The sequence below is a fragment of the Ylistrum balloti genome, unplaced genomic scaffold (genome assembly GCF_031769215.1).
Source record: "Ylistrum balloti isolate Yb309-2 unplaced genomic scaffold, AGI_CSIRO_Ybal_v1 Utg369876, whole genome shotgun sequence".
Taxonomy (NCBI): Eukaryota; Metazoa; Mollusca; class Bivalvia; order Pectinida; family Pectinidae; genus Ylistrum; species Ylistrum balloti.
The window spans coordinates 484,957-591,057 of NW_026782016.1; the positions used below are offsets into that span (position 1 = coordinate 484,957).

General features: G+C 35.5%; 7 protein-coding genes across 7 annotated transcripts; 2 read left to right on the forward strand and 5 right to left on the reverse strand.

The window, feature by feature from the left end:
• The first annotated feature begins 4,365 nt into the window (after positions 1 to 4,365).
• Positions 4,366 to 8,941, forward strand: LOC132546177 (heat shock 70 kDa protein 12B-like). The gene is made up of 5 exons (XM_060209886.1): positions 4,366 to 4,455; positions 5,191 to 5,406; positions 5,727 to 5,945; positions 7,096 to 7,231; positions 7,887 to 8,941. Exons 1-5 carry the CDS (start codon positions 4,366 to 4,368, stop codon positions 8,939 to 8,941), a joined length of 1,716 nt encoding a protein of 571 aa, XP_060065869.1.
• Positions 8,942 to 12,331: 3,390 nt separating this feature from the next.
• Positions 12,332 to 38,283, reverse strand: LOC132546199 (uncharacterized). The gene is made up of 12 exons (XM_060209910.1): positions 38,084 to 38,283; positions 28,698 to 28,869; positions 26,148 to 26,303; positions 23,145 to 23,338; positions 22,601 to 22,705; positions 20,576 to 20,671; positions 20,217 to 20,321; positions 18,859 to 18,951; positions 17,243 to 17,450; positions 15,885 to 16,007; positions 15,197 to 15,295; positions 12,332 to 12,628 (listed from the first exon to the last, which is right to left on the reverse strand). The coding sequence occupies exons 1-12, from the start codon at positions 38,281 to 38,283 to the stop codon at positions 12,332 to 12,334; spliced, it is 1,848 nt and encodes a 615-aa protein (XP_060065893.1).
• Positions 38,009 to 42,191, reverse strand: LOC132546200 (uncharacterized). The gene is made up of 3 exons (XM_060209911.1): positions 41,774 to 42,191; positions 39,214 to 39,253; positions 38,009 to 38,338 (listed from the first exon to the last, which is right to left on the reverse strand). Exons 1-2 carry the CDS (start codon positions 42,189 to 42,191, stop codon positions 39,249 to 39,251), a joined length of 423 nt encoding a protein of 140 aa, XP_060065894.1. The 3' UTR covers positions 38,009 to 38,338; positions 39,214 to 39,248.
• A 1,615-nt stretch (positions 42,192 to 43,806) lies between these two features.
• On the reverse strand, positions 43,807 to 61,265 carry LOC132546171 (myosin-2 heavy chain-like). Its single transcript, XM_060209879.1, has 12 exons — positions 61,227 to 61,265; positions 58,764 to 58,935; positions 56,250 to 56,405; positions 52,334 to 52,599; positions 51,760 to 51,868; positions 50,563 to 50,654; positions 50,348 to 50,452; positions 48,315 to 48,419; positions 47,880 to 48,075; positions 47,064 to 47,186; positions 46,126 to 46,224; positions 43,807 to 45,232 (listed from the first exon to the last, which is right to left on the reverse strand). The coding sequence occupies exons 3-12, from the start codon at positions 56,382 to 56,384 to the stop codon at positions 44,936 to 44,938; spliced, it is 1,527 nt and encodes a 508-aa protein (XP_060065862.1). The 5' UTR covers positions 56,385 to 56,405; positions 58,764 to 58,935; positions 61,227 to 61,265; the 3' UTR covers positions 43,807 to 44,935.
• Positions 61,266 to 61,320: 55 nt separating this feature from the next.
• Positions 61,321 to 73,151, forward strand: LOC132546202 (cytoskeleton-associated protein 2-like). The gene is made up of 12 exons (XM_060209912.1): positions 61,321 to 61,378; positions 63,019 to 63,171; positions 64,790 to 64,891; positions 65,124 to 65,346; positions 66,075 to 66,140; positions 66,743 to 67,124; positions 68,111 to 68,403; positions 68,520 to 68,667; positions 69,365 to 69,538; positions 69,703 to 69,873; positions 71,460 to 71,629; positions 72,557 to 73,151. Exons 1-12 carry the CDS (start codon positions 61,321 to 61,323, stop codon positions 72,828 to 72,830), a joined length of 2,214 nt encoding a protein of 737 aa, XP_060065895.1. The 3' UTR covers positions 72,831 to 73,151.
• A 3,328-nt stretch (positions 73,152 to 76,479) lies between these two features.
• LOC132546184 (integrin beta-like protein E) lies at positions 76,480 to 88,384 on the reverse strand. The gene is made up of 14 exons (XM_060209893.1): positions 88,271 to 88,384; positions 85,931 to 86,199; positions 82,474 to 82,605; positions 82,100 to 82,235; positions 81,617 to 81,763; positions 81,204 to 81,343; positions 80,555 to 80,713; positions 79,731 to 79,771; positions 78,828 to 78,944; positions 78,613 to 78,696; positions 78,166 to 78,306; positions 77,393 to 77,506; positions 77,192 to 77,205; positions 76,480 to 76,887 (listed from the first exon to the last, which is right to left on the reverse strand). The coding sequence occupies exons 1-14, from the start codon at positions 88,382 to 88,384 to the stop codon at positions 76,480 to 76,482; spliced, it is 2,016 nt and encodes a 671-aa protein (XP_060065876.1).
• Positions 88,385 to 90,775: 2,391 nt separating this feature from the next.
• Positions 90,776 to 102,563, reverse strand: LOC132546185 (uncharacterized). The gene is made up of 13 exons (XM_060209894.1): positions 102,462 to 102,563; positions 100,090 to 100,355; positions 98,739 to 98,867; positions 97,739 to 97,874; positions 97,485 to 97,646; positions 96,624 to 96,778; positions 95,826 to 95,987; positions 95,408 to 95,451; positions 94,851 to 94,967; positions 94,016 to 94,099; positions 93,415 to 93,555; positions 93,160 to 93,176; positions 90,776 to 91,399 (listed from the first exon to the last, which is right to left on the reverse strand). Exons 1-13 carry the CDS (start codon positions 102,561 to 102,563, stop codon positions 91,049 to 91,051), a joined length of 1,866 nt encoding a protein of 621 aa, XP_060065877.1. The 3' UTR covers positions 90,776 to 91,048.
• Positions 102,564 to 106,101: the final 3,538 nt, after the last annotated feature.

A 106,101-nucleotide genomic window follows, 5' to 3' on the forward strand; every position in this document is an offset into this window, starting at 1 on the left:
TTATAATAACGACAGCTGATTTTCTTTCTTTGTCATCTAAATTAAGTCACATTAGAATCACATGACACAATCATAAAACAAATAGAAAAACATGCTACAGGTTGGATCTAAAATACATACATAAACATTTATTCAAACTTCCAGTGTAAGGGAGACAACTCCTACAGAAATCCATATAAAACTCTACCACAAAATGTCACATTATTACTTATCGTATTTAACGATGCAATTACATGTTTCAAATTGATATTACTTAAAATAATTAATCATTTATTTTAAATAACATGTATCAAAACCCTTTTATTAAAAGAAATACCTTCACAAAGGAAACTCAAATACATCTAGAATGATACCTGTGTATGGCACAGAGCAGTTGATAAATCTTTAAAATCAATCGATATTCTTATGACGATTTCTGAAAAATACTTTGTTTCAGTTCCTTAAAACTCATATTTGATTAGAGCATTTTCACACTACGAGAAACAGTTCAAACTATTCAAATGAATGTAGATATTTAGACAAAAACCGCCGAAGACGCGCGAAACTTACCAATAGATCCAACCAATCAAACCATCTAGACAATCTTACATACCTGACCCAATAACAACCACACCCTAGGACACCAACGTTACACACATACCTTACGATCACAAACACACACATGTAAACGTAAAATCACAACATGGGACATAATACACGGACGCGTTTTTATGATCAACCGATTATGTTTAGATGAAATAAATTTGATAATTTTACCTTGCTACACATACATTACAGTACACACAAAAAAGTGCATTTTAATTGTCTGATCATTGATGTCGTTTGTACATCAGAAATTTTTATCCAGGAATTGAACTTTTTGGGCAAATGTTGCCAGAAAACGGGAACTTTCCACACGATTTCTTCTCTTTTGATTTTCATTTGGAGCTCCTTTGTTGTTGTTGTTTTTTGTTTTGTTTTTATTTGGTTTAGGTTTTCTTGTGATGGCTTGGATAAACTAAATCAGCTGTCTGACTTCGTCTTCGTTGTTTTTGTTTACTTCTACGGGGGAAATACCACCGAGCGGTATTGATGGTGCGTTGTTGATGCTCCTGGTTATGTTTTCTAACTGATCAATGTATTGGTAAGAATTACTGAATATAAGCATTCTAAACATTCCGTTCTTCAGAGTATTGATACTTCTCTCAGTATGGTAAGCTGTTGTAGACACGTTTGTGAAAATGACGTGCACATTAATAGATCTTAAATATTCCTGAACGAGGACGGTCCGAAACTCTTTGTCAAACCGAACTAGATTTGGTTTTCTCCCCTTGACAGATACGGTCTTTAAGCCTTTAATAATTTCTTCTGCCGTCTTTCGCTTCAATGGCGTCGTAAACAGGAAACGTGAAAATATCCTTACGTCCATTAAGTCATCGTCCCAGTGACTGTCCAGTCCACGTTCTCCTTCGCACGTGTCTTTTTAAAGTATAGGCATCTTGTCCCGGCTACAATTATCTGATACGAGCCAGACCTGTCTTAAACTCCCCTTCGAATTTTTAACGATCTGATACAATTTTTATGGACCAGGAAATGACCCTGCCTGTTTGTATCATCATATCGACATCCCTAGCGTCAACATTGTACACCTCGACGACATCATCAACAGCATCATGATGCCAAGAGTGAAGTTTCAGCCATTTCTTTAAGTCAAGTGTTATACCCTTTTTTGTACATGGTGTTGCCCTTTCTTTTCTCGTAAATTGTTAAGTGTATAAACAGCGTTCCATTAAAACGACTTGCGACAACATAACAGCCACTGTCTCCATCTAACTGACATGAGTTCTTGTTCCTGGTGCTGACAGTAAACTTCAGGGTTTAATGACGTCCAACCTTACTTCATTCTTGGAACTGTTTGATGATTCGTTGGCGGTTTTTACGGTGGTACTATTTGGTAACGTCTTCACTTTTTGTATGGGGTTCCATCAATGATTAGGACATCAGGCCATCTTCAAAGCTAATCCTCGCGCTTTCTTCAAAATTTAGTCACTTCCGCAGCGATTTTGCAACGTTAGTATTTAATATTCTCCGCCTTGCTTGGTGTTTTTTCTTCAGCATTTGTGGAGGCACAAGAATTGGTGAACACAAAGTTTCTGACATGTTCAGTTCTATAGAGTTAGTCGGGCTTTCAACGTGTTTTGACAAACTTATGGCCTGTATGCATTTCAACAGAGTTTATATTGAAGCAAATTGACGTAAGAGTTTCGTTTTAGTAAATTGCCATGAGAAACATCGCACGTTCCATCAATATTTGTTCTTAAATTGTTTGATGCCATCCAATATTCTATTTACATAATTTCATAGTCCCTGACTAGAAATATTACTGAGGCTCCCACATCCAACACTCGGCATATTTTATTTTCTTCTCACCAAAGCAACTTCCTAGACAACAAATACGTGACCGTTCACCATATGCCGCATTATGAAATCTTTATTCAGTTTTTTCGATGCGATGTTTACCTAGACGATAATCACTGTTTATCCTTGATACCAGCAAGCCTTCTATGTAGTCTGTATTTTCATGTGATAGATAATATCCACGTAGACTGCTTTATATCTCGATCTAAACAAGATACAGGATATATCTTTAATCCCGAATGAGCAGAATCTCTCATATGTGTTCCATTATCTTCATCTAAATTGGTGAATATAGAAGTCTTCCTTTCTCTCAATTGGGCTATTAGCATCTGCATTTTGAATAAAAACGTGCGGTGTTAATGTTAAGTGAAAAACAGCTACCATGATCATTCAAACAAACTTAGCTTTATATATTTTTAGTCATATGATAATTAGTTAGAAGACAATTTGGTCAATAAGATTTTTTTCTAAATTTCATTTTCAGTTTTTTATTAAGCTGAGCAATGCAGGACATTTTTCGGTACAATTCTATCAAATATTGTATCGATATCTGTTTACAAATACCGCTTACCATGCAAGATCTCAAAGGTGTTCCTCACAAAAAGGCCTTTATCTTACATGTCAAGGTCATTGACCTAATTATTGATAAAAAAAAATCAGTAAAAATAGCTAGATACGTGCATATCGATGATCGATGCTAAATTCACAATCCGTTACACCGAATGTTTAATAGCAACAAATACACAAACATACGTCGTCTTTATCATTGCGTATTTGACACTACCCGGTTTCCGTACCCTCGTGACCTGTATTTCTTGGAATTGTCAACACGGGCCTCGCATAGGTGAAGGTGTGGCAGCTGTTGTGTAAACCGTAGCTTCAGCACTCACGATCGAGTGACGCCGGTAGGTACAGACAGCTAAACTCAGTGTTATCCTTACAAAGTAATGATCTTTTGGTAGGGCATACATCACAAGTTCATCAAAGTCTTCTTACGTAAGCTTAGACATTCGCATCCGACATCCGGATTTGTTTACTGTCTTCGTTGGTTGACTGTATCGTGTTTATTTACATGCATCATATTTGTTTGAAACCATTCAGAAATAATATGAAATGTTCTGGTTTTCATTATGAAAAATAACAATAATTTAGGTATTATGGCTTTAAAACATCTCTACATAAAAAAAAAAAAACTGTCGGGCGGTTTATGATTACCTAAAACGAAAGTAGATTTACTAATTCGACTCTAATACACAGGTGAAGGCTGATAGAATTTTTGATTACCGAAAGGTGTTGCCATGTGCAGTAACAATCCTAGATATATTAACGATGCAGTCAAAATGTACATCCCACTGACTAATGGGATGAAGAAGTGCGTGATATCTATATGCAAACCGAAAGTAGGACAAGCGCATTTAAAGTGTACTATATGTCGATTAAACGTGTCTATACACGTATACCTAATATACCGTTGTTCCGCCTATTTTGTACTTTCGCTATTCTGTCATCAAATGATGGAAACATCTGCTGAAGTAATTTAATATCAAACAGTCATTTTATATAAAAGGGGTACAAATAGTTACTAGTTCATTATCATATCAACAGTTTCTTATGAATAGATTATTCTTTAAAATTACTTAGATATTAAAAAGAAAACGAGATGATCCATTTACGGAAAAACGTACCGAAAAAATTAGATCATAGACAAATAATAACTTATGTAAATGGCCAAAGATTTCTGAAAACAATATGGCAAATGAAAAATTGACCAGTGATTTAATTGTCTTTTGTCTTGTTTAGGCATATCATCTCTCACAACGAAAACCCATTTCTGAATGGCTCGAAGAAGGCTGCAATGACACATTATATTACTTATAACATTTATTTGTTTGCTAATTGCTATTATATTAAAATGATCCAGATTTGTTTGCATTCTGTATCGAAGCTTCAGTAGTTTGACAGGGTAAGATGACGTCCAGCTTTGAGGTCGTTGTGGCTATTGACTTCGGTACCACATATTCAGGGTACGCGTTCTCCTCGACCTACGACAATGAAAAGGTGAGATATTTAGCAGCTAAAGCGATACACCACAAGCAAAATTAAATTATCAATGTGTCTTTTTATTCTGGATATGTAACTATTTCATAAGTAAATGCCACTTCATTTCTCATTGAAAGGGTTGTCAGTGAACAGGGTTCAATATATTGTAGACGAAGTATTTACTTCGAAGTTAGATCTATCGTCTATATACTTAATACTTGATATTTCTATTAGAAATAAAGACTTACGATAAGGTCTGTATATCAACCGGAATCTAAAGGAACTTAAGACAGGATGTTCGAGATACAGGTTTACATCAAATTTTCGATACCTTGAAGTGAGCACGAGTTTGTTTGTTTTTTTTTTCAAGAAAAAATAAATGTGCCGAATCATGAAATGTACAGTTTACCTGATTACATGTGTATATTTACATTTTGCATTACGAATTCCCATTAACGCGGTGTTAATATGGATAGTATTCATAGAAATGAAGATACCTTTTTAATCTGCAGACAGTAATATGACATATGCTTTGTACGTCGCTTTGGATAACAGACAATGTAGCTTTACAAATCATTGAGATGATGTTGATTGCAGATACCTGCTCATGCAAACAAGCATACAAAGAAACATAGCTTGAATAGCTTGATGAAGGAGGCACAGTGATGTTACGAAATGATACCGGCAATTTGAATATAACTATTGAAGGGTTTCCGCATTGCATTAGAATTTACGATTTCTATATTATTTAAGGATCCGATGAAAATTTCGTCCAACACGAATTGGATAGCTGGTACAGCAGGCCTGATGTCGATGAAGTGTCCTACCAGTATTCTGTTTGACAAAGACCAAAAATTTCTTAATTTTGGTTACGAGGCTGAGGATAAGTACTCGAATCTCGCCCTAGATAACGTTCACCGCGATTACCACTTTTTCAAGCAATTCAAGATGTCGTTGCACAAACATCCGGTGAGTTCAAAACATACAGGTAAAAATAACTTCCAATTTTCTTCAAAATAACACTGTTGTTAGGTTTGGATGTTGAAGTAAACATGGTTAAAGGAATCATCACGCATTATAATTTTAGTTTTCCAGTCTTGACTAATTAGACGAATATATAAGCTGTCCATAATATTGAAATTCTTTCTTTCAAACATTCTTAATCGATGTTATCGTGATAATATTTGGATAAGTATAGAACACCATGTTGTAAAGCAATACTCGTACGACTTTATCAAGTCTGACTTTAAATTTTGATTAAACTTGATTTGATTATAAATTGAGCGCAGGATCTGAACAGAGACACCGTTATAGAGGATGAAACTGGGAAAACCATGAAAGCCAAAACGGTGTTTGCAGCCGGCATTCGATTTCTGAAAACACATGCTGAAGACCTGATAAATACCCGCGGGATAAGTGTTGAGGAGTGGGAGATACGGTGGGTTCTTACAGTACCCGCCATCTGGTCAGATGCCGCAAAACAATTCATGAGGGAAGCTGCCCAAAAGGTACATAAAGAACATGATGTATGGTTAATGTAAGAAATGTGCTACAACCATTTGTTCCAGGCAAACCAAAGATTCTTTGAAAGTGTATGATATTGTTCACTAAAACAGAAATGACACAACCTCTACCTAACACTCAAAAACATTTGCTTACTGTTACGTTTGGTTTAGAAAATTAGTAATTAATCATTTTATCGACTAAACCATTTACATAATATACATAAAATTTTATTGAACTGTATTTATTTGATGAACTAGTGTAAGCGAATAAATGAATCATGTGAATAGTTGTAATTATACATACAGTTATCAAACACATGTGTAGCTTGCATTGCTGTCCAGAATGATGGAGTTATTGCCCTTGTATAACAAATAATCAAAGCAAAACAAATTACGTGACTATTTTGTACTGGACATCCTTACTAATTTCTAGAAAATTGTAGAAGAGAAGACAAGAGATGTGTACCCTTCGATTCAAGTTTTAATTTAGATACCGTATCATATGGCTGTTTCACCTTTCTGGAGCTGGCCAATGCTACGCTATACAACGGGTTATCAAAATGTTTAAATCTAGCATGCGACTTGGGAAAATCAAAATTCGCGGGAAATCTAGCCCCATTATTGTATTGATTTCACACTTTTTAATATAAGATGATTAAATATAAACTCAGGTACATAAAACATCATGAAATGACCAACATGGCAACATAATCATAATTCAAACCCAAATTCCATAAAACTAGGGCAAAATAAAAACAAAAGAAAGATAAATACGGAAATGTCTGAAAAAAGTACAAGGAGAATAAGACCAAGTCCTCTGGACGAGTAAGTGTCTTCTACTTCATCGACGACACCCGCCATGTAAACTTTGGCCAATCCAAGTAATGTCACGTTCTCAAATGAGAACAAGGTAAACAACAACGGAACATGTACATTTTGAACCGTCGTATGCAGGTTACTTGGAAACCTTGAGTACTTGAGATATTAGATGGTACTTGATTATGTCAGATGTTAATTTAACTTTCACATAAAACGGTATTAAGTTTGAATATATGTATGATGCTGAAATATCATTGACATGAATGAAGAGTGGCTAGTTCAAGGTATCAGTTTCAGCGCTCTACGATAAATTACATCTTCTTGTCTCTACCAGGCAGAAATCATGAACGACCAATTGCTGATAGCTCTGGAGCCAGAAGCAGCATCAGTGTGTTGTCGTTATCTACCAGACGCTAAAGGCTCCGATATATTCAAGTCTGGATCAAAATACATGGTCATTGACCTTGGAGGTGAGTTGCCGGCACATTGTCCCATTTCAAACAAAGAGTGTAGTCACCATTGTAGTATATGATTAATGAATGGCAGATAAGAATAAATTATCAGTTACAAATATGTCTTTCCCGACTGATAGGATTGCTTTATTATAATTTTTTTACAAGAAAATATCCTTCGACTTTTGACGCAAGTAAAAATGATTGACGCAGACGAAATAAGCACTCTGCTACCTTTACCATTACTAATATCACGTAAGGTTACATGATAATAATCCATGGTATTATGTTAGATCTTTATTTCCAAATTTCACGGCTTTCTTCATATATCAAAATCATCTGTGCCAGTTTAATGCTGATTAAGAATTTTCAGAACTAGATAAATGTTTATCATTTTACTGGGGTCGTTTGATCAGAGAAAATGTGTTGTTTATACGTGACATGTAACAAAGTAACCAAACTATTGTACTTGAATCTGTTGTTTTCATACACTGTTCTTTTGGACAGGAAATATCGATGTAGATTGTAATGTTCAAAACGGAAAGATTGAAAATGGATCATACTGCAAAAAATGCACGTTCATTGTGCAAAAATAAAGATCAGTTGAAGCAATATGATCGCATTTCTCTTGATCACGAATAATAACGCGATAATGATATCATATTCTGTTTAGGAGGAACAGCAGACATCAATGTACATCAGGTGACAGATAATGGCAAGTTACGCGAGCTTCACAAAGCTTCCGGGGGCGCCTGGGGTGGGACGAAAGTCGACGCCTCCTTCATTCGACTACTATGCGCGATTTTAGGAGATGACGTCATGGACACATTTCGTGTCAAACACGCGGGAGACTACATAGATCTTCTTCGTGAGTTTGAGGTAAAAAAGAGGAGTGTCAAAGAAAAAATGGAAAGCAGCGTGAACTTCAAGCTTCCTCTTGCTCTTACAGACTTGTTCGAAAAGATGAAAAATAAGAAAATCCCTGAGGCTCTTGCCGATTCTACTTACAGCGAAGACGTCACCTCCACCGCTGACAAGATCAGAATCAGACCTAACCTGATACAGGGCATGTTTCGGGATCCATTAGTCCATCTTGAAGATCATATCCGATGCATACTCGCAAGGCCTGAGGTTAGGGGAACATCTACCTTTCTTCTCGTTGGTGGATTTTCTGAATCCCCGATCGTGCAGGAAACCATTAAAAGGAAATTTCCTCGAATGAAGGTTATTGTTCCACCCGAATGTGGATTGGCTGTCTTAAAAGGAGCAGTGATATTTGGTCACAACCCTGAAACAATCAGTGCCCGGGTTGCGAAATTTACGTACGGTATAGCAATCAGCAAACCATTTATCGAAGGACATCATCCCATAGAGAAAAGGAAAGCCACACAAAATGGTGTTATTTGCACAGACATGTTTTACAAGTTTGTCGAGTGTGGTGAATCTGTAGATGTGGACCACAAACAGACGATGTCTTGTAGTGCAGGAAGAGGCTGCTCAACCAATCGCGTTCGTGTTTACAGATCAACTGCGGCAGATCCGATATTTGTTACGGAGGAAGGCTGCAATTTACTAGGGGAAGTTATTCTGACACGCGAAACTGACCTGAATATTTCCCAAAAAATTGACGTCAGCCTCACTTTTGGAGGCACAGAATGTTCTGTAGAAGCAAAAGACAACCAATCCGGCCAATCGTTCAAGTCCAAGTTTGACTTTCTCAATACATAAGCTCAATTTCCGATGATCGATTCACCACAGAAAAATGGACATAGCCTGCGCATTTCAATCGAGTTTAATCAATATCGACATTATCTGATATTTCAGAGCTCTGTAAACAAATAGGCATTTGATTTTTACTAAATATTTCATCGTATTTATTTGGTTTTACTAATATCAAATCTCGGATGTTAACATTACTTGATTAGTTGTTGATGTAGATGTAATGATATATCGTATTTCGTTGTAAAATATCCCCATTTGTTATCAACCAATCATAACGAAGGCCTAGTAATTTAAAATACAATGTGTTTATAGCTGACCTAATACAGTATTCAATACATGGTTTTCAATATTTATGTAATCGGATGCAAGTTATAACCATGGTGTTAAAGTAACCCATATTACCTATGGTAAAGTGCAAATTTATGTCCAGAAAGAACAACATTATATATTGACCTGTATATATATATATTTAATTCAAAATAAGTTTTGTAATGTTACTGTAATATTACACATATGACTTAAATGAAAATAAAACAAAGTTTTCCTGATTGCTTTTAACAATGTAAACGTTTACTCAAGGCAGTTTCACTAACAGTTTCGTGACAGAAAGACATTCAATCTTTCGGGAATTTAACGTACGCGTTAAGATGTTCGGTGAGATGATCATCAGTTGGTCAAAGAAAATGCCATCGGAAGGAAATGGTTGATTTAGTGCGAAACGGATGTGCATCACACAACTGGGCGCAACGGAAAGGCAGATGTGTCGTTGAAGCAGTAGATAACTGAGACTGGTATTAGAAGTACATTATAGTACACTCATAACGAAGGGTAATGGTACTCCCTATTCAATACATGTTCTTAACTGTTTCAGTTATAACCATGGCAAATGTTGGCAAAAGAGATGTATATATGATATATATATATTTAATTCAAAATAAGTTTTTTTAGTAGGATTACATGGGGTGTTCTTTTTTGTAGATTTGCTACCTGTCCAAAGGTTTGTCGTACCACCCAACTTCGAATAAGAAATACCCGTCATACCTAGTTACATAAGAACCCTTCATTCTTAACTTTTCAATCACAAGCAAATGCTGCAAGAGATGAATGTAGATGACTTGGAACCATTTCTTCCTCTTATAACTATATATCATCTGGCCCCACTTGTATAAAACATTTCAACTTGAACCTTGAAAATATGTTGTATGAAAATTCCTCAAGGAATTTCAGGACATCCTAGCCGATGCCTTCCTCCTCTTCCTTGAGAAAATTTTATACATGCCGTTTTTGAGGAGATATCAGCTGAGGAAAATCTCGACTTGAGGAAATCTCAAGTTGAGATCTTTTATACAAGTGGGGCCTGGACGCATAGTTCCTAGGATCTAGATATCGTAAAACATTACCATGAAATGGAATATTGAGTTTAAGGTACTTGTGGATTCTGTGAAAAGCTATGACAGAAAGAGGCTGAAAAGAGAACACAATGGATCGGATTCACTTTCAGAGCGGATTAACTCCAATTCGGCTAATCATTCCTATAAAAATAAACAGTCTGAAATATAACTTGAAAACAAACAAAAGGTCTGTATTCCTTTATTTTATCTCATAAATACATTTGCAATTTGAATGATAAATATGTCATTATACCTGCAGATAAGGTATCCTATAAACTATTTACAGACATTAGTACATATCCTGCATTCAAAAAGAACGAAGGAGACCCTACCTATGTATTATGTAATATCCTTATCAAGAGCGTTTTATTGCTGCCAATCTTAGTACTATCAAATCAGGATTTCACTCGTAATATGATACTCGCGAATGGATTGAACGGTATGTAAATATTAAATGTCTCCAAAAAGCTTTTGACCAATCCTGAAAATCCCGACATTAAAAAGTCTTCCATAAGAACGTATGCCGTGAACAATACGAACACGATATAGTTGATATTCCATGTCTATGTTATTGTTAATTGCGATGGCAAGACTTATGCCATGCTTAGGATCAAACTCTTATCTGACATGCGATGCTGATTGTATCGACGAACATATCAAAACAGGCTACAAAGACATTGCAGTCGGGCGATTTCACATTAAGATAGATAGGTGGACTCGTGCTTTAATAGCGAGTCATCCTTTGACCATGTCCATCTGACGTAACCACCAGACTGGAATAAGAAATCAAGGACACAACAGACGCTTGTACATCAGCCTCTTACCGCGAACTTTTTCTGCAATGTAACTAACATGAACTGTTTCCCAACGAACTGTATGACGAGCAAGACTATCATTCCAATTCTAGACAGCATCATTTGTGATTTTCCTTCATTTCTGTTTACATTGTTCCTACTTGGGAACGGGATATCACTTTGGAGCGACCAAGGTTAATATGATGGGTATTGTCGATGAAGCTGCAGAAACTTTACATTCAGGAAACCCTGGTCTTATCATTCTATTACGATTTAAGGGGTCTCCGTTTAAATATTTCTTCTACATATATGTCATTGGTTTTTTATTGCACTTGAGTTTGAATTTAGAGAGAATTTGAATATGAATTGCTAGAATTTGTTTTAACCAGACGATTTTACGAAACACATTTGATTTTTTTTTTGTAATGACGGATTTATAAACAAAAATAATTTTACAATAGATATTACACAGCTGTTATGTTACATTGTTCATGTTAGTTATGTCAAGGGTCGATAGAGTGAATACACAATAAGAACTATAGAAACGTAAGACAATCGACATATTGCAGCAGCATCGGCCTGTGTACACGGAGTGCGATTGTCGGTTCGATTCAAGATGTCGTTTATTAACTTTATGACATCACTACTCAACTCCAATATTGATATAACAAGAAAAAGCAAGCTATATCCAGTATGATTTTATACGTGTAAAGCACTGGTATAATGTTTATTCTTCTATTTAGTTAATTACTAATTAACAGTCATTATTTAGTAATGAAGATTTCTTCAAACCTCATTTAAATACATTTTTTTCTGATTAATAAATTTATAGTTCTGAAGTGTTTGTGTAATCGTTACACTTTACTCAACATCATGCATAACCGACAAATTCACTGAATGACATTGCGGCGTTAATCAGAATCTAAGTGTAAATTACACACTTATAGTTTAAGACTACAAATTAAAACTTTGTTGTAAAATTTTGAATACGATAAGAAGACAAAAGTATATTTCTTTTAAAAGCAAACAATTCAAATTCATATGCAACAAGCTATTTTGACATGGATGAAAAACAGCCCATGGTTTTGTATTGGTAACACCAAACCTTGAATGACACGAAAGATTATTTGAACCTAAAGACAAGCGACTGTAGTAAGAATATTCTTATCTACATTTTAAGTGAATTCCATAAAAAAACACCAGATCTTTACTTATTTTGGTTTGGTGCTCATGCCTTGAGCTACCCCCTTGGCTAGTATGGGTCCACCTTTGTAAAGGTACAGGATGGGCCATACCATATAGTTTAAACTATCTCCACCTTTTGTGTAAGTCCTTAGGCGGTCGTGGTCAAATTTCTCTCCATGAAAAAATTCCCATTTGATGTGAAGAGGTGGATCTTGCACTCGCATCATCCAGATGTACTTGACAGTGTATTCAATGAAGTCTTTACAAGCTTCAATTATTTTACCATCCATTCGGTATACGCTTTGTAGCCTTGACTTCATGACCTGTCAAAGAAGGTAACGTCTGACATTTGATATCTTTAAGTATAACACTCTGCTATTTGATGAATGTGCTTTGTAAAACATGATGCCCAAATGTCCCTTTTAAATTTGTTCTAAACATGTTACCGAGGAGAATTCAATGAGTAACCTATCAACAAGAAGAAATCTCAATCATGAAGTACAATATTTACAGGCAAATGAGGACATCCCCTAGGATGTGCCGATTTAAGCGTTGTGCGGAAATGAACAAGCTTGCTGATTTGCTAGCAACAAGGCCATCGTATTTCAGAATACACGTACAGCTTCCTTACCAGAAACAACAGATCCTTTAACATCTTATCCGGACACCTACATAGACTTAAAGACTCAAACAAAAGAGCTAAAAACATTCCCCTGACATCTTACATCAATCAAAAATGGGGTACCACATGAACGCTTCCCTACTTCAGATAACAGTGGTATAACAACTGCATGTACGACCCCTTGCATTAATCAACACTCGGTTCATACTTTACCTCAAGTAACAGTGGATTAACTGGGAAAAGTATATTGCCAACAATGGACTACCGTTTGTACGATCTTTTAACTCAACCAATAGTTAGCTAACTGTGATATATATGTATACGTTTCTTCAAACAGCAATTTAAACCAACTGTGCCCTAACTGTAATAAATACCTTACCTCAATTTTACAATATGCATGATCACTTCCTAGAGAGCTAACTTTATAAACTGTACATCGTCTAAAAAACAATGGCTGAGTATGATAGAAAACTTACCTCCAAAACAGATGTTTAAAAGTATGAACGATAATAAAACCTCAATCGCCAGTGGGCTACCCGTATGAAAGATCTCCTATTATAGTGAGTTATCTGTACATTTATGAACGATCCTTTGCAGCAACCAATGACTGTCTAATTGTACAAATGATCTCTAACTTCCATTAACGGTTTGCAACCTGTATTAATGATCCTGTACCTCAACCAACAACTGACTTAATGTGACAGATCACATACTACATCGATAGTGGACTAAATGTGACAGATCACATACCACATCGATAGTGGAATAATTGTGACAGATCATATACCACATCGATAGTGGACTAATTGTGACAGATCACATACTACATCGATAGTGGACTAACTCTGACAGATCACACACTACATCGATACTGGACTAACTGTGACAGATAACATACTACATCGATAGTTGACTAACTGTGACAGATCACATACTACATCGATAGTATCGATTGTGGACTAACTGCGACAGATAACATACTACATCGATAGTGGACTGCGACAGATTACATATGATATCGATAGTGGACTAACTGTAACATATCACAAACTACATCGATAGTGGACTAAATGTGACAGATCACATACTACATCGATAGTGGACTGTGACAGATTACATATGATATCGATAGTGGACTAACTGTGACAGATTACATACTACATCGATAGTGGACTAACTGTGACAGATCACATACTACATCGATAGTGGACTAACTGTGACAGATCAAATACTACATCGATAGTGGACTAACTGTGACAGATCACATACTACATCGATAGTGGACTAACTGTGACAGATCACATACTACATCGATAGTGGACTAAATGTGACAGATCACATACTACATCGATAATGGACTGTGACAGATCACATACTACATCGATAATGGACTGTGACAGATCACATACTACATCGATAGTGGACTAACTGCGACAGATAACATACTACATCGATAGTTGACTAACTGTGACAGATCACATACTACATCGATAGTGGACTAAATGTGACAGATCACATACTACATCGATAGAGGACTAATTGTGACAGATAACATACTACATCGATAGTGGACTGTGACAGATCACATACTACATCGATAATGGACTGTGACAGATCACATACTACATCGATAATGGACTGTGACAGATCACATACTACATCGATAATGGACTGTGACAGATCACATACTACATCGATAAATGTGACTAACTGTGACAGATCACATACTACATCGATAGTTGACTAACTGTGACAGATAACTGTGACAGATAATGGACTGTGACAGATCACATACTACATCGATAGTGGACTAATTGTGACATACATCGATAGTTATACTACATCGATAGTGGACTAACTGTGACAGATCAAATACTACATCGATAGTGGACTAATTGTGACATATTATATACTACATCGATAGTGGACTGTGACAGATCACATACTACATCGATAGTGGACTAAATGTGACAGATCACATACTACATCGATAGTGGACTAACTGTGACAGATCACATACTACATCGATAGTGGACTAACTTTGACAGATCACATACTACATCGATAGTGGACTAACTGTGACAGATCACTTACTACATCGATAGTGGACTAACTGTGACAGATCACATACTACATCGATTGTGGACTAACTGACAGATCACATACTACATCGATAGTGGCTAACTGTGACAGATCACATAAGAGTTTACTAACTTCGACATGTCGCGCACCACATCAATAGTGGACTAAATGTCCTCAAATCACTTACTTCATACAACAGGGGACAAACAGCTTGACAGTTTGCTAGACGATAGTGCCTCAATTGTCTGATGACTTCCCTTGGTAGCGCTGGCAACATCCCGTTTTCCTTAAACACATCGTTATATGAACAGTAGTTTAAATGTAATTTTGATCCAAATGCCTTCTCAAATTCAACTGACGCCCTGTCAAGATGTTTCCTTATAATTTACAATGCTTTTTTATTTGTTGTTACCATAATTAAAGATATATGTATATATTAACCATAATCTTGTTCATATCCTTTTGATAATGATGTCGATGAGAAAGAGGAACGAACCGACTTTTGCTACTTTTTTAGCAACAAGATATTTTTCAAAATTTAATGTTCATAACTGAATATTAAAATGTATAAAATGGCTCTTAAAAATAATCACAGTTTTGCTTATTGTATCATCATTTGCCAACAGCTGACTGAAGGGACCTTGGCCTTGAACCCATATGTAGATGTATTTTAGTGGTCACCCTTTTTCTTTATCAATATACATCCTGTGTAGTTGTTTCTGTCTTATATCTAGTACTTTATTCCATATTTGCTTACTTCTATCCAGAAATATGGGCAGTTTGCCCAAAAAATTGCCACAACAACTAGTCTACCATTCCATTTCTGTTGGTGCATGGCTATGCAATACATAAATGTGAAATTCATGAATTGTTACCAGAAGAGACGACCTGGCGGTATCCTGGAGGTCATCGATGTCTGGTACAGCGAGGGGCAGTTCCAGGGAAGATATGAAGTCTGCCTGAGAATCGCCAATATCCTCAAATGTTGTAAACACATCCTTAAACAAAGAATAATGTACTAACTCTGTCATGTGGGAAATAGATCAACTGTGTCTATAGGGCACGCAACGCTAACCTGGTTTGGTTTGCCTGAAAGTATCTTAAAGATTTTACTATTAGGCCCTGCTTTCTCTGCACAAAGGAGATCAGAGTCACTAAATTAACAAAAGAAAATCCCATTCAATCAAGGATGTTTCTGATTGTGTTCAGTCAAAATGAATATATTCAAACAGAAGAGGTCTGTCAAAGAACTAACTGCATTTCCCTTGATAAACCCATCCATATGATCCCTGGCATGTCAGTTTCATAGCTGATATATAATTGACTCTCCTTCCCCATGGATGCCAAATATAGACATTATATTTCCATTTCGTTAGAAAAAAGAGGGATTGTAAAGAAGTAATCATAAAATCCATATCGGAACCAGCTTCCCTGGCCCTATAGGATGGCACTCTCAGCCAATGATGCTTCGGACCGGAAAATATCCTGTCAGTCCTTTAGAATGATTCTAAAAACAATCACACATTCGGCCCCGTCCCCCTCCCTCACCCAATCCATCCCCCCTTAACCTTACCGTACAGAGGCATAAAATTTACCATTTATACGATAATTTAATTCTCTTTAACCAAGATGCTTCAAACCAGAATTTATATTATCCTTATATTTTTTTTTCAGCAATTTAAAAAAAAAAAAAAAAAAAAAAAAAAAAAAAAAATTCACTATATTCCATCCATCGTGCCAAAGGGGCTTATAACAAGAAGTTGCTTTAACCATTTATCACCAAATAATCTTTTTTCCGCCCCTCACCACTCTCAGAGATCAGCTACACCATTTATAAATCCCCGCCTCCTGAAAACAAATTTAAATGATTTCGAATGAACAATTCTTATTGAAATGTCTCTTATAACAATGGAGACAAAGTTCCCCATTTTGGCACTCCCTTAAGTCCCCTCGGAAGGTCCCTCCATTTTTTGAGTTTTTAGACCACATCATCCGAAGACTCTTCCAATTAAATGATTGAAATCAAATCAGTGGTTAAGAAGAAGTCATCTTACCAAATGGTTGAAGGATGGAAGGACGAACGGACGGTCGACAGACGACGAACGTCGCGGTACTGCATACAAAAATTTGTTCACAAATTTGTCTGTGTCTAATTTGTCAAAACCAAGAAATATATATTAACTTGTGTATGTGCCATCAATTGTCATGATAGTGTCACTAAATGTGTACATACCGCGACGATATCTAGAAGAACTTTAATCGCCTTTTGTTCATCCATATAATCCTCCAGGATCTCCAATGCATCTGACCACTCACGATCATACAGTTCTGATATTTTCTCGGCAATTTTCATTGGCCGCATGGGGTCACTTAGGTCAGTGATGGCAGGATTGTTGTGAGATAAGTTGTTACGGACATCGGCACTGAGTTCGAATAAAGACATTTTCATCTATATTACTTACTATTAAGTTCATGGAGATGAAACTAATTTGGCCAAAGGAGGAGTGCCAGTTTGGGCCTTCTGATGGTCATGACGAAAACTTTTTATTTTTTGTCTATTAAAAACTTGAGGTCAGGCGGTAATGACATGACATTAATCTAAGGTCAGCTCAAGGCTGTTCAATTGTTATAAGGGGGACGAGTGGGGGATCAAATTCACAATTATTGCAATAATTATCAAACTAAAATTTTGTTTTTAGTTTTTTTTCTCTTAAATGTCATTTGATGATATATTTCAAAACCTTCATTAGACAAAATGACCAAAATATATACCATTGTTGAAAAGTAGGTCATGATAATTAAGTGCAATAATTACTAATTAAGTCAGACTTGAGCACCGTTTTTTGTCTTAATGCATCTATAAACAATATGTTTATCACGTGCAGTGTATTTAGTTGAAATATTTTTGCATGAATTAGAGCAATGAAGAAGTTACAGTCAGGGTAAGAGAGGCATGCCATTTAAATAGACTAGTTACAATTTAAAGTGCAAGAGCACCAGTCACTATCTTATACCGGTTAATGGAAATGAATATTGAATTATACTGTATGCAAAATTATTATTAAATATTCGTGTACACTGAAGATTATTGTGCTTCATTTAAATTTAGATGGGGTCTAATTCCCACATCAGAATTGAGGTCTGGTTCCTAGTTCGGTTTTTTAATTAAACAGATATCTAGCATAGAACTAATAACTTGGAACCAACTTCAACTCCAGGTTCTTCACAATACAATAACTGATCTGAGGGGCATCGATCTTACTTCTCGACATATACCTAACTCGTCTGAGTTCTTTTCTCGTCAGTACCTTCTCAGAAAAAGTATTGCATATTTCATCATTTGTATGAGAGAGGAACATGGAGTTGCATTTCTTTGCAATATAAAGTATTATCCTATTGCACTTTACACGATGTCTGGAACATTTCTAAATATGTTAGCTCGGATAATGTAACATCCATTTTCCATTGAAATAACATTATTATGATTGGGAGATATGTACTTAACAACAACTTGAAAAGGCTCAATTAGAGTTAGAAGAGGTTCTGAATCTCGGAACAAAGCGTCCGGAAGACATGTACAGGGTGCGATATTGTCAGTGTGTATATAGACAAAATGAACGCAAATATATTGGAAACATTATCAGTAATAGGAAAATCATGGAAATATGGTTGGAGTTTTCACAAGATTCTTAGTAAAACGTTTAGGCATTGACTTCACTCTTCCGTCAAAACATCAACCACTAAGGTAAATGGTCTGATACAGGTGCATGTAAGACTGAGAGTCACCATATTCCTAGGTTACATACGACAGATTTTAGAGAGGGAAATTAAAGTTACCTCATCGATGTTTTGTCCTTGACCTCACTCTCTGATAATAACTTTCTTTGTAGCTTGTCTATGGTGTCACGTAAACTTTCCTCTTTTGACTGACTATGCTGCAGACTATAACACAGATAACACAGATAACACAGATCTATGTTTTTTATAAGTTATAACGACAGTTGGTCCGAGGGGCCACATTACTACTGACTGGAATTGCCATTTTACGGCAAAATACGTAGTTCAATGCAAATGATGTCACTAACTATTGGTATGAGACAGGATACGTTTTGTGAAGATATATCTGACTATAGCTGCAAATAAAAAAAAATCTAAAATGATAACCTAAAGTCGCAAAGGCTGAGCGATAACTAGGGGTTATTCAGTATAGCAATCGTCATCTGAGTCATAGGAAGTATTCACAGATCCATGAAATGATGAAAAATGGCAATTTGAGTGTATTTGTAAACATGACAACATTGTTAACTAGTTTGGCAATGCACTATTACCGATATAAAGCATATTTATGTTAAATAGAAGATACAAATACAAAATGTTATCATGTAATGTGGTTTTGTGGAGCATAATTGTACAGAGTACAATACAAAAACAACGTAATGGAGCAATAAAGGAATCTGAAAACAGCATCAATGACATCGAACGTTTGATTAGTGTTTGAAATGCGATGATATTAAAAATACTGTAGAGAAAGATTAACAGACCAACTTTTCTCATGTATAAGAAAATGATACTTGATATCAAATCCACACGGTAGACGGTAACATACAGTATACTTTGTGGGGGTAAAGGAAAGACAAAAGAGAAAACAATGATTTAATTATTTTGGAGTCACCTTCACGACATACATGTGGAATATCAATGAGAATGTAGAAAAGGTCATAAGACTAGGGGAAAATGCAGAGAATCAAGACAGACACATTCTCATCAGTTTGGACTAGTTAGTAACAAAGAAATGATTATTTAGGCAATTTGTTCTAAAAATATATATTATATTCATAGAATCTTGCACTCTTGGGGGAAAATTATCATGTTGAAAATTTATCACACTATCCAGGGTTTTTTCTTTTCTGTTTTTTTTTATGTTCCCTCTCAAATAAAAACAGAACATGTTTATTCGGAGACTCTAGAAAAAAGTACAAAGAAAATAAGACCATGTGCTCCGGAAAAGTTAATAATGACCTCGGCTTTATGGACGACATCCGCACAGAAAAAAACGTGAATGCATATGTACTGGGTAAAAGAAATGCGGATTTTACATACACAGAGGTTGGCGAAAATACAATTCATCACGCGGTTTAATGAGTTATAAACAATATCTTTGTAAATCATTTACATTCGTGTCCTATCATGCCAACCTGGTACCATACCTGATCAGTGCCTCATCTTTGGCTTGTCTCTCAGCAGATAATTCCTTCTGAAGTCTGTCATGTTGATCGTGTAAGTTATCTTCATTCGCTTTACTCTGTTGCAGACTGAAACATAAGGGGGGAAATTGAGTAGAAAAATCTGTAACTAAAATACAGTACAGTAATCAAACATACATTCAATTAATGCATAATTAACTAAGTTCAGGTAAAAAATGAAAGAAAATACGTGAATCAATTACGTTAGTGAATATGTCTTATAATGTTTTTCAAGGACTGCGTGTTTAAATCTGGTGTTAGATTTATAAAAGGTATACCACCAACAATTCTTTCCTATATATGTGTCTATGATTTCATTTTACCTGCGTTGAAGTTCATTTCTTTGTTGACGCTCAGTTTTCATAGACCTATACAATTCTAGGCATTGGCTTTTCCATTTGTCAATCTCTTGATGGTCACTTAATGAAAAAAAACAGGAATAAAGTCAATTATGCTTTAACATGTGCAAAGCCAGTTATACCATTTCATAGCAATATAGATACATCCAACTCCAAAGATTCTTTAAATAATCAGAGGTAATATATAACTGTGACAAGTTGAAGAAAATTGTTAACATATCTCATCCTGAAGGAAAACTTGATGAATCAGTGAACCAAAGTTTTGACAATCCTGGTAACTTACTGTAAAAATATCATCCACAGACACACAATGAACAGGTTCATTATGACATGTGTAAAAATTCATTAACATCGACCTACAAAGTTTTGACAATCCTGGTAACTTACTGTAAAAATATCATCCACAGACACACAATGAACAGGTTCATTATGACATGTGTAAAAATTCATTAACATCGACCTACAAAGTTTTGACAATCCTGGTAACTTACTGTAAAAATATCATCCACAGACACACAATGAACAGGTTCATTATGACATGTGTAAAAATTCATTAACATCGACCTACAAAGTTTTGACAATCCTGGTAACTTACTGTAAAAATATCATCCACAGACACACAATGAACAGGTTCATTATGACATGTGTAAAAATTCATTAACATCGACCTACAAAGTTTTGACAATCCTGGTAACTTACTGTAAAAATATCATCCACAGACACACAATGAACAGGTTCATTATGACATGTGTAAAAATTCATTAACATCGACCTACAAAGTTTTGACAATCCTGGTAACTTACTGTAAAAATATCATCCACAGACACACAATGAACAGGTTCATTATGACATGTGTAAAAATTCATTAACATCGACCTACAAAGTTTTGACAATCCTGGTAACTTACTGTAAAAATATCATCCACAGACACACCACAGACACACAATGAACAGGTTCATTATGACATGTGTAAAAATTCATTAACATCGACCTACAAAGTTTTGACAATCCTGGTAACTTACTGTAAAAATATCATCCACAGACACACAATGAACAGGTTCATTATGACATGTGTAAAAATTCATTAACATCGACCTACAAAGATTTCTACAATTAAGCATCTTTTATAACAAAGGGACATAACTCTAAAAGAAAGGATTAGAATAAAAAGAATTTTAAGATTCAACCTAAAGAGATACATGTTACCGTATGATTTAAATATGTGTAAAGTTTCGTTGAAATAGACACTAGAATCTAGGAGAAACTGTCTGAACTAACAGTTTACTTATTGGTTTCTGTGAAGGGGCATAACTCTGAAAAGAAAGTCATGCAGAAGGAAAATATTATCACAAGATGCACAACTTCTGGGAGGTGTACATTCTGCAATTCTGATGTCAGTTGTTGACAACAGTAAACATAATAGATTAACGCTGAATCATTTGCCTGATAACGTCCTATAGTTTATTCAGCAAAATTCTTTCTATGTGGTAATAGTGATGAAGTTAAATTGTCACTATACATATGTATTTATGCAGTAAAACAAAGAAGATGAAGCCAACACGAGGTAAATGTATTAGTAGTTGGATGATATTTCCTCAGTCCTCTTCGTCTCGATACCCGGAAGTATGCATGGTGAGTGGAGCATAAATAAGACTATTAAAACGTAGAAGCCAATCACAACAGGCGAAGCGGTATGATTCCTAAATTTATTACTGTAGTCCAGATTTGCCCTCTCGGGCTTTTTCATGACACGATTTAACACTGAAAATTTTATCCCTAAAGTACATAAGGATGAGGAGACCTATCCACAATCAAGACGTTGTTTGTAATGCATTTATCGCATTAAAATTTATGATAAGCTACGTTGAGTCCTGAAGAAGCTCGAGAGAGCAAAACCCATCATCAACAATAAATTTATGTATTTATATAGATAATCATGGTAACTCAACCAATGACATAAACTATTTTCATGCTAAAGTTATACATTACCTGGCTACTTTGGCATCACTGGTCTCCATCTGTTTCTTGTATCTGGCAGCCTCATCTCTTGCTTTGTCTAATGTCGCTGTACTATTCGTTCGAAAATCTGACAAACTGGATAGATTAATCAAGATGATCAAAAACACTAATAATACTTAATTCAAACTGATCATAAATATTCAGCTAAAATTATTGTTCTGCATTTTTAAGGTTTCGAAAGTAAATTCAGTTTGAGGAATGCAGATAAATGCCAAAGGGAAATTACTTTTGACACTTAAAAGTTTAGATATATGTGTGGTGGATGTTTGATAAAATGAACATAATTTAAAGTTGAATTTTTGGATTGTAAATGAGTTACGTATTTTAATGAATATATGTTATGAAATAAATATCGTAACTGGTTTTCACAAATGCACTACATCTTCGTATGAAATTGATTAATGTCTCGTACATTGAAATTCCCCAAATCTTTTTAATCTGCTGTTTTAATGACATCTGTACAAAGTCAAAGAGACATGATGAGGTCGTTATGTCATCTTAAACATAATCTTACGACTTATTTTCATCTTGAAGTATTTCACATTTTTTCTGCAGATCCGCTATTTCGTTTTGAAGAGCTTCGTTGTTCCCACTTTCCCTTCTTGCATTCTGAGTGTTACTCTCTTGACGATGGATCGGAGTACGAGAAGGACCTCGACGACCAATACTTCCTTCTTTCCTTGGACGCTTTGAGTCATCTGATTCTATCTTGTGCTCAAAAATATTCATAAAAGGTTACATTTGAGATGACGTTAAATTGGCATTTTGTCTGGTGATTGTGTTCTACCTTTTCTAGGCTGCAACAGGACAGTTAATATCCTTATTCTATATATAAGGAATTGATCAACTGAATGAATGGGTTGTGTCGGATGGACCTTGTGAACCAGGAAATGAGGGACCAGTGAAAGCATGGCTACAGGAAGGGACAAGCCCCTTTCCAAGAGGAACTGTTTACACATAGTCATGCTATGAAGGCTTTGTGGTTAAGGAGGCAATGTCTGGCCCTCAAAGAGGGTATGTTGTATCATGTCCTGCTGGGCAACAAGTGGCCCCAGGTGATACTTCCTTTTTCTGCAGGGAAATAGCCTTAATCTGTGCCCATGACAACTATGTGGGAGGACATCTAGGTGAGCACAAAATATACACAAAGTTAAAAGATTGGACTCCAAGCTCCTACTCAATCCGCACAGAATGTAGCTTACAGCCAAGTGAAAAACATCAGGTAGCTCTCTGCAGATCCACACAGATCAGGGAACTAATTTCAGCAATCAACTTTTCTCAGAGTTATGTGAACTACTTCAGAACACCAAAACCCGCACAACTCCCTACAATCCTTCCTCAAATGAAGAAGTTGAACGGCTTAACCGAACAGTTCTTCAAATGATATGATATTGTATCAATCGTAAAGATGATACATGGCACTATTACTCTAATCAAGATGGTGTTCAACGCCACTGAACACAGAGGAATAGGGTTCCACCCAAACATGATAATGTTGGAAGAGAAACAGCCACTGGACTTGTTATTAGGGGCACCAAGTCCATTATACAGAGAGCACCCTGCAACTATGGTCAACAACATTTCGGGTTTATACATTCATACTTGTAGCACGCCTCCCATATATAAAAAGGAAAAGAGGGACCATCCCTTATAATTAACACTAGGTTAGTTAGGACGAAGGGTTGATGGATCTCTGGGTATTAGGTTCGGGCTAGTAGAGCCTGTGTGAAGGCCTGGACTCAAAAAGCTTGTGGGTCAGTTCACCTTTAGCCTAGGAGGGGGACTCAGATATGCCAAGTGGGCAGTTTTGACAACCTGCTCTTCATAGTGACTCTGATGATTTAAAACACTGGATGTGGCCAGTATCAGGGGTAGTAAGACCCATGTATTTGCATCTGTTGAAACAAATCGTATAAAGTCATTACACATGGAACAGGCCACCAACCTGGGCAGTTCCCATGAAAAATCCACATATTAGGTGTAACCACCCATTGACCTCGGGTTTTGGGTGCAGCTATAAACTGTGCCTAAGACCAAAACCCTATGAGCTTAAGGGGGCTTGACACTTCACTTCACCTCTTTGAGGTTTGACATCCCCGAAACATTTGTCACAAACATATCAAATCAAACAAGCTTGCCATCCTGGAAAGGCCTCCTGTGAACACCTTCAATCCTCATGGAAGAGGCCTTCATAAAGCGGGAAGGAATGTAGTGAAAACCGAGGGAAATGATCTCCCCCTGGTTGTCACCACTGACACTAGGTGACGTTGACAATGTGAGATCTCATGGAGCTCCTGTGACAGTTTGACGCAAAACCCCATGACAGCGCTCTCTTGACTCTTGACTAGAAAACTGTGCAGACACGGCCACTAAAAATGAGTAATATCACTGTACCATTTGTTGGCTGGGAGCTGGGAGCAACCGTATAGGTTCCTGTGTGAATACACACACAGGATATTTCTACAGTATTGTGAAAAAACAGAATCATATGAAAAGTGTCAGCCTTCTACACTACTGTTTGCATTCATTTGAAGTAACTCTGACATCAAATAAACCATGTGACTGGTCAGGTGGTCACCTCATCAAATATATCACTCATGCATAACAAGTACTTTCAACCGCCAAAAGACAGATAGCAAGACATTTTTGAGTGGTGCCATATTGGTGGTAGTGCCATTTCAATTATGACGTAACAGAATTTAACAAAAGCCAAAATCATGGCTAAAACTCTTTGAAAATAATTTTTAAAATACTTTTCAGGAAAAAAAAATCCAACCAACTATTGTATGATCTTCATTTGGTCACAAGCTGCCTGTCTGCCATTTTTGGATAAGATGAAGAATTACATATGCAAAACTACATTGGTACTAAGGGGAGTTTTCATATCAAATATGAGAAAGCTCCATGGAGAATTCTCATGATCAATTTCAAGAAACAGCAGTAACAAATTTCAACATCCAAAATCCAATATGGCTGCTATTCAGCCATTTTCTTTTTCTTATCATTCAAAGAATTTAATATTTTTGACAAGGATCTAAGGGGAGTGACACAGTAAATCTGAGAAAGATTCATTCTGCTCTTCTCCAGAAATAACAATGTTCAACTATTAAAATCCAACATAGCTGCATGCAATCATTTAGTCCCCAAATTGAACATGCACAATTAACTAGGCAGCAAATGGAACCTTTGAAAAGAAATTCAAGAAAGATCCATATATTTCTCATTATAATCATACTAAAATATTGTTGTCATAATTAAAGGTGGCTGCATGCCTTACAGCCATGTTAACTATCTGATCTATTCCAAAAAATAAACAATGAAAACTTGGGGCAATAAATGATAAGAAAATGAATTATGAAATTTGAGATATTTTGTTTTCATTTAAGAAATAGTGATGACAAGAATTATTTTTAAGGATGAAAAAGACAACAGATGAACCATGGACTACTTGCAATCTGAAGAGCCCTCCACCTGATGATGGTGGACTAAAAATAGATGTTAGCCAAAATTTTATTACCTGATCTCCTAAGCGATCCTTTAGCCTTTTAATTTCTAATTCAGCTTCCCCGAGGCAATATTCTGCTTCCTCTTTGTCGCGGGTGATTCTATTGAGGCGAGCTTTCAAGTCATCCACCTCAGTTGATTTTGTCATTGGCCATGGCAAGTCAAGTTTCTTTGGTAATAAATAATATAAATCTGCATTATTGTCAATGCATGTACATGTATATATTAACTACATATGCTATACAATAAATAAAAATAGCAAATAGTCTAATATGTCATTTTTCGTGCATATAATAGACAAACTAAGAAAAGTTAGTGGCAACATATGAATATAAAATTAATGGTTAAGATTTATCACAATGACACAATATAATAAAAATATAAATTCTGTAACAATAAATGGTATATGACAGTGTGGTTAGGAAGCAGCTTGAAATGTTGTCCTCCGCTTTCTAATAATGATTTAACCAAAGGGCATAGGTGTAGGTTTGGTAGGTTTTTGACTTTTGTTATGCCTTTTATTAACAAGCAGGGTCATTTAAGGATGTACAAGGTTTTGAAAATGAATGATAAAATAGAACAAATCATAGGGAGGTCTGTATGTGGCAAATGACCCATGTAAAAAATGCAAATAAAATCCCAAAGGTGGAGATACGTTGTGATACAGTTAAAGATGACTGCCTAATGAGACTCAGCCACCATGGTCCCTGTACAATAAAGACATTTTTGATGGCCACCAGATAAAGATACATGTACTTTTTTCTCAACTTCCAGTCAACTCAGCAGCCTTATTTTTGGGGAGCACTAATCTGGAAATGTTCTTATAATCACAGCTTTAACAGAAAAATAACTCATATATCTATTTAACAAAAAATTCGACAATAAAAGTATCTTGTATAGTGTTTCTGATACATAAATTACGCTAATGACTTAGCTGCTTTTTATGTATTTTCACCTAAATCAGATAATATCAATGAAATCACATGACAATGAATACCCATATAAAATGACTATCACTTCAAGAATATGACTTTATTTATCTTGAAATTAAAAACATATTTTGTAACAAAGCATAAAATGGAAAACTATTTTGAAGAGCTTGTAATAAAAAGCATTTGTGTGAATGTCAAAAAAAAAGATGCCACAGAGAGATCTTCCCCACAAAGGCGAACTATGAATGTGGAAATTTTTGTTCTTTAAAAGTTTAATAATTTCCCATAGTTAGTAAATTTGTTATTTTGTCTCTTAATTTGCTTTTAATTATAAAAAAATTTAAATTTTTTGAAGAAATAGAAATTATAATATCAAACAACATCCTGTCAGCCATATATATTACTTTCAAATACAGACAATGTAAAAGTGCACTTTCAAACGAAAGAAATTAATATATTATGAAGTTTCACAAAATTACGACATTCAAAACTTCTATAAGAAATAGCAACGTGTAACAAAACTTTAAAATGTAAAAATCCAAGATGTTATTTTTGTGTTGTGAAAGATACTAACATCAAACAGGCACAACGATAAACATGCAAAATTTACATGAAATTTGAAAGCAAGTAGTAAACTGCATTGATTAGGTGTAAGGGAATCACAATCACAAGAAGTAATATTGCAACACACACACAAACTGCAAGGCAATCAATGGAACAAATCAAATCATGTCAGACCAAATTTCACCTAGTTTTTTTATGTTAGTTTCCTTTAACTTTCTAAAGAAACTCAATGCACACGGGCCTTAACAGTCATCTGACTACAAAAACTTTCAGCAGGGAAAAGGGTTATTTTTTTCTACTTTGAATGAAATCTTACTAAGAAGCTGTTTTCCATGACGCAGATGGTAGTTCTAGTGAGGAGTAGGAAACTGTAACAAGTGTTACCTATTTTTTGACAGAAAACTTGGAGCTCAATCCAACTGGAAACAGAATCTGGTGAAGAAGTTTGAAATAGGTGTTGCAAAAAAACATCAATTTGAAAGAACTCCTTTCACAAAATAGCCTTATATGGAAGATGCATCGAAGTTTTGACAAGGTAAAAAAGTAACAACACTTTTTTGACTACCATTTGCAACCAATGTTTAGCTCAATGGCACCATTGGAACTGGAAAAGTTTAAAATCTGTTTTTCAATATGGCGGCCGTGGCGGCCATCTTGTTTTTAAAATTATAACTGTAAAAAAATAACGTGTAACACTTATTCAGGACAACCCATACTTATTACCTATTGACTGTGATTTAGCCTATGTTTGTATTTGCAAAATATCACTACGTTTTATTCTTAATGAAATGTCAAAAGTTTACCATTTCAGACAGTGCTTGACGGACAAAGCATGATGGCTATAACAAAATAACTGTTGAAAATCCAAAATTGCTGCCCCCGTGCCATTGTTTTTCTGATCAGTCCCAAATGAAATGGAAAAAATACATTGATAATGATAACTATTATATTGACTAGTACTATTGAAAAATGATAATTTGAACAGCAAACTATTGATGCAGGTGGGAAAAGAAAAAGAAAATTCATAACAGGTAAGCATGTACCAGTATTTATGTAGCTACTTTTACCTTTCTAAATTGGTCAGCTGCACAAAGTAACTTTTCGGCCCTAGTTTGATATTCTGGATCCCATTGCTCATAATACTTGTCCTTTTCCCATTGTCTATGCGCCTCCTTACAGGCTTTGCTGGCTGCTTTTATGTCATTCAAAGTTTTATGGATCTCATCAGCATTAACCTCCCTATATACAAACGAATCACATAAAAATGTTAAATATGTGCTCTAATATTTATGCAAGAAACCGCTTTATAACAAACAGTTGTAAATTTTATGTTGCCTCGACCACTGGATATTACCCTCAGTCAACCGGTACCGTGTTGTTATCAATATTTGGAATTTTCAGCTTTCCACATTTCATTAACAATTCTACAGCCTGTATACACTTTATGATCAGTTATCAAAGTAATGATTTCGGTATATACCTGTATGTAAGTTTCCCAATCATATAGTACATAGGTTTGTTACTAAAATTACCGAAAATGTAGGACAACTTCCAAGAAAACTAAGATTAATGTAAGCTGAGACACAAGCACAGATATGTCTTTAAAATCGATACATTTGATTATTTGAAAAATGCTTGTGTAACATGTGACCTTTGACCCACTGACAATGCATTAACAAGACTATATTGTAGAAGAGAATGATCTAATACTCTGGAAAAAGTTGTATCAGTGCATCCTTTGACCCATCTCGGAAAGCATCACCAAACTGAAAACACGTGTGGATATTTACGTTTCTTGATTGTTTGCTGGGTTTATCGAACTGTTACCAACCTAGGTCATTTTGAAGCATAACAATAGGTTCTTTGAAGTAGCTGGTGGCTACCTCACTGAACAAGACGCCCACAGCATTTTGCGTAAAGTGTCCTATTCAAGGTTGTAACCACAACAGCACACTCTGAAATTCCTCCGAAAACATCCCTACCACAGGTTTCTGTCACAATGATCTCCCTTTAATCAATGGTGTTTTGCTGTGAAACTTTACGCATTTTTAAATCTCCTCTCATGAAGTAACAGGTATAAGTATTCTCGTTGATACTATAATACATATTTCATCAACTTCAAGATCAATTCATGCCGGTACTGACTGAATAGGAAGTATTTTGAATCTGAGGATCAAAGTTTAAACACCTTACATTGTTAACATAAAAGATTATTGATTGGCAAATGCTATACATACCACTTAGTGATATGCTATTGAATCCCCTTATTTGTAAATATCTCTAGATGTATTTTTATCTATGTCCAATGTAAGAGATTAGGGACATTGATATACATTAATGTATTCCATTGACGCCACTGAATCACTTTTTGTATCGATATCAGTAATTTCAAGGATAATTTCATAACATTTGAATTAATGAGTTAATTAACATAATGTTCGATTTAAGGATAATCATGTATCTATGTAGAGTAAATAAATATCAATGCGTTGCAGTCTGTACATATATTGCCATTCTTCGGATAATGAAAGTAGAAATCCATATCCTACCTCGTCTTTTAGTGTCACGACCATTGCGATTAAATGATTTCCGTATCCCATTCATAACAAAAACAATTACAACTTAGGAAAGCAGTTGATAAGCTAGAAATCAATTCGGACTGCAGTTGGCGTCTTCCGCATTTGCAAGGAGGAACTAAAATCACCCTTCTAAGGTCACTTCCAAATACTGTGGTAATATATAGTCACGTAAGCATTGTACTCCGATCCTATGGTAAGCTAAGTTTTTATCAATTCCTGGATTAACGTTGACGCTGCTCTTTAACAAATTACAAATAATATTTAACTTCATTGAAATATTTAGTAAATAATATTTAATTTCATAAATTAGATATCCAATTTGATAAATAAGTTTATCTAATCAATTAAAATTAGATAGACCGTAATTGTTAAAATCGAATATCATGTTTTCTTCACAAAAAAAAAAAAAAAAAAATCATAACTAATGTTTTAGATACCATCTTTAATTTGGTAGTTAAGAGTACTTGATTAGCATTGCAAAAGAAATAAATGACAACAGCTTGTGTTTTTTGTTTTTGTTTTTATAAAATCAAAAAGTATTTATGAAAAGCGCCAACAAAGGACAAAATGCATTGTATAGTATCTTCAGTATTATTTAGTGATACATGAAGTAACGTGTGCAACAGTGAATAGCCAATCTAAATCAGTCCTTTGACAACAAATGAAATGCATGTTTTAATAAACATTTCTATGTTAGATTTCTATGATCCATATCTATTGTAATTTTATGAATAGATACAAAAGTAATTGTAGCAATTATATCAGAATAATTGATATAAAGGCATTACTGTTATGAAATGACAAATATACATGACGACAATTGTGATGTAAGTAATTGTACTTGATTGGTAAGGGACTGAAGTACACGATCATGGCCATGGGTTGATATAGATAAAGATAACATCGACAGGTTTGCTACCTCGTGTACACAATGTGCATGGTTACAGTGCAGTACACAGCAATGACAACACAGTTTTCGCTTCTACTTTCATTTTAACATGATTTTGTATCTGGAGGATTGTAGGACGGCTGCATAGCTGATCGCTAAGTTATCAAAATATTACCTTGGATCGGATCTGTAGATTTTGAAAAGCATAGAGTTCTTTCCTAATTAGTTAATTGATTACACCTTATAGATTGAATACTTTTCAAGGTGTTTGGTTGTAATTCATTGCCATAACGTAGCTATTGAGATCTATCGGAAGCACAAGAGCATCAAGGACATTATAAATATACCTACAAAGCGAGTTCTAGCTTATGAAAAATCTGAGCGATACAGTCAGGTATTAGAAAAACTCCACTGACCAATATTCTATTCATATTGGTCAGGTGAGGGTTCTTTCATGGTATTATAATGCATAAATTATCAGTAGTTAAATTGTGCATATCCCTTGAGTATTTAGATTTTTTAAGATTGTGTATTATATTGTGTGATATGGTCAATGATTTTGCAGGGCTACTTTAATATTGAGGATAATTAAATCAGCTAATATTTATAGTATACTTAAGTTATGGTGGTCTGTTATTATGTGGCAAACTATTAGATTCTACAACAACACAGAAGAGTGTATTCGAATACGAAAGTAGAAGTTAGATAATATCGAAAGTAGAAAATATAAATCATGTGCTCTGCTGTGTAAATGATGTCGTATTGTATCGTCACAACGACAACAATTTTCACCTGTTACTTTTCCATAACGATTCATACTATCATATCAAACACAAATCAATGTGGGCACTTCAGAAAATATATGACTTCCTAAGTGTCTAGCGAACATAGGCCCGAAAAAACATTTAAACTACCTGGTGAAAGGGGCACGTTAGTGGGTAAGCTGTATATATAGATATACTAAATTGGTTTCAAAGAAAATAATTATCATTGTCGTTGTCATTGTTCTGTTCAGATTTGGATTCTATGAAATGTGTCAGGCTTATAAAAATTGTATACAAACAATATTAGGGAGTTTTTAGATAAATCAGTTAAATTATATACTGAATAAATATCAAATAAACAAGTAGAGAGCGTCCCGTCAAGATAAATCAATACAGGAACTAAAAAAAGTGGGATACAAATATTATACTGTGATACAGTGCATTAAAAACAAATCATATCGCCTGATTGCTACATATGTGTGATACGTATACATATTTAATATATGATTGAAATATTGGATCTGTTATCTACGATCATCAATCATACAGTTTATCTGATACTCAGTTTAGTTAACCTCAAGTAGGTATCAGAGTTGGTTATGTGGATAAAGAAGATTGTACAAAAGAGACAAAAAGCTATAATTGCTACATTTGGAACTATACAAAGTAGAGCAAATAATTAATTCAAAGTGCACCATAACGTTTTGTCGACCTTCTAACACTCGTTAGGGATGCTAAGAGATTAAATTTTGAAACTTTGGAGACAAATTCCAAAGAGGTACAAACCAATAAAACCTAAATAGGGAGAAACACATACCCCATAATTCAATATCTTTTGGTATTTTCATATAAACGATAATCTCAGAGGAAAGAAAAATAAATGTGAGCATTACATTTGCTGAATTTAAAAAAAATGGTAATTAAAAACATACCGGTGCGAAATAAACTAACATTGTGTATCAACCATTGGCAAATTCTAATTTAACCTCGTCTGGAATTTCAAATTTTCTGAACGAACCTCTTGAATTGTAAATATTGATTTTGACCTATAAAAATGCAAAGTGCTTGTAAGTATGTCGGGCCTTTCAAAACAGTTATGTCACTCCATGTGCAATGGTATACATGAAGAAAACAAAACTCCCATACCACACAGAAAGCTGCGAATAGTCAATAAATCTGTCAACGATATCGACCTGTTAGCAAAGTAAATATAGCTATTGATATACGACAATACTAGATTTGTACCTCCGCAACCGCTTTGTGACACAATGCTAGAAATTGACAGTGAGTTACATGCCTTAAATCATGTTTAGCATTTAATCATTTAAAAGACCTAGACGCAACAGACAATGTTTCATCGAAATCCTACTGGGTGATTGAGTTTCTGTAGTCTGTGGTTTATCTATTTATTTTACTTATTTTTGTTTAGTTTTTGTTGTAAAGTCACAGTCAATGATGGTCACAACCAAAGTCTTTCGAGAGGTAATTTTCAAGTGAGGGCCCTTATCACGTCACGTCACGGTGCAAGCAAAACAGAAATGTTGTATTGTTCAGTTACAAAAGTTATGACAATATCCAGTGCAAAAGAACGTTCCACCATGGAAAAACAAAACAAATATTATCTTAGTATAGATTGAGTAAATTCTACACCTTATTACATTAAACGCAAAACATATACCGGTGTGAGTCACCAACATATATGCTCCAAACATTACTGAAATAATTGTCAAATGGCAATGATGTACGAAAAAAGGAAAGAACCAATCAGAATTATATAAAATCATCTGTCACCTACATCAGAAAATGATATGATCTACTCATTATTTCGTTCAAGGAATACAAAGTGAATACATTTGCACCGACTAATAAAACATATCAAGAATAATTGTACTTCCGGTTTTGAACATTAGACAATATAAAACATTAATGTTGTCTATGTCAAAAATCTGAAAACGACGGAAAAAACTGTGGAATATCAGACAGCAAATATCTAGCTCAATAAACGTACGAAATTATCTGGCAATCTCAATTACAAAAAATCATAAAATGGAACTCATCCTTCTAGACATGAAAAGGAATTGGTTCGTAAGCCTGCAGACATGTTATCCCGGTTACTCCATTCTATTTATAAAATAAAGAATTACTATCAGTAGTTATTAAGTTCATTTTATTCAGTATCAAAATAAATATGAAGTTTTTTACCATTACAAGTATAAGCGAGGTTGGTTATCAAGTTTGAGAAAATAGTAGCAATCCACCATTATCAATGACACCAGTTTTATCACCGGTAGTCGCGTACATACTTTTTTGTTTTGGTAACAATAAAGATGAAATTATTTGAGCGTAAGAAACATTGAAGATTACTTGTTGAACTGGAAATAGGATCGTGAAAAACACACACAAGTGGATAGCACCTTTTCATTCAATTCTAGAGTTGACACAGAAGAGTCAAACAATTAATTAAATTGTATCATGTTGCTGATTCTGTCCTTTTAGGTCAGATGCTAAGGCCTAAATTTTGAGATATTGAAGCAGTGGTTATTTTCGAGCTGTTTCATATTTCGCTTCATTTTGATTTTTGTATTGACGGAGATGGAAATCAAATCCGCATGAAATGATTACTTGAAAATAAGATCTCAGGAAATCAGGAAAAAAAGATGATTCATAACTTTCATAAACTGTCCAGGTTGCAAGAGACTGAACCTTTCCTGTGATGTAACATTTCAGACACCAATCCTAACGGAATTGTACATGTTAAACAAAGCTCCGAATGTCAAGTTCGTCTTTAAGCACAGTTTATCCATCCTAAACCATAGAATATCTTATATCTGTCCGTGAGTGTTTGGGTAGACATTTTTAGCAAATTCATTCAAAGGCATTTACCAATACGATGTTACAATGTTAATCTTTAGCATAAAAGCATCTGTTGTTTGGTCTATAATGTTAGGAATTCAATTGCTTTTAGGACAAAACTAGTAGAATAAAGGTAAATTAGATAAAATTTGCGATAGTATTTAGTTAATATAGTGTTGTCATGTGATTAAGCTGTCGGTTTCCATAAGCAATACACAAAATGAAAAAGAGAATGTAAAACAAGTGAAAGATTGGCTAGTTGTCCAGTAACACATCCTATGACATGATCTTCAAATGTCATGATAATATAACATGATCCAAAATAACATAGCTTAATTTTTTCCTCGAAATGCATCTCTTAATCTTCGCAAGTTCCTAAAGAATAAAATGAATAAATTGACAATTTACCATTAAGTTGCTCAACATCAATGTAGAGTAATTAGGTTATCAATTTGCTGTGAACATACTCCATAATCAGCCGTAAACCTGGTTGTAAGGAATGTACGAAATGGTGATAAATTGTAGTGGAAAGAAGCCCGAGTTTGTTATATTCCATAGATACACCAAGAGTTAACAAGACGACTTCAGAGCGTCATTGTGTATTGTGTAGCTGGTCATTATAAATAAGAAATAGATATAGAAGTTACTGTCTGTGTAGAGAACTTTGGTAGTGGGAGTAAGGCGTTTGGGTGTTTAGATGAAGAAGTGAGAGAGAGAATAGGATGATTACCTTAGTACTACATTATCCACTTAGGAAATCCAGTCGCAGAATACATGAGGTCATTGATTCGTTTGACAACATGTATCACCTCCTCGATACTACAGGGGTGAGATTACTCGCTTTCAGCACCCCTTGACCATTTCAAGGTAAAACGGAAGGTTCCTTTTGTAATACTTTGTGGGTAGGGAAACAAGTTTGATCATTTGATGTACAATCAAACGCATCTCGAAGTCGCTTATATAACGATATGTTGTATTGACTTTGAATCTGGGTGTCGCTACTTTTGCTATCGTCATTGGAGCGTATCAGTCTGTAATTGGTCAGTTCCATTTAAATTACTTCGCTTGTGCCTTCAATTTTCCCATGAAATCATGAAAGCTTCACAGAGATGCAGTGAGCGATAGTGAGAGTATCCCTGTTCAAATGTTATTTACCTTCTAAGTGTACGACAGATGAAATAAAACGAATTGTCCAATAATCGATTTGTGGTGAAACCATGGAAAGGTCCGATTGGAAATGCTTAATTATAAAGAACACCCTAGTCTTACCATATATATGTTTCTTTTTCGAACGGCATCATACATGCTGTTACCATGCCAATATTTATACCTGTGATACTGAAAACGGGTTGTAACTTTCTAGACGAAACTTTTTTCAATTGATGATAATGTGTTTCCATGGTGATAGGGAAAAAAACAGTCATACGAAAGCAGAAACCAAATGGTTTCCATTTAGTTTCCAGAAACCTGACCGACACATCGACGATGGTCATGTTTCAGAAAATTAGGTGTATTCCATTTTAACTTTTTCTTTTAACTGTATGTTGACTTTGTCTTGATACGATCAAAGTACATGCTGTTAAATTCTCGCTAATAAAAGCTTAGATACTATAGTATTGGACAGATAAATATAGTACAAAAACAAAGATAACACTTCTGTATAACATATGATATACATTTATTTTATTTTAAAAGAGAAAGCAATACACGTACAAGCATTGTAATTTTATAATTTTGACATTTTGAAATGCTTAAAATTGCAAAAGGTTTCAAACAGTCTACAACCACAATTGTAAAGAATTTTTTCAAGATTAGTAAAAGTATATTTTTCTATTATTAGATAAAATTAGAATCTGAAATAGACGACAATTTACAATGTAAATTAAATACAATAAATTATTGATTAGCTTGATATGATCTTATTATCAAATGACATATTGGAAACGTTAAGAAAACAGCAATAAAAACACAACATCTAAAAAAATAGCGCACAATCATTTTAAATGATCGAAAATACTCTTACAGTATTCAAATATTTAACACAATACATAATGAAAAAAATATAAAGATCTCTAAAATTAAGTAATATTACATAAAAAGAAATTACACAGCATACTATTATACATCAAGTCCATTAATTTAATATTAAATTCATATTAAAAACACATGAATCCATTAATTCACCCCATTAATCCATGTGATATTTTAAACCTGTCAAACGACCCGCAAATGGTGTCCTCCAGCACACTGTTAGGCCTACAATTGCAAATGGACAGTATCCCCCTGTCAGATGGGTGCAAAGAAGCCTTACGTCATTTGAAAGGTAAACAGTACAAAACAGGAAAACTGATATCATTGTATTGCAATAGATGCGTCATTTCGGCGCAAATTTGTTACCACGGTACGTAGTCATGCTCCGTTATTTTTCGATGATAAATGGTTGAAACCACTGAAATATTAATGATACCAGGAGTAAATGCATTTACATTCTCCGATTATATCCACTGAATATTTTCAGAACAAATTATTGGGTGTGTTTCGTCCTACTTTACATTTATTGGGGCCAGTACACACAGGACTCATCAGCTGGGGATGTTACCTTCTACTGCACCAACAAATTGCAATAACAAAAGTGTAACAATCAGCAATAATATCATTCGTAAAACCAACTTTTTAAAAATTTTTAGTTTTAGTCTTAATTGCTTAGATTCATGACAGGAATGAATATAGGTTACGTATATCAATTAATTAAAGGTTTCAAGACGTGCGACATACATGTAAATGTAGATATTACATTAGGAAAATCCCCCCCTCATCCAAGTATCACGATGGATGAGAGGGATTCTCTGTAATGAAGCCCGGAGGCTGGAGAGTTAAATAATATGCACTTGTCAACCTGTTGGGTGCGCGACACTGAAGTTCAAAGTTGAAAATTATCTTATCGATATTGCATTACACGTGCCTGACCCATGTGAGAGGTCACCATATAAAAAGACATGACCAAGCCTAGACACACGCTTATTTCAAAGAGAAATGTTGGCAGATTGTGTGCAACTATAGGGTGGGAGATCCAAAACTAAACAGCAGAAATAGAAACCCAGAGACTTGGGAGGGTATTTAACTCTCCAGCCTCCGGGCTTCATTACAGAGAATCCCTCTCATCCATCGTGATACTTGGATGAGGGGGGGATTCTCTTCCATTCAGCCCTACGGCTTACTAGTTAAATAATATGCACCTTCAAAGAATCCGCCAACATTCCAGATAACCATGAAAAAGAAAACCAAACTGCAACTCAAGTTCACTCATTCATTAGTATTTCAAAATTACACTACATTTCACAAAGTCTATATCATTGACATCTTATCACTGCCCTGTCTGCAGAACACTGGTTGAAAAGGAACCCGGGTCATCAATATCTCTTAAGTAGAACCTCCTAAAGCTCTCGGCTGATGCCCAGTTTGCCGTTTCCAGTATGTCCCTCAAGGATGTCCCCGCCGTGTATGCTGCCGACACAGACGCTCCTCTAACTGAATGAGGTTTAAACTGTCGATCAATTCCAGCCGCCATCATCACTTCTCTCACCCATCTTGCCACTGTGGAAGTGGACACTTGCAAACCTCTTCTGAAAGAAACTAAAAGTTTATTACTCTTCCGTATGTTTACTGTCTGTGACACATAATATCTTAAGGTTGAAACTACACATAATCTTTCCTGAGAATATTTGTACAATGTTACTTTATAAAATGGCTTGGATGTTTTCATAAGTTTTCATAAGTTCTGGGACTGTAAAAACAATATAGTGTCCAAAATCCTGCATATGTTCAAGGTCTAAATTAACCAATGTTTGTGCTCTTTGTGCTGTTGTAAGTGCTATCAAACAAACTAATTTCCTAGTCAATGAGTCCACCTCCAGGGCTGTCAAAGGGAACATATCACCCAAATACTTCAGCAAAGGTGCCACATCCCATGTCGATGAATACATGGGCTTAGGAGGATTAGTGTTGAATACCCCCTTCATAAACCTCGAAATTAGGGCATTGTTCATCAATACTGTATGGCCTAGTAATGGCAAAGTCTGGGACAACATACACTTATGTGTATTAATAACACTGTAAGATTTCCCTACATTAAACAAATGAGTGAGGTAGGAAATCACTTCCTTGATAGTGGGATGATTGGCACCAACCTGTCGTTCACCACACCAAGAGACCCAGTTATTCCATGCCAAGTCATACTGCTTGGACGTGGACTGTTTCCAGGAGGAGAAGACAAGTGTGGCAGCCTGTCGTGAAAAGCCCTGCTTCTGGAGAGATCTCCTGACACGCAACATGCGATCAGTCTCAGGCTGTTTCTTAAGGGATGCAGCTCCCCCTGTGGGGACAATAGCAAGTCTCGCCACCTCGGCAGGCGTGCGGGCGCATCCACAACAATATTTAATAGAGTAGGTAGCCACGCTTGACTTCTCCATAAGGGAACGATTACTATTGCCATACTTACTTTGTCTTCCTTCACTTTGTGCAGAACACGGCTGATCAGACTGAAAGGAGCAAAAATATACGGTAAGTAGTCTGACCATGACATAGAAAAGGCATCATAAAACCAAGCATCTGGATCAGGATACCACGAGACAAACTTGGTAACCTTAAAATTCAACCTACTTGCAAATAGGTCAACATCTGGATTGAAGAAATGACCACATATCCTGTCAAATATCAGAGGGTGTAGTGACCACTCTCCCGAAGACTGCATTGACCGTGATAAGTAATCAGCATCAACATTCAAAACACCCGGTATGTGGCAGGCAGAAATGAAAATATTTCTGTCCGTACACCACAGCCATATCTCTTTTGCTAACTCATTCAGCTCTGTTACATTTCCACCAGGCTTATTAACATATGAAATTGTACAGACGTTATCCGTCACAACCCTGACATGAGTATCAGACATGTCTGAACAAAAACATCGTAATGCCAACCAGACAGCTTTTAATTCCAAAAAATTTATGTGATGTTCACGTTCTGCTTTTGACCAAAGACCTTTTGTTATCTGAGAGCCAAACTTTGCTCCCCATCCATCACCAGATGCATCAGTTTCCATAATCACATCTGGATCACTTGGTCTTATCGCCCGACCATTCATACTGTTCACCTTATCTCTCCACCATACTATCTCCGTTTGTGCCAACCTAGACAAACTGACCTTGTCGTCATAAGACAAACCATTATGTAGGGCTGCTGTCTTTTCCTTGTCTACCAATCTGTAAAATAGTCCTGACAGCCGAACTGCTCTAAGAGATGACGTAAACAAGCCAATGAGACTAGCAAGTTCCCTTAGAGAAATTGACTCTTGACCTAAGACATGGGAACATGCATCTATGATTTTCTTCACCTTTTGTTCTGGTAACGAAACGGTAAATGTGATAGAATCTATCAAGTACCCAAGATGAATGACCATTTGACTAGCAGAAAACAAAGATTTTTCGGAACTAATCTGGAACCCAGCAGATTCCAAAACTCCAGCTAACACCCTACAATTCCTTTCACAAACCTCTCTGTCAGCAGCCTTGACCAAAGAGTCATCTATGTAATAGAAAGCATGGATACCCAAGCTGCGAACTTTAGCCATAATTGGCTTCAGTACTTTGGTAAATATCCGAGGGGCACTTGTCAAACCGAAAGGCATAGCCATAAACTCATATAGTATACCTCTCCATTTGAATTTCAGGTATTTCCTATGATGTTTGTTCACTGGTATACTGAAATATGCATCCTTCAGATCAATAGAAGTGAAGAAATCACCTCTCTCTACAGATTCTAGTACAACATCTAAGGTCTCCTGCTTAAAATGGTGGTACACCACAAACTCGTTCAACTTCCTCAAATTAATGACTGGCCTAAATTTACTATTTTTCTTTTGGACCAGGAACAAATTAGAAACAAATTCACCTTTCTCATGAATAGACTGAGTTATTGCCCCTTTGGATACTAAATCATTCACCTCAGAATCAACAATCTCCATCTCTTCCTTACTAAAAGCTACTGGTCCTGGCAATTTATGTTGCACAGGGATTTCTACAAACTCAAGTGTAAGACCACGCACAGTATCCAAAATCCATTCATCATCAGTCAATGATTTCCAAAATTCTACACGCTCTCCGATTCTACCAGATGGAACACCCACCTTAGGGGCTATTCTTTTTTCTGTGTCTGGCTCTGGCTTTGACTTTGCTGCATGTATGCGGGTCGCCGTTGTCCCCGGCCCCGCTGGCCCGACCGTAAAAAAGGCCTTGCTGAGCCTCTGTACTGGCTATAGCCCCCTCGCCCTCTCTGGCCGCCACTCCAGCCTCCTCGCTGTACCTGTTTTCGTGAAGACAAAACATTGAAAGCCTTATTAGCCTCAGAAATGTCTCTCACCTTCCTTGCAAGATCATCCCCAAATAGATTTGAAGTTATTGGCATGTCTTTCCCACATAAGGCATGATATGATGACGGGAGGGCTTGTCTCATAAGAAACCTACGTTTCACAGACAATGTATGTACTGCATTCCCTAGCATGGACAGAGCATCAATACACAGAGGCCTGAACTTCTCTCGAAAGTCTGGATGACTCATAAGAGCCTCAGTCAGCCTCATCACAGGTACCATACCGTCAGACACCGACTTCTGGGCCTCTTTAAGTTGAAAATCTCTTGCCTGTAAAGGCTTACCAAGTTTACCCCAAATCTCAGGGTTACATCGTGGGACGGTCATATCGGCACAATTTGCCGGTACAGGGTATTTTTCTGCCATTTTAGAAACGTCCGACGTTTTCCTACACGCAGTATTTACCAGTTTGGCAAGTCCCTCGTGAACACTAGAGCCCAACTTTACATCACCATATATATAGTCAGGGATGGCGAACAAGTCCTCCATATGACTTTCCTCTGTGGGTAAAATATCAGAATATATATCATCTAACTCAATGGAAGATTGTTCTGTATCTTGAAGACCCAACGGGTCCGTCATACTAAAAAAATCTGAGTCAAAACTGTCAACAACATAATCATTGCCATACCCACCAGCCGTTTGGTTTCCTGTACTCGCCCGGTCCCGCTTAACGTCTGCTAACTGCTCCTCCAGAGCCCTCATACGTTTCGCCATGAGTTGAAACTCGCTACCAGCGGCAGCCTCAGTGCAGACGGGACGTTTCTTACCCCCACGGGGCAAAGGAACAGTCGGGGCATCGCCTCCGACGCCGCCATATTTGTCATTCCGAACAACGTTCGGTGACTGCGGCTGTGCAGAGTCCTTATCACTTGCACAAGCGACAGAGTCGCTTAGACCCGAACTCAAATCGGGAAGGGGTCCCGGAAAGAAATCATCACACCCCTCTGCCTCCGTCTCTCCGGGATGGAGAGAGAGGTCATCGTCAGACTCACAATTATCGAAAGTCACCAACAAAGGCAACCGTTTACCGCGAGCCTGCTGACGACGCATAACCGTACAGCTGATAACCAAATGTAAACAAATGAAATTCGCGGAGCGAAGGAAAGGAATCGATAAAAATAAATTCAAATGGCTGAAAATTTTACCAAGCAAATGCAAATCGCGGACGCGAGACCCGCAAGATATCCTTCCCTTCTGGCTTAATGTCTGTCACGCACCCTGACTGACAAAAAAGCGTGTGTCTAGGCTTGGTCATGTCTTTTTATATGGTGACCTCTCACATGGGTCAGGCACGTGTAATGCAATATCGATAAGATAATTTTCAACTTTGAACTTCAGTGTCGCGCACCCAACAGGTTGACAAGTGCATATTATTTAACTAGTAAGCCGTAGGGCTGAATGGAAGAGAATTGAAATTGTGGAAGATTTATTGAGGCTTCAGCCTTAACATCTTGCTAGTATACAATAAAATTACATGTTGGGTAATATTAAAAGTATGCTAGATTTGTATTTGAACTGCAAAAATGTTTCAGATCACACACACACACACACACACACACACACACACACACACACACACACACACATATATATATATGTGTGCATATACATAATTCAATTCTATATTTTCAATTCACTTTTTCATGGCCATTAAGCTGCAGAAATCCCTTCAAACTGCCATTAAATTGGTAGATTAGAGGGGGTACATTTTTTTTCATGGCCATTATTAACAGTGTTTAATGGACATTAATGCAAGAAACGAAACTTTTAATGGCCCTTTATATTAGGATGTGTCATGGTATTTTTATGGCCAATAAAATGTGATATCTCTGTTTAAAGGCCATTAAACAAGTCAATAATGCCAATGAAAGTGGATAAAGATTAATGGGTTTGTCATTAACAGTGCCTGAACAAGGAATTAATGGTCATCAGTCACCACTGTCCTTGTTACGTTAATGACCATTACATGCAGTTTCATCAAAATTTAATGGCCATATGCCTATAAGCCATTGAAATTACTCCCTTAATATTCGAATGTTTTAAAGGTTTATTAAGGGGTTTAAATGGGGATTTTAAAGGGTGGAATATAATGGGTGTCCATGGGGATTTAATGGCATTACATACGGTAGTGCGCAAGTGGTTGTGGTATTGACCATTAATATATAACAATTATGAGTTTGTTTGACCTGTTTCTATCACATAAGTTATTCTGAAGCTGATTTAACTTGTTCTGTACCCACTTATGTTTTGTTTACGTCATCAGTCGGGGCTTGATGATATGACCTATAGTGAAACACCGTTAACTGATATGCAAGACCTGAAAATTTCAGAAATACATTGTGGAATTACAATTATGTTTATACCACAGTTGAAATGGTCAATTGGTGGTTTATGATTAGGAATTTAATAACACTTGCCTATTGTGGTAAATAACTGTCATAACTTTCGTTAGGTTCAATTACCTAATCAGTTTAATTGGTAGCCTTATTTGTCATATAATAATGTGATACAAATATGAATACATGTAACATAAAATTAAACAGATATATCTGTAAAAGTAAACAACCAATTTGAAGGATTTTAAAAACATCTACAAAATTGAAATATTTATCATGCATTAATATGAAATTTGATTTCAGAAGTATTTTAAGTCATTCCACACAAATTTTCAATATTAGCCATAAAACACAATATTATAATGTTATCTTTGATAAAAATGAAAATAAACCCAACAAACTAGCTGGCTAGCTGCATTTTGAAAGCATTAAATACTTAACATCTAGCTCCATAATAATACTAAATAACTTCAGGTTCAAATACCTTGAAGGCTTTCTATATTCAAATTGGAACACAAAATACAAGTTTCAAACATTTTGAAACTGGTTTTCTCCAACAGTAACACTGCTAACATGCTTTAACGAGAGCAAACTAAGTATGACGAATACATTGAGTGTATCACTTCTTCAAAAATTCTTGTAAAATATACAAAATTTATGTATAATTTAATCAAGAAAATAAATTACAATTCAATCTTATGATTTTTTATCAGATAATTATTATGTCCGGAACTGGATGTCAGTAATATTGATGTGAACTTTTAGTTTTAGGCCTAATCCATTGGCGGTTTGATTGTCTACCTATGAAAACATTAGTGAAATATTAAGTCTAGCAATACACCATTGTCACAGATGCTGGTTAAAAAATAGGTATCCAAGTATAAATACAACCATGGGTATATACTTCATACAAATAATGAAGTTACAATAAAGACGATTTCATTCCAGCATTAGGATGGTTAAGTTTACTTGCCTTAAAGACAAATATCACCACAACTTGTTATGCAAGAGTTTTTGACAAATCACTAATATTCATTATACCTAAGTGTCCGAAAATTTCAGTATTCCATGGTCTTGCTTCCAACACCAATATCACTTGCGCTGCTTTTGTATTCATAAACTTCAATAAAAAAATTTCTGGAAATGTTAAATTCAAATTGCGTTCTCTAAATAGAAAATAAATTTGTGTAGTAATATTCAAATAACACGTTCTTCCTTGAAATACACCAAAGGAATCATATGTGGCGATGTGATATATCAGCAGTAACAAACAGTAATAATGACAGAAGCTAGACATCCCTCTTGCAGCAAGCAAAAATCCAAGTCTTCTTCAAAGAAACAAGCAAAAAAGTTATGAAACAAAATATTACAACCATAATTATTAGCACATCCCAGTTGTGTTTTTGAAATGATATGATTTCCTTGAAAGGACGAATAAAGCATACTCTTGTGTGTAACTTATTCTGGTTTTTTTTTCATGCCTTGAGCTACTCCCTTGGCTAGCATGGGCCCACCTTTGTAAAGGTACAGGATGGGCCACACTACATAATTTAAACTATCTCCACCTTTTGTGTATGACCTAAGGCGGTCATGATCAAATTTCTCGCCGTGAGAGAATTCCCATTCAATGTGAACAGGTGGATCTTGCACTCGCATCATCCAGACGTACTTGACACTGTATTCAATGTACTCTTTACAAGCTTCAATTATTTTACCATCTATTTGGTATACCGTTTGTAGCCTTGACTTCATGACCTGTAAGAAATAGACAGAAATATACAGCTTTTTACATCATTTCTAGTAATATCAAAATCATGTTTTGTTGTTTGGATTAAAAACAATAAAAGGAGAAAGTAGAATTTAATTTATTTGTTTATTTACTGCTGTTTAAAAAAAACAGATTTAACTATGCTGCTTGCGTGCTATCATAGCCCTACTTCGTTCAACCGTAATCATCGTCAGGAAAATGATATCTTCAACCTTATTTAAACACTTTGATTGAGTCTAACTTCAGATAAGTCGAAATATTTTCTACAGCCCCTTAAATTTTGAGAGAATGAGTTTCCACTGTACTACAAAGGCATGGTGTTTTTACCATCCTGTTCCTCAAATATGTTTTTACTGAGCAAGAAAATCTCAACATTTGATAGAAAATGAATGCCAACCATAGTTTGACTATCAGTGTGCACAAGGAATGCATTCAAGAGGACTCGGACGAATACATTATATCAGGGTTTCTCAAGATATCTTCCTAAAAGTAAATGACTAACTGCCTGTGAAAACCTTTATCTTAGCAAAACGTTGATAGATCTCCTCCCCAGCAGTGACAGATTACATTTTTTTCTTATCAAATCCTTAATGAGCTTAGTTTGAGAGATCCCTACATCCAATCGACAGTGGGCAAACTGTGACAGATATATTTCTTACCCCGAACAGCACTGACCTAGCTTTATGACAGATCCCTTATTTCAAATGGGTTTTATTGTCAGATTCCCTACTTCAAACAACAATTGGCTAAATGTGACAGTTCTCTTCCCTCAATCAACAATTGGCTAAGAGACTCCGTACCTCAAACAACAGTGAGCTAAATATGACATGTATTTTTTTTACCTTAAACAAGAGCAGAATAACTGTGACAGATCCCTTACCTCAGTCAACAGTGGGCTAACAGTCTCACAGTGAGACTTGCGGTAATCCTTCAGTGGTTTGGTGATTTCTGTTGGTAATGCAGTCAACTTCCCATTGTTCTTAAACACAAAATTGAACATGCTATGAACGGTCTGTTAACCCCAGTCATTATCAAATTAGATTCCTAATTTCATAAAACCGTGAAGAAATATAACTGAAATATTTATACTTGTATCATATTTTTTTCAATTTTATTTTTTTTTTCTACCTATATAAATGACATGTCTAAAAATTTAGACCCGGTCTTCATCATTAAACTCAATTGGCAAATCATCTTGTAATGTACTTAAAGCACGAGATGAAATGTACTTGTGTTTTAAAAACAAAATAAATTTGTTTTATGCAGGAAACAAGTATATTATTTCCACTTTGTTTAAATATTTCTAGCTATACAAATAAACAATAATGACACAGACAGGACAAAAAAAATTGTATCATTTTTTGTCTTTATCTCACAATGCATGAAACATGTGATCACATTGTACATGGAAAATCTATGTTTGATTGAGAAAGAAATACACAAAATATATAACTAGGTCTCCCTGATTCAAGTAAAAAGAAATGGTGAGAGATTACATTTACTCTCTCAAGTTGACAACTGAAATAGTATATATTTTATCTCCCATTTTATATACATCCATTCAGCTAATTGATGAAGAAATGGCAGAGAGTGTTCTTTAACAGATCAAAATGGTCAAATACTGGCAATGATGATAAAATAAAACCCGATAAATTGTAGAAATCATGTCTTCCTAGAGGGGCTGGTCACCTCGAAAACTGATCAAACACTTCTTTGTTGTTCACATAGTCACTTCATTACATCACCCGTTATACTTTTGTGCTTGTACATAAACATGTATATGATATATGAATAGAAAAACAAAAAAAAAAATTATACCAGTAGAGATGACCTGGCAGTGCTTTGGAGGTTATCAATGTCCGGTACAGCAACGGGCAGTTCAAGGGAAGAAATAAAGTTTGTCTGGGCATCACCAGCTTCCTCAAAAGTTTCAAACACATTCTTAAAAAAACAATGTACAATTACATGCATAATCATAGAACCAGTATTCAGAATTTCACATAATAAAATCAAGGAGAAATAAAAATGACATAGAATAAATATGTGTATAATTTGTTTACAAACTTATATTAAATGTTTCACTGACAATCTTGATAAATTGTCTTCCGTTGTCTGTAATATCAACAACCTTTTGTTAACATAACGGTTAAAACATCGTAATAAAGGGAGTGCACTTATATTTTGATGCGTCTTATATGTGGATCAAATAAAAACATGCTAACAAAAACACAAAAACAAGCATCGCGTCTTATACTCGGGTGCGGCTTATAGCCAAGAAAAATGGTATGTATTTTCATCTTTTAATGTTTGATGCCCTATATTTAGGTAGACATTTGAACTAAAGCATGTGCATAAATTGTTTGATATGATAGTACATTACAACATAAAAAGTAAATTAAGGAATATGTGCATCAACAACAGTCACGTCTTTAGCAGTTTAAGCATCATTTCATCCCTATTAAAGCATATGCATTGTGTTTAACTATGATTTCACTAACTGTTATCAGTATCTTAGTAGTAACATACATACTTAATGTAGGTACACTCCACTGACCGACATGAACTGATGAGTATGCAACATTATAATAAGTATTTTGTTTAAGGATGATGTGAAAATAAGATTAGTCACCGTACCGTGATGATATCGAGAAGCACCTTTATTGCCTTCTCTTCATCCATGTATCGCTCCAAGTTCTCCATTGCATTTGTCCACTCATTATCATACAGTTCAGATACTTTCTCAGCTAGCTTCATTGGTCGGTTGGGGTCACTAAGGTCAGTGATGCCAGGGTTGTTGTCACGGAGCTTGTTACCAGCAACAGCACTAAGTCTGAGTATGGATATTCATTCATATATCTGACAATAAGTCTATGTTTGGTAATAAACCCAATATCATAAAGTTGTATTGTAATCACAATGATATCATATTTAGAGAGAAGGATTGAAAGACAATTACATGTGTTTAGTATGATAAATACAAACAACAATGTACATTTTCACAGATTATCAATCAATAGATCAACACAATTTCATCAGACCAAAATCTAAGGGACACAACTTAAATGTTACCTGAGCAATGCTTCGTCCTTGGCCTCTCTCTCTGATGATATGTTCCTCTGTAGCCTGTCAATGGTGTCACGTAAATTTTCCTCTTTTGACTGACTATGCCGCACACTGCAAATTACAAGGAGATATATGTTTTTATAAGTTATACTGACAACAGTGCTAAAGAGGAAAAGCATTACTAATGACTCATGGTCAGGGGTTGGAATATTATATAAAATCTCAAAGTTTTTCAAACTCTAGGGTACTGCGAAGGTTTAGTTCTGGTTGTAGTACTTCACAATATTTTACCGATCTATATTTTTTCGTTAGGACTTATAATATACAGGATTTTCTCCCTTTCTTTGACCATCAATTAATGTCCCCTCTTTTTCAATATGTAGGCCTCCAAAGAAAACTCCATATCATTTTTCATATCACGTATTGGAAGATGTAACAAGAGATCTCAGAAGGATCTTGGCGTCCATCATTGTTTGATCTTTATTTGATCTTTGCAGAAATAGCGATGATAATATTTACTTGCCAAATCCAAGATGGTCGTCTGGAAGTCATTTTGTTTTCTCTGATAAGTCCCAAAATCATTTTGACACAAGTAGAGACCAAAGGGAACATAAGTATGAAGTTTGAGAGAGATGCATTCAGCACTTCTTAAGAAATAAGGATAACAATCTTAACTAGGCAAAATCCAAGATGGCTGCCTGTTAGCCTTTTTTTTTTTTTTTTTTTATCAGTCCCAAACTCAAACAGGCATAACAAGGGACCAAAGGGCCCCTACACTTGAAGTTTGAAAAAGACATATGCTGTATTTCACAAGAAGTAGTGATAACAAACTTCCAAAATCAAAATTGACAAAGGCTGCCTATCAGCCATTGGCTTTTTCTGATCACTCCCAAAATCAAATGCACATCTATAGACAAAGGAAACTTACATATGAAATCTGAGAAAGATCTATCAAGCACTTCTCAAGAAATAACAATAATAAACTTTACATCTGATGATGGTGTGCTAAGAATAGACACACACAGTGTTAACATATAGGTATGTGGAACATGGATATTCTAACAGCCAAGGGTGGTAAAGAATTTTAGACAGAACAGCAGTTTTGTCAAGGTTCTGAACTATCTAAAATCAAGGGTAGAATATCCATAACATCATATACCTACATATGAACATCCACTTTTCTTCCATCTCTTTTATGAATATTTGGTAAACATAATTTGATCAAACATCTGCATGCAGACCTGAATATATTTTAAACTGAAGTTATATTTAGAAAGATGAGAAAAAAAGTACATCATACCATGGATACATCATAAATGTCAGTTTAAAAAAAAAACATAATCTTTTTATAACAGTTCTGTGTAATGATTTATTTTGTTGCTATCCCCATGTTTTGCAGTATTAATGCGAAATTATAAATATGAAAGGGGAATCCCCTACTTCAATCAAAAGGGGATTCAAGGCATTTTGTTACCCTGGACAGGTAAATCCATGCTTTTCCCCATATAAGATTTCCTTGTCTCACCATAGTGCATGACAGTGGAACTACTTTAATGAGGTCACACAAATACAATTTTTCGCCTCCTGCTGAAATCCTGTGTTATTCTCAAACTGAAAATCCTGTGTTATCAATGAGATTGAAAACCACCTTAATCCACAACTTATTACAAAAAATATTAAGAGCATTATTTTATCTAACTTTTTATTGTCATGTACACTAGAATTATATTTTGTGCAACATTAAATCACAATGCATGAAGTGTCTGAGGTGTAGGCCTTGTCGCTATTCATACACATGTTTGACAACTTAATAGTCTTCAGTCCCTCAGATTGAGACCCTCTATTTCATATTGAAGGAGGTGAAAGATTCTATTAATCTCACACTGGTAAAAGTATGGATAAGTCTGTCCTGGGTAAGAGGAAAGCGTATACCTTAAATATGGAGAGGTTGGAGAAAATTCTCCATGCTGGGTATAACTTATTTATATCCTATCCTTGTTAGTCATGCACTCTGTTAAGATGTACAGCTGGTATCATACCTGACCAGTGCCTCCTCTTTGGCTCGTCTCTCTGCAGACAATACCTGCTGAAGTCTGTCAAGTTGATCATACAGGTCCTTTTCCTTCACCTTACTTTGTTGCAGACTAAAATGCAATGGAATTTTTTTTTCAGGGACTCTTTGTCTATGTGTTAAGTTTACAAAAAGTATGTCACCAACAATTCTTTCCTATGTTTGTTTTTTATTTGATTTTACCTGCGTTGAATTTCTTCTCTTTGTTGACGCTCAGTTTTCATAGACCTATCCAATTCTTGGCATTGGCTTTTCAATTTGTCAATCTCTTGATGGTAACTTAACGAAAAGAAACAGGAATAAAGTCAATTATGCTTTAACATGTGCAGAGCCAGCTATATCATTTCACAGCAATACAGATATATCCAACTCCAAAGATTCTTTAAATAATCAGAGGTGATATACAGCAACCGCGACAAGTTAAAGAAAATAGTTAAAATATCTCATCTTGAAGGAAAACGAACTTCACCAATCTCTGAACCAAAGTTTTGACAATCCTGGTAACATACTATAAAAAAATAATCCACAGACAATGCACAGGTTCCTTATGATATGTGTAAAAATTCACCAATATCAACCTACAAAGATTTCTAGTATTTCGGACTTTTTCAACAAAGGGGCATAACTCTAAAAGAAAGGCTTAAAATGAAAAGAAAGTTAAGATTCAACCAATAGAGGTACATGTAATCGTATGATTAAAATATGTGTAAAGTTTCGTTGAAATAGACACAAACAGTTTACTTGTTGGTTTCTGTGAAGGGGCATAACTCTGAAAAGAAAGTCATGCAGAAGGAAAATATTATCACAAGATGCACAACTTCTGGGAGGTGTACATTCTGCAATTCTGATGTCAGTTGTTGACAACAGTAAACATCATAGATTAACGCTGAATCATTTGCCTGATAACTCAGAACCTTCCAACGTCCTATAGTTTATTCAGCAAAATTCTTTCTAAGTGGTAATAGTGGTGAAGTTAAATTGTCACTATACATATGTATTTATGCATTAAAACAAAGAAGATGGAGCCAACACCAGGTAAATGTATTAGTAGTTGGATGATATTTCCTCAGTCCTCTCCGTCTCGATACCCGGAAGTATGCATGGTGATTGGAGGATAAATAAGACTATTAAAATGTAGAAGCCAATCACAACAGGCGAAGCGGTATGATTCCTAAATTTATTACTGTAGTCCAGATTTGCCCTCTCGGGCTTTTTCATGACACGATTTAACACTGAAAAGTTTATCCCTAAAGTACATAAAGATGAGGAGACCTTTCCACAATCATGACGTTTGTAATGAATTTATCGTATTAAAAGTTATAATAAGCTATTTTTTGAGTCCTGAAGAAGCCCGAGAGAGCAAAACCCATCATCAACAATAAATTTATGTATTGTGGCATCACTGGTCTCCATCTGTTTCTTGTATCTGGCAGCCTCATCTCTTGCTTTGTCCAATGTCGCTGTAGCATTCGTTCGAAAATCTGACAAACTGGATAGATTAATCAAGATGATCAAAAAAACTAATAATACTTAATTCAAACTGATAACAAATTTTTCTGCATTTTTAAGGTTTCGAAAGTGAATTCAATTTGAAGATTCCAGATAAATGCCAAAGGAAAATTACTTTTGACACTTAAAAGTTTAGATATATGTGTGGATGTTTGATAAAATGAACAGAATTTAAAGTTGAATTTTTTGGATTTTAAAGGAGAAAAAATTGAGTTACGTGTTTTGATAAATAGAAGTTATGAAATATATATCGTAATTGGTTTTCACAAATGCACTACATCTTGGTATGAAATTGATTAATATAAAACGGATCTGTGTGTCGCACATTGAAATTCCTCCAAGCTTTTGAATCTGCTGTTTTTAATGACATCTGTAAAAAGTCAAAGAGCCCCGATAAGGTCGTTATGTCATCTTATACAGAATCAAATTATTAACATGGACTTACGACTTATTTTCGTCAAGAAGTATTTCACATTTCTTCTTCAGATCCGCAATTTCCTTTTGAAGAGCTTCGTAGTTGCCACTTTCCCTTCTTGCATTCTGAGTGTTACTCTCTTGACGATGGATCGGAGTACGAGAAGGACCTCGACGATCAATACTTCCTTCTTTCCTTGGACGCTTTGAGTCATCTGATTCTATCTTGTGCTCATATTCAGGTTCGGCATGACGTTTTGGCATTTTGTCTGGTGATTGTGGTCTACCTTTTCTAGGCTGCAACAGGACAGTTAATATCCTTATTCTATATATATAGTTTAAATGATCTTAGTACGAGCAAAATTGTAGATCAGAAATAGTATGAATAACCTGCAGACTAAAACAAGTAATATTCCTCCGGCTGGTATATGACTTTTCTCCTTATTTTCTCTTCTTTCATCTGATTTGTTCTATCATTTGTTTACATGTTAAAAGACTGATGAAATATCAAATGGTAACAGCATGCGAGAATGGAAACCTATGCAATTATCATGATAGATTTGAGAAAGATTTTCATCAGACTCAATATCACAACATGCACAAGGAACTTTGGGAGCCTTAAAAATTTAAATGACAAATAAGAGAAAGATCCATCCGTACAGGCATATACATAGGTCTCTGCTGTAAAGTTACCTTTAAATGGTTTTGGCCATAATTTTTCATAACCCCTTATGTCAGTCTAAAATGATGAAATAATATATATATTTTATATCTCCGAAACTCATGAGCCAAAATTATACAAAAAATATTGAACACCTTTATAGTCATATTTCATGTTATGCATCAAAAAGTTATTTCATAAAAGTAACATTTGTTACATCTGAGATGTTATGAAATACAGGTTAAATGGATTATCGCCAACTCACGACCTTTGATGCAATTTTTCTATAAATTAGGTTTTATTTAAACAGTTTCATTTGCTCAAATTTCTGTATAACAATATACAGTGTTTTGTTAAAGTTGAAAATTTCACTTTTTCAATCATTAGTAGTGGAAACAGTTCAGTGAAGATGTGGACCATGTTGTACCACTAGTCTACCGAACCAGTGTCCCTCGAGGACAAGACTCCTACACCCATCCATCAATAGCCATTCAAAACATCAACACTGTACAATGGAAGAACACCTCATCTTCATCAGAGTATGAGGAGGAGGATGACACAGACCACAGAATCAACTCTAATGAGAAACAAAAAATTCCAAGGAATTGATCAACTGAATGAATGGGTTGTGTCGGATGGATATTGTGAACCAGGAAATGAGGGACCAGTGAAAGCATGGCTACAGGAAGGGACAAGCCCCTTTACAAGAGGAACTGTTTACATGCTATGAAGGCTTTGTGGTTAAGGAGGCAATGTCTGGCCCTCAAAGAGGGTGTGTTGTATCATGTCCTGCTGGGCAACAAGTGGCCCCAGGTGATACTTCCTTTTTCTGCAGGGAAATCGCCTTAATCTGTGCCCATGACAACTATGTGGGAGGACATCTAGGGGAGCACAAAATATACACAAAGTTAAAAGATTGGACTCCAAGCTCCTACTCAATCCGCACAGAATGTAGCTTACAGCCAAGTAAAAAACATCAGGTAGCTCTCTGCAGATCCACACAGATCAGGGAACTAATTTCAGCAATCAACTTTTCTCAGAGTTATGTGAACTACTTCAGAACACCAAAACCCGCACAACTCCCTACAATCCTTCCTCAAATGAAGAAGTTGAACGGCTTAACCGAACAGTTCTTCAAATCATATGATATTGTATCAATCGTAAAGATGATACATGGCACTATTACTCTAATCAAGATGGTGTTCAACGCCACTGAACACAGAGGAATAGGGTTCCACCCAAACATGATAATGTTGGAAGAGAAACAGCCACTGGACTTGTTATTAGGGGCACCAAGTCCATTATACAGAGAGCACCCTGCAACTATGGTCAACAACATTTCGGGTTTATACATTCATACTTATAGCACGCCTCCCATATATAAAAAGGAAAAGAGGGACCATCCCTTGGAGATACCTTATAATTAACACTAGGTTAGTTAGGACGAAGGGTTGATGGATCTCTGGGTATTAGGTTCGGGCTAGTAGAGCCTGTGTGAAGGCCTGGACTCAAAAAGCTTGTGGGTCAGTTCACCTTTAGCCTAGGAGGGGGACTCAGCTACGCCAAGTGGGCAGTTTTGACAACCTGCTCTTCATAGTGACTCTGATGATTTAAAACACTGGATGTGGCCAGTATCAGGGGTAGTAAGACCCATGTATTTGCATCTGTTGAAACAAATCATACAAAGTCATTACACATGGAACAGGCCACCAACCTGGGCAGTTCCCATGAAAAATCCACATATTAGGTGTAACCACCCATTGACCTCGGGTTTTGGGTGCAGCTATAAACTGTGCCTAAGACCAAAACCCTATGAGCTTAAGGGGGCTTGACACTTCACTTCACCTCTTTGAGGTTTGACATCCCCGAAACATTTGTCACAAACATATCAAATCAAACAAGCTTGCCATCCTGGAAAGGCCTCCTGTGAACACCTTCAATCCTCATGGAAGAGGCCTTCATAAAGCGGGAAGGAATGTAGTGAAAACCGAGGGAAATGATCTCCCCCTGGTTGTCACCACTGACACTAGGTGACGTTGACAATGTGAGATCTCATGGAGCTCCTGTGACAGTTTGGCGCAAAACCCCATGACAGCGCTCTCTTGACTCTTGACTAGAAAACTGTGCAGACACGGCCACTAAAAATGAGTAATATCACTGTACCATTTGTTGGCTGGGAGCTGGGAGCAACCGTATAGGTTCCTGTGTGAATACACACACAGGATATTTCTACAGTATTGTGAAAAAACAGAATCATATGAAAAGTGTTAGCCTTCTACACTACTGTTTGCATTCATTTGAAGTAACTCTGACATCAAATAAACCATGTGACTGGTCAGGTGGTCACCTCATCAAATATCTCACTCATGCATAACAAGTACTTTCAACCGCCAAAAGACAGATAGCAAGACATTTTTGAGTGGTGCCATATTGGTGGTGGTGCCATTTCAATTATGACATAACAGAATTTAATAAAAGCCAAAATCATGGCTAAAACTCTTTGAAAATAATTTTTAAAATACTTTTCAGGAAAAAAAAATCCAACCAACTATTGTATGATCTTCATTTGGTCACAAGCTGCCTGTCTGCCATTTTTGGATAAGATGAAGAATTACATATGCAAAACTACATTGGTACTAAGGGGAGTTTTCATATCAAATCTGAGAAAGCTCCATGGAGAATACTCATGATCAATTTCAAGAAACAGCAATAACAAATTTCAACATCCAAAATCCAATATGGCTGCTATTCAGCCATTTTCTTTTTCTTATCATTCAAAGAATTTAATATTTTTGACAAGGATCTAAGGGGAGTGACACAGTAAATCTGAGAAAGATTCATTCTGCTCTTCTCCAGAAATAACAATGTTCAACTATTAAAATCCAACATAGCTGCATGCAATCATTTAGTCCCCAAATTGAACATGCACAATTAACTAGGCAGCAAATGGAACCTTTGAAAAGAAATTCAAGAAAGATCCATATATTTCTCATTATAATCATACTAAAATATTGTTGTCATAATTAAAGGTGGCTGCATGCCTTACAGCCATGTTAACTATCTGATCTATTCCAAAAAATAAACAATGAAAACTTGGGACAATAAATGATAAGAAAATGAATTATGAAATTTGAGATGTTTTGTTTTCATTTAAGAAATAGTGATGACAAGAATTATTTTTAAGGATGAAAAAGACAACAGATGAACCATGGACTACTTGCAATCTGAAGAGCCCTCCACCTGATGATGGTGGACTAAAAATAGATGTTAGCCAAAACTTTATTACCTGATCTCCTAAGCGATCCTTTAGCCTTTCAATTTCTAATTCAGCTTCCTCGAGGCAATATTCTGCTTCCTCTTTGTCGCGGGTGATTCTATTGAGGCGAGCTTTCAAGTCATCCACCTCAGTTGATTTTGTCATTGGCCATGGCAAGTCAAGTTTCTTTAATATCAAAAAATCATCAATCTACAATCTTGTCAAGTGTCATTTGTACCAAGTTATTTCATAAAACTACCATGCAGGTATATAACGATACATACAAGACTACACAATGTCATATATTTTTACTTTTACAACAACTAAGAAAAGTTAGTGGCAACATATGATGTGGCAAATTAATGGTTAAGATTTATCACAATGACACAACAGAATCTTGAAATTCTGTCTATAAATGGTATATGACACTGTTGTTCCAGACTAGGCTGCCTCCCATAGTAATTTCATTATAACCAAAGGGCATAGGTGGTAGGTTTGGTAGGTTTTTGCTCTCTGTCCTATTAACAAGCAGGGTCATTTAAGGATGTACAAGGTTTTGGGTGGTGGAGGAAAGTAGGACTTCTTTAGCTTACGGTCTGTAGCTGGCAACTGACCCATGTAGACTTTGAACTTGTGACCCAAAGGTGGAGAGCTTAAGTGCTAAAGATGGTCAGATACTTTTTCGACTCAGCCACCATGGTCCCTGTACAATAAAGACATTTTTGATGGCCACCAGATAAAGATACATGTACTTTTTTCTCATCTTCCAGTCAACTCAGCAGCCTGATTTGGGGAGCACTATAGTGCTGGAAATGTTGCGTATAATCACAGCTTCAGCTGTAACAATGCTCCCTGGGAGTTAAGAAAGATTCTAACCCTATACTAAATGTCCTGATAAGTACAGACATGTTTCTGTGATAAAAAGAGGTAAATAAGAACCTTAGATCATCGTAATTATTCCCTAAATCAGATAATATCAATGAAATCAAATGACAAGAGGGACCCATATAAAATGACTATCACTTCAAAATATGACTTTATTTATCTTTTACCTCATTTTGTAACAAATCTAACAGGGAAAACACTGGAAGAGCTATGGGCAATTTCCAGCATTTGTGAGTGAATGTCAAAAACAAGAGATCCCAGAGAGAGATCTTGGCGCCCACTATTGTTTGATCTTTTTTGTTCTTTAAAAGTTTAATAATTTCCCTTCTAGTAAATTTCATATTTCCTCTCTTTTTGCTCTTAATTATAAAAAAATTTCAAAATTTTTTCCAAGAAATAGCAATTATAATCAAACAACATCCTGTCAGCCATATTTGTTTTTTCTAATCAGTCGCAAATGTAAAAGTGCACAACTAGGGACCAAGAGAAATTAATATATTATGAAGTTTGAGAAAGATTCATTCAAAACTTCTTAAGAAATAGCAATAACAAAACTTTCATTGTAAAAATCCAAGATGGATGCCTGTTGGCCATTGTGTCCCATACTAAAATCAAACAGGCACAACTAGAAACCATGGTAAATTTACATGAAATTTGAAAGCAAGTAGTTCTGCATTGATTAGGTGTAAGGGAATCACAATCACAAGAAGTAATATTGCAACACACACACAAACTGCAAGGCAATCAATGGAACAAATCAAATCATGTCAGACCAAATTTCACCTAGTTTTTTATGTTAGTTTCCTTTAACTTTCTAAAGAAACTCAAGGCACACGGGCCTTAACAGTCATCTGACTACAAAAACTTTCAGCAGGGAAAAGGGTTATTTTTTCTACTTTGAATGAAATCTTACTAAGAAGCTGTTTTCCATGATGCAGATGGTAGTTCTAGTGAGGAGTAGGAAACTGTAACAAGTGTTACCTATTTTTTGACAGAAAACTTGGAGCTCAATCCAACTGGTGAATCTGGTGAAGAAGTTTGAAATAGGTGTTGCACAAGAAAACTGTGATTGTTCAATCATGTTACAAAATAGCCTTCCTGGAAGATGCATCGAAGTTTTGACAAGGTAAAAAAGTAACAACACTTTTTTGACTACCTTTCCTTAACATTCCCACCAATGTTTAGCTCAATGGCACCATTGGAACTGGAGGAGAAGTTTAAAATCTGTTTTTCAATATGGCGGCCGTGGCGGCCATCTTGGATTTCAGACAAACCTAAAAAAATAACAACACTTGGTCAGGACAACCTCAGGATCATTTCATGCAAGTTTCAGCTCAATCCCACAGGTAGAACTTAAGAAGAAGTTTGAATTGAAATGTCAAAAGTTTACGCATGGCAGACAGTGCTTGACGGACAAAGCATGATGGCTATAACAAATTCTAACTGTTGAAAATCCAACATTGCTGCCCCCGTGCCATTGTTTTTCTGATCAGTCCCAAATGAAATGGAAAAAATACATTGATAATGATAACTATTTATTGACTGACTATTGAAAAATGATAATTTGAACAGCAAACTATTAGATGCAGGTGGGCTAAAAGAAAAAGAAAATTCATAACAGGTAAGCATGTACCAGTATATTTATGTAGCTACTTTTACCTTTCTAAATTGGTCAGCTGCACAAAGTAACTTTTCGGCCCTAGTTTGATATTCTGGATCCCATTGCTCATAATACTTGTCCTTTTCCCATTGTCTATGCGCCTCCTTACAGGCTTTGCTGGCTGCTTTTATGTCATTCAAAGTTTTATGGATCTCATCAGCATCAACCTCCCTATATACAAACGAATCACATAAAAATGTTAAATATGTGCTCTAAAATCTATGCAAGGAAAACTCATCAGCTTTGTAACTAACAGTTGTAAACTTTATATGGCTGTTTTTGTACAGGTTACTTAAACAGTCTCAAACTGTGCAGCATTCCCCTTAGTCAAGCAGCATAGTGAGTTCATACTGAGTATAGCTCTAGCCCCAACAACAGATACACTACCTCTCCCTAACATCTGAAAATGGTACAGTTATTTGTTTGAAAAGAACTTGTGTGACCTATGATATGCTGTAAATATTTATAAATATATCAAAGGCTCAGGAGAATTATCTGCTATAAAGTTATCCCTTTCAGAAGCTGTACAAATTAGTTCTTTGACTTTTTATCAAAGTGATGGACATAGGACCACCCAATCAATTATAGACCTTTACATTTCTTGTATATCTGTTGGTTTTGATACCAAGTCAACAGTCAGGGTTATGTAGAAGTGTAAATGAACAACATGCTGAAAGATGTCTTGCCGGGGTCACAACTACAAAAGCACAAGATAATCCAAAGAAACAGAATCCTTCGACAGGTTTCTGTTGAAGTTATCTCCCTTAAATTAATGTGTTTCAGAAGTGTTGCTTTGCTGTGATAACTGCAAGCATGGACTGGGATATAGATACATAAGACTGCGCTGCAAGTATCGACTAATAATCTTATCTTCTCCAATAAAGTTAATGGTACACATGTATTACTGATTGCCTGTATTTGTTAATATCTCTAGACCAATAGTTAGAAGCTGTTTAAGTGCATCATCAATACTTCAGGAGTTACACTCAATTTCGCTCTCTGAACCCATGGAACATTTCATAGCAAAATTGAAAGCACAAGTGCAGTAATTGATTGGTTTAGAGTCAGTTCCAGGAAAGAAATTATGACCAGTCACAGGCTGATACACTCCTTTGAAGAATATAATAGAGAGACACCCAACTTCAAAAAACCGTTATTACATACTGTTATGGGACCTCAAGATTTATTTGATATATATCAATCAAATTAATCATATCAACAGGTGTCACACGTGGAATCTTCAAATTTGCCATGACATGTTCTAGCTGTGCAGAGAGTGATATTGACCCCTGGAGTATCAAGGATGGTTTCAGTGATATCACAGTCTTATGGATATATCAAAGTTTTTGAATGATTTTACAAACTCATTTTATGATGTCATAAATTAAAATCAATCTAAGTAATTATATCACTAAGTCATGATTTCACAAATCTGAATTAGTATCACTATTCATTTAATGCTTTCATTACTTATCAATCATTCCAATAAGTGGATCAAGTGATATATTTCATCTGAATTTTCTGATTTGAATTATATCATTTGTAAATTAATCAAATTCATCACTAATGACATTTTTGTGATGTCATTATAAATATCAAATGATATTGTTAAATATCCCCATCTTTCAAATATCATTTTTATCTTCTGAACTAAAATGAAATCATAAATTGTCAATGAATAACTGATCATATATTTTTTTTCATAAAGTGATATTAGTCATTCCAATAAAGGCACACATATCATTTATTTGACACCATTCAAATTAATACCAATAAACTGCTTTAGTGACAATCAGCACATATATATCAGTTAATAATTGAATGATAACCCCTACTTTTTTTAATGTTTTGCCTGTTACAAACTGTAAAATACATGAAAACACAAGTTGGATATTGATCATGTTGAGATACAATGATGAACGGTTATCTGCACGGTTACCCTGGCCTTCCTTAAACATGGATTGAGGCAGGGTGCTATGTTAATCGAGTGCCATAAGGTGTGCAATCAAGTGCGAACTGCTGACACGTAAAATGTCAGCATTCCTTGTCTGCTGAAAGGACAAGAGGCTGTAATCGTGAATGTTAATAAATAAATAGATAAGTAAATATATTGATTTCAGCAGAGCTAGAAAGTTCGGTTGCAGTTTTTTCTTTCGTGATGGCACGTTGGTTTCCCCTTTGGGTTTTAGTTCCCTTTTCGGTATTGTAAAAGCGAACGTGCAGTATTTACTTATAGGGGAGCTAACTCCGTTATTAAGTTATTTACAAGTACACACACGTGGAGCTGGTTTTAGATGGATACCAATGCAATGCAGTCAATATAAATAATTACTTAATCGTTATAACTATAATTACGAGTGGAAGCTAATTGATATTTCATTTAAGAAAACACACTATCCTGCTTCCGATAACGAAAGTAGAATTTCTTTCATATCGAAAGTAGGAAGTATATATCCTCCTACCTCGGGCTAAGCTTCTTGTTTCTCCTTTTACTGTCACGACGATTGCGATTGAATGACTTCCGTAACCCGCTCATAACAAAAAAATAAATACCAAATGAGGAAAGCAGTTGATAAGCTAGAAATCAACTCGGTCTGCAGTCGGCGACTTGATCGTTCGTTCCTTGCATTGATTGGCTGGGCTCGCTTTTGCTTTTGAATCGGTTTCGTCGGCCCAACAAGATTTCACTTTTTCAAAATAAGATCGAATCTGTTGATTTTATTGCGCTTTATGATGAACATTGACAAGGTTTTCAAATGAAACATGAGCATCAGCAGTTCTGAAGTATCTATATCTGCTGTCTCTACAGTTATAAGAGTCTAAAACGGGTTGACCGCATAAAGAATAGATGACGGCCATACGCCAGTGCCCGCGATCTTTAGGGGCACTAGAAGGGAAATATATAGAAAATATGTGGGATATGGAAAGAGGAAAGAGAAACATATTCCAAATATGTGGTCATTCAAAACCATTTGATGGATATTTACATCCAAACATAGATATTCAACACTAACTATCGTCTAGACATTTTAATTTAAGTATGGGATGGCTGTACTGTATGCATACGAATCAACTTATTAGAAAATCACATGACTTCCGTCTTTCAAAGGCAGTGAATCGTTGTATGTTGCAACTTGATTAGAACCACTTTCTGAAAGGAGGAAACGGCGTAAACTCTGTCTTTTGTATAAATGAAAAACAAGTTAACTTCAGATTTTTCTGAATTTTATCCTACCCGATACCCATTACGGATTCGATTTTTTAATTCCTATCTATAGACTTTCCAGTACAAACTCATCATTTCTCCCTTCGACTCTTCGTGTTTGAAATGAACTGGACATTTCAGTTAGAACATCACCATCTTTAAATAACTTTAAACACAACATGTTTTCTAATCAGTACCAGCCACCTGTAAATTTTGATTTTAGAGAGAGACAATTAAATATAATTCATACTAAAATAGGGCAGTAATGTCCTTCTTTGTGGAAAAAGTAACCTTCCCGTAGACCTTAACGTAGGAATACTTTATTATGTTCATCCTTTGTTCACCAAAAGCTTCTTTAGATTTTGATCTATTTTGAAATAATAGTAAAGGTAGATTTTACCTCTAGAAATAAGGAGAACGAAACGAAACTTGTTGGAAACAAATTTCGTGTTTCCAATTTCTTGTTTTTGTTTTTATATTCGTTTGTTACAATTTGTGGCGAGGGCTAAAATAATGTTGTAATAACCTGCTTGGTTTCTTGGCAATAAAATATGTTTAAATATAGAATTCTCAAATATTTAGAACTATGCTAGCATTAAAAGTTAAACAAGCAAAAAAAATATATGAAAAAAGTATATAATTAGCTAATTTTAACTGTTTGGCCCCTTGTTGGCGTGAATTGATTTCGCGTTTTATCGGTATCTTTCTTTTAAATACTATATTCTTTGGATCTGCAGTTAATATCCACTTATAAAAATATATTTGGAAAGAATATTCACTATTGATGAGTGTCTATGGTTGATATCATATATTGAGTCCACTTTTTAACCCAAATGACGTTCGTGTTAATCCAAATTTCTTTCATCCCAATTATTTTTAATGCAATACATTTCTTTAATCAAAATAAATAATATTATTTTCTAAATTCAAATGTACTTTTAATGAATACAAAAGAATTTTTTTTCAATTTTTTTTTTTTTTGACTGGGTGGATTAGATTGGTTTGCATATTGTTAACTGGTTGGTAACCATGAATAGGAATCATATAAGAGTTATTTCCCTTATATGAAAATACCGAACCAATCAACATCGAGAATTTAACAAACAGCGCCAAATACGGAATGCAACGGAAAGTGGACAAGATGGCTGATGCATGTATTGAAAATCGGGGAAATCAAACTCCAGGATCCAAGAATAAACAAGGTTTGATTCACAAATGACAATCGGGTATATAGCAGATGTATTTGGCTCCATATTTAACACGGGTTTAAGTCGTGTTACCACCGTCAAATTCGATAACAGCGCGAGTCATGTAGAGTCGTTGGTTTAGTTTGTTTTGTTTACAAATATGGTCAACTCAAATCTGCTGCGGTTGAGATAATTTTGCTGTCATAAAATATTTCATTGGTACGAATGGATTGAACATTAGAAATCTAGAGACTCATATTGGTGATTTTACGCTAATATTTCTTTTGCCACACGAAACAAACCCCGCCCACACGCCTTTTGTGTATGCAGTGGCCAATACCATGCATGGTTAAGGGAAAAAGAAGCGAAAATGAAGTTTGATGGTGAATGATTTGAATTTATCTACAAAAGGAACACTATCTGGAATTGTTACTTAGCTTCATACACATCGTTATTATAGAATATACCGTTATTTTTTATTTTGTTTTTATTTTTTTATTATTATTTTCAACATCTTGAGCATCTTCAGACGTATATATACACTGACCAATATCAGGAACGTATAATACTGTATTATACGTCCATGCCAATATCAATGTGTATATAAGTCCGTGGTAACCATGAAGCTTCAATAGGGCGACGATACTCCCTTTACGCAGGTCAGTGTCATAATTTCCCTTTTTCTGCTATGTATATCTTTCCTCATTTTCGAATATGTACCACATGGAATGCTACATTTGGCTACAGCTGTCATTACTGCATACTCAAAATTTACATTGTAGATCTACATATATATGGTAGACCTAATCCCTTAGCTTTTCTTCATAATTCTCAAATCTTATCTATTTATCTAACAGGCCTTTCATCAGACGAGTTAATAATTATAATTACCACTAGACTTGTATTAATAATTTATAAGTTCATGTAATAACCAAGGGGATTAAATCAAGAAAAATATTTTTCATTTTCAGCTGTCACATCAGTAATTCAATTATAAACGCCGGCATTGTAACTAAAATTTCTTTACTAAAAAAAGGATTTGAAAAAAAATAAAGGTAATTTTTTCCCCAAATCTCTTAAACTTGCTTTTTCATGAAGAAATCTTCTGGTGTGTGGGAGTAACAATAACTAGAAGTAGTCACAGCTATAAGGTTCTGTGCCATAATGTGTGTGATTGTGTCCATAGGGAATATACTTTGCCGTAGAGTGACATAAAACTGAAGTCTGATGTTCATTAAGTAACATACTAGCTGCTACAAACCATGTTTATGTATTTGCAAGGAATCTTGAGCAAACAAGCAAATCTTGTTCTTCACAAAGTCAGTTAACTTACCAGAAACGAAATCATTAAATTTATTGTGATTTACCTTGAGTAAGCAATTCTCTAGTTTTGAGTGTGAACACATCATGACATGTAACTCCAAGGGATTTTGTTGGCCATCATAAATTGGGATAACAAAACAGGGGATGGAGTCATCAGAGAAACACATTCCTGTTGTTCCACACAAAAGGAATCCATTTAATGACAGACCATATTGTATACCATGCGTGTACTTATGTTGTTTTCTACAGATTTATAATTTATGAAACGCATTTTTCATATGTTGTATTTATAAACAATTATCTCTTGCAGAAGACTACATGGACAAATTCACAAAATTCAAGAAAGCGAAGCAGGAGCAACAATTGCAATTAGAACCACTTCAGGAAAGGGGAAAATCATCAAACAATGGGTACTGTATACACTTAGTACATTACTATTAACAAGATCAAGGTCTAAGTGCTGTTTTTATCTCTGACAATCACCAATCTATGCACATTTTCATTTTCAATAGTGTCGTTTTGTGCTTTTGAAAGTATTGTTAATAAAGAGTTATGTCTCTTTATTATGCATACTAGACTTTTATGTAGGAAACTTTGAAATCTGTTGAAATAATGGAAAGCTTGTATTTATACTTATGTTTTCAGTGGGCAGAAAAGAAAATCATGTCCAGTCACAACTGCCAAAGTACCATTTAAGAAGTCAAAGGAAAACAGAGCCACTCCAATTCTCAATTCTAAGCCAAAAGACACTACTTCTACAGGCAGTAGGACCAGGAAACCTGTTGTGTCTCAACCTTCTGCAAAGAAACCTCTGTCTACTGCTAATAAGGGTGATACAGAAACAGAACGAGAACCCACACCTATGTTGTATGTAACATTCAGGAGTTAACCCTAGCTACAGTATTTCTTTTTTCAAATTTAATTTCTGATTACAATGTACTTTGGTACCAGTATGTTGGATAAGTTTACTTTGATTCGGGGAGGTGGTCGTGACATTTCAGTTGGAGTTGGTATGGCAATCATAATCTGTAAAACAAATGTTAAAAATAAAAAAAACCATGTAATATCTTGGTGTTATACCTATTCAGTATATATGTGTTTGTATTGAGTTCAATGAAGTTACAAATACTGATTTTTTTTGCTTTTATGTGATTTTAGATTTGAAAACCATGTTCACTGATATTCATATTTGGTGATTTCAGTGTTAGACAATTTAAGGTTCGGTGGAAGTAGTCTAGTATGACTAACTTTTCATGATGTGCCTATTATAACAAAACAAAAGCATCTTTTATTCAGGAGTATGGAAACCTCGGACTAGAACTTTTAAGAGTTTTAACAAATATTTCTTTCAATGCTATGAATAATGATATCAAGTGTATATCTGTTTTTCTAGGGAGTTAAATCTATTTCAACCCTTATCAACAAAATGCAAGAAATATTGCTTTAAAGTAGAATAATTATTCCATTTATTTATTTTTTTTTTTTTGTGGAGTGGGGGGGGGGGTATCTTACTGTTCCAATACAAATTACAGTATTTTTTATTATTATTTTCTTTGACATGGTTATTTTGATTGCATGTGTCTTGTTTTTTTTAGAGAAAGACTTAAAAGATGGAAAGAGGAAAAACAAAAAAGGATTCTAGAGAAGAACAAAGACAACAGGTAATCAGACTCAAATACATTTACTTGAGTTGCTGTAAGCATACATATTTCAGGACACACCTTACTTCAACACATTTTGTATTGGACTAAAAAGAGGTTGTGCATATTGCGGTGTCTGAATGCTTAAAGCAGTCGTTGTGGACATACCATTTGATCATTGCACTTTGTTACATTGTGATGATAGACTAAAAAAAGCAAAGATTCTGTCATGGTTTTATTTCTGCTCATTGACTCTTTGATAAAGAAATTAATATTTGTTATGTATTGATTGCTGGCACTTAGTCTCTGAGCTGGGTAGGAGTAATGAAGTTTTATATGGGTTCTGTCTCTACAGTTGTATAAAAGCAGCACCAGTATATACTGAGAGTAGTAACAGTATTTGTGTGAAACTGGATCTGAGAGATTCTGCTGCAGTATAATGCCAAACTGAATCCAATAGCGTTGAATTTTCCTATGATTGCTTAGATATAGCTGAAGAATAGATACAAATGCATTGAAAAAAATATATTTTTTTTTCTTATAGTTATTTAATCTTATAGATAACTACTGGAATGAATACTGGACCAAGTCATTTATGAATTTGTGTATGTTTCCCTTTCAAGGAAGAATATTCCAGGTTTATCAGGTTCATGTAAAAAGCACATAAAACCAAGTGGGCCACTTCCAATTCAACAGTCTCACACAAGACGGCAAGACACAGCATCCAAACTGACCGCTGTTCAAAAGGCAGTCAGTCTGTCCTCTCAGAAAACTCCAGGTACTGAAGGGTCTATTAGTAAGTGGGAAAGGCTGTCCAGGGGTTCAACAATTAAACCAAAAGAATCCAGCTCTAGGACCAGCATGGTGGGTAAAGTCTCTGGACTAGGTAAGCCAGGACAAGGTGCAGCAAGACCATCAGGATCAAAAGGTGCTGTCAACAAATATCAAGCCAGTACCAGGGGCCGGACAATCCAAAAACCAGAGGTCAAGCGACGCCATTCTGAGGTAAAAAGGAACTACAAGACAGTTTTTTTTTTTTCTTTTCTTTAACTTATATATATCACACCCATGATAATTCTCATTGACACAGATGCTTGTACAGACTTTGCTAAAGAGATCGATGAATCAAGAAAGGATAGAAAAGTTGCATGACCTTTAGTGTGTAAGTCCATTACTAAAAAGAATTCTGATTCAAACAGTCACTGAACTAAGTATATATGAAAATATGTGGAGAAACTCTATAATGCCCAATGCACATGTACCATTATATTGCATTTTAGTTAAGTTTTTTATTTGGGGGGTTGCATCAAGAATGTCTAGTTTTTGTTAAATGAGGGGTCGGTAGCTCAGTCAGTTAGACAGTTGGCCTATGAAACATCTGGTGCTGTTAAAGATCTGGTGCTGAGGTGTGTAAAGACCCCTGGTGATGCAGATCTGAGATTTGTAGCTCAATGCTCTCTACCCCTGGTGATGCAGATCTGAGGTGTGTGGCTCAATGCTCCCTACCCCAGGTGATGCATAACTGAGGTGTTTAGCTCAATGCTCCCTACCCCTGATGATGCATATCTGAGGTGTGTGGCTCAATGCTCCCTACCCCTGGTGATGCATATCTGATGTGTGTGGCTCAATGCTCTCTACCCCTGGTGATGCAGATCTTAGGTGTGTGGCTCAATGCTCTCTACCCCTGGTGATGCAGATCTGAGGTGTGTAGCTCAATGCCCCTTACCTCTGGTGTGTTTCTCCGGAAGCTGAGAACTGGACTGGTTTGTGCTAATGTGGTTGTGTCCTTGGGCAAGACACCTTACATAATTGCTGTGTATGTTCGTCTGTGAGGTAGCAATCAGTTATTAGAGGGAGACCCCACCTAAAGATGAGCCTGAAAGTTTAAGTGGAATTAAGCTCGGCAAACAATTTATTAATCTAAATGTAATTGGCATGTTTTCATGAATCAGCTTTACCTAGTTGTCATGATTTTTTTCTTCAATTGTTAGGTCCAGGCTCGAGGCAGTCCCCTCAGAAGACCTGGAATACTCAAGAGAAAGTCCTGTATAGCGAGCTTTGGTGATAATGGGGACACAGAATCAAGCAACAAGGCCCCTTGTCATGATGGAGTATTGACCATGTCTCCATCCAGTGATAAAACAGGTCAGACCACAGTCCAAGATCTCCCTTGCAGGACTCCAGATACTGCAAGGACTGTGAGATTCTACTCCCCTCAACATAGGACAGACTCTGCTATCTTCAGAAAAACTCCCAGCAAACAAAGCAAGGAGGAGTCAATGAGGTAGTTGTCTATCACACTGATCTTGTTTCTTAGAAAACATGTTTTACATGTAAGTTTTATAACTTTAAATATCATTTTTCACAACTTTTGTAATTAAAAAAATACTCTCTTTCCAGAAACAAACTTAATGACTGGCTTGTTGCTAAAGGGAAAACACCTTCCAAATTCCGGCATTTGATGTGTTTTGATGCCAAAATGTCTGCTAGAAAGAAAAGTGACCCTAAAACAAAGAGAAACATTACTGTGGAGGAGTTAACAGTACAGGTATATTAACCTTATACCTTAGTCGTGGACATCTTGATTTTTCAAAAATAAAATTTTATAGTACACCAATTACAACTGAGAAAATCCGTTCAGCTGATAGCCATGGACCTTTTTACAAAAGTTTTAGTCAGTAAACCATTAACTAAACAAAATTAAATCAAAGTTACTTGTCATTAATTGTGATTAAAAAGTAGAGGAGTTAACATCCTTTTTAATAAAGGTATCTTGGTGCCCTGGAGTTTATTCCTGATTTAGAAATTTTGCCAGCATACAGCTACTTCTACATATTATAGACCTTACCATTTTTATATCTTTGATCAGCTGATCATATATATGTCTGAGTATAACTTTGATTTGAAAATGAAAAGAAATCCTGACAGCAGTACTGCATTGGTTGTTATCATCTGTAGCATAATTCATAACATTAGATATCCAACTCTGTGGTGGGGAACTGAGTTTTAAAATTTGACAATGCTTTGATATTTGATAAAAGTATTTTTCCTAAAGTGATTTACATGGAAAGAGATAAAAGTATATGGTAAAGGTCTTACCGTTTTTGCTATATGTGGGTGACGGTAAAATATTTGAAATACCTGGAAATAAGACCAACGAAATCTGACGCTGTTCAGAAGAAGTAGAAATGCTATTTCATTGTCCAGCAATTACCCATGAATATCAAAAAACTTGTATGCTGCAGCAAAAGGCAATGGAAAAGGAAGCAACTGTGGCTGTGAATCTAACAGGGATGTTTGATTTGGTGGCTGATGAAGAGATGGAGGAGACTACAGCAGGCGATTGTCAAACACAGGAGGACCCCAGTCTCTCACAGCTTCGTACCATTCTGGACGAATGTACCATCCTCTTTGAGGCAGTGAGTTGAATCATCTAATCATACATCAAAATGTTACTTTATATTGTTTACTTTGAAATTTGTTTTTGGCACAACAAAGCATGGAATTAAAACAATTGAATACTGCCTTTTTTCCAGGATCACTTTGATTAATTAAATTACAATTAATGAATTTTCTATAATAGGGTTGTCCCTATGCAGACATCCTCAAGTGGCTTGATTCCATTGAAATGAACATTCCCCTGGCCAGAAAGTCCGCCATCTTTTACATTTGCAAGGCACAGGTGTTACGATCTACCGCAGATTTAGACAGCGTTCTCAAGGTGTTTGAAGAGGCAGTCATTAATGCAGCCCAGGTAAGCTAGATAAAGGCTGGATAAACAAAGGCGGGCATATTCATTTCTGTTCCTCCTTTGTTGACACATTATGTTGACTGTATTGATAAGTTGTAAGCTGTTTGGTCAGTTTTTATTTGCTGCTTATGTTCTCCATGTTCAAAATGATAGAGTGAAAATGTAGTGCTGGAAATTACAGGATGTAACAACACAAATATTTCTTGGTTTATGTTTGGCCTTAATTAACAATAGGTACATATAGAGAATTCATCATTATTATCTTAATTTAACATGTGCGGAGGTATAAAGCTTACATAGATAGGGGCCTGAGGGCCAGGGCCAAAAGGGGTCAAATTGACTTAAATTCCAAAATATTCCTCTCAATACTCAGATATGCGAGAATCAAATGTTCTTCATGGATGGAAGCATCTAAAGGTGCTTTACCAAAATTGTGAATTTCATGGCCCCAGAGTGTCACATTTCCATGTTGGAGGGAGTAAAGTTTACTATAGTCTATACAGGAAAAATATTTTTGAATATAATTTGTTTAATTTCTATTGGAACTATTTCAAACTTAGTTAGAATTATGAGCAAAGGATGAAGTTGACGGTATGCTCATATTGATCCTGGCTGACCATGAGGAGCTGTTTTACAGGGCCAAAAGGGGACAGATTGATTTGAATTTCAAAAATCTTCCTCTCAACTTCTAGATATGGAAGAATCAAATGTTCTTCATGGATAGTAGCATCTTAAAGCGCTTAATGTACCAAAATGGGTCTCGCATTTCTTCTTAGGGAGGAGGTTCAACTTTACTGTAATTTTTTAGCATAATGTTGTTTATTTCCCACATTAACAAAAGAGTTGTTAATAATGGATGACAGTTTTGATGGTATGCATGTATTGACACTGGCTTTCTATCGTCAATGTCAAAATTTCTTTTTCATGACCGCAAAATCCCTTGTTTCATATTTCCTGATGTTACCTTTATGTGCATGTGCAGATAAAAGCATAGCTGGTAAAATTCTGGAAAGGTGCTACAATATGAACATCAGGATTCTGATCACAGAATAATTTTTTCAAGTCTTCATATTGCACCAATTATTATTTCATCAAAAGTTTTTATTCATAAAACAGACAAATGGCATTGTAAATTTCAGTCATTGTCTGGACTATTGGACAAGGTGTTCAGAATCTAGAAGCTGGAATGTTATTTATTGGACTTTTTGATAGTTTATAAATCGATGGTGAGAGATGTGCTGTCCTTTTTCTAATTAATGTTTAAAAATGTGTGAATAAAAAGCTTTTTTTACAGGCAAGTACATGTGTAATAGACACAAACTGATCCCAAAACATTTTTCCAGGAATCAAAATCTTGTACTACCAAAAATCTAATTTGATGGAAGGTGGCAGACTATTGAGGTTAAACTGTAGTCCCAAGCTGCACTTGATCCTGAAATATTTTTGATATACAATTTTCAGTCAAATAAAATCAATTTCAAAGAGTTGTTTTCAAGTATCCATAAATTATTAAAAATTTTGGTAATGAACAAAACTATGTAACAAGTCTAGTCCTATGTTTTATGCAAGTAATGCGCTATCTGTTGCAGCCAGCACAAGAACTGGCCACAGCACTAACAGAAATCATAAAAGAAATCAGCAAGGAGAGAGAGAGGAAAGCTCACCAGAATGGAATCGAGAAACGCATTCAGGAGGAAAACATCTTTGAATCAACATCTATCAAATACTGTGTTCGTCAGGTTACCCCATTCTCAAAGAGGTATGAGCATTCTGTTCTCAGATATTGCTGACTGTTTGAGCAGTATGGTCTGGAAAATTTGGTCATTGTTTCAAATCTGATTTACCTGAAAGTTGGTTGTCAATGTAATATGAAAAGAAAAAATTGTAGAGTAATGAGTTTGTTAATGAGTCTATTAAATTGTCATGCCAATTCAGATGTAGAATTCTGTCATGTTAGAGTTTGTAAGAGACACTGATTCACTTAAATTGGAATAATGAGTGAAGGACTCACAATTTCTTCAGGTAAGTAGTTTAGGAACATTTACCACACTGCAGGCAGTAACACCTTCCAGTAAGTGTTGCTTATTTCCATTGGCAATGATACATTCTACCTCCAGTAATTTAATGCAAAAAACAGCTTACTTTGTTTTCTGTATGCTAGTTCTTCAGAGCATGACCTAGAGGTCAGTTGGATTGTTTGTTACTAGGTGTAATAACATAAGAAAATAAGGTTTGTCACGGAATCATATTTTAATTTTTTATTTATAAGCACTTTACAAAGGATGGAATGCTAACAGTTATTTGGTTAGACATTGAGAATCAAAATGTCAGATCTCTCAAATGATTGTAAAGAATAAAGGAATGGAAGTGCTTTTAATGCCTCCCTATGACAGTGTACACTGGAAAAGTGTAGGGTAGATTAGGGCGACAGGCTTTACAGAAGACTTTAATCAGTACCAGGGGATATAGACAATGTAATCGATGACGTGAATAGAATATCTTAAAGAGGTTATATTTAAAGGTGGGAAATCAATCATTTTTAAAAAGCCTTGACCACAAACCATATCAACCTTTCTTTGTTGTGATAAGAAAAAGATGTTTCTTAGGTACTTTTCATGTATGGAAACAACAGAATGCATTGATTTGTCCATGTGTACAATATTGTAATATTCATTTTACTTTACAGAAGCAGAAAATCAACTGGTGATACTTCAATAGGATCCCAGTGTGCTGTATTAACACCAGTGAGACGGTCAACTCGCAGAAGTCTCGTCAACCTCCCAGAAGGTCTGCAAGAAAAAACACCATTGTTCAACTCACTGGAAGAGCTCTCTGATTCGGACAAGAAAAAGACATTGTACAAAGAGAATGAAGCCTTGAAAAGAATGTATACAAAAGACAAAGTCCTTGATCAGATGAAGCCAGATTTTATTGATACAGACAATGAAATTTTGACCTAGATTTATTGTTAAAATGACTGTACACATGCTCTATATGTTATTCTTGTGACTATTCCAACATCCTATGCATTTCTTCAATGCAGTTCCCTCCCCCTTTTTTTCTTTTTTAAGAATTTCACTGAGGGTATTGCTAGTGCTGAAGTAATGTCAACATTAAATTAGGAGTATGACCAACATCAAAAAAGTGGTTATAGCATGAGCACCACTTTAAGGGTAAGTAAATTTTCGCTCTGAAATTTTTTTTGCTGAAATAGATCCATATTATTTTCCATGACAAATATTTTCATTTAGCCAATTAATTCTGTGAATCAATGTTACTTTTTTTTTTTCCTTCACCACTAAACCATACATCAGATATACTTATGAATATATATATACTATATAAGGTACTGAATAGATATTTAACAAACCATTGAATACATCTGTAACCTAAATATTTGAGGAAGGTCTCCTTATGAAATTTCCTCCATATCTATGTCATTTATTGCAGTAGAACTTACTTTATTTAAACAACCCATTGTAACTTTTATCACTTTAATATTTTCAGCATTATATATATATTTGCTTGTTCTGTTACACTCTCTCCTTCTTCCTCATCTCCTTAATCTACATCTATATCTTTCATTTTTTCTAGTATTGCTTGCAGCCTTTAAACATAGGCAACTGGATATTATGATTTTTTATGGTATATATGTGATATGCAGATTTTACTATGTACTCCATGTAAATTGTTTTATGTTATCTGTAAATTATCATTGATTTGTTGAATGTTTGGTTTTTAAGAATAACAGATATTTTAGATTAATTAGGAAAGGGGTTATGCTAGTGTTGAGATTTGTGTCTTACATTTGATAATTGTTTTGTTTCTTATCACATGTAATACATTATTTGTAATGGTGTTTGGTAAGATTTACAATTATCCTTCATAACAATAATGTGAATCTTCTTAGAATGTGAATTTCTTAGAATATCGAAGGAAAGATGTTTGCAATTTGTTAAAATGCCAACAGGAATTTTGGAAAAGAATTTCAACAGAAAGTTAACACTGAACGCTCATTGTTGTTGACTATTGGTTAAACCTTATTGTTTTATGATTGATATTGACTTTGTACAATGGAGCCAACAGAATATTATCTTACATCATTAATCAAGATCCATGGGTTGTATTTTCAGAGTTATTTTTCACTGAAGCTTCCTGTATGTACACATCTTACAGGTTTGCAAGTGGGAAATACCTTTGGTACAGAAATGGGATTTTTTTTATTCATTTTAAGTAAGGTAATATGCCATGAAATTCACATTATTTTGATTTATACAAAAATGTCACATCAAAGGAAGATAAAGATGTTATATTTATAGATGATGCCACAGCACCACAGGGAAATTGGGGACATTTGAATGTTTCCCCTGTGTTAGATGAGGGCTTCTGGAACATTCTCTTACCAAATTTAATCTTTTAAATGTTTTATTATGGCTAGATAGGGAAACACTCCTCTTTTGCTGAGTTGGGAGATGGAATTGAGGTTAAATGTTTTTCATTAGGGCCTTGTGACTCTGACTAACTTGGAGATGTTAGATGCTTCCTTGTCTAAACTGGGAGGTGTGAAGGTTAAATGTTTTTCCAGAAGTTTGATCAAGGGGCTCAGGAATGCTCCTCTCTCACTCAATGTATGTTCTAAGTAAATCCCAGAGGTTAGATTGAGGAGTTCAGGAAAGCACCTGTCTGTCTAAACTGGAGAAGGGCCAAGTGAAGTGAGCTTATGCCGTGGTGCGTCGTCCTGTCATCAGTCCATCCAGTGTCAATATTTTTCTATAAACAACTTCTTCTCAATAACCAATGGACCAAATGTTTTGATATGTGGCAGGTATGTTACAACAAAATGATCTTGACCTTTATTCAAGGTCACAGGGGTCAAATTTATAACCTTTAAATGACTTCTGACAAATTAAAAGGCATAGAGGCATGATAATTGGCTGGTATGTTCCATAGATAAAGCGCGACAAAGTTTGCGAAAAGAAATTACCTTGACCGATATTCAAGGTCACAGTGGTCAAATTTGTTAAAAATCTTCAAACAGCTTCTTCTCATGAACTAAAGAGGCATGATTATTAGGCCTCTTGTTAGTTTTTGTTTTGTTTATATTTTAATTTTTCACATGTCAAGGGGCTCGTAAAGGCTTCTCTGACTAAAACTGGAGGATTTTAAATGTTTTCCTTTTTGATGAAAAATTGGGACTTGCAAACTCTCTTCTTTGACTAAAGTGGAGGCTTTTTAGTGTTGTCCTCAAGTAATATCATTGACTCCCGAATGTCTCTCATTGACTGATATGGAGGCTTCTAAATGTTTTCATTTGCAATATATATTATAGATGCTCTCTTTGACTAAAGTGAATGCTTGTAAATGTTTGCCACAGGTTATATTGAGGAACTCATTAACACTTCTATGACTAAATTAGGAGCGTTTGAATATTTCCAAAATGCTACGTTTTATTTCACTTTCACTGATAGGTTTTTAAATGTTTCCCTCTATATCTGTTTCAACAGAAGAGTTCAGGTTTATAATGCTATTGCTCCGAGATACGTTTGTACTTGCCAAAGGGATGTAATTTTTTTTTTAAATATCTATACTTATTTATAAAGCTGTTATAAAAAAATCCAAATAAACTGATTTTGAAATATTTTTGCATTTTATTATATTTTATCTAATAATGAAGTCATCAAAAAGAAAAAGGGGACTTGATGCAAGAGATCATCTTTTAAGTGACCCTGTTTTATGAGACTTTTAAAACTGCGTCATCCAGTGAAATCCCATACAAGTCTTGAAAAAGCGCTGTGTTTTTTTACCATATTTGGGACGTTCTTGGACATTGCCTGAAAGTCAAACTTGCAGTTGGAATCCGGTTTACGAGTTCCGTATGAGGACGCTGCCATGATAATTACTAATGGTGTTAAATTGGAAATGATACCAGTCTTTTCACTCCGAATAAAAACAAGTGAACCGAAGTTTTGGAGTTACAAGAAGCTTTATCCTAATTGTTCAATTACCTTGACAGGTAAGATGTAATGAAGGGAATAGTTAATGTAGTTTCTTTTCTCTTTGTTTTATTATAAACATATGTGATTGCATTCCCCTGTTTTTTGCCGTGATATCAAGAGTTTTAGATAATGAAAGAAAAATATTGATCATGTTTTATTTTGTTTTAGAGATGTATCTTCGTTTAAATATCTTGTGCTCTATATGGGAAACAAGAATTTGGAATTTCTAAAGGTTTATTGAAGACGTTTTATAAATGTTTTCCACACATAATCCAGAATACAAATAATTTAGTTGGAACAGTTTGTGAGGCGAGGTAATACTTTGTCGAATATGACAAGCAAATGAAGTGACATGTAAAGTGGCTCTATTATCTTCGTAAATCGAATTAAGTTGGCTGTTGCAATAAGTTTAAGGACAAAATAGCTGTATGATGCAGTGTATTTCATTGTCTGGCTCTACTGTATCTAACTAATTCATTCAAAGGTGTTCTTCACTTGGGTGTCTTCTGTACACTTTTTGAGCAATCACTGAAAGTGACCACTGACGACAACTACTTATCTATTGAATGATTATAAGCACTCTTCTCGTGTCTGGTATCCAGTCCATGGTGTATCACCAGAACGTATTGTTGTAATGAACGTTGCCGCGTGAATTGCTTCCGCATTTATGTAAGTTGGGGTCATTAGCTGAAGATTGGTAGATATTGAGTATCCGTGGCGACCCTCCGGACACTTGTGTTCCCGTGTTTGTTTCAACCTGTGTTACATTATTCCCCGATTTTCGTGGAGTGTTTTCAGCGACCGGAGATCCGGACGAGCGATTCTGGGCGTTGCCAGATCGGCGCGGTCGCGCCCACTTTTCAGCTGGCTGAGGTTCAATGAAGCCCTTGTTTGGTCCTCGTTTGCCAAAACAGCACCACCATGTTACACACCCGGTTAAAGCGATGAGCAGGCAGCCCCCAAAAGCCACGCCTATTGGCCACAGGGGTGGACTGTCGTTATTAACAACTACATTGATATCCTGAAGTGATATTTGAATAGAATAAGTTCTATTTCATCCACGTGACTAAAAGATTCTTCGTTAATACAACTTTTTTGTTAGAATGTCAGAATTAAAAATTACACACAAACAACACGAATAATTGTGTATGTATGAATAAATGCAAATGCGTCGTTTATCGTTGTTTTTTTTACCAATTTAAGTACCGTTATTCTACCATTTATTAGATATAGCACAGTGTTTTAGACAAGTTAGACACTTACGATGTGTTAACGGACATGGTCGGAGACGTAAGTCACGTGCTTGGGTGTAATAAACTACTTACCTTTTTGCTTTGATCTACAAGGAAAAGAGAGAAAAATTGAAAAAAATGAGGGTTAATAACTGTAAAGCTACCGTTTTAACAACTGATAATTTACAGAAAGCGATGAATTTAAAACTTATGAGTGATCACGTGATGTAATAACAGAACACACAAGGCATAACAAACAATTGAATGAGATTTATCTCTTGTATGTGTACTCACCGGACACTTTCACGTAATCGAGAATCTGGACTGACCCGTCGCTATCCGAGGATATTGTAGCTTTGTAGAGCAAACTCGCTGTCACGGAGCGAGAGTGAAGGGGAGTCTGAATACCTGTTGAGAAGGAAACGTTACTATTCATAACCTTAACAGTGATCTGTTTTCTGTTAGATTTCTTTTTAAACTACAATTATTCAATATTCATCATCAGCTGACAATTTGATAACTTTAAAGTGTTACATTTACACAGTTTCATCTCTAGCTACATTTGTAAGTTATTCATTTCGTCGTGAATGTTGGGTCTATCCATCTTCCTTGTTCTTTGTATTGCACAATTACATTTTCTAAGAGCCGATATTGCTTCTGCTATAATGGGAATATCTATAGCCTCGATCTCAAATTTCATCTACATATGTAAGGCACGTTCATTGTATATTCACATTTTATATTTCCTAAATCGGTAAGATATGTATATACGATTATGACTGTTCATGGTGGTATTAACTTCCAATGTAAAACATGTGACAACTTCTTTCTAAAATTTTATTTATATATCTGCATCTAGAATATATATGTCGGAACGTGCCTCTGGCACTCAACTGACTTCCGGCACACAAGACAACACATGCTGATAGTGACTTTCGGCATGCGAAATAATACAGAAATGGTACCTGAACACTTATGTCAGAAGCGACTTCCGGTATTTAGAACAGTACAGGATACTTAAATTTATGTATACTGAGCGATTTATAGTGAAGTACGTCTTTACTTACGTGTTTGACATTGACTTCCGGTAAACTGAACAGTACAAGTGCACGATGAACCTGTTGCCTTAGCGATACAAGTGCCACCATGTAAACATGGAGATAAGGCACAATTGTCAATGGTTGTATCACATGTTTTTCCTGTGTAACCTACAATGAAGTTTTGACCAGTCTTAACTATTACCATTACTGCAGGTATATCAATATGATTCATTCATTTACTAATATGTGATGATAACCTTTCTTGTAAGGGGTTTTGTGGATGTCAGATGTTTCAAATAAGAATACACCCTTTGTGTTCTTAACGAAAAATGTAGGCAGATAAAATAAGAAAGCTTTATTGAATGTTAATGTAATGTTGTTGAAAAGTTGGAATAAATGATCTGTGACCGGTATTGTTAATATACACGTAAAATAATTAAAATATATGTTATACTGAAATGTAAAATTGCTTACCTTGTGAACAGATGCAAAAGAGAGTCCCATGCCTTTCCTCGCAAGTTCCGTTCACGCAGGGATTTGACGTTACACAGGAAGCACCTTCGACAAATATCATAAGGTATATAAAAAACAACGTAGGGGGACTGCAAATGCCACGACAATGACAAAGTCATGAAAAAATTATATAGACCATTACATGGCCTAAGTATCTTTGGTATACAAATACTTACGGACCGAGCAGTCCTTTGATGTGAATCCACCCAGACAGTTGCACGTGTATCGTTTATATAAATCAATGCACGTGCTTCCATGCAGACATTTATTTCCACCACTACAGTCATTTTTGTCTAAAAATCAACATAAAAACAAACCATGTCATGAATATTGACGCCGAACGAATGCAAGTCAATCATACAGCAACAAAGATATGCTTCCAAAATTGTTTATTTCATTAATTTATGAAAACTCTTTACACTCCGCTGGTGGATCATAATACTCCAGTGGTGTTGTATATAACAGATTTTTAGAATAATCAAAACACTGCACTGAGCTGCTGACTGGAGATAACTGAATTGCATTGCTTACAATAAGTTATCATATTCGATGTACAAAGTTTGTGTACATCGTAATACTTAACTCATATCTATAAAAAAGATGATGTATATGTAGCAGATTATATCATTTGATTTTGTGAATGACAAAGCCATGCATCATGCGTAATACGCTGTATTGTTGGTTGCTAGTTTAAACGATATCGTATGATTACAGCAATACAGTAAAATGTAACAGAATGGACCATGTTAAAACCAGTTGCTTATATCATACTGACTTCACTTTAGGGGACTTTTTATTTCTTCGTATTCTCATAGTATGGGTATCTTCCCAGAAACATGCCCCTTTTCTTCTTGCACTAAGGAGGATTTCAGGTCGTATCTGTTTGCTTTCTAATGTCTTTTTTTCTAGGCATATTGTTGTGTTTCGGTTTTATTAGTGAAAATCTGTTGTTCTTTAAATGTACTGGCCAATTGCTGACGATAAGAGGTCACTCCAGTAACGTTGCAATATCGAGCATTCTGAATAGTAGCTTTTACTAAAAGACATCAATCTGCTGCTGTCTCCCAATTTACTCTTACCTCTAACTATAGTAGTGAAACATTTGTGATCTGTAGTAATTCTGAAAAAATAAGCCATAATCAAATCAAAATAGAAATATTTATCTGAAATGTGATTCTTTGTATTAAAACTTAAGGTTTTTCATGAATATTGAAATCAACTGGATTACAAAAGGACTTGGCGTACAGATATGCTTTTTAAAAGTGTACAAAAGCCTGTACGAATGAATCATTGTTCTTGTTTTGTTATTTTGGCGATTTTAAAACATGACTATAGAACTGATTTAAGCCACCTGTCGAGCAACATCATTCATGTTGAAAACATATACTTTGCTTTCCAGTGACGTAATGAAGGTTTTGACATTCATCTGTTACTTATACTTTAAGATGAAGTCACAGCGAGGAGACAAAAACATGCAACAGTGATAACAGTTTCACAAATGTGTAAATTGGGGATGTATTTCTGTCTTTGCTTCGAACAAATTCATTTATTTATTTATCTATTCATTTATTTATTTTAAATTTTAGCTTCATCCAACAACCATTGGATTAATTTCAATACACATACAAGTGCTTAAGTTTTTCTATTTATTCCATAAGTAAATTTATTTATTTTGTATTTGTACATGCATATATTTGTATTGTCACATGGAATATTTTAAAGGACTTATCAAAAACGTGAGAAGTGACAAATTAGCGAAAATGATCATTGGAAAAGATTTTAGTGAAAAACAATGGTAATGATAAGAATGAAATGACATTAAATGAAAAATGGCAAAAGTTTACATGTAAAATTCAGATATATCAAATAATGTTATTTATTTAATAGGCAAATAACAGTATACCCATTGTTTTGTAACGCCCACACGCAGGTAAAGGCCATTCCGTCTTGGTCAGCATTTGGCGTCCAGCTCGTGTTCACGCGAAAATTCCCAGGATGAGAAGGGTCCGGTGACTGCGTGGTTTTCACACCAGCTGAAGTACTGACTATAGCTTGTGCGTTGCTGTGATGATAACATGACATATGTACACGTAAGTCTACCACTAAATATATGACAATATCGTAACCAAAATTCAAACTCTACACGAGTCTTCAATGAAAAATAAGACCAACTGGTACTGAAACATTAGCGTATTCCACTTTATCGCCGTCATTGTACAAAAGTTTTAGTGACATCCATCATTTTTCAATTTGCAAACTTGTGTTTTAAAAATAAAAGTTAATGACAAGTCTCGCTTGTCAAGTTTTGTTAGTTTGGCAATTTTTCAGGAGAAAAAATGAAAAAAAAATCCCTCCTCCACCAGTACTTGTTTCATGTTATAAAGAGTTTGAGTCAAAATCTAAAAAAAAAGTCGATTAATATACTTCATGAAATCTATTCGGAAGGTTCATTTGCCCAAATAACAAAGTAACGATATTCCAGGTTTTGATTGGAATAACCCTTGGACAAAACATTTTATTTCCATCAAGATAGCTGATAGTTTGACTTTCACCTTTGAGCAGAAATAAGGACCGTGTGAAGACTTCCGGTAGGCGCACCAGATGAAGGATACGTGATTGTCGGACCGGTGTCAGCATTGCTGGGAATCACAGAACCACATCCCCCACTCGTTTGGATGACGTGAATTGTTAACTAAAATAGACAAAGTTTTATCTCAATTAGAGAACAACATGGTTAGGTTACAATGACTGATTTGATAAATTATATGCATTAACTTGACGAAATTGGTGTGATATTTCACAATTATATTGTTGCTTGCGCTAATGACAATCGTCAGTGCTATTTTGCAATTTTGATGTTTATTCCTGTAAAATATGTTACTTAAGGTCAAAACAAGCATCCAAAAGGAATCAGATTTCATGTCTCTATTTTCCAGTGCCACGACTAAGATGAATATATTGCTACCTGTATCGGTACAACACTGAGTGGCTTGTTGAGGTTACTGGTGGCTCCCCCTAGTTGTATGATACTGCGTGGAAAGTCTTCTACGACTACAGCAAGACGATACTCGCCCTTTGTCAGTGTATCTGGAACTGTTACTGTACATTTGTCCTGCAGGTGAAACAAATATTTGGAAGGGTAACTTTAACAACAGCTCAGGTGTCGAATTCAGAAAATAACTAGATGAAGCAAAGGTATTCTTTAAAGTTTTATTTTACATTTATCGATCGGAGAAAAGCAGATATATAGCGAGGATGACGACCTTTCGTTCTTGTTTGTAAGATACAAGATAACGTAATTAAGACATTTCAATATAAGTTACTTTATTTTGTAAGCTATGTGAAGTCTGGGTACAGTTATTTCAGCCTTTATGATATAAAAACTTGCCAATAAGCTATTTAAAGAAAAATCACAAAAGTAATTTGAAGCGCGAAACAATGACGTTACGTTGTCTATGTGTATCCCGGTAAGTGTTGTGCATGCCATGCCGCATTCTGTCGGACCAGCCAGCCGGCACTTGGTGATGTCAGCGTCTGGATCTACTACCGGTAGTGCTATAGTCTTCCTACATCCAGATGGTACTCTGGAATAAGGTGAGAAATTACATTATTGTAAACAATATGGCCAAAATAATATAGAATTTCTTAAGATAAAATAACTTGAAACAATATGACATACGTATGTTATTACAATGAATGAAAAAAGAAAATAAAAATGTCTTCAAAACTACAAAAAAATCGCAATGTCTATACTCAAACTGAATGAAATTAGTGTTTGTTTTCCAATTATATGATGTTATGTGTGACGTTGAGTATAATTACCCAATGGAGGGTTGTACAGCCGCTATCGGACTGGCATTAGGCAGATTAGTATCGCTACGGATTCTTAGGTCCACTGTTGTCTGTAGTTGTCCGGGGCCATTGGCTTGAGTTGACCATCGCAAGGGACTTAACCTATCCAAGGTAACACTTTATATATGATTAATGAAATCTACAAGAAACGCTTGATTCCAATTTTCGCACTGAAGCGTTATTTTCCCAATAGCCATTTCCCGTCCATTCGGAGTTTTACGATATTAGTCTTTATTCAGAATATACTGTGTCGAGTTGAATTTATTTATATACATTGTATGTTATTCAATGTGTCTCATTTGCTCACACCTTTCAACAACCACGTACAACGTACATAAAGTCATATTTGATTGAAAAATCAAGATTTCGTCCAGGAAATGGATAGGTCATTCCATTGACCCGAATTCGCATAATAAGCTTTGCCAATCTGGGAACCTAACATACATAAATATAAAAATATGTTTCATAATAGATTTTAAACAGAGTTCTGCACCAATGACGAGTAAATATTTTGGTGATAAATTGTCTATAACCGCAAGCATTCCGTTACGGTGTTTTCTGTTCACGTTAGACCGTCGCAGTGTTGTATTGTCCGCACTCTCCAAAGTAATTACATCGGCTTATTCAACTAAACCTTATCTCCATGTTTGAATTTTATCTGCCTTCCACATATTTGTTTCCCGTTTAACATGTTCAAAATGTCTCTGTCACACCCTATGTTTTAATTTTCCCCCTAGGGTATGAGAGAAAGCACTTGCTATTACGCTATTCAAAATAGCGTTGCGTCACCACTTTATGTAACGTGATCATGTCGCAAATTGATAACATAATCAATTTCGATGCGCATTTCATGTGGCGATGGTGCGATAAATAGGTTTCACAACGACTAATAATTTGTTACTGTTTTCTGAGAGGAAAAATAATTCAACATAGGTACGTTCCGTGGTAGGGATATCTGAATCCTTGTGTAAGAGGTTGGGTGGTCAGCAGTCGAAAATTATCATACCAGCCAAACTCTTACACTTTGGTTGAGATATCGTTGTCTATGGAACATACCCATGTAAGATTCTATCAGTCAATATCACACAGTTGTACTGCACAGTGGAATATTTTGTAGTGAAGTTACTTTTAGCCTTAGGATTTAATGACAATTATACAAACATGAAACTGGTGCATACGTTTCCCTAAGTAAAACAAAATTACTATTAACACCAGTACAGTACATCTCTCTAAAACATTAATTAACTCTGTTCATAGCGGCGTGATTTTAAAAGAAAAACAATTTTATCGAATTTGTAATTTATCATGTGGTTGTATAAAAATGAAATAATGCTAAATTTTACTGTGATTATTGGGATATTGGAATTATAACATTAATCCGATATAGAGTTTCGAGAGAGAGATCAAAAGGCAATGACGACAAAACTTCTATGTTGACAAGATATTAATATTAAAATCACGTAGCTTTTGCGAAATTTGGACCGACAAACAACTAGATTATTGGTGTCATATGGCCAGTTACATTAATAGTGATACGGATTTATAAACAGAAATTGGGATCATCTTTCAAATAAATTGAGAATATCTGTTTTGTAACTTAGGTGAAATACATTTAAAACTTTATAATAAATCATTTTGGTATTAATCTGAATAACGCCCAGGTAACAATGGTATTGGGTTATAGGTTTCAATATCCATCTGTAAATAACAAATTGGAAACAGAGCACTATTTATAAAAATGATCTTAGGAATATTTTCCCCGCAGGCTTGTTGACATAGAAAGAGTCCTCCATATACCGAGGAGATCAATATCATAACCTGTAGGTTAATCCTATAATCCTCCCGTCTGTACGGAAGGTCAAGAAAGGCTTTAACGTTAATAAGAGAAAGGGTGTGGAATTTAATAACTTTCAGTAACGATAATATGATGAACACACCAGGGCGATGTTACTCTTAAGTGGGTAGAAACAGAAGGACTTCATATGTCATTCTTATATCACTTCAATATTTAAAGTGATTTTTTAAACCGAAATTGGAATTTTAATTTACTGCGCGACGCTTAAGTGGCTTTTTTTATGTAAACAAATGTATTGAGATTATTGAGTTTTGTTTTTAAACGGCCGGTGTCAACAGCAGGGAGATAAACGGTTATTTAGACCGGCTGAGACATTCTACGGGTTCAGGAAGTATACAGTGTGATGCCTTTGTGCACCTAATTACCCGAAAAACAACTCTTGTAAATCATGTTAGGGAACATCCGAACAAGTCAAAATCATGTAAGAACATGTGATAGCATGATACATAACATTGTTATAAAAGATTCCAAGAGACAATCGAAGCTAAACCAGAAGCTAACTCCTTATACTTGAAAGATCAATGGGAAGTTGAAGTGCCTAGGAATTAGCAATGATTAGCAAAGTCTCGGTCTTTCCCATATGACTTGTAACTCGGTACATGGGCCTTGATTTTTTCACTTTATACAGATCATTGAGAGATGAAATATTTTTGATCAACACAATTGGTTCAAACAGTAGATGGAATACATATATGCAGAAAATAATGCACATAGACACCATGTTTGGTTTTATTCTGGAGCTAACTAATCGTAAACATTTCTTTTGAATGACACAGATATATATGAAGTATAGTTTCAACTCAACTACCTGCGTTAGACGTCATCAGTATCATTATAACAATGTTGTAACAAATAGTAATTGAAATTGTTAGTTTATAACCAAGACACAGAAAGACTTTAACCAATACACTTAAAGTATAAAATAGCTCACTGTAAGGCTACCTATTTCTTAATAATTAGTGATTCAGTCAATGATAACTGCATCGCAATCTTGATTGCTCTAAATAATCCATCCTTGGCCCTTGGTGAAAATCGCTAGCGGTGGTGTCATTTTCACCAGACTCCGAGGATGATATTTAACTATCTTATGAAAAAAACTAGATTAAACGATAATTCAATAAATTTCTATTATCTAATAAAAATAATAAAGCCAATATATTCGTTAATAATGAGAATCCTCCTTTTTTTCTTTGTAAGATGTGCGTAAGTATTCACATTCTTTAAAATACAACATCAACATCATTTTCTATACTACAGTAATACATGTGTATCTTTGTACAAAATTATACTTCTCTAACAAATTAAATAAATAATGTTAGCCACTTGTTCTCCGACAACATTCCTCGCGTAATTGTAAAATCTTCTAGTTACAAAGCAAGAGAAATTCCTCATAAAAATCACTTAGTATACGTGTTAAATTGTTGAATATTGAATAAAATTATTGTTTAAACTTAAGTCTCTTCCGACGTAAAATACCGCCCAGGGTAAAATGTTGTTTATAACAACTAACGTGGTTCCAATACAAGACACCACAAAAAATGAACTTATTCACCTTAAATAATTTACACTTACATGATTTCATATTTTCCGTTCGCTTTCGGAGGAGTGAATAAAAAGCTTCCTTCTCCCTGTTCCCAGCTGGAGGCTCCAGCCCCTACAGACGTCGTGACGTAATTGGCATCGTGGAGCTTACTGTTACCATTACAACCTGAGGTACAGGACCAGGACAAAATGGTTAACGGCAGAGACAATGTTCCGGACTGGCCTACACTGGCTTGTGAACATCCAGGGCCACAAGGTCCTGTTCCCTTCTCCCATGTTAGGCGATACGTGAACCGAACCTGGTTTGAATAATTTTTTTTAGAAATATGTATAAATCAAAATAACGAGGTAAGGGCGGCATAATATCCTTATTTCTTTTCAATTTAAACATGAATAATTATATATAACTTGCCTAAAACAACGTCCAATGTTAATGCACTTGTCACATTAGATTAGCATGCATAGATGTTGATGTGATTGATGTGATGTGATGTGATTTATCTCTAATATAAACTTAACATGTAAGAATTACAGTTACACACTTTCTCCTTTGTTTACCACTTTCTGATAGTATGACGTGTTTAAGCGATCATAATAGTAAATGTAAAACAGAAGAGAAAGAGTGAGTTACCTTTAATTGTAAGGTATACATGCTATATTAGAGGAAAACTGGTAGGAGCCAAATGTATGCCTAACGTTTGTTGTGATAAAAGTTATGTAATCTATCTCCTTTACACCAACAATAATAAATAAAGTGATTGATTTTATTGATGAAATGTCTGCTTCGTTCTAAAACAAATTACATGTTGTATTAGAAAGATACTTAACGGACCAACACCGTTTGTAAATTAGATTTTCTGGACGTGAAACGAAAGAGGAACTTTAAACGACACAAAACGTCAATTTTGGAGGCATCTACAGGAGACACTGTAGAAAAGAGAGGACATTTTTTTCTCTCTCTATGACATGGAATCGGCAAATATCATATCCACGTATTAAAACATTTCGTATAATGTTACGTTCTGATTTCGATTTTTATTTCTTTCATTGCACCAGCTTTCACTTTAAAATTGGGCGTCCGCAAACGATATTAAATGCGTTATACGAGGATGTAAAATAGTCTCAACTAAACAAGGCGGCACCAGATGTTAATGAAATTCTTCACGGTTATTATTTTGTTGTCATTACATGTCATCATTAAATCCTTTTGGGGAATGGTATAAGAAAATCGAATGACGAAATCATGAGAACCGGAAGTTATTTCCATTCCGAATAGATTTTTTTTTTCAGTTCGACTCTTTTGCGTATTTTTCATGAGCCAGTGGCATTTCACTGGTATGGACAAAGGCATTTATCATCTTGCGATGGGTATTTACTGATGACCAGGTAACTTGAATCAATTGGTCATATCTTTCGTCCAGACGTTGGATGTCCACGGTTCAAATCCCTGTCTAATCGCGATGAACTTTAATATCATAGAAATATCAGAAAAGTTATCGGTTTCGTATAGGATGTGGAAACTTTGAGAGTAGATATCCGGATTTCGTTACCAATGGATTTGCTTAAAGCGTGAAAGAAAGATAAGCAAATCTAAGATTATGACCTGTCAGATGTATTGTCGCGAGTTTTCAATTTAAATGTAGATGTATTCATCATATGTTTGTGTCGTTGGGTCCCGAATATCGAGGAAACGACCATTTTTGGTTTTGGTTCACCCTTGTTCAAGTTTTTAAAGTCCTGGTTACGGTTTCAAGTCAATACATATTCAATCTTTTTTGCTTTATTTGGTAATGAGAAAAACTCTTCACATACAACAGAAAAAGAACTTTTTTATCGATTTTTAAATATTTCTTTACTCGAAATACCAGGTTGCAAAAGATTGTACAAAATACACACAGGTTAACAGCACCTTTTCATAATATAGAGTGAGATACAGTAGAGCCGAACAATGAATTTAACTGCATCATATAAATGTTTCGTCCTAGGAATCGTCAGTGATGTTAAACTTTTGAAGCTTCGGAGGCGAATAACGAAAATCCAAAGTGATCAAAAGAAAAGTCTAACTCAAGACGGGAAGGTGCAGCAGCCCCATAATTAGATAAATTTCGTAATTTTCATACATCAAATAATTTTAGGAAAGTGTACATTTTCTTACCCGTGTCACTATTCGAATGAATTAAAACGTGGCAAGCCAACACAGTCCTTTGATATAAATAATATTAAAATCACTTTTTTTCTGAATTGCCACCATCAAAATAGGCTGTCGATGGACTCTTTGTTTACAAAGAATCTTATAATCAAGATTTTTTGTTATTGTGGGGAAAAAAATCGAGAAAAAAAATCTGAAAACAAAATTTGTACATTTCTCACCTTTCCACCGAGCATGTACCAGTTGATGCTTCCGCCAAGGAATGCCCCATGACAACAGGAAATTACAATCGAGGTTAACAAAGCTACCCGTACTACTGACATTGTCTGGTCCATTTGAGCAAACATAGTCACAAATTCTACCGAGGTAGATATTGTTCAACGGTACTATCAGCACCAGCACTATCAGCAGACCGCGGATTGGGATATCTCTGTGCCACGCTTATTATTGGCGTTTTATAGGCAATCAACGAAAGGTTATAACCTTAACTTAGTGGGGCTCGATGGGGGGGGGGGGACCAAGATTTACAAGCAGAAGACACTTACTCTTCCAGATTATGTGGTCTTATTCTTGTGCTCTTTCAATGGTTTCCGTGTAAAGCTGTCTTTTGTTCATATTATGCCTTAGTTCATCACTGAATGTGGCTGAAAATTCCTTGATATGTCCATATTTTCGTAAGTGTCTTTGTAATGTTTTAAGCGGTGTTAAAAATTTACCAAAGTTTTTGTTCGGCATTATTAACTAATACAATGTATACATGTATGTATATCAACATCATATATTTCAAAAGTATATATCTTTTTGTGTGTGTACGTATTGAATGACACCTAAATTTAGGGCAGAAATAATAGCATCTATCAGCAATGTCCGCGTTTTTTAAGGAGTGCAGCAGAAGGGTAGTGATGTGACAAAGATACTCAATAGTGCTGTTAATGTGAACAAGACAAAGTGAATGTCAATCAGATGATCTAACTCGAATATCAGATGGTTTGAGCGTTAACTATGTAATCTCACGTGAATATCCAAGACGCGTGGTATGATGCTCACTATTCCTTACAGCTTGTATTTCTCATGACCGGTCAGTGCTGAAGAGCTTATGCCCATGGACAAGACATTGTATCCTGATTACTCTGGGTGGCACGCTACGGACCTTCCTTATTATGTTCAGTGAGATACCTACCAGCTACTACAAGGCGACTCAAATGACCTTGTCTGCGATAGTTTGCGATAGTTTGTAGTAAACATGGAATACATATTTACACCACTTATCTAATTTGTATGAAACCCATATGTAAATTTCATGTTTTACATTTTCCTTTTTTATTATTTAACAATTCTGAGTAACCTTTCGCCAGTAAAATAAAACCGAATACTGACATATCTAAATCTCTACAATGTTTAGGCCAGTGATCGAGGTAAATCTTACATTGATAACATAGGGGTAGAGATACAAGATTAATAAAATCTTTCATCCCTATGAGATAGGTGGACCTCAACCCTAGGCGAAAGACGATAAAATAAAGACGCGCTAGGCTTTGCAACTTAATAATCTTTTCCGATGGGTTAGGATGCTTATATCTCAATCGAGTGAATGATTATAGGTGTATATGTCTGTATTTCTGTCTTTCCAATGCTTCTCATTATTGCCGCGATTGTTGACATAACGTCCGTGATTTGTTACTGAAACTTCCAATCATTGTCCGGAGAGGGTAATCCCCTAGCGTAACCCTAGGATGAGACAACGAAATCTCGCACAGGTAAAAGGCGTGGATATACATGCCCGGTGTAAGTAATGTTTCTTACTGCTTATCGACCAAGCAGCGGCTCATGGGAAATGGTAATTTAAACGTGATTCAGTGTATCAGAAAAGTCATGCTGTTAGAAAATTGTTTGAATGATTTAAATAAACTCTGAGAGTAATTTTCATATAGTTATATAATAGGCTTTAAAACCTACTGAAATAATTATAAACTGCTTATTCTGTGAATCATGACACTTAAAACATTGTCTAACTACAGAATTAGAGCTATTATCGGGAGTAGAATCAAATCGCGGGAACCATGAAAATAAGACTAAAAGATGAAAGAAGTCTATTTTCACAACTTTCTTGATGTACACTTCTATTTTGGTTCAATGTTTTGGATTAAAAACCGATAAATATATCCATCGAAACAGAAATAACCGCTACAGTGGAACATGGAGGTGACAAAGACTTCGACGGTTAACAAAACTCTTCAAGTTGGTCAGTATGTTACTGTATTGGCAAATGTTTGCTCATCATGAGACCAGGTTTAAGAGAGGGGAGCTCAGCACTGAACTGTGTTCGGTTATCGAAGAACTGCAGTTGGCGGATATAAATAGAACACAAAAAGCACTTGTTCCATTCTCAGTCATTGGATTTCCATAAAGAACAATATGGTTGCAGATTACCCTTTTAGGGACTTTCACGAATATTACAGATGATTTAGGTAAATGCGCAAATGGTAACAAACCTTTGTCCAATAAACGTTTACGATTGGATGTTGTACTTCATGGAAAAATTACTTGCAAACGTTTTTAACATACCAAATGTTTTTATAACGAATCAAACAGAATTTCCTGAAACAATATGTTTTGTAAAGACAAAAATACCTAGCTATGGGTAAGTGTCTTTGAAGATTTAAGTATGATACTATATGACTATGTTGAAACTTTAAGTCTCAATTATTTTAGTCATAAGAGCATTTTATCAGATAGTGTCTGAGTTTATTTTGTTGTATTTCTTGAAAGGAAATCAACAGTAAATATCAAAGATATTACAAAAGTGTTTACATTTAAGGTGAATCACTTCCTGCTCCAGATTCATGCGCAGTCTAAACATCCGCTTTACGTGTAAGTGAAACATCGCATACTCCTGTCCAACGTAATTATGATATGTCAGTCACTTTTGGCGCCTGTTGACCACAAAGGTCTGGTTGTGGTTCGATGATTTAATGTTATTATATGTTTGTTGTTTAAGGTTAAAAGTCTGACGCATGCGTGGCACTAGCTGTGATGTCAGATCCGCCCATACCGCCATCACGTGATTTTTCAGATTTTTCAGGAGGTCCGTTGGCGAATTCAGAATTATGCGTAGATCTTTCTTTGGGGATAGTATTGCTTGGCGGGCGTGAGACGTCCCTGGAATCGTCAACCCATCGCGAAGAAGGCTCAACTTTCTTTTCTTTTTTCCTTCGACGCCGCTTAGCTGCACCAAGGTACCACCAACAGCACGCACCAGTGGTTGCAGCTAGCGAAAGTCCACCGAGTACGCCGACTACTATTGGCCAGACGACGGGTGGGTCAAGGTTATCCACCATCACGCGCATGTCCTGAATTGTAAAGGGATATATGTAATTTGTTTGCTACATTTTGGAAAAGATTCGGTGAATGCCAGTTACTATTAGATATGCAAACGAAGTTGATATTATCAAATGAAAATGACTTCTTTTCGAAATAGCGAATGGCTGACATATAATATTGAAAACTATTTTTAGTGCGCTACCTATGCTGTACCAGGACGACAAAATGGTTACTGTCAGTCGTCTCTCTCCTTTTCTCAGATTCTAGCGCTAGTTATCTCCCTTGTACCAGTAAATGATTAGAACATAGTTTTACTTACCTGAATCATGGTTTCTCACGAAACCAATAACCATTATCATACAGGTTTAACATTCACCTTTTCAGTAAGGAGAATCGCTGTACTTCTTGATAATCGGATTTGGTCTTGGTCATGCACTTTTAACTAAACTTGGTTTGTTCTTTTTTTCAGAAGGGTGATCTTTTGGACTGAAGTTTACAATTTCATTATTAACTTTACTACCAGAGAGATTCCGAATGTATTAAAATCATATTTTACACTTTGTGTAAATTCGTCATATTAGCTGGGGGAAAGTATACATATATCATTCAAAGGGTTTGAGTGACACTATAATAATTTAGTGTATTGATGCTTGACATCCCAGCGAAATAGAAAGTACCATGTTTGAATGGTTAGGAAAGCCAGTGCTACCGGAGAGAAAAAACACCGACTCACGGGCAGTGTCAGGCGACTGCCCCACGCAGGCTTCGAACCCGCGACCCAGATGTAGATGACTTATAATAAAGAGGGTCGCACACCATCTCCACTCTACCATCGCGACCCCATCTAGTTAAAGTATTGAGTCAACTACTTTACGTACCGTGCCTGATGCGCCTGAAATTAATACAAATTAATTATAAATGTTTGATAGAAAAGTAACATAAGTTAAATATTTATATGATTAGTTTGGTCCGAATAGTTCACTTATTTCATTGCAAAGGTTCATTCACACCAGATTGGAATTTTTGTTCCTTTTATCATATATGGTAAAATCGTCAGGAGAAAATGTCCACTCAACGTCTGTATCAGAACCTATAGCTAATGATAATTACATCAATATATTCCAGTGATCTGTAATGGGAGCTGGAAAATGGAATTTTTGTTCCATGGATTTGTTGTGCTGTGACATTCATTGTTTTTTTTCATTTTTTTTTTTTTCATCATTTTTAGTGTCAAATTTCCTCTATTATGTCGATTATTTGATTAACAAAGAATCCTAGATCAATATTTTGCAGAGGTATTTTTTTAAACAAAAGACATATTTACACAGAAATCCCTGATTAAGCACAATGAAAATAAGACCACGTGTACCGGTTGAGTAAGCGGCTTCTGGTTTATCGATTACACCCGCCATATATATCTTTGTTAATCCAAAGGAGTAATGTTCATGTTCCTAAATGTGAACAGAGTTGACAACACCAGAACCACCTGGCGTAGCAACAAGCATCAAAAATATTATGCTTAACAAAATCGTGTAATGTAATTTTATCTTAATCAGCACCATAAACACCATAGATTGGCGGACGGGAGTTCTTGATATCAAGATATGGAGTGTTCACTACAGGGCAATCGAATATGCTTTAACTTACTTCCAGTTCTTATGAATCTATGAAATGTCAAAGGATTTTTTTTTTTACGTAAAAGTGAAATTGAAGGGCATGCCAAGGTCTTGATGAACAGGGTTGATAAGCAGTTCGATAAATGCAGCTTTGTATGAAAACAAAAATGAGCCAGGGAAGAAACTGACACTGCGATGTCGTCGATGAAACAGAAGACGCTATCCCTTCTGGTACATGTAGTCTTAGTATTTTTTATACTTATTCAATGCTATCCATGCAATTCATTCTTTTGTTCATATTAATCATTCGTGTCGTTGATCATACATATTTATCGAGCTTCCTATTCATTACACATGACTTTAATTAAGTACAGAGTAAGATATTTGAATTTAACAATATTTCGTGCATTTGTTAATATTGTACTTACGAGTTGTACATGTGTTGCCTGTATAGTTAGCTGGACAAGAACAAGTGAAACCTGTGACGTCATTATTGCAAGTGCCGTTATTCTGACAAGGTGCACTTAAGCATTCGTCATACTTCCATTCACAGTCTACCCCATAGTAATCTATGTACGAAAAAAGAGAAGTTTGTTTTAGTCATTTATAGGAAGTTTTTCACCACAATTCGAGTAATTTTAACACTGATGGACTTGAATAACGTGCGCTCTCAATTGGGACAACAGCAAAATATGTACCTATCTTTACGTAGTTATCGTACAATTGTAATAGCAAATGTCATTGACAGTTGCAAGCAATCAAGTTCCATATCATGGACTAACCTTGTGGTTTGGATTAATACAGGATTTAGGCATTCTCTTAGTGATCAAAGCTATTTTAGACCATTTAATATTTGATTAAAAAAAACTATTCTAGATATCTTTCTGAACACGTTTAAAGAATTCTGTTATACATATCTGGGGCATAAAAATACCTCAAGTACCTTCGGCACCAATTTACTAAAAACTAGTGTATTTTCTAACCCATGTGTACTTAGATAGGAAAATAATTAATTGGCAAAACACTTACTTGGCGGACATATACACTTGTACAATGTGCCGGTATCTACACAAGACCCATTGTGTTTGCAAGGGAAGTCAAGGCAACTCACACCTGTCAGCATACAAACATATTGGAAGGCGATGATATTAATTCATTAGACCTAGACAGCTAATAAGTTGTCGTATGAAATCGTCGCTAAGAACTGAATCCAATTTCAAAATAACTAATGTTGACACAGATGAAAAGAATCAAACAGATGTATTTTTTGTGCACACATACTATCAGAATTCGGAGCAGGAAAAGATTTTTTTCAGGACAAGATTTTCTTTATGTAACTCAGACACACAAAGTATGTAACAAGAGGTCAATACAATCTTTGTCTAAATTTAAATTTTAGGAGCATGACAAGCAAAAGTAATGAGTAAAAAACTAATGACATCATGAAATATCTCATTAATTAATGCCACGTTCTTCCATGGAGTTATGTTGGGTAAAAATAGAAACAAAACTGCCATGTCTACAGTAATCTTTGTTTTACTGCTTTTTGCGCGGAAAATATTACGTAAAATATTATTACACTAAACTTTTCTGTCCGCTTTTTGTATTGCAATTATTGTGGAAGAGCAAATTCATTATTGAATTAATTTGTATATATATAAATTAAGGCAATTAATTGGATTTAGCATATTAACATGTATATCAGATGTGAAAAAAAAACTATGACAGCTCAAACGCATCGCAATACATAAGTACAGAAACAGTTATGGAAGTTGTTGAATAATTCATATTGCTTCTCGTTCTCTGACGAATTAAAGCATTTCACGTTTAGTCTCTGAACCGTGACGTGTAGATAAAAACTCACGTAGCTCACAATCTGGTGGTTTGTAGCCGTGTGGACATTTGCACGTGTAACGTTTGTAGAGTGTTATACATGTGCCGTTACGTTTACAGAATGGACCTCCGATGCAGTGGTCAACATCTGTAATAAATGAACACTGAACGATAGCTTCAGTGAAAACAAATAATTTCCTCCCGTATCAGTATCTTTTTATAACACACCCATTTAAGCTGTGTACTTCACGACTCTGTTAGATGGTAACACTAAATATAGCAACACTTTTACACTTTCTTTCCAGTACCTGGATTGCTTTATCTTATGTGTGTAGTGTATCATATCAACCAATCAAGGACGTCTGATGAATAGTATCAAATGTATCGACGAATATTTCTACTCATAAAAATACAAAAAAAGTTATAATAGATAAATAAAAAAAAAAAATAAATAAAAATTCAATGATCGTTTAGCTTCGTATCTCACGGTATTGAAAACACTGCAATCACTCCTAGGCAGTGCATCCTTCATATTACTGTTTTAATCACTAGTTTATCTTCAAATTTTATTTTTAAAATGTTACTTACCGTTGAGATACACAGTCATACAACGTTTCTCTACGGTTGTGAGGCTGTAAAATCAGGTAATATGTTAAATTAGAAGTTTGATCATTTTTTTTTAATAGTTAGGTTTTGCATTGTCTCTGCAAGCTAACTCGAAGTACGTGGATTTGGAAAATTATCAATCGTAAATAAATGTTTTGGTAACGTTTTTTGTACATTAAAAACCTACATTATTTTTCAAAACCCTCGTTCTTTATTTCTGTTTTTTTCTTAATTATGCCTGTGAGCTTCGTAAATAAACAATAATACATTGTATTTGCTATAACGAGGATTACTAACTGTATTTACAGCAACAATTTGTCATTTTGTTCATACCCGTCTTTTCGTACTAATTGTAATAATTCGCGTTATTCACAGTCACTATTAGTCACTTAGGTCTTACCCGTCTTGTCGTCTTCCCCAAACACAGTTGAGAGAATCTCCAGACTGGTCCTGACGCGAGTACCACGATCCATACAGATGGGTCACGTTTGTCCTATTTTTGTCATCCGGGATCTTACTGTGGTTAAACATAGCAGCCAAACTCACCACGAAATCGGTACCACTACAACGGTGAAAATATAGTACAAAAATAATGAAGAAATTCGGATTGTGTTTGTCGTCTCTATTTGACTATTTTGAAAATGAATACATTTTTAGTTGATCATTTTTTTGACGGTACTAAGAAATATGTAAGGCTGATAAGGGACGTCACTTAATAGACAAATGCAAAAACGAGGTGGAAATTAAGAAGCTGGTGATAACAAAATTTATTGAACTATTGGGCTAGTGCACATTCCAATCACTTCCTATCAATGTTGATTTTACTCCATACAATCGTAGATTTCAACATTTCAAAGCATCACTGACGAATCTGAGGAGGACGGAACGGCTGCAGGGTAGAATTTAATTCATGAAGTGGAATAGTATGGCGATATTCACGTGTGTCTTTTGTATAACAATTAGATTAATTTGTATATAATTTGGACCATGATATCTAATATATTCATTTAAATGATACGGAATAAAATGAAGTTGTTTTCTCGATATTTTTATCACTTTTTGATTTTGCATTCATCAACCTTATATTTGATAAGAAGATATAATGTTATTGACATGAACTGATATTAGTTAAGTAAATGACGGACTGTAAGTAACATACAAGAAATATCACCTAGTAGATATTTCGACAAACACCTACCTAACGTTTGGTGTTGCAATATAGTAAGACAGGGTCTGGAACAAAGGTCCAGTGGGGGGATATGGGAAACGGATACCGTCCGGAATATCTGGTCTAGTAAACGTCATGGCGAGATCGTCACATCCTTCTCTACTAGACAGCACTCTCACTGCAAACTACACGAAGTGGTGTAAAAGATGGCGTTATTTCAAATCAACATAACTCCACATCAGGGATAAAATATCAATAAATGAGATATGGTAAGCGAAAAAAACCACGAGTTTCACTGAAACAAGAACCTGTTATTGTATTGATGGTATCCAGTGTAAGAATCCAGGGCAAATCCTGGTAATGTCATAGTGACAAAATGAAACCATGCAGAATATTTACGCGGTAGCAATAAGAGGCATCAATAAATCATAACCCGAGAACAATTTATTTTGGAGAGAATATTAGGAATGAAAAGATGAAATCTGAGATAGCCTGAACCATAATGTTTTATCATACAGTGTAGAAGTAAGACACTGTTGTTATTCAATGTCGTTCGGTGTTGTGTTTTTTTATTTCAATAACCTCCTTAAAAACCCAGCTGGGTTAGGGAAATCCCTTGAGGGTATGATAGGGTTATCTCAACCACTGGAAAAGATTTTTAAATGGCCAATCACTCGTAAAACCTCGTATATTTAAACCTAAGAATTTTTAACCTTGCCTTGAGTTCACTGATTACAAGATTCTATTAGGAAAGGCAACACAATGTCTGAAAGCGTGTACATGTACTTTCAATGGATAAACTTACCACTAAGCATAGTAAAAATACATATTGTTAAAGATCAACTGGTTTACATAGGGATTAATATATCACGTGATCTAGTAGGTACCTACTTGTAAAGGTATCTTACTGAGGCAGTGACGAGGGTTCTTGATCTCGTTTCCGACACTGATGGTGTAATCTGGGAAATCTTCAATCATGACGGTGACACGATAAAGTGTGTTTGGTTGATATCCATTAGAAATGGTTGTATGCACGGTCAGTGTACAGTTCTCCTGTTATAATAAAAACTTATATTAATTAATTGTACTGTTAAACTTCGGGTGATATTCCGGATCTATCGGCTCTTATCCATCAGATTGCTTACCTCGTTAAGGACAAAGCGCGGCAAATCAGTGCAAGCGTCTCCACACTCCATGGATGTAGCCAGACGACATCTCACCGTGTCCGCATCCGGATCTTCTATCGGCAGACTGATTACGCTTTCGCAGTCAAAAGGAATTCTGGGAAATGTATAGTTCACTTATTTAAGTATTTATTTTTATACTGAAATTTTTCTGTGAGACGGGGAAATATTCACCTGTATGTATTTAATAGGTGTACGATACAAAGCGGTAATATTGAATAACTCTGTCATACAAGTATGGACTTCAGGTGAGGTCTTTCCTCGATTTACAAACCTGGTTTGAACAATATTCGCACAGGCCTTCCGCGGTCGCGGTGAATACTGTTAAGACCAGATCAGAAAAACAGTGACAGACCGAAACTCGGGTCTTCACTTGTTCCATTATAAAACATAACTTAATATTTACTAAAATGGACTTCGTTGAAGACATTTTTTTTCAGAAAAAACAGATTTACATAGTGACCCAGGCTTTATTGTATTTTTAAGCATTAGGAATACACAATATGTGCACTAACTCGAAATCAAAGATTTTTGTTTCAGGCAGGTTTTCGACTTGTTTTATGAATGTCACAAGAACCATTTCACATGGCAATGAACTGTTCGTGAAATCTTTAGATGTTTTTAAATTGATTCCTCCATGGTGCATGCTTCGAAACCATTTCTTTTATCTCATGCACGAGCCAAATGTCAGCCAGATGAAGTTCGAAAGATCATACCGAACCTTTTGCAATATTCGTTGTTGAAAGTAACAAATACAAATAAAAATGTTATCATATTAATCCAAAATCACGGCGTTATCCGAGTGTGAAACTAAGCAATGATGACAAGAAAGAGAAATGTCTATGGCCCTATACACTGACCCTAGTACCCGAGACATGACAAGACGGTACCCTGAACATGTACTTACTAAATGGTTTGGGTCTTTGTTCTTGTAAGTACGGGATCCAGTTAATGTACTTACCCAACAGAGGGCGGGACTGCTGCGATGGGACTGGCGTTAGAGACATTGGTATCGTTGCGAACCCCGAGGTTAACTGACGTCACCATTCTGCCAAGATCGGTGGCATTTGGCCAAGAAAGGCCTTCAATCCTACAAGTGGATTTAATCACAAGTCACTGTTATGTTCACAGTATCACTTTTCCGATTCTGAATACCAAAATGACTATAAAAACACGATGACAATGACATTATCTTTTAAATCAACAGTGCAAGGACCAGTTTAATTTTGTTTCTTTTGTACCTTTAGTTAGCATGACAATTGCTAATGACGTCATTGGTTCAGATTGACGTTCTGAAAATGACGTCATGACCATTAGCGCGTGACGTCGAAAAAAGAGACACACAGACTTCTGTATTCTGTATAAATGTTTTACTTTTCCGATACGCGTCGCCAAGACAACTGTTTGTAGTGGTATAATTACGATATAGCGTTGGAAATTTCTAAACACGATAAAGTTATCTCCTAAAGTAAACGAAATTAATATGATAACGGTCATCAAAATGACAACATGAACAATAACTTGACGTTGACAGTCGTTGACAAACTCTCACTTGTAACGTTCCCAGAGAGATCGAAAATGAAAAACCCCAAATCACCAGTTCTATTTCTGCTGACAATATCCCATACGAGTAAGTATTTAGATAAATCTGCGGTATTATTTTGCTACATTTACTGAAGTTAACTTAGTGCATAACCTTTGGGTTTAATATGCTTTTAACGGAGTTTTTCCTTTCGTTGAATTTAGAATAATGCCATGAATGACTGTAATACCCGGATGAGTCCTTATCGGATATTTTTCACTTAGCTTTATACTATATACCATATGTACATATTTCTCGAGCTGTCCATTACGATAAAAATACAAGACCATGTATTATGGGTATATATCACGCTAACTAAAGTGGACTACACTGACCAGTACAGATACATTTAGCTTGACAAGGTGACCCTTGTCATTGTCTGGAAACCTTATCACTACTAGAAAGTGATTTATTAAAATATTTTATCAAAAGACGATCATCTTTATTAACTCCGTAGGATTTACACAGTGACAATCATTCACTGTCGTCTGTTACGGTCACAGACTGACCACTTCACGCCATCAGGTGTTAAAAATCAACCTGAACCGGACAAACCCGTTATCTCAAGAGAAGAATCGTCCAGCAGTCATCTTTCTTTTTCCTAGCTGGTAATTTATAAATTTGAATTTTCTTTTCTTTTAAAATGTCGGCGTGATTAGCAAACTTCCTTTATATGATTGCCTAAGCTTCGGGTTGGCAATCGTTATTATTAAAGTTACATTATACTTACGATATACTATATGGGCCTGTCCCAGTCAGATTGTAAAAGAATTGATCCTCGCCCTGTTCCCATCCCGGTACTTCATTACTCACTGATGTCAGAAAGTAGTTCACGTCGCCCAAGACAGGACTTCCGGTGCAACCGGAAGTGCATTTCCAAGACAAGGAGTTTAGAGATGGTGGAAGGTGGCTCTTAGATATCAGATCAGCACTAGAACACGAAGAACCACATGGCCCTGTCCCTTTCTCCCAGGTCATGCGGTACACGAATCGGATCTGAAGACGATTTAGTATAAATAGTAATCTATCTTTGGTGTCAACTTACTAAACCATAACTTTTCTTTTTTTAAGACGGTGAGGCTGGGGAACAAGAATAACACGATAGGAATGACACTTTCTCATTTTGTCCTCATTTTACTTAACTGTATTCAAACTGCCTCTGCCTTTATTCACCGACACAGCATCATACTCTATTTACTTCATATGCCCACGTACACCTAGTAACGCTAACTCACCGTTATATTCTCACCATCCCATCCTCTCTTTTCCGCCAGTGGTCCATCATGAGGAATTGGTTATACTCCAGAGTTATAGGGAAACAACGTTAACAAGTCAAAATTAACTCGAAATGCTTTGATTCCCTTCTTTAAAAACACATTTTTAATAAACCAGAGCCAGATATATCACAGTATTTTATGGGGATTTTTTCGGAACCCCTCTCGATATTCTGACTCATCATACGGTGAATCCTCTTTAACGACGTTCTCAGATTAAACAATAATGTGATCAGTAGGGAATTCCTACAATGATCTATGTTTCCCACGCATCCGTACAGATAATAGCAGGAAATGGTATATGGGAAACCGAAACACCACCGAAAACGTTTCTATAGAGAATTCTTACGACATAACTACACTTTTTCAGATAAAAAGTAGCCTCTATAATGTCGCTACTCTTTCTCGTTCATCAGAATATGATATGGATTCATAGAAAATCCCCACAATTTTCCTACACTTCCGCAAAGATCAGAGTTACAGGAATATACTAAACAGGGGTTCCCTAATGTCGTTACACGTTATTACAGATTGGAGAGTGAGTTGGTGTATCAGGCTCAGGGAGCTCGAAACTTCTTAAACCCATTCTCATTAATCATATTGTCACCATCTCAACGCCGTATTCTCGTTATCTCACAGCTGTATTCTCGTTATCTCACAGCCGTATTCTCGTCATCTCACAGCCGTATTCTCATCATCTCACAGCCGTGTTCTCATCATCTCATCGCTGTATTCTCGTAATCTCATCGCCGTATTCTCATCATCTCACCGCCGTATTCTCGTTATCTCACCGTCGTATTCTCGTTATCTCACAGCCGTATTCTCGTTATCTAACAGCCGTATTCTCGTTATTTCACGGCCGTATTCTCGTTATCTCACTACCGTATTCTCGTTATCTCATCGCCGTATTCTCGTTATCTCACCGCCGTATTCTCGTTATCTCATCGCCGTATTCTCGTTATCTCACCGCCGTATTCTCGTTATCTCACCGCCGTATTCTCGTTATCTCACCGCCGTATTCTCGTTATCTCACCGCTGTAGTCTTGTTATCTCACCGCTGTAGTCTCGTTATCTCACCGCCGTATTCTCATCATCTTATCGCCGTATTCTCATCATCTTACCGCCGTATTCTCGTTATCTCACCGCTGTAGTCTCGTTATCTCACCGCCGTATTCTCGTTAGCTCACCGTCATATTTTCACTATTCTACCTGTGTATATATATAGTGACAGTGAGTGAAATTGTTCGTTACCCAAAGGTAATTACACTTCAACACACACACAAATGAATAATACCTCATATTTACATTAAGTAATTACATCACATTTATAAAACATTAAAGATTAATAACCTTAAACACATCATTTGAACAACGACGATTTCGATTGATCTGCATTCCATAATTATAAAATGCAAAAAATAAAACTTAAAATTCCATAATCTATAATTCAATCACAATGTAACAACAGTATACTTTGCCTTAGTTTCAGAAATGAAGTAGATAGTGCTCGTCAGTCTAACAAGGAAACATATCGTTTCAAACCTTACTTAATGTACGTGTGCACGCCTCGAACTGTATGCAATATGAAATAGTCTAAGCATATATTTCGCATTTCATTGTTTTAAGTGAAAAGAGGAAAGACGAAGCAAGACAAAGAGGGGAAGAAGAAAGAACAAAACTAGGACAAGAAAAAAGAGATAACAGGAACACGAACAAGATACGGAAAGAAACAAGAACCAAAAACCAGTAACAAATAGTGAACATGAAAAAAGGAGAAATAAAAAACACTAGGAATATGACGTAATGAAAGAGTACTACCGTCACTTACCGATCCTTCGAACTTCCGCCAACTGATGGTTCCCCCAAGGTATTTAGTCTGTGTCGGATAAAATGAGACGAGGAAAACTACACATAACGTGAGTATGTGCATCATTGAGTTCCTATATTCCGGATCCTCAAAACGATAGCAGCGTGAGGGAAGCAAATCTCATATTGAATAATTCATATTGAAAACACACATTGTAGTCTGATTTCTTATTCCTAAAGTTAATCAAGCAATTCTCACTGGACACTTCGACTGGGCATGCGCAGTTTGATATCGACTGACCAGAGCTTTAGTTTTATTGGTTATGACAAACACGAAGGATACTTCTATTAAGTGCAAAATTTCACATTTCATTATTGAGTGACATTTACTGTGACATATGTATATAATACGTGTGGAGTAAATCCCCCATTTCATAGATAATCTTTCACCTTTCTGGCTCCTTATCTACGATAAACAGGGGTGTTCTGACCACCCGAGTCGTTAATGTAGATAGCCGCTACTTCGCATTGTCTATTTCCAGAGGAAGGCTCACACATATCTGTATCAACACCACGTTTTCATATTTTTGATAGATCAACAAATAAAAAATGTAGTTTCAAAAAGGTTTGTCGCAGAAATAACAAATGGTGTTTGTTATTCGGGATTGGTTCCGATGTCTGTAAGGAAAAAAAGTAGTGCACCTTTCAAAAAATCATTAACAGAAAAAAGGTTTAATACTGGATTTTTTTTACTTCTTACATGAGTACATCCAAAATTAAAAGCAATCAAATCTGCTTTAGAATTGAAAAATATAAATTGATAAATGTATATACAAGAATATTTAAATAAATCAAAATGTGACATTGCGAGAGTTTTTAGCGGCTAGCAATTGTCACTTGTCACTAGCCATCTTAACTTAAAACTTAAAACGAAAATCTCGAACAAGCCAAGGAGCGTCCACTGAGCGATTCTGATACAGAAATGATTCTTGACTAAGTTCTTAATGTCAGGGACACATCCAGAAAAAGTCATAACACACTCCATAACAATTTAAAACTGTCAGCCGGCCAGTTTGAAGCGTAGCGGGAGACAACCGTAGAACTCACTGCACACGTTATTCTTCCCCGTAACTAACGGGGAATTTTTATAATTTCTAAACTACATTGATAATACAATAATTAATAACTTCAATTCAATTGTTTTTTTTTTTATCTTTTTTGTGTGTCGCATAATTGTATTTTGTCTGAGTAATACTGATTGGTCATCCTTTAACTTGAAAAAATGTCGGACTTCATCTTTTAACTCAACTCATCAGACATGCACAAGTTCTAGTTTAACTGCAGACTTGGAAGTGATCAAAATATCGAAAACAAACTGTTTTAAATGAAACATAAGCATATAATCTTTTGTGGATTCATAAGAGGATGAAATTAATTTATTCCTGGGATAAATTCAACTTGAACTGCTTTGCAGTTCATTTAAATCTATCTGAAGAACAGCTCAATTCCTCATCCCAGGAAACCGACGACCAATGCAAGATTCAGTGCTTAAATTACTTTGGTATGACAATGGTAACTTTCAAACAACCAGACACGGCCCCGTTAGGAGACTTTGCACGTGTGTAATAACAACTTTGCTATGATTGATATTATTACATTGCTAACATGTTTGTTATATGACAAAGGATTCACTTTTTCTAGTTCCTTATTCCTTATACACTTCTGTGATAATGTTTTAGAGAACCGGAAGTAGGTGTAACTGGGGCTGTCAGACTCATTAGTCGTGATAAACGAAGGTTGGAATAAAAAAATCGTTAAACTATTTTAAAATTTGATAAATACATTTATTTCAATGAAAGTGTATTATTTTTAATAGATAATCATTCAAATGAAAATAAAGCAGCTGGTACCGGAGGTTTAAAGGCTGGTTAGATATAACCAATGTTTTGTGAAAATGGTTAAATATGAGCTAAACAAAACTGAAAACATTCTTTATCATTTCACAGCTGTAATTTTGTTGAAAATGCCAGACTGGAATGTTTTTAATGTTTATTTTGCCTTTGACACTCGTGTTTTACCAACAGCAACAATTTGAATGTTTCACTAGTCACGAGTAAATACTAACTAACCTTTAAGAAGCTGGAGTCTGGTGGATGGATAGCACAATGTTTGTGATATGATGGACAGGTACTCCGTGTTTTGTGTGGTAACTTTGTATAGAGAATACATGGTCAATTGCTCTCGTCTTTCTCTTCCGGGCCAAATTGCAGCTTGTATTTTGAGACACAGGCCATGCGTTCTACTTAACCTGTAGTACTTACACAGTGTGTAAAGTATATTCATTTGTTGGATTGCGCCTGATGACACACGTCAAACTGATTCCTCCGCGTGGAAATATGGTTCAATACTTCAATGGATATAAAAAAAAAGTTCATGAATTTTCGTAAATAAACTTGTTTTTACAACAAATAAAAATTGCTTATTTAAACAGTTTTTGTTCATATATCTTAGTAAATCATGGAGTAATTCTGTCGAATTAATGCACGTACTAGAATACAGCTGTTTTCCGTCAATGTCGAATATAGTAAAATATATGTATGGTAGGTGTATTCTGAAAATGATAACGCTAGTTACAGGATAAAATCCTCTTTCCAGAACGTCTATGCACCACTCTTCAAGTGTCAGCTCGTGCTCACACATGCAGTGTACATTTCGTGGTGCGAATGTTTTGTTCGCTCGTTTTATCTAGATTTTAGATGATATATACGGTTTGATATGGCCGAATGGGGGATTCAATGTAACTGGTGTTTCTCTCTTTATTTATTCTAAAAGTTTACTTGATCAAATGTGGATGCTTTTCAGGGTTCAAATATTAGTTACCTCTTGTCTTAACAGGATGTGACGTAAGACGCATTGTTACAGGGCAATTCCTTCATGGTTAAGATATTTTTGAACCTCAAAAAGAAAATAGATATTTATTTAAGTCTGTCACTTATAAATACACGACCCTTACATAATTATCTTGTATTAATTAATTTATCAATTGGTGTATTTATATTCACCGCGAATTACGCCTAAACTGTACGTCAAATATAAGGAGAACATTTCTTCAAGCTGGGAAACCTTTTACTTCTTTAAAAAATGTAATTGTGTTTTCAATGTGAGTTTTATTCCTTCCTTTAAAGTGGAGGTCGATTTACGGCAAGTCTTCCGTTTGATCCCATTGTAATCGTGTATACGCTGGACTATCATTTGACCCACTACTGTTATACTTCTTTCAGAAAATTCAATATGTTTCGTAGTTTTCATATTATAAAATGCGTCTTAAGGGCCAGCACAAAGGATATAGGTTTTAAGTACATATGTATATCACAGTCATATTAAATCACACATATGTACGTCACGTCTTCCTCGACCAACAGAGAGCATTAATGTCCTCAAATGGTCGTTTGAAAATGTATTTCCATAAACACTTAGTTACGCGAGAAAGGAGAACGAAGTGATACAGCAGCTTATCAATTACATCGATAATTAAGTCACGTGTCAAAATAAGTACACAGTGACGTTATCTTGTCTCCGTAATATGGACTTTATCATAAATGAAACATTAACACAGGATTTCGAAATTATCTAAAATATGATAATGTGCTAATTGTTCTGTT

Excerpts from the sequence above, each read along its gene's own strand:
- LOC132546177 (XM_060209886.1), top strand. The coding sequence starts at position 4,366 with ATGACGTCCAGCTTTGAGGTCGTTGTGGCTATTGACTTCGGTACCACA. Across the intron at positions 4,456-5,190 it reads CGACCTACGACAATGAAAAG|GATCCGATGAAAATTTCGTC; the intron begins GTGAGATATTTA and ends ATATTATTTAAG. Across the intron at positions 5,407-5,726 it reads TGTCGTTGCACAAACATCCG|GATCTGAACAGAGACACCGT; the intron begins GTGAGTTCAAAA and ends AATTGAGCGCAG.
- LOC132546200 (XM_060209911.1), bottom strand. The coding sequence starts at position 42,191 with ATGCGTCGTCAGCAGGCTCGCGGTAAACGGTTGCCTTTGTTGGTGACT.
- LOC132546184 (XM_060209893.1), bottom strand. The coding sequence starts at position 88,384 with ATGGACCAGACAATGTCAGTAGTACGGGTAGCTTTGTTAACCTCGATT. Across the intron at positions 86,200-88,270 it reads GGTACATGCTCGGTGGAAAG|GTTCGGTTCACGTATCGCCT; the intron begins GTGAGAAATGTA and ends TATTCAAACCAG. Across the intron at positions 78,697-78,827 it reads ATCAAAGGACTGCTCGGTCC|GTGCTTCCTGTGTAACGTCA; the intron begins GTAAGTATTTGT and ends TATTTGTCGAAG.
- LOC132546171 (XM_060209879.1), bottom strand. The coding sequence starts at position 56,384 with ATGACAAAATCAACTGAGGTGGATGACTTGAAAGCTCGCCTCAATAGA. Across the intron at positions 51,869-52,333 it reads CTTCTTGACGAAAATAAGTC|TTTGTCAGATTTTCGAACGA; the intron begins GTAAGTCCATGT and ends TAATCTATCCAG. Across the intron at positions 45,233-46,125 it reads TTAGCCCACTGTTGACTGAG|GTCATGAAGTCAAGGCTACA; the intron begins GTAAGGGATCTG and ends TATTTCTTACAG.
- LOC132546202 (XM_060209912.1), top strand. The coding sequence starts at position 61,321 with ATGAGGAAAGCAGTTGATAAGCTAGAAATCAACTCGGTCTGCAGTCGG. Across the intron at positions 61,379-63,018 it reads CTGCAGTCGGCGACTTGATC|AGTTATTTCCCTTATATGAA; the intron begins GTTCGTTCCTTG and ends GAATCATATAAG. Across the intron at positions 64,892-65,123 it reads AAAATCATCAAACAATGGGT|GTGGGCAGAAAAGAAAATCA; the intron begins ACTGTATACACT and ends CTTATGTTTTCA.
- LOC132546185 (XM_060209894.1), bottom strand. The coding sequence starts at position 102,563 with ATGCACATACTCACGTTATGTGTAGTTTTCCTCGTCTCATTTTATCCG. Across the intron at positions 97,647-97,738 it reads CGCGCTTTGTCCTTAACGAG|GAGAACTGTACACTGACCGT; the intron begins GTAAGCAATCTG and ends TTATTATAACAG. Across the intron at positions 96,779-97,484 it reads TCAGTAAGATACCTTTACAA|TTTGCAGTGAGAGTGCTGTC; the intron begins GTAGGTACCTAC and ends CACTTCGTGTAG.
- LOC132546199 (XM_060209910.1), bottom strand. The coding sequence starts at position 38,283 with ATGGCGGCTGGAATTGATCGACAGTTTAAACCTCATTCAGTTAGAGGA. Across the intron at positions 16,008-17,242 it reads TTCTTCTAGATATCGTCGCG|GATGTGTTTACAACATTTGA; the intron begins GTATGTACACAT and ends TCTTTGTTTAAG. Across the intron at positions 15,296-15,884 it reads CCGCCAGGTCGTCTCTTCTG|GAAAACGGGATGTTGCCAGC; the intron begins GTAACAATTCAT and ends GATGTGTTTAAG.